Genomic DNA, 120283 nt, shown 5'->3' with positions numbered 1-120283 from the left:
ACAATGCCACCTTCTGTGTTAATGCAAGAAGTACGCAATACAAGCGCGGAATGTTCATGTCTTCCTATATGTATCCACAAACGCCTTCAATGCAAATAGGCTGCTTTGCGTACTTTGTCTGGACAAAATTTTGTAACCACACCCTGCTGAGACCTCTTAATGCAGAGACTGGTGTCTCTGAACTATGAAATAAGTGGCGAATTTAGTGTATGTTGAAGAAGAATGAAATAAAAATGTCCGGTATTACTACCATCTGCTGTCTTCAACATTTCTTTGTGGAATTCGCACAGGCCAAAAATTCTTAGTGAAATTCAATATTTTAAAAATGGGTCAATCCGGTGCAAAGGACTGTTGCCTATGCAGGTACAACATGAAGGCTGCCTTTTTATGGTGCTTTAAGAAGGTGTATGTTGCGATTAGCAGATTTTATCCACTTTTTTGTGCAGAATTTCTTGTTATTCTTGCAATCCTGAAACTTTATTCAGCATGTCCTTTCGTAACATTACTGACCGGCTCTATATCCGTGTGCATGGCTCTCTCCACAGAAACTTTAAGTCTAATTTTTAAAACTTTTATTTGTGCTTCTCCATTCACGTGAAGGAGGTTCGGCTTGCTTGGCTGCCTGGACACTGTGGGTTCATACTCAATGTAATTGCTGATATCTTAGCCTAAACTGCTTCGGCTTTAGACACAGTAGAAGGGCTTCTTCCGTTTGCAAGCCTGTTGCTGGCACGTAATTGCAAATAGCTCTTGACTCAAGATGCCTCTGATCACGGTCTATACACTTCTGGGTAACCTGACCCCCTCAGGTTTTGCTGGAGAATTCTCTGCCAAACTAGCGTGTGCGAAGTATCGCGGGCTTTTTTTCGCTGTGGGGTTCCACCACTCAATCGATACCTATATCGGGTCAATCTGTCAACCTCCACCTTGTGCCACTTTTGCCCTGAAATTCAATCTCAAGAACATTTCTTCTGTTTTTGCCGCCGATTTTTAATCATTAGAGAAAGCTGCTAGAGGCTTTAGTGCGACGTCGTGGACTGCCATTGATGATACCCGTTTTCTTGTCGTCTGGAGGTGCTCAGCCTAGCCAATGCCATAGGGACGTGTGCAACGCCCCCCACTCCTTTATTTCTGAAACAGCTTTTACGCCGCCGATGTTATAATAATGGGAGCCGACCGTCGGAGACTCCCCTTTGACGTCTGGAACTTCCATTTACTACCTCCGCATTTGTCATTTGGGTCACTAAGCTCCGCCAATGCCACAGGGACGTGTGCAACGCCTTGCACTTCTTCGTTTCGGAGACAGCTGTACTACCATAAGGAAAAATACTCAGATTAGAACCGGAGCTCTGCCCGAACTCCATCATTGGATTCAGACACAAATCGGGCACCCAGGACGCCATGATTCTAGTGAAGAATGAAATCGTCGCCGACACAACTGGAACCAAGGACTACAGAGCATAACTCGGCCTAGATCTGGAGAGTGCTTTTGACAAGATCCGGCACTCCGCCATACTGGCCCAGGTATCCCCCATCAACATAGTAAAGCGCATGTACGCATACATGAAGGACTTGAAAAAGACTGGGCAGCGTGGGCGCCCCACAAGGGTCAGTGTCTGACCCCCCCCCCTCTTTAATGTCGTCATGATAGGAGTTGACAGAAGCCTAAAGAACACAGACGGACTCCGAAGTACTATATACGTGGACGATGTAACGCTATGGGTCCCCGGGGGCAGCGATGGCCCCATTAAAACAACACTACAAACGGGAGTCAATGCCATCGATGCTCAATTGAATGAAACAGGCCTTCGATGCCCACCGGCCAAATCAGAGCTTCCCGTAATCATGCCAAAGGGAGCCGAACGGAAGCGCAAGATCATATACACGAGATACGAACAAACCGTGATTATAATCGCAAGGAAGGGGAACTCGTGATTCAGGAAGTCAAGAAGATCCGAGTACTCGAGCTCCTCATTGAACGTAACCCCAGTCAATGGGGAAACGGTCACCAAACTCACCAGCAAAGCGGCCATCGCAACGCGATTCATCAAGAGGATATCCAACCGAAATGGTGGGAATAAAGGAAGCCAGCCTGCTTCGACTCATCCAGTCTTTCGTAGTCACCCACATATCCTACCTTACCGCCTTCCACAGCGGGGGGACATGCGAGCCTAATAAGATAGATGCCTTAATATGCAAGACCTACAAGGCTGCTATTGGCCTCCTTAGCAGCCGGAGCAACGAAGCCTTCGTGGCACAAGGCGTACACAACGCTCTGGACAAGGTAGCAGAAGCACCGAGGATGGCTAAACTCGAACGCCTCTCTACTACCCGAACGCGCTGCCACATATTGCAGGACTTCGGCCTGGGAACGCCATGGGGCATATACGACGGGGACGCACCCATCCCGAACAGTATCACTAGGAAATTCACGCTTTGTCCCGTCCCTCGGAACATGAACCCCGAGTACAACTGGGAACTCAGGCCCGGGAGGGTAAAAGCCCTCGTTGACCTCTACGCCAGAGATCATGGCGCTGTATACGTGGATGCGGCCGAGTACCCTAACAAGAGGAGCAACGCATACGCAGCATTGGCGGTCAACGCGCAGACGGGAGCGGCGCGAACCGCAGCGAGCGTCCGGACCTTAGACGCGCACCGGCCAGAGGAGGTAGCCATCGCCCTGGCCATATCCGACCCCGGGTGCACCACAATGCCGTGCGACTACCGCACACCGGTGAAAAACTACGCCAACGGAGGTGTGGGCAGTGAGGCTGCACGCACATTGCGCAAAGCTTAAGCCGTCGGACGGGACAGTGCAGTGGTTAATTAGTTGTCTCCGGCCCACATGGGCGGTGCAGTGCCGAACCGTGGATAAGCGAACCACAACGATATGGCCAACACGGTCGCGCGCGGGCTTACCAACAGTGCGGCCACAGCCTTGACCCACCTGGAGTGTGTTCCGCAACGCAGTGGTAAAGACATGATGACCACCTACAACTAAATCATAAAATGGTACCGCCTGAACAGACTATCCCAGCGCCCCACCCTGGCCTGTCGTGGAAAAAGGCCGTGCTATACAGACAATAAAAACGGGGTCCCTGCGTACCCCAGTGCTAGCGACTCACGTGTGCCCGAGCGTGTACGACAGTTACCTGTGTAGACTGCGTGGTAAGGAGCGCGCCATAGAGGCTCACATCCTCTGGGACTGCAGAACTCACCAGCACGAAGCCAACGGGGCAACGACAATCCCTTCCCAACTAGAAGCTGCGACGAGGTGCTACGATCCAGACATACAACTAAAGGCCGTCCAGCAGGTCTTGGCAGCCCTGGTACGACCAGCGACCGAACGAAGCCGCGGACAAGAGACGCGGCCCCCTGGCAAGGGGCGGCGGCCCTCTCGAGTCCCCGGGAGTAGCGAGGATGCTCGACCTCTGGGAGCAGGAAGTAGAGAATAACGTACGGGCCGCGAAGTAGTAGAATTTTCCCACCGTCTGTGGAGGAAGTGTATACTTTTGCAGGCAACTCAATAAAGGTGTTCTCTCTCCCTCTCATCAGGCTTACTTTTATCTAGTTTTCCTTGTCTTCTCTCGGTTGTTGTGTCTTTCTTTTCCTATCTCTCTCTTGAACTTAAAATAAATTCCTTCTTCTCCACTATTTCGCATCGCATGATTTATTACAATGAAAGAAAAGTCTTCTTGGCCAATCCCCCTAAATGGTTACGCACCATTTTGTGGGCCACGAACACCACCAACCACAGGCTGGCATAGCACAAGGGCTGAATGGTCTTCTAAAAAATACACCACACAAAATTATTTGGGTAAAATGTGAAGACCTTTTTAGTAAAAAAGTGGAAGATTTTTGCTCAGTACGGAACAGCCAAGTTTACGTCGAAGAAAGAGAATAGTTTTATATCTCGAGGGGCATCAATATCATGGTAGGAAAGGTAAGTCATAATAGAAGGGGTGCTAGGGTTCAAGGCTACGGGATTGGCGCGAGTTTTGTCAGATGGGAAGTTACTAGAATTCGTGTTTATCAGTTTTAAGTTGATGGTTTCGGGAATGTTCCGAAGTAATTCGAGGATCCAGGAAGGGACAGTTGTGCAAGAGTATTTATTCCAGTATTCGGTGGAGGTTATAACTCCATATTGTCTAGAAACGCGGTATGTTCGTATTCAAATATTTTCTCTATCGAGAAATTATCTGCTATAATGCATTGCCAATGCGCTTCTTCGTGTGTAGCCGGGAAATCGAGTTCCAATACTGGCTCGCACGCGCTAGTCAATTGCGCGCAGTGTTTAATCAAACTATATATAACAAGAATACATGTATTGTTACAATATTCGCAGAGTTAGATGTGCGAGATGGCTCCGTGGGTCGTCTATGTACTACTTGGGGGTTAGTTTAGTTTTGGCATATATACTATTAGCACTTACCTCCACCGAGGCTGTAAGCGTCTTTACCGTATATGAGTAGCCTAACTGCATGCAAATGGTGCATGATTACTTCGTTGTGAGAGGTAAACATCTGTTACAATTGTCCAGCTGACTGCTCTCTATCACAGAACTGATTATGTAGTCTGTGCAGAATAGTTGCTCTGTCGTAACTTCGAAATCTCCACACAAAAATTGAGCATTTATTTACGACATACCCCTATCAACCACGAGCTTCCTACAACTGATCCATATGAAATACTTTGCGGTACAAAGAATATAGAATAAGAAAAAAATGAGAATGGGCTTAAACTTTATAAGAGTGTGATGCGTACATTTACTTGGATTGTTTTATATGTTTCGGACCTTCTATTGAACTTTCCGAACAGACTGGTTAGCACTTTACCAGTTCCTTTTACAGAACCCTGGTAAGCTCGTTCTGTTGACCTGCCATGACCAGGAACTTCCTGTTCACTTGGGCGGTACATCTACCTCTCCGCGTGACTTTTATAAATCTGCGTCATCATCCCAGCGTGTTCTGGCGAAGCTGATTCTACTTACCGGCACACGCTCGGCCGTCACTTTTTATAGCTAGCGTCCAGTCTTCGCGCCATACTGCTGTGCTACCACAACACCACCTACAACGCGTTCGTCGTCTGCACGAGCACCGGAAAGTCGGCTGTGGCAGTGGGAGGAACCACGGTACACGCCGCTTTGAAGCTCTCTGGGAAGCCCATTGGCCTCAGCAAGGACGGAGGCCTCAGCGCCAGCGAGTTGAACACCTTCCGCGTAGCCTTCCGCAACATAAAATGCGTGATCGTAGACGAGGTGAGCTTGATGATTGCGGAAACCTAAACGCAGTCGACTTGTGTCGACCCAATGGCTCGTTCGCATACTACTCAAGGTTTTCCTGCGGGAGGATAGTGAAATTGTTTTCTTCTGTCCCACTGGCCTTGATCAATTGTTGCGCTGTGACACTGGTAGAGCTTTTGGGTACAGAGGCGTCTGATGCCCAGGTTTCTCCCTGAAAGCCCTGACAGACGTCCTAGCGTCTGCACGCCCGTAAGTCGCTGCAGCCACCGCAAGCTAGGCCTACCTAGAGAACACGGCGCACTGCTTGACAACGCAGCAAAGCGCCAAGTCTCTGAACCAGAGGTAATGACTGAATAACCATAGTCGCCTCAACTGGCGCTTCAGCAGCACCGCAGTCCTAGCAGCTGGATCCGATTCCGAGGACGTAGATTACAGACTGGACCAATTCGATCGTGTCGCCAGTTTCAACAAGTGGACACCCGCATAAAAGCTTCAGAATGTCTACTTCTCATTAGAAGACAGGGCACGAACATGGCTTGAAAACCACGAACGAAGGTTAGAGAGCTGGGACGACTTCCATCAGGAAGTGCGTGACAGCTTCACCAGAAGGGACCCCCGAGACCGTGCGCAAATCCCTCAGTAAATACCCACACAAAAGCCAAATGAAAGCCTCGCGATGTTTGTCGAGGACATAGACCATCTGTTCCGGCGCGCGGATTCCGATATGCCGGAGCCCAAAAAGCTGTGGTATCTAATTAATATTTGTTATCTGAATAATTTTTCCATTAAGGAAGCAACTGTCATCGAGCGAGCTGTGCAGGAGCAGTGCGAAGAGTATGCCCGAATGGCGATCAAAACCCCGAGCCCCTTTGCGGCATCGCTGTCCATGTCTATGTCGATCTAACGCTCATGTCTTGAATAACGTCCATCACGGCGTTCATTTTTTCCCATGTAGCATTAACCTCACACATATCTGCTCTGAGAGCGTTTATTTTGCTTTCTTATAAAGCCTGGTTATCATTTATGTGTTTTGTGTAAGAAAGAATGTAAGAAATGTTTTGAGTAAGAAAGTGGTGAAAAAATGCCCGCCGGGTGGGATCTGATCCTACGACCTCCAGAATACCGGTCTGGTGCGATGACCACTGTGCTACCAGCGGGGTTGTTTTCCCACGGCTTTCTTAATTCACCGAGCCTCTCATTTCCCATGTCTGATTTGCTACATGCATAGCGAGGGCCTCTGTTCTGGCAGTCTTGGCGGTCTTGGTGCCAAAGGTAGCTTAAGAGGGTTCAACGCTGCTCGACCACTCTCGACATGTCGTAGACACTCTAGTCACGGCCCGGGGGTTAAAAAGAAGGTCCCCGTCACCTCGAGTAGTCCGAGTGACGCTGGCTACACCCACCAGTACACGACACAAAAAATATCTGACATAAATACCCAAGAACGTGGTGTGGGAACTGCCTCGCCGATAGCGTAGTGGTTGTCTCACAGACCGGTATTCTGGAGGTCGTGGGTACGGATCCTACCCGGCGGGCATTTTTTTCACCACTTTCTTTCTGACTCAAAAAAATTTTCATCTGTTTTTATGACCCACCACAACCTCCCCTTTGCTTTCCGAGGTTTTCTTGACTGCCAACCCTTATGTTCTATATATATATATATATATATATATATATATATATATATACATATATATATATATATATATATATAAATATATATTGTAATGAGGGTAATGAACATATGCGATAGACGCAACATGCCATCAAGAAATCGGGGTAGGTGCCTCACCAGCATAGCCCATATAGGATTATGCCCAATCCACACACGGGGATATGCGCCAAAGAGGTGTCAGGGAAGACGATGAACCACAGGACGTGCATGCGCCAGAAAACGAGCTTGGTGAACGCAACGCTCAGATCTGCGTTATCCATCGGCTTCGCTCCTGCAATTAAAAAACGTCAACCGGCTACCGGCGTGTCGGCTGTCTTCTTAACAATATATATATATAAATATATATAAATAACATTAGATAGGTCTAGGGCAAGGGTATATATATATATATATATATATATATATATATATATATATATATATATATATATATATATATATATATATATATACCCTTGCCCTACCCCTTTACAAGTGGGGTCTCGGTTCTACATTGGAGCTACGCAGCCGGACACTGCCCGAGGTGTACCACCGAGAGACCAGCCAGCACTCTACGCCGTCGGGTGCACACGTGATTTGCTCTTCCGCAATGCGACAGCGGGGCCCAACCATGTTAACTGACGAGGACTATACTGATGTCGAATAGTGGCTGTCGTTCTATGAGCGTGTGAGTGCATACAAAAAATAAGATGATCCCACTAAGCTGCATAACTTGTTTTACAGCCTTGACAAGCTCTCCTCGCGGTGCTACTCTAATAATAAATCTAACATTACTACCTGGTCTGCCTTCCGCACCCGCTTTGTGGCAGCATTCGGCCGCACAGCTGTACACAAGCTTCACACCGAACAGCAGTTGCGTGTACGCGGCCAACAAGCCGGGGAAACAGTCACCAGCTACATCGAGGACCTGGTTGACTTGTGCAAGCGCGTTGATTCGTCGATGACGGAAACTGACAAGGTCAGGCACATCCTTAAAAGGGTGGGCGATTACGCGTTCCAGATGCTAATGTCCAAGGATTCCCAAACGATAGCCGACGCCGTGCGTTTGTGTCAGAGCTTCGATGAGCTTCGGCAAACTTGCCTAACTCGGCAAACTTGCGCTCAGGCCGAGCCCCTGTCGAGTTTTGCTGCGACCTCTACAGACGACCCAACGCTGTTCATCAGTTGACGCGGCACAACAATAGTAGACGCGGAAGCGCCATTCCCCCAATCGGGTATGAACCGAGATGATCGTGAAGACGACGAAGGTCCGTCCCGGAGGTTCATGCCCACGAGCTCGTACTGGTTGGACCTGTGCTTGGCTCGTTGCCTTACGGTACGCATTGAATAAACTCCCCCCGATCAACTACCGTCGTGACTGCCTTTCTCCTTTACAATATAAATACGATTGCGTGTGTATCTGTAAGTATATATATATATATATATATATATATATATATATATATATATATATATATAGTAAAAAATGGGTATAGCTTCTAACAAAACTGTTTATTGGTCGACGTTTCGATCGGATGCCGATCTTTCTCTGGAGAAAGATCGGCATCTGATCGAAACGTCGACCAAGGAACAGTTTTGTTAGAAGCTATACCCATTTTTTACTATTTGCTACGGCAACCACAGACGGCCCTTCTCGCAATTAAAGTATATATATATATATATATATATATATATATATATATATATATATATATATATATATATATATATATATATATATAAAAATAACACAGAAATAAGGGTTGGCAGCCAAGAAAACCTCGGAAAGCAAAGGGGAGGTTGTGGTAGGTCATTGAAACCGATAAAGAATTTGGAAAGAAAGAAAGCGGAGCAAAAATGCCCGCCAGGTGGGATCCGAACCCACGACCTCCAGAATACCGGTCTGGTGCGATAACCACTACGCTACCGGCGGGGCGATTTTCCCCCCCGCTTTCTGGGGTATTTATGTAAATGTAATTTTTTCCTGTGCTTGGGGGTGGTAGCCAGCGCCACTCTGACTTCTCGGTGTGAAGGTGACCTTCTTTTTTTAAACCCCGCACCAGGACTTGAGTGTCTACGACATGTAGAGAGTGGTCAACCAGCGTTAAACCATCTTAAGCTCCCTATGGCACCAAGACTGCCAGAACAGAGGCCCTCGCTATGCGTGTACCGAATCAGAATAGGAAATAAGGGGCTCGTAGAAATAATACAGCAATAAGGGTTGGCAGCCAAGAAAACCTCGGAAAGCAAAGGGGAGGTTGTGGTAGGTCATTGAAATATAAAGAATTTGGAAAGAAAGAAAGAAAGCGGATAAAAAATGCCCGCCAGGTGGGATCCGAACCCACGACCTCCAGAATACCGGTCTGGTGCGATAACAACTACGCTACCGGCGGGGCGATCCCCCCCCCCCCGCTTTATGGGGTATTTATGTCAATTTAATATATATATATAATGTAGGGACGCAGCCGCTACGTGCGCCCGCGGAGGATGTCTACACTGCAGTGAGTGCCGGACGAACACTGATAGTGGCGTCAGTGTGTCATGGTGCCCGTGCGCGCGTGTGCGATGAACAGTGAGCCGCAACGGACACGTGTAGTGCAACAGAACCCCGAGCATGCGCACAACCAACAGAGTGGCTTAAAAGCGGCGCTCACAGGAGCAGCTGGACAGTGCGAACCGAGGGACACGCGAGAGCAGCTGCGGCCGCGGGCGGCGGTGAGCCACGACCATGACGCCCGGACCGCGAGGAGCAACCAGCGTCCGAGGCGTACGCTCTTTACCCGACATCGGCACAAGTGACTGAAGACGTCGTCGTGAGTGTACCGCACCATGCTGTACCTTTCTGGACAAGCAGGGTTTCAACCACCGCAATGTTTTCTTTACGCGCTTTCGGCGCTTGCTTGCTGTGCTCTCTTTTTGTTGCCTCCCAACCTGCCTTGTTTGTTTTTTCCTGTTTTGGTTTTCCCGGAATAAACCGGTGATTTGTTCTCATGCGGATCGGCGTTACTTCGTCGGGCAGGTTCGGGCTCGCGAACCCTTTACGCTCGAAGGGGGATCCTTCACTGGCGCCCAACGTGGTTTCTTTCTTTATTCCTTTTTTTCTTATTGTCTTCGAGCCTTGACTCGCCCCGCGAGATACACTGCCACCCGCACGTGAGAATGCTTGCAGAACGCTTCAGAATTGTGTATGCTTTGCTTAGGTCGCTAACCTTTTTTACGCAGAAGTCACCGGCGGATTCGGCGGCACAAAAGACGGCCGTGCCTGCTTTGCTAGCATCACTCCGAGACCGGAGAATGCTTCCAACCGTCGACCACAAGCCACCGCTCAACGACGAATCTGGCGTGGAAAGGAGCAGCCGAAAGCTGCGCAACAAATCCTGTGAGTGACTTCCCACAGAATTGGCGCTTATCGAAGTGTAACCGCTGATTTACTGTGCGCACCCTATTAGGAGCATTTTTTTCTTTCTGCGCCTGTCAGAACGGCTGTATTCAAGGCAGTGTTGACAGTCTTCTGCAGCTACAACTATGTCGACGGACGAGCATGCTGTTCCCGCGTTAAGCGAAAATGCCTGCGTGCGTTTCTCGGATAGTATTGCGCAGACTGTTCTGGTATGGGACAACACAAAGCCAATTCTTCACTTCATGGCCCAACTGATAGAATCGAAGGCCGAGTTTGAAAAGCAACTGTTGGCGCTTCAGACTAGCAAGCTTGACACTGAGGCATTATTGGATGATCGGCCGCCGCAGCCTCGTCAATGCAACTGTCACTGCAGCGCGTCGTTGCAGTTAAACTTCCCCGTGCCAACGTATGCAGGTTCCACCGACAAGAAGTATGTTTTCGACTTTCTTTATGAATTGGCGGACTACCAACAAGCCATGGCAATTTCAGATCGAGTGTTGATTAGCAGTGTCTAGCCAGTTGCTTTGCGGGCGGAAGCTGGCGTATGGAGACGTCACCAGAAGCCATTCGAGGACATGACGGACTTCAAGGTGCGCTTCAAGCTGGAGTTTTTGCCACCTGGGTATGCGTACCGAATCAAAGACGAACTTCGCGCTCGGACACAGGGAGAAGGTGAAAGCCTTCGGGGATATGTGCGTTCGATGCAGGACTTGTACCAGCGGGCTGAACCGGCAGCACCCGAGGAGGAAAAAGTTTTCCGGGTCATCCGACAGTGCCACCCCAGGTTCCAGCCCTACTTGCGGTCCCGGAGGTTCTCAGACTTTGAAGACCTCGCCAAAGACGCTACAGCCATACAGGCTTCGCTGATGGCCACGGAATCCTACCAACCGCCGCCGCCTAAAGAGGCATGCCTAAAGGCTTCGTGTGCGTACACCTACCGCACACCCCCAGGGATGAACCAGCGGAGGCACCGAGCGAAGCGAACAACGCAGCGAGGAAGGAAGGCGGCGCTGTTCATGGGTGCGGGGCCGGACAACCGGCAATCGCAGGAGAAAAACCACAAGCGAGCAGCGATCATTCATGGCAAAGGTGGTTGCAGCGCTTACTCACCCCAGCGGTGCGGCGCCACCGTGGGAGATGGTTGCAGAGCTGACTAACCCCAGCGGTGCGGCGCCACCGTGGGAGATGGTTGCAGCGCTGACTCAACCCAGCGGTGCGGCGCCACCGTGGGAGATGGTTGCAGCGCTGACACACCCCAGCGGTGCGGCGCCAGCGTGGGAGATGGTTGCAGCGCTGACTCACCCCAGCGGTGCGGCGCCCCCGTGGGAGATGGTTGCAGCGCTGACTCACCCCAGCGGTGCGGCGCCCCCGTGGGAGATGGTTGCAGCGCTGACTCACCCCAGCGGTGTGGCGCCCCCGTGGGAGATGGTTGCAGCGCTGACTCACCCCAGCGGTGCGGCGCCCCCGTGGGAGATGGTTTCCAAGCGCCGACTCACCCCGGCGGTGAGGCGCCATCGTGGGAGCGCCCGTTCGGCCGGAATGACCAGAGGCAAGTACCTCACAGTTGGGAGACATTTCCTAACCATCAAAAATCCATCTGTGCAGACATCAGCAAGGAATTCGTGTCCAAATCACCCGAGTCGAGCAACAAGGAAAGGCGGCCAGCGGCTTTCCACCAGACCGTGTACTCAAGCTCTGCGAGCTCGGAGGCGCCACCTTGCCTAGACACAGTCCAGCCGACAGACGCACGCGACAATCCACTGGTATTCTGGTCATCCTACCACCCAGCGGCACGCTGTGCAGACCCCCTCGCGCAACCAATCGAGATAAGCCCCTCGAAACTGCGGTGAGACTCGCCGCATCGCGGCAGGCAGCAGTGCACAAACCCGCAGACGCAGCAGTGCAAAAACCCACTGCCTCCAAAGCGGCCAAAACGGTCGCCGAAAGCTAGGCGCAGGCGGCGGGTGCAGGAGCAGAGCCGAAATTCCACACCAACTGCCTTCGAGCATGCCGCACCCTACATGGACGACATGGAAGGCGGGAACGTGGTGCCAAAGGCACACGAAGGGCCTCCAGAGAGCAACAATAAGCGCATGGTGAGCTGTTGGCCCTTGGCCCTTGGCGGCCAGGCTGCCGGCGTGGAAAATGCACCTTTCATTACAGTCAAGGTAGCTGGCGTGACTATACCTGCCCTACTGGACACTGGAGCAACAGTTTCTGTGTTTGGAGACGTTGTCGGAGAATGGTGCTCCCCGAGGAAGATCAAATTCCGGCACGTAAGCACCAGTATCAGAACAGCTTCGGATCAGGTCGTGCCGATAACATCGGCAGTGAGGCTGACAGTAATCGCAGATGGTCGCAAGCACAGGCAACGTTTCTTGTACCTCCCCGGTCTTTCCTGTCCAGCCATGCTAGGCCGCGATTTTATGGCCAGGACAGGGCTAGTGCTTGACGTGAAGGCTGGAAACTACCACTACGGCCCAGGAACGCCGCTGAAAAGCTTTGCAGCAAGACCACCAGAGTCTCTGTCAGGGTTGCTGACAGCGGAGACCACCGCCGGAGACGTTGAAAATGGTTTGCGAACAATCTTGATGTCGTTCGCAGGACCACCGCCGGAATAATCACGGCTCGCAGCAGTACTACAACCTTTCGCAGCGATGTTCATGGAAGCTCCGGGTACTGTGAAGATTTTGGAGCACCACATCGAGACGGGAGATGCGCGTCCACTACGGTTCAACCCAAGGCCCTTGAGCGTCCACAAGCAACCACAGCTGGACGGAGCCCTGCAGGAGATGGTAAATACAGGAGCGGTGAGGCCATCAAAAAGCCCTTGGGCATTTCCGATTGTGCTGGCGGATAAGAAAGATGGTAGTGTCCGCATGTGCGTAGACTACAGACGCCTAAACGCGATAACTACGAGAGATTCATATCCCTTTCCATCCATCGATGCGGTTATGTATGCGCTAGGGTCAGCAAAAGTTTTTACCACACTTGACTGTAGTAGAGGTTTCCTACAGATCCCCGTAGCGGAGAAGGATATCGAGAAAACAGCGTTCACTTGTACCAGAGGGTTGTTTGAATTCGTGAGGCTGCCTTTCGGTTTGTCAAATTCCCCAGCAACTTTCCAGCGCGTGATAGACATCGTGCTGGGGGACTCGAAGTTCAACTACGCGATGGCGTACATGGATGATGTGGTTGTATATTCAGACAGCCTTGAGGATCACGTTGTTCAATTGCAGACTGTGTTGGAGCGCATGCAAAACGCAGGCCTCACAGTAAACCCCCGCAAGGTACAACTGGTTGCCAGCAGGATCGAGCTCCTGGGCTTCGTTGTGAACCAAGGTTCAGTCCGGCCAAACGAGGAGAAGCTCAAGGCGATCTTGCAGTTCCCGAAACCAGAGAATGTCAAAAGTCTGCAGCGCTTCCTGGGTATGGTCGGCTTCTACAGGCACTTCATTCCGAACTGTGCGGACGTGGCACGGCCCCTCCATCAGCTGCTAAGGAAGGGCGCCAAGTGGTCTTGGACGGCTTTGGAGGAGCAGGCGTTTCAGGCGCTATCAACAGCCATCGCCGACACCACAAGCCTGCGGTTGCCAGATCTCAACCGCCCCTTTGTTGTCAAAACCGATGCAAGTGAGTACGGCATAGGGGCTGTTTTGCTACAGGAGCAAAGCAGCGAACTGTACCCTCTGGCATTCGCCAGCCGCACTCTCTCAGCAGCCGAACAGAACTATTCAGTGACAGAAAAAGAGTGTCTTGCCATAGTGTTCGCCCTCAAAAAGTTTACCATGTACTTGGATGGCGCAGATTTCACCATACAGACTGACCACCAAGCACTGTCATGGTTGTCACGGCTTCAAAACCCTGCAGGTCGCCTCGCACGCTGGGCGCTAAACCTGCAGAAGTATTACTACAAAGTGGAATACAAGAAGGGCACCAGCAACAAAGCCGCGGACGCCTTGTCTCGCGCACCCCTACCAGCACAACAGCAACCAGAACCCCAGGTCTTCGCGGTTACAACGCCTAGAGAAGCCTGGGGAACCCTTGTGTGTCGCGAGGAGATGCGTGAAGCGCAGCAGGCCGACGAGCAGTGCAAGCGCATTCGGGAGTCGATTACGGCCGCAGAGAACGACGATACTACGGCGGCGAGCGTCCCGGACTACGACTGCTACGTCCAAAGCCAGGACGGCTTGCTACTGCGGTACATTCCAAGCGCATACACGGACAGTGGTGAGTATCCCTTCCGGGTATTCGTACCAAAGCGCCTAAGAAGGTCTTTTCTGGAATATTACCACGACACTACCCTTGCTGGTCATAGTGACGGTCTGAAAACCTACCAAAAGCTATGCCGCGTCGTCACATGGCCTCGCCTGAGAAAAGAGGTAATGAAGTACGCCCAGACATGCCCAGTTTGCCCGTCTGTCAAGCCAAGAGGCGGCAAACCACCTGGCCTCATGAAGTCAGTCGAGAGCCGCTTCCCTTGGCAAATCGCGGCGTGTGACGTGATGGGTCCATACCCAAGATCAGTGAAGGGCAATCGCTACCTTCTGGTCGTCACAGATCATTTCTCCAAGTGGGTCGAGCTGTACGCATTACGTAGACTAGATTCTAAGTTGATCTGGGAGAAGTTGTTGGACACTTTCAACCGCTTTGGTTTTCCAGAACAGCACATAACAAACAATGCGACGTACTTCACCAGCAAGGACTTCGTGGACACTTGTTCGGTTCTGGGCGTAGTGCATAAGAAGACTACTCCGTACCATCCACAAGCGAACATTAAGGAACGGGTCAACAGAAACTTAAAGATGATGCTGGTCGCCTTCACTGAACGTCACAAAGACTGGGATGCTGACCTCTCGGAAATGGCGTTTGCCACTCGGACTACGGTCAATCGCTCTACCGGGTTCACACCAGCAGTCATGCTTTTTGGTCGCGACCTGTGCTTTCCTATCGAACACTCGTTCAGTGACCAGGTCGAGGTGCACCCTCGCACTTATGTTAAGTATGCGCAGGATCTCCGCAGCAGCATGAACGAGGCCCTCCAGGAAGCCAGGCAACACCTGGACTTGGCACGCCTCGAACAGCGCCAGCAGTACGACAAGGGACGGCGCCAGGTCGAGTTTTCCGTGGGTGACCTGGTACTGCGCCGCACGCATCCGTTGAGCGATGCAGCAAAAGAGTTTGCTGCTTCCCTGGCTGACCGATGGGAAGGTCCTTATAAGGTAACAAAGCGCACATCTCGGCTGACGTATCGCCTTCGCAACCTGCACGGAGGGCGGGATACGGGTCCCGTAGGCATTGACGACCTTAAGGCATATTTTGAGCGACTTTCTGTAGAAGAAATCTAACCTTGCTAATGTTCTTCCAGGATACGCTATCCGCTGAACGTTGAAGCAACAAGGTTTGGCGGGAAGACCTCCACCGGCACTCATCTCAAACCCACAGGAGAAGGCATCCTCAATGGCAGCCCCCCAGCGCTTCTCGGACAACTAGCGAGTTGTCCGGTCTTGGGGGAGGGGGAATGTAGGGATGCAGCCCCTACGTGCGCCCGCGGAGGATGATTACACTGCAGTGAGTGCCGGACGAACACTGATAGTGGCGTCAGTGTGTCATGGGGCCCGTGCGCGCGTGTGGGATGAACAGTGAGCCGCAACGGACACGTGTAGTGCAACAGAACCCGGAGCATGCGCACAACCAACAGAGTGGCTTAAAAGCGGCGCTCACAGGAGCAGCTGGACAGTGCGAACCGAGGGACACGCGAGAGCAGCTGCGTCCCCGGGCGGCGGTGAGCCACGACCATGACGCCCGGACCGCGAGGAGCAACCAGCGTCCGAGGCGTACGCTCTTCACCCGACATCGGCACAAGTGACTGAAGACGTCGTCGTGAGTGTACAGCACCATGCTGTACCTTTCTGGACAAGCAGGGTTTCAACCACCGCAATGTTTTCTTTACGCGCTTTCGGCGCTTGCTTGCTGTGCTCTCTTTTTGTTGCCTCCTAACCTGCCTTGTTTGTTTTTTCCTGTTTTGGTTTTCCCGGAATAAACCGGTGATTTGTTCTCATGCGGATCGGCGTTACTTCGTCGGGCAGGTTCGGGCTCGCGAACCCTTTACGCTCGAAGGGGGATCCTTCAATATATATATATATATATATATATATATATAAATATATTTAAAGATAAACTAAATCAAAGCAGTTTAAATATGGATGAGGAAAATACTCATTACATATAAGTTGAAATTTTCTTGTCTTTCTTTGAGAATATTAACCTCTGAATTAGCTTTAACTGCAATCAGACAATACAAGAAGAATGCAACTGAAATGCAACTGAAATTGCACCGTCCTCTGCGCCACTTGATGAACCTGATAACTTGGCTTGGCAATTTTTTAATTAATGGGGCGGTCCACGACGCCATTGGCCGTCGCCCAATATTCCGTAAACGCCAGAGTTTTAAGCAAAAAACATAAATGCTTTAAACGTGAGAGTTTCTCATGAGCAGAATTCTTTTTGATGCACAAAAGCGCAGTAAGGTTTTTGGAAGGGGCAGTCATGCACACTACTTCGAGCCCACTATAGATTGCGCCGAGCACGGATGCGTGCTCCCTGTGCTCGAAGAGTTTTTACTGGAAACAAAAGTTTCTTCGATGTGCCGACTGTGAAAGTCGAGTGCATGTAAAGTGTGTGACCTGGCCAGATGAAGAGCTGGCCATGCTGGTGTCTGGACAGCGGCGTTTTACCTGCAACAAGTGTGAGTGTGCCGCCGCTTCCCTTAAGCCTACCCACGACATCGGCTCTACCGACGGAGCCGACGGAGCTTCGGCGCATTCCACAACCCCACCATGCGCGGCGACGGCGGTGCCCACTCCGTGCCCTCCATCAGGGTCAGTGACCTAACCGGTCGAGCAGGCTCCCCCGCGCGGCCTTCCCGTCCGCGCGCTCGGCGGAACCTCCTCCGACGCCCAGCGCCCTGCGGAAATGGAAACTGAGCACGGAAATTCTGATCCTCATATTTTATCCGATGACCCCGCTGGTATTGAAGATCGGCCGGCACGTATAGCTCCCACGTGGACCGAAGTCGTAAGCCGTAACAGCCAGAGACGCCTCCGACAACAGCAGTCTCATATTGTTGGTCAACCCTCCCACCAGCAACACGGATCCTTACCGAATTGTACCACTCCGCAGCATCATTCCCGAACGGACAAGCGCCTACCCCACCAACCGCGACTGCCACCTCTACCGCTTGAGGATTACAAAGTGGTCATTCGACCCCGTACTGGCCTCATCCTTGCCCAGTGGCTCATTCAGTGTGTCATTAACGCAATAAGTGCCGTAGCGCAGATATCCGACGCAACACACGACCGCATCACTTTTCGCATCCGAAGGGACCAAAACCTTGTCGTAGTGAGCACCCCGGACCTGGACATCGCTAAGAAAATCCAGCAAATCACCACCCTTAACACGGAGAGCAAGCAGTATGAAGTTACCGCTTACATTGCTGTCCCAGACAACTCAAGCAAAGGCATAATCACGGAAATTGCGGCCAACACCACCACCGACGAACTTGTAGAGCATCTGCGGTCACCAAACGCTGAAATCATCCACGCCATGATGATGGAAAAATCTACCACCGCCCTTTTCACCTTCGCGGGTCTTCGTGTGCCTCATTACGTCAACTATTACGGGGGAGAATACCATTGCCGCGTATTTCAACCTCGCCACCAAGTATGCCGGATATGCCTTAAGCTCGGCCACCGAGCTGACGTCTGCCCGAGTCCGGACACGCACAGGTGCAGCGCCTGTGGGACTGTGGACCCAGTGCCAAATCACGTGTGCGTTCCCCGCTGCGCCAACTGCCATGCAGACCACCCGGCCACGGATCCCCGCTGCCCGGTCCGCCAACGACGCCCATACAACAAGACGCATGTTCTTCGATCCTTGGCATCGACAAACCACTCGCCACCATTTTTCCCTCCCGCCACTACCCAACAGTGTAACACCACTAACTGTACCGGTGAAACTGTTGCCCATCAAACCCAGGGATCCCTGCAGTCCTGTGCAACCACCGAGCGCCCGCTTGCCGATTCGGAGCTACCGTCCACGGAGTCCCGTTCGTGCGGGCGCAGCAACAGCCACGACCGGAGACGCGGGGACCGAGGCCGGTCAGCGAGCCGTGGTCAATCCAGGGTACCAGGGTGCAGCCGGGAGGCCAGCGACAGCCGCGGAAACCAAGCTCCACCTAACTTCCGGCCGGAGAGCACCAACCTCAAGGTGAGCTGTACAGGGCAGTTTTCTCCCCTCCCTTCTAACAACACCTCCTCGTCCCACCCCATCACAACACCGTGCCCCACACCCACACACGCACCCCCAATACCCGATGCGCTCCAGGCGATGCGAACCGATCTCCAAGCCCAATTCGCGGCCACCATACAAAAACTGCAGGCAGACGTCGACGAGCTCCGTCAACAACACACACGAGCCTTACAGCACTACACCGCCATCATTGATGAAATCCGGAGCCAGCTGCGGACGCATCACGAGTCCCTTCAGAACGAACTCCGAACCCTCGTAACTGATGCCATCCGCGAGGTGCTCAAACAAGTTCAACCCCAGCCGATTCTCCCACTTACTCTGCCCGCAGACACGCATGGAGGAGACAGAGATCACCGAGACTTACGCCGCGTCCACCCCTGCCTCACACCTACGACGGATCGTCCCGGCAATGCTCTAAACTACGCCCAGCCACCCCCTCAACACGGCTAGCAAGTCGAGACCACCAAAGCCACACACACGTCATACGCCCGAACCCCTGCGCATTTGGCAATGGAATTGTAGAGCCTACCGCTGCAAGAAAGGGGCACTTTTGCAATATATAGCCACGCACTCAAATTCGCCGGACGTAATTGCTCTTCAAGAAGTCAGATGCGATCCCACCCTACCAGGCTACTCTCCGTACTCGAACTCCAGAAATGACGACCAGGCGCCTCTAGTGACGACATTTGTAGACAAGAGGATTGCAGTCATTGATCACTCTCCAAGCAGTCCCCATCACATCCCGCACGTATTTCTAGAAATCATCCCGAATACCTCCAAGCAAACAAGTGTATACGTCCTCAACATTTACAGTACGCCCCAGGCCAGACGAGACACATTTGACCACCTCTTCGACAGCACCCTCTCTTTAGCAAAACGGACCAACAGCCCCATGCTTATAGTGGGCGACTTCAACGCGGCACACCCTACTTGGGGCTACATGACAGAAACTCCCAAGGGACGAAAGCTAGCCCTGACAATAGCCAGGTGCCACCTTACGGTTCTTAAAGAACCTAGCCAGCCCAATGGCATGGGTAACAGCGTTACACGGGATACATGTCCGGACCTCACTCTAACCCGTGGCCTCAGCAACCACAGGTGGTCTAACCTTGGGGAGACACTCGGCAGTGATCACTGCATCCTCTTCACTGAGATAGCGGACTTCGGCGCCAAGGTTTCCAACAGATCGGTCGCAATCACCGACTGGGTCGTCTTCCGCAAGCGTCGTGGCCAACCGAGTGGCGATAGCTCACCCGACACTGACCCTACGTCAACTACTGGATACCCCGAGCAATCGCCTCTTCCTTCCCTCCCAGAGTGGAAAAAAACAAATTCAAAGTGATCTGGCAGACACTACTAGAACCGTACAAACAACAGCTCACATGCCAGACGTGGACAGCCACCTTCTTCATATTTTGGATGCCCGCCGTAGCCTCAGCAAACGATGGCGAGGGCAAAGGCACAATCGGAAACTTCGTAAACAAATCGCCTTGCTCACCGCCGAAGCCGAACGCTACGCAGCAGAGTTGACACGGGCAAACTGGCAAAATTTCTGCTACCAGCTACAAGGAACACTTGGAAAAGCAAAGACATGGTCGCTGCTACGCAGTCTCCTCGACCCCAAGCAGACCAAAACAGAAACCACCAAAGCCATCCGTACATTACTCCACAGGGAAAACCTTGACAAAGATACCCTTCTCGCTACACTGAAACAGCGCTATATCAGCGTCGGTCCCCGCCCCCAGTATCGGCCTTACCCAGACACCTCTGACACGAATGCCCTGCTCGATGCTGACATCACAGAGGCAGAAGTGAGAGCGGCCCTTCAACACCTCTCAAAAAGCACCTCACCGGGAGCGGACGGCATCCAATATAAGTTACTTCGCAACCTGGACGACCACGCCATAACCCAGTTGACGGCTTACTACAACGATGCGTGGCGCAAGGGCACTCTACCACAGGAATGGAAGCACGCGGACATCATCCTGATACTCAAACCGGGCAAACCTCTTTCATTTGGCAACCTCCGCCCCATCTCACTTACTTCGTGTCTGGGCAAGCTTCTCGAACATATAATTCTTGCTAGGCTGCAACCACATCTCGAAGCCACCCACTTTTTCCCCGACACAATGTTCGGTTTTTGTTCCCACCTGGCCACACAGGATGTGCTCCTCCAACTCAAGCACGACATCCTGGATCATCCCAACAGAGCCCAAACACGCGCCGTCCTGACACTCGACCTAAAAGGTGCGTTTAATAACGTCGCACACGACCTCATTCTTGACAATCTGGCATCATCAAACTGTGGAGAACGCACATACAATTACGTCAGAGCCTTTCTGGCCGATAGGACAGCCACCATAGGGTTAGGTGAGCACCGCTCACCACCCTTTCAACTGACTGGAAGAGGAACGCCCCAGGGCTCAGTTCTATCCCCGATACTCTTCAATGTGGCCATGGCTAAGCTGCGTCCTCTACTCAACGCAATTCCGGGGCTTCGCCACGCGCTGTACGCAGATGATGTGACCATGTGGGCAACACGCGGATCGGACGGCCAAATACAGGACGCCCTGCAAGAGGCAGCAGATGTAGTTCTGAACTATGCCTCTCTGGTGGGCCTGTCTTGCGCAGCGGAGAAGTCCGGCCTTCTTGTGTTGCCTCCCCGCATGCGACCAGTAACCAAGCCAGAAATATCTGTTTACCTTACCAGTAATTTGATCCCCTGCGTCACCCGAGTCCGAGTCCCAGGACTCCATCTACAGTCTAACGGCCGCGCCGCGCACAAAGTTCACCTCCTCAAAACTCAAATCACGCAAATCACGCACATGATCCGTCGCATCTCCAACACACGCGCCGGCCTCAAGGAAGCAGACACCCTCCGCATAGTTCATTCCTTACTCATCAGCCGCCTTGCCTACCACGTCCCCTTTCACAATTTGCTGCGCTCCGAACTCCAGCGCCTCAACACTGCCTTACGGACGGGAATCAAAGCAGCCCTGGGACTTCCCCCCTACACTTCTACACAGCGTCTCCTTCAATTGGGTGTCCACAACACGATAGAGGAAATTATTGAGGCACAACGAGCTGGTCAGCTTATCCGCCTTAGCACCACTCACACCGGTAGTCACGTGCTCGCCAGCCTGGGATACCCCGAGCCGTCGTCACCTCTTCCACCAAACCCTGTGGCTCTCGCCCCTGTCCTTCGTGCACGTTTACAAGTTGCCCCGCTCCCCAAGAACATGCACCCGGAAACCAACCAGGGCCGACGCCGCACCCGAGTCGAAGCGCTAGCCCGCCGGTACGGTCAGGACCCACATGTGATTTACACCGACGCAGCCAGTTATCCCGCCAACCCCAACGCTAAAGTGGCAGTGGCCTCTGCAGTTGCTGGCAATGCGCAAACAACTTGCTCTCTACGCACCGATTCCATCAGGCTGGCTGAGAAAACAGCCATAGCATTGGCTGTGTCCCACATCACCACCGCTCGACCCGCGGTAGCTGACGACGACGAAACCTGGGCAATTATAACAGACTCGCAAGCCACCTGCCGGGAATATTCTTCTCGAATCCTCTCCATCCAAGCAAACAGCATTCTTCGACACTCCGATCCATCCAAGCTTCCCTTCATTCGTATCGTCTGGACCCCTGGCCATGCCTCCCTTCCTGGAAATGAGCACGCACACGCGCTCGCCCGAGAAATGACCCACCGGGCGTCAGAGGAAGCGGACAGACAGATCCGGGGTGGCTCCAAGACATCAGCTTCCATCATCCCATCCCACGAACTTCTCAACTATACACTCACACTCGCCTACTACCGCACACAAAGAAAAACACTACCTCCACCCCACCACTCCCTGTCCCGCGCCGACGCCACGTCATGGCGGCAGCTCCAGACACACACGTTCCCAAACTTACACCACAAACACCTCTTCTACCCCACCCAATACGCTGACAACTGCCCGGCTTGCCAGAGCCCCACTCCCACCCTCTAGCACTCTGTATGGGAGTGTCCGCGTCCACCAGACGGGCTCACCCCTATACGCATCCTCACCCTCTCCTCTTGGGAGGCTGCTCTGTCCAGCACTGCCCCGCAAGACCAACAACGGCTGATCGAGCGGGCCCGCCGGATAGCGTCCGCCATTGGAGTCCTGGACTGAGGACCCCACTCAGAGGCTGCTCTTCGGCTAACATATGATCAATAAATGTTTTCACCACCACCACCACTATAGCAAACTCATACTACGCTACTTGAAATTCGTAGACTTTGATTGAACCGCAAAATGTTTCCCTTTGGCTACCTGAGTTTTTTATTGTATACACCAGTGGTTCTTTGTAGGGCCCGTTAGCGTGCACTGCTGCTGGTTTCGTGTAATCACAGGGACAACAGGCCCATGCAGTCGATTTGTGGATTTCTGAAGCGTTAGAATCGCAGCCACAGTCTTACGGTATAGAATATCGGCCCATCACACACGCATTCCTTACAAGCTATATGCTCAGCTCGGCCTTTCCTCGTTAGCGTTTGCAAGACCCTTTTGTGCACCTCTCCAAGCAGCCTTGGCAACCTTTTAGTCGCCGGCGTCCCAAATGCTCGATTTCAGGCAGCATTCACTGCCACTCGCTCTTCCATTTCCACTGCACTGGTTTTCTTTCCTTTATCATTCGCTTCGACCACAGTCACTGTGCTGAACTCGCCTAACACAACATAGCACAACCCTTGACTGGTATAATCAACAGCGCGCGGTTACCCAGGGCCCCCGAACAAGTCATCTGAAGGTTATCTAGTCATTTCCCCGCCCCTTCGCCTTGCTGTCACCATTTACACGGCTGGATGACTGGTTACCCATTTACCATCTCCCTCCCTTCTGCGTAAACCGCAGTACGCTTTTGTGTTGTATTCCTGCGAGAATAGCTTCCCCACAACACAGCACGAAAGTGGTTACTGACAAGCTTTCCATTCCACACTTCATAGTACCTCGGCACCCGCGAAAGACAACAACGGTTTCTCCAACTGCGACAATGGCAGAATAGTAGCGGAAGCCAACGCTCACTGCAAAATGTTTTTATGAACTCATCAGGCGTGGAGAACAAGCCAAGAGGATGTCAATGTGCGGGAAATATGGCCTATGCAGCATCCGGCCAAACTACGAGACACGAAACGACCGGAACACAGATGGCACAATTCCGAACAGCGAAACGACATAAGAAAGAAGAAAGCACGAATTCCTTTTTCACCATTTGGGTAGGACGCAGAAAATGCCAGAATGGTACGTGATTTATTTAAACTTTCATCCTGCTTTTCATCGTTTAATATTTATTTTGATGTCCTACCTATGCAAAAAATTGAGAGGGTCCTTCACGGAAGGTTTTAAGTAATTTTTTAAATAGGCATTTGGAGGAACGATAGTTTTTTTTCGGGAAGGAATACGGGGAAGGAATACGGGGCAGTGGCGGGTATAATTAAAAGTGTTTGAATTGCCATTTAGCGCTACAATTTACGAGTACACTTATTTTAACCTTTTAATGTCTAAATGGTAGGGGATGAATTCATGAACCCTATATTCAGCGTTAGATTTCGCAGGAGGTGATAGCGCGTCCCCTTTGGCCTCATTACTTCAGTCCTCCGGAAGCACGCATATTAACCTCGACGGCTGCAAAGTGCCGCAAAGCCTTGCTCCCACGCTGACGTCAGCCAGGGCTGTGCACCTAACATGTATGCCGTGCTACGTTCTGTTCCAGAAAAAATAAAGGCACGGCCGGGATAGAGCGGATGCAAGCACAAGCGCGTGTTTTGCTCTAGCCAGGCCGTGATGAAGCGAGGCGTACGTTTAGCGTGCACAGCTGTTAGTGGCAATAACACGGGCTCATGGCATTGCAGCGCTTTGCAGCGGTCGAGGTCTCGATTGGCGCGTCAGTACGAATAAAGTATTAAAGACACAGGTATTCGGGCAATTTCATTTTCGCCAATTACACGGTGGATATCCAGTTGTATGATGATCCTCTACAAATTGCGCGTTACAAAGGCATGCCCACCAGCGATATTTGTTTCTTTTTTCACAGACACTGCAGGTCAAAACTTTGACCCAAGAAGGATGAGCTATACAAAAGATAGGGATGAGACGAGCACAAAAGAGAACTTAGGCAATAGATATATGAGGAACACTTCATGGTAACTTGCATTATTATACACACATAATACAAGAGCAATACGACGGAACACATTATATTTGAAAAAAGATGACCTGGAACGCTTCGGCAAAATCTTTTCCTTTGAAAACCTCCAGAGGTGAAGAATTTTAGTCAGTAACAGTCCTGGGGAAAAAGGTATTTTTGAAGGCATCTGTTCAAGCGAAAACATTTGTCAGTAAGAATTTTTGTGTGTGCCTGCTAGCCCTACTTATGATTTAGCGCAGCTGGGGAGAGGTATTTTTATTTTACCTGACAAGCATTCATGCTGAACCAGCCGATTTACCAGTCTGTGATCATCAAACGTTTGACTGTTATTTTCTTTCAACAGAGGAGATGATGAGCCATGCCAAATGAATTTCCCGTGAAAAAATGGGACGGCTTTTGTCTGCACCTTCTCTAAATCAAAAATGTCTTTTTTTGGAAAACGGACCCCAACCCACTGAATGATATTCTAGTTCCTCTAAAACACACGACTTCTACCACATTAGCTTAGTGTTTGCTGGAGCATTTTTACGCTTCCGCCTTAGATACCAGAGCTTACAAAGAGACGATATACATATATCGGGTACATGAACCGACCAATTGAGTTTAGAAGATAGGGTAAGCCTAAGGTTTAGATTTTAGCGAGAAATTGTTTCGAAGAGTGTACGAAAATGTATTTTGAGGCATCTTTCGTGGTGCACGCAGGAGCACTGCTTTTCATTGTTGAGCAACGTGCCCCATCGAGATACACCAATCTATATTTACCAAAAAAAATATTTTGTAGTACGTTGTGATCTTTCTTAGACAATATATATTTAAAAAGTACTCAATTGTCATCAAATATTTCGATTTAAAGATCACTCACAACTTCTGCTAAAACATAACGTAAATAAAAAATACCAGGACACTTAACAGAATACCTTGGGGCATCTCCTATGTTACTGAAAGCCTTTTAGAGCACATCATAATATTTATAAACCTAGTTACAAGTAACAGTAATTGGTGCTATAAATAGCAGTTGGAAGTTGCGTTTGTGCCCGCTATAATACCTGATCACTTCATGCAACAAAAAATAATTCTACGCTCGAAAGCCTACGATTTTGCCAAATATACCTTCGAAATCCAGACAAGAAAGCCTGCATTATCGCCAAGTGCGTTATGCTTTGACTGAGCTCACCAGTGCACCAGCGCTAGAAAAGATCAGGATACGGTGCTTACGTGAATTTCTCAACATATCAGACGCTTATCCCTTCAACAAGCATCTCAGGCTTGCGGATGCCTCAATGAGCTTAAGATGATATTTTTTTGTTCTGCAGACAAAATTTAGTGCTGAAATGTGAGCCGGTTATATCGGGACTGCACGTGCTACAATTTATAAAACGAGTGCCTGGTACCGTAAACGTTTTTTTCAAATCACGCCCTCCGAACATTTTTAATTATTTTACAGAGTGGAATGCCGTGCATTCGGGTGGAAGATTTATAAGAAGGACTACTGCTTTCGATGTCAAGTTGACAAATCAGAGCTCCATGGCTCCTATCTTAAACTGCCATGAAATTCTAGCAAGTGCTCTGTCTCTAATTTCCCAGAATGTTCCTTATTTAATGATGCACACCGACTTTGGGCGTTTTATACCCTTTCGTTTGTGACTTTCATGCTGGAGAAAAGATGGCGAATATGTCGTTGTGCTGGAATTCAGGTTTTTTTATTTGATATACCTGTTTACTTCACAAACTACAAGTTATTTACGTGCGATAACCAAAAAAAGTAATTTTTATTTAAAATATGCATAGCACAAAGTAAAATATTTCTATTCTCACATATTGTTCTTCTATTCTGGGAAAACGTTTGACAGTGTGGTGCTCAAATTTTATTCTAACTTCCAGCCCGAACCTTTTAGTTTCTTAATGCGTCGTATGTACATAAAATCGCATATTTGCTTAAGAAATTTTTTAATATGTGGGTTGTGGTTCTATTTATGAAATTTATGAATTGCCATTAAAAACAGAAATTTGGAGTGGAAAATGAATAGTAACGGTGTGCTGGGGTTTTCCGCGTGTTGGAAAGATCTCCATATGGTCAAAATAACCCGGAACTCTCCACAACAGCACACAGCAAAACCCGTGTAGCTGTGGTGTGACAAATCCCATATTCAATCAGTCAATCAATTATAACTAGCGAAACTATCTCTATTGTCTGTTTTCGGGTACTCAGGTTCGGGGCTTCACAGATACCTCCACCTTTGTACCCATTTATAGCTGTCAGCGGTGCAGGAACTTCCGAATAAACTCTGCAGACTCAATTCTCCCAGTGACTTCTGGGTAAGTGTTGTATTATTCCTACTGGCTCGGAATGCAGTGAAACCGGCTCAGATGGGATCCCGTAAACCTAAGCATACAGGTGTAATGGGAGCCATTAGCGATGGTACCAGTCATGGATTTACTGTGCGGCAAAATTACCTGCAAGGTACTGAGGACGCTGAATATTATCGTTGTCCTATTTGCTCGAGTAAATTTTTACGGCGGACTTGTACAATTTCTTGAAATTACGTGTCCTTTCGAATCTGTTTCACTAACTCCACGAGCAGCTGTCTGAAGGAATTCATTCGATGCAAAAGAGAACTTAATAGTACGGAAATGTACAGAAGCGCCTTTGTTGCAAAAAGCTAGAAAAAGAGCTTGGCCGGGCCAGTGTACGCACTCTTACTTGGTTATATTGTAAGTTATGGTATATTTTTTTAAATTGTTAGCTACGTCACAAAAAACAGAAAAACAATCCCAAAAAACGAAAGGTTCATATTCAATAAAAAACCGTTTTGCACTAACCATGTAAGTAATGTAATTCATTTCTAATTAAAAAGACCTGACTAACCCGTGTACGTGGCGCAAAGGGAAACATAAATGTCAACTTTGATGGTTCTGAGCAAAATAAACGTCAGGAGCCATTCCATTCTGTGAGGTTGGATGACCAGCAAACCTTTGAAACACAACGTGCAGAGAGGTGACAGAAAGGAATGGCGCGGTGTTTGTGCCAAGATCTCGTAATAACTTCTTAAACAATTGCACGGGCAGCCAGAGAAATATCAGAAGAGCTTCGGGACTCCGTATAAATCAGGTTTTGTGTTACCAAGGACCAGAGGTCGGCGAACACACTCATGAGTCCGTTCACTCAGACTCATTTGGACTCAAACTCACGCATAAGTTTGAGTTTGAGTGAGCGCGACGCTAGTGTGGCATGTTGAGATTAAGCTTGAGTGAGTTTGAGCCGAGTGAGCTCGACTGAATTTGAGTACGATTTAGATTGAGTACGCCTGAGACCTAGTAAATTCTGAGTCCGTATTTAGTTTTGAGTACATTTTGAGTTTGAGTACATTTTGAGTTCCGAGTACATTTTGAGTTTGACTTCATCTTGAGTTCTGAGTACATTTTGAGTTTCAGTCCATTTTGAGTTCTGAGTACATTTTGAGTTTGAGTCGATTTGGAGTTCTGAGTATACAGTTTGAGTCCACTTTGAGTTTGCGTCCATTTTGAGTGCTGAGTACACTTTGAGTTTGAGTTCATTTTGAGTTCTGAGTATATTTTGAGTTTTAGTCCATTTTGAGTTCTGAACACATTTTGAGCTTGAGGCCATTTTGAGTTCTGAGAACATTATGAGATTGAGTTCATTTTGAGTTCTGAGTACATTTTAAGTTTTAGTACATTTTGAGATGCGTACATATTGAGTTTTGAGTACGTTTTGAGTTATGAGTACATATGAGTTTTTAGTCCATTTTGAGTTTGAGTATTTACGAGTAGCCTAGCAGGCAGCTATGGTTGGCTGTTAAGTTTCATACGTTGCTGTGGGCTTGGAATTCAGGTTACCTTCGGGAACGGCATTGTTCGCGATCCGCATAATCGGTTGGAAGAAAGGGGGTGTCTGACTTTTTTAGTTTCTTTTTGAATTTTCATTACGCTAAGCACTTGCTGTATACCAAGTTTTCGCGCCGGTGCACGTCAGTGATAATTAACTGTTGAGGTCACAAAAAGGGTTGTCTTAACTTTTCCGCCTGATGGATCCACTAAGAGGGTGGGAAAGGGTCGTGATACAGCAGACTGTGGCGCTTGCTTGCTGGTTGTTCGCCTGCTACTGTTAACGATTCCATATACTAGGGGTCACAAAGCAAGAGGTGAGAGCCGGGGGAAAAGGGCGCTGGGGCTGTCCATTCTGCTGTTTCAAATGAATTAACTTAATTGACTGGGCAACGCCTCTTTAGAACGAATAATGTCTGCGTTAAATTGGGTGAAAAGTCAAACTAATGGCGCTAAGGCGTGTAAGGTATCCAATGAAAGATCTCAATTAACGGAATCTCGTGGGGTAAATAAAAAAGTGCTTCGTGATTGTAGTCATCAGGCAGTCATATTGGGTCATAGTTTTGGGTTAAAATTTAAAATAACGCTGCGAGGGCATGTGGGGAATCAAATTCAAGGTCTCGATGTGAAGAATCATTCGGGACAAAATTGAGGTATGCGTATATCATGACGTAGTCATCGTTTTTCATTGATTCGTTTAAAATTCAAGTTCATGACGCTAGGCGTGTGGCGTATCAAAATAAATGTCTAAATGGGGGTAATCACGTGCTTCCTTATTATTATCATGACATACTCAAGGTGGGTCATATAGTAGGTTAAAGTTCACAATGACACCACTGGGTGTGCAGAGCATTAATTTGAAGGATCCAATAAGGAAAATACGTGGGACAAAAATGCGGTATGGCTATACCATGAGATTGTTTTGTTAGTCATTGATTGATTTAACATTCAAATTGATTCCGCTAGGAAGTGATGGGCATCAAATAATTTGTCTTGATGAGCAGAATCACGTGGGCGAAATACAAAGAGATAGTCATGGCGAGTCTTTATTCGGTTAAAATTCGAAGTGACCCCGCTAGGGCATGTAGGGCATCACATATACTGTCTTGACGAGGGGAATCGTGTGGTCCAAATAAACAGTTTTCGCGGTTCTAATTACGAGATAGTCATTATGAGTCATGGATTGGGTTAAATTCAAAGTGAGGCCGTTAAAGCATGTGGGGTGTCAAATTGTAAGTTTCACTTAGGGGACACACGCCGGAGATTTAAATAATACGTCCTGGTTACAGTCATAAGAGTCATGGTTAGTTTGACTCTTATATATTTCATATAATCCCGCTAGGGTGTGTGGGGTATCAAATTAGGGGTATCAAATAAGAGGTATCAATGCGGAGGCTTGTCCAGTTATATCCATCAATGTGGTATATAGTAATAAAATATCGGTGTCTAATTGCTGAATCATCGAGGCAGGATGGCACGGGGTAATAAACAAAAGCGATACCAAGCTCTTGACCCTAAATCAACAGACTCAAAAACTCACTGGGAATACCTGCCATTGAAACGTTACTTCCTCCATTTCCCCGTGTCCCAAAAAACAAGCAAATCCTTTGACAGATATGCTGTAGTGGAAATTGTGGACGAACACAGGTAACAGGGGGCATCAGAGCTTCTCAGAAATGCAAATTTTCCATTTGTGTATGAATAAGCCTTGCGGCCACGTTTCCTGTCTGCAATTTCCTTCTCACAGTGTACCAACGTGCATTCCAATCCAGAATTGAACAATTACATGTGAGACATCACTCCTTGCTAGAGACTAGGAGATAGAGAGGCAACAGAGCCACCAAGACATAAACAGACATTGCGACAGAAGAAAAACACTTCAGAAAATTAGGCAAGCGCAGTTTGTGTGTGTCAGTAATCAGCGCGAGATATCAAAACTAGCCCATGATGACAATGTAAAGAAAAAAACTCGGGTTCTGCAGTTCTCCAACGACTATATGTCAAACACAATGAAAGAACAGTTGACTAACGCAACACACACACACAATCACACACACACGCAAACGCACGCGCACACACACGCGCACACGTACTCACAGTCGTACACTCACACGCACACGCGTGCATGCTGGAAGTAACAGCTGGGTAGGGCGGCGGTAATTGTTTGAAACCATAACGTGGTGCTTTTCCGAGCTACGACAGCTCATCCCACCTAGCAAATGCTAATAAAAACTAATACAAGTGCCTCAGCAAACAACGATGGACTTTTCTCTTTGTCCCACGTGATTTCCCTCCATGAGACCCTCAATTTGATTTCCCACATTCTTTAGCGCCACATCTCTCTGAAATTTATTCTAATCTGAGACTATCTAGGACTCCCGTGTCACACGGTTCGCTATTTTCGATATTTTTTCTTATTAATTCTTTTTTTAGTTTTTTTACATTTATTTGCTCAATGGTCTACATTTACGCTTTTATATGTATACAGGTTTCACTTCCGTGATTTATGCATTTTTGTGTATATGCAGGGCGTTACACAATCCCGCCAGGGGTATGAATGGGTTACTCGGCAAAAAATGCTACGCATTAGGAAAAGCAAAGGCATATTCATGAACGGCTCGCGCTTCAGAGATTCGCGGGGACAGTTCCCTTTGACACAAGGCGTTTTTTCAGGATGCAGATCAAGAATGCATGGAACCGTCACCCTAAACAGCTTCGACGTAATTGAATAGAGCAGTGAGCGCACGTCCTCTCACCCAATCTCGCTTGTTTCGACCCAGGGACCCAGCACACCATCGAGTCTGCACCACCTCTGTCAGAAACACTAACAAGGAGCCTACATCTAGAGTTTGGCATCCAATATATACGCACAATTGCTTGCAACCAGTGCGAGTTATCATGGGCAGCACGTATAGCTGTAATAAATCTGCAACGAAAATTGTTTCCTACCTCACAGGAGCTACGGTGTCATGTCGTGCACGATGCAAGAGTTTGAGCTCACATATTTGCACCCGTAATATTTTTACCACGCGTGAATTTTAAAACACTGAATTCCAAGGAAATTAGAGTCCATTTGAACCAGAGTAAATTTCTAGCACGAGATAGTTGTGAGGCCATTGGAGTTCTGAATTCATTTTGAGTTATCAGCCCATTTTGAGTTCTGAGTTCATTTTGATTTTTGAGTACATTTTGAGTTTTGAGTCCATTTTGAGTTTAGTACACTTTGAGTTTTGAGTATATTTTGAGTTTTGAGTCCATTTTGAGTTTGAGTACATTTTGATTGCAGTCCATTTTGAGTTGGGTACACTTGGAGTTTGAGTACATTCTGAGTTTTGAGTACATTTTGTGTTTTTAGTACATTTTGAGTTTGAGTACATTTTTAGTCGTGAGTACATTTTGAGTTTTGATTCCGAGTGAGTTCTGAGTTTTGCGCTCAATGTGAGTTTGAGTTTGAGTGAGCGCAGATGTGCTCCTCAGCATTGAGTCTGAGTTGAGTGAGTGGTGATTCGAAAAAAAAAATTCTGAGTTAGTTTGAGTGAGCCGTGTCAACTTTGCCGAGGTATGCCAAGGACATTATATAGCCCTGAGCTCAATACCTGCTTCTTGCAAGATGTACACTTTTGCAGGGAATGTTTACCGTGGCAGCGTAATATATCGAGCATGTGCTGGGATATGTACACAGATAGCGAAAAAATACTTTTATTGACAGAATTTTTCGTTTTCTTTTAGGAGGCCTTCTGTCATCACAGGAATGTATTAAGCGTCTTAGCATCGGCCTCTCTGCCGGTGAGAAGGCGCTAGTTCGTTAGGGATGGACAAGATAGCTGTCTCTACCACTTCTCTTGAGAGATAGCGGTGAAGAAAAGTGGTGGTAGGGGCTCGCTTGCCCCAAAAATCTACGTCAGATACTCCACCGTCGGGCGCCTGTAAATACTTTACAGCCTTTTTATATTATCGTATACGGTGTCATTCTTGCTCCGCATCCGTTCGAATATTTCAATTTCCTTTTTGTTTCCATACGGAAGAAGCCTGTAACATTTTCGCACAACGAGTCGATGACTCACCCCACTCACCGAATCACCGCTGACTAAATAACGAAAAAAAAAACACCACTGAGCTTTCTTCGAAGTTTCAGGTTGGCTTTAGCGAGGCTCTGGTAGCGTGGCCGCTGTTACGGCGGGCAGATTGATCTGGAAGGAAGAAAGCGTGAAGTTGTACGCTCGGCGGTGGCGGGTGCTTTGTGCATTGTTTCTTCGCCGCATTAGCCCTGCTATAAAAGAAGCACCTGCTCCAAAACCGTCCAGTAGTCAGGTTTTTTTGTGACTTATGTGTTCGTTTGCATCACCATTGGCGATTCGGGTCCTGGTACACAGGCGGTTCTAGCTATCATGCACCAAGTTTTAAAAAAAGAGCCATGACGCTACTCGAAGAAAACCAAGTGCGTAACGTTTGCAGTACGGTGGAGAAGCGGAAAGTAATGTTTTTCGTTAATGATACATAACAAATTATTTGTTTTAGTTATATAATTTGACAAGCATTGTCCTAGTCACTAAAGTGTCAGTAAGGAGCATGCAGGTACCCACGATGTAGGTACCCAAAATTTGAAATGGTTTTCCCACCAGGAAATTTACCCAGCTTCTATATACTTACTATTCAATCCTGCTTTGTTAAATATAGCGGTGTTTCACAGCAAAACTGCGCATGAGGTTACTGCTTCGCTTCCCGAATACCATACAAAAAGGACGTGCAACATCCCACACCACCAAAATTAAGAGGGAATTCAAACGTTTGGAAAAAAACCATGCCATGACAAAAATAATATTTTTCTGCCTCTGCGCTCCTGCGACCATAGAACATACGAGCGATAGAAGACCGGATGCGCGATGCAGCTGATACGGTTTTTTTCACCCGAGAAGTGCGGGGAGGAAACGTTTCGGCTGTGATTACTTGCTCTGCTGCGCCATCCACCTGCGCCGTGATTTCAAGCTGGGACAAGCGGTGAGTGTGGGGCTTTATTCCGTACCTGCAAGAAGCAATTATAACAGCATTAGGTGTATGTGTTTTGTAATCGATCCCGATTGAAAAAAAAAATGGTAATTGTTAGCACAAGCTCCTCTGCTTGACGCTGAATCCTTTATTACATTTTCATGGCCTTTATGATAATATGACTCTGCGTAACAAATTTTAAACGCACCTAAACTGCCAAACAGGAGCACAACACCAGATTATACGGTATATTGCTGTAGGTAATTCTGACTTACTTTTCATGCTTTATCAGCAAACGTTTCCGTCACCACATTCCGATAGGGCATTTGGGCGTACCACCAAGTGCAGTAGAAACATCTGTACAAGGGAAGGCGGTCCTAAATAATTTAAGGGTATAGCCCCAAATGGAGTGTATTTTAATTGGTATGCGTTATACGAAGCAAAGCTCAGCTGAAGTATTCTTATTAACAAAAAAGTTGACACCTGTGCACCAATTACGAAATAGAGAATGCGAAGTGTTTATTGCTTTTATTCAAAGCAATAGACCCGAATTGGCTACTACGCCTTTGAATATTGTGGCTGACATATTCGTGTGTTTGATTCGGCTTGTATATGGAGCCCCATGTAAGTAGCCAGATGGAGCAACACCGTACAATCTCGGTTCTGTCACAACTTTGATGCTGCATCATTTGTTGCTTCTTGTTAAGCATCGAATAAAAAATGGTTCAACCTCTGTCATCGAAAAGACATACGCGGCATCCTACGAAGCATGCTAGTACTTTTATTCGTCCTTGACTAGATCTTTTTGTTTTGGAACACAATCGCCGCAAAAGTTCCGTGTCAGATAAAAAGCGAACAAACTTGTACTGCGCATTTTGAAGCGTCTGCCTCATTGAACAAAGTGATCTCCTTTCTATAGAGGCATGGGCACAATACGAATACAAGGCATTCAAGGCGACGTTTTTCTGGGGGAAGGTTGGAGGCTAAGAATGGGTTTAGAGGAGTTTATCGCTACGGTAACAACTTCAATTTCATACAATAGTACTGGGTTGGTACACGGGCCAGCCTTCGTACGAAATAGCGTAATGCTTGACGTGGTCGCAACACAAAGTGTACTACCCTTGAGCGGAGCCACCATTGTACATATTTTCAGCAAATATTGTTCAAGGTAGCTCTATCCCTCTTCCAAAATAAAAAAGCGCGAGTAGAGTAATGGGATTGCGGGCGCATTATTCACACTCAAGGGAGGACTTTATTGACTTGAAAAGCATTTGAATTTTAAACAGGCTTCCACCACTGGTTTCCTATTGTAAAGCGGTTAAGCAGCCGGGTTTCTCAAGGGGAAAGACAGCAGTGCAGGAACTTAGCGGATAGAGGTGGTTCGCGCTTACAGCTTATCTCTTTATGGCTGAGATAAGAGGAAGTGGGGCATTTATCGCTTTTGCCAAGAATATGCACACCGGAACAGTGAGAACGACATCAAATAGTGGAAAACGTGTGGACGAAACAAACGCGCAGCGGGATCGAGTGCCTCAGAAGTGAAACCAACTGTATGTATTTTGGGTTTCTGTTTGGTTTTGCCTGCCTGGTGGAGGACGGCTGGAGTCCAATAGCGTCGGTGGCACCCTTGGTGGGTGACAAATAAAGGCCGAAATAAATTTCCGCTGCTGGTACTCAGGATATAAAAGCTTATTGTGACAAATTCTATGCATAACATAAACACTTCAAAGGTGAAAAAGAGGACTCAGCAACATTTTATTGACAAATTCTAGAAATGCCTTTTCGAGCTTCTCGCTAAACATATAAAACATATAGCTACAATAAATATTAAAGATTTATTATTACAACTTAAGCCACCAATGACCGCCAGAAAAACTTTGCTGCGACGTACATGTTTTTCGGTCGTTGTTAGTGCTATTGAAGAATACTTACGATTGCGTCGCACAAAGGAAGTGTTAAAAAGCCTCCACCATTTTTCTGGTTTGCGTGCGTATGTCACCATACAAAGTTTGGCACATAGTTGGTCGAGAATAATTACACAGGTTGAGTGCGCTAGGTTTATTTGCTCTAGCTGCGGTACTGCGGATAAACCTTTAAGACATCTGGCGGCTCTTCAAACATTGAACCGCCGCAGCAGACAACTGCACATCTACATTGTCGAACATCATGTTATTTTACGTGTAAAAAACAGTGGAGTGCGAAGCAGGTCCGGTCATGGGGATATTTGCTTACTCAAGGCAGGTCCGGTGATGGTGATATTGCCGCGAACCATGCATTGGGTTTGTTCCTTTGTGTTTTGCTTTTTCCGCCCGGCTGCGCTGGTCTGTGTTATCGGTGTTGTTTGTGCCAAGGGGTCGCGTGTTCCATTCTTTCTTTCTGTGCCGCAGGTGTTATCTCTTTTGATAGGAACACCTTTCCGAACTAACGCGAACAGCCTAGAATAATCTTCGTTGAACTACAGTGTTCTGGATACAATTCGACTATTCCAGAAACCATCGCGCCGAATGATAAATTTCCGCTGAGCAGATGCCGCGGCATTCGAATCGTCGACACCAATCTACGCACGTCACTTTGTTGACTTTTGTTTCGCCGCACGTGTATTTCTTGAGTTGTTAGGGGAGCTCAAGTTCACTCCAATATACTTGTTTTCCTTGAAGACAACTGTGTCGTTTTCGGCTTCTTGACAATATTGTGCTTGAGTACTTTTGCATACTAATGACCAAAGTTACTTTGTTGAACCAGAGCCGGGCACACAACATAAGTCTCCTGGTGGGCTGCCACATTCTTGAGCCGATGCGCACTTTGTGGAACAACGTGAGCTCTAGCGGCCGCTCTTGTAGCTGAAGAGGTACCTGTAGAAGTGTTGCTATGGTTGTTCTTTCGACCAACAGTTTTTTGCAAGCCGGCTAAATACACCGCTGAGAAACCCTGCTCTGCTGAGCTCTGTCTACTAGCTCGTAACATTATCTTACTGTGTAGTGAGTTGCCCGACCTTCAAAACGCGTATAGCTGACAGGGGTACGACATCGTGGGCAGACGTCGAGCAGCCTGAACATTTTTCGGAGGTATTTTCCCAAACGCAACATAGAATTCTAATATGTAAGATCCTCATCGAACATCATTCTGCGCACCACCAGCTAGCGCTTGTTGCAGTTTGGCATTGAAGTGGAGTATTCATGCCTGCAAAACGAATATGTTAATTGTAAAGCATAAAATGGGGCATGTCTAGCAGGTGTTCTGTACAGCGTTCATCTCCCCCTGTCGCTGCCGCATTAAACAGAAAGACAGCTGTTAGAGGGTTAAACCAACCCAGCACGGGCCAGTAGAAAAGCTAGTCTACTCATATCTAGACATACGGAGCACTGCCTCGGGTGAAATTGTGTTGTTTGCTTAAGAGAACAACGTGTTTTTATCGGCACGAAGACCAGAAAGAAAGTAAGCTTGAGGGTGCTTTCCACATTCGTTCTAGAACGACGTAATCTGAACTGCTTACTTGTAGCGCTATTTTTTACAATGAACTCTTACTCACAAGCATAGGTCCCTGTTCTTCTAAACTCACTTGCGTTTGTGTTGTATTTAAAATCATTTTAAAATAAAATATTTCTCCGCACGTATACGATATCGTCGTTTTTCGGGTCCGGTTTAGCCTAGTCTCTACACTGCTGCCATATTAGATGCCGCTTTTAAAGCGTGGTTTCCTGTTACGTATCGAACCGTCTAAATACCTCCAGCATTGTGGGTTTGGCCCGCCCTCTCTCGCGAAATTAAAAATGTAATCATGCCCGTAGAAAGCCAACTTTACTTGTGTGATAAAGGAAGCCTTTCTCAAGGGTCGAACGCGAGCAGAATACTAAAAGGCCACAGTGCGCTTACAAAACCTTCGCCTAGGCCACAGTTCAATGGGAGCATTTTTCAACACGTAAACCAACGCTACGTGAGGATACAGCGTGACGCTCTAACCTGCGCATTGCGGGGTTAGGAGACTTGCGTTTCTTACCAACTAAAAATAACACTAAGTGGCATGAACACTAACAAAAAAGTGGCGCGTTGGAAGTGATCACGTCAGCCTGAAGCGTTAGCCTTAGCTCCCGTAAAGTGCTTTAGGCTCTGTAAGAGACTTCTACTTCTTCGAAAATATTTTATCACCGTTCGGAAAAGTAGCAGAAAGGGCTATTCTTTCGCCATTCTCTGTTGAATTACCTTCATTTGGGCTTCATTTTCGCATTGAGTTTCACCATGGCGAGCAGCGACACAGTGTAGCCAAAACTGCTTACGTGATGCGGGCACCGCCATGCGCATAATAAAGGCCGGTGTGCGGGAATGTTCACTGACACCTCGAGATGGCTATAGCCAACATCGAGTTGTCTTTAGCCTGTGCGAATGCTCTTGTACTTTGCTTTATCGTTTGTTGTGGATGACACTGAGTATATGCAAGTGTACCTTGCCTCTCATCGGCTGCAGAGTTACTCGTAAAAAGGCAGGCTTAAAGTATTTAATATAGTACCTCTTCTTGGTGCTTAGTTTTCAGGGCGACCAAACAAGAAAAGGTGGGCTTTCGCGGGAATGTTCACTGACACCTCGAGACGGCTATAGTCAAGGTCGGGTTGTCTTTTGCCTGTGCGAATGCTCTTGTACTTTGCATTATCATTTGGTGCGGATGACACTGGGTATATGCATGTCTAACTTGCCTGTCATCGGCTGCAAAGTTGTAAAAAGGCAAGCCTAAAGTATCTATTAAAGTACCTCTTCTTGGTGCTTAATTTTCAGGCCGAACAAGACCAAACAAGAAAACCAACAAGAACAGACCAAACAAGAAAAGGTGCGCTTTCGTGTACCTTTTACCCTTGGAATTTATTACAGACCAAAGTCCGGCTTGAAGACAAACTTATTTCCTCAGTTGGGTTTGCTAATAAGGGAATAAGCAATTCTATGTCGTGCTTGTGGAACCCCGTACAGTAAAAAACTGTACTTGTTTCATCTCCCATAGAAACTGGTAAAACAAGAAAGTGGAATGTGCCTTCACAGTAGCAGTTGAATGTTTACTGTGCATCGATATAAAGTTGCACACCTCTTTTTATATTCCATCGGTATGGCACCGTTGTACGCATCAACGTTAGACAGTGGATTGCACGCGCTGGAGCATTGCGTAAATCCGAATGAAACCGCCGGTGCATGCAAACCACCGTGCGAACAAAACTGAACGGGTTGTCAGCGAATCGTTCGGTGAAAACACGGTCTCCTGCCGCGAAAGGAGTTGTGAAGCATCGAGGCGGCAACTGTCGGCGCTCATTAGCTGCATCATGCACTACTTCGCCTCGCCTCTCCTTGCAGCACCATGTAGAGGAAGGCACAGCGCTCATTAGCTTCATGATGCACTACTTCGCCTCACCTCTACTCGATGGCAGCACCATGTAGAGTTAAGCACAGGAAAGTGGGGAGTTCTAGTTTTTAATGACAACGCCAAACACGGATCGCCATTCGTTAAAAAGCAGCAATACCGTGGGTAACAGAACATAAATATTTGGGCGTATTGTTAAACGAAAGTCAGGCGTATCTGAAAACTCATGAGGAGCATTTAAGAATGAAAGGCCGAAGAAGCGCCTCTATCATGAAGCACAGGGCAGTGTAGGGATATAACATATATGAAGTAGTGAGAGGAATCTGGAAGGGAGTAATGGCACCAGCACACACCTTTTCAAACGCAGCAGTGTGTGTCAAATCACAGATTCAATCAGGGCTAGAAGTAAATCAGAGGGCCGTAGGTCAATTGGCATTAGGAGAACACAGTAAAACAACAAATGAGGCAGTGCAGGGAGACATGGGATGGGCATCCTTCGAAGAGAGACAAGCACAGAGCAAAATATGTTTCGAAGAACGACTTAGAAATGTGGATGATCAGAGATGGGCGGCCAAAATGTTACGGTATCTTTTCATGAAAAGCGTAGACACACAATGGAGGAAAAGAACCAGTAGGCTCCGGACAAAGTATATGAAACCTGGAAGTGTAGGGGAAACGACCAAGGCATTAAAAAATGAAGTGAAAAAACAGAAACAACGACCTCGAAAAAGAGGATGGATGCGAAGAAGTCCTTAGATATCTACAGGATCGGGAAGCAGGAGATCACAAGGGAAAAATTATTCGGTCATACCAAAGGGAGTGCGTTGCTTTTTTAAGCCCGACGGGTTTGCTTGCGGAAAAAAACGCTTATCCGCGAGCCGGTACAGGAAGAACTATGCGCAGGCTATGGAAATAAGCCAGACACCATGCGACATATTGTAACGGAGTGCAAAAGTATCCGTCCAGTCCTCAGTGACGGAGCCATCCAGCTTGCGGAAGCCCTTGGCTTTACGGTTAGCAGAAAGGGGAACTGGCCAGCAGTAGAGAATAGTAAAAGAAGGTTAGAATGTTGGTGGGAAAAGAGCACATAACAATTTGGGAAGACGTGCGAACAAAGAAAGCAGACTAGCACAAAAATTTCTTAGAAGTATTTGCTTTTTACTTTGACATTATTTTTATTTATTTTGTTTGTATTTTTTTGGCGAGGTGATTGTACAGTGGCGTTACGACTAAGGCCGCAGTGCAACGCCACGCCGTTACAAAGGGGAAGCCACTAAGCATCATCAGCATCATCATCATCAGGATATAAGGCGTGTTCGTCGCCCTATTATCTGTTCACCGTGCAGTAGGCAGTGCGTTTCGCACCTCCCGCACCGGCGAAAGAGTTTGTGGCTCGAAGCCCGCCGCAGTCACGCGAATGAAAGATTTCTAGCGATGTCATTCACGTGACGGGTATGACCTCAGTTAGGTCTTGGTGGACCCCGTAACAGAACACTTTTGTGTTAAAATAATTTTTAAATTTGAAGAACCATGGAAAGAGAGCGAACTATTACGAGCGGGTTGAAGAGATACCTCGTGGGTGTATAGGAGTGACAGAGCAGGGACGGTGGTTTCTTAAATCCTTTGGCTACAAACAATGTGGCCTCGAGGAACTTATTAAGTGTTTTCATATGCTAGAAATGTTGAAGCGAGCAGCCGCAGCCTCAATTCACATTTGTGGGCGTACCTGCGATTGTACGCTCCTTTGAAACAACTGTGTAAAAGGTCTCGGCAGTTTTAGACGTATTGGGGTAGAAAAAATAGTTAAGTTGGAAGCTTTCGTCTGGGTGAACATCCAGGCGAAGAAAAACTTATAAGCAATGATTCAGTGCGCATATTTAGGTATAACAGCTCTGTTTCTAGCAATTTCTCGGGCAGTAGTGGGGTAAACATCGTTGCAAAGTGTGCCTTCTATTTTACGGTTGGCGCCTAATTTTTGTGTTGTTTGTGTTCAAAGTTAGGCATGCACTATTAGGTAAGAACTTTTGTGCTTGTATGCTATTAGAAGAATTTCCAAATGCCCCCTGTATCGTTGACACAGGACCGATGTATGAATAAATTAAAATTAAATAATATATTCTGTACTATTCCTTTTTTGTCCGTGATATTTTAGCGCCATTAAAACAATAGAACCGTACCAAGTAGCTCGACTTTCGTTTTTGCTACAATTTTGTCGCTTTTATTAGCACCGAGCTGAATAAATTCTCGTAAATCTCAATCGTTCGTAAAGGCCTTTCTTTGGCTGTCGGATGGGAAGAAATTTTATTTTGAGACCCATATCTCTTTTTAACAGACCAGCAGTTTAGACGGAGCCCGTTACACCAAGAAAACTCGAAGGCTCAGGAAAAAAAAACGGTCGTTATGGATGTCTCGGGGATCAAAACCGGGACTTTGCGCCTGAAAACGCGCAATCTAACTACTGAGTCATCCCAAAGGCGAAAGGCGTACTGGGTTAGCAGCGGCGAGAAGCAATGTCATGTCCAGCCAACTAAAAAAGAAAATAGCCCTTCCCTTTGTCGGAATAGAACATGGCATCCCTCGCGTTGTAAAATCGGTGGATATTCGATTAAGGTCTCATCGTATTCTAGGCTGACAGGATTTTCTTTGTGGCCTAAGCGCTAGCGTTGACTTTGGACTCGGCGCGGTTTATAGCGTTTTATAACGCGGTCGGTTTTCGGAGAGATATAAAAGACTGCATATGAAACATACCGCGCCGGCCACTCGTAGTACTCTTTAGGCAGCAGGTTCATCAATACATGCGACGGTCGACAGCCGGGTTTCAGACGAAGAGGAGGGGCCTCCAGTTCTGGTGTTTCTTCAGCCTTGCACTACTACTGAAAGATGCGCCACAGTTTACGTTACCAAAACACGCGTGGTTTGGGTGACTAGTGTAGAAGAAGGCGTAACTGCTTTGTCAGTACAAATTAAGTAAAAAATACCGAAAGAAATATACCCATGGAGTCGTAGGGCGGCCAAACAGCTAAAATATAATGAATCCTTCTGAGGACCTTTTTTGTGGTGGCTGGATTCATCATTTGCAATAGAATTTCGCGTTATTATACCTTTATGGCGGCATCGTGGCGGAAATATAACCATAGATATTTATTTTTTGTCGTTGTTGTATGGAATATCCCCAATGTCTGGTAACCTGCGTTGTCATAGCGGTCATGCCATTATATTTTGGCGGAAATGCAAAACTGGGGAAATATGCGTTTAAGTATATCTTACTTTATTTTTGGGGCACCACAATGACTATACATTTAAAAGTTACAAATTATGTTGAATATTTTTGTCGCAAATACCCAAGAGTACTACGTGCAAATTTAATAAATATCATCCGATAATACAGTCTGTATCGCGAAAGTGACACTTGTGTAACATGTTTTTATTTCAGCGATGTGGCTCTTGGTCTTGCTCGTTATTGTGGCGCCGGGTGCGGTTTCATCAAAGAGGCCTGCGAAGCCGCCTCACATCATTTTCATTCTTGCGGATGACCTGGTGAGTGGCATTGAGACCATGGTTTGTTGTATATAAGATTATATAACACTTACGTACAGAAGCTATGTCCTAAACCCTAACGTTTACCTAAACAGTCACAAAATTGTAGGGTACTGCTGGGTATACATGTGAGGCAACTGCCTTTCGATAAATGTGTCGGTAGGTGTAGACTTCATCTCGTGTACTTCTAGAGAAAGTATTTTAGGTATATTATGTAAAAATATTATGTCATAGTTTAACATATTATAATACAATATAAGGAATATATTTATCACTATTATATTTAGCAATAATAGACTTCAAACGCCGAACGAAGCAATCACGGAGCATTGCATTGTATGAAGACCTCACAATTCGTGAAGTCATCCTGGGGTGCTATTTCAGAAGGCCCGAGTTTGTGCAAGGCGGTGCTGTGGCGTTAATAATAAGCTCATGATAATATTTCGAGGAGGGGTTAAAAAGATTTAAAAATGCGATTCATGCTATTAGATAAGGTGATGTAACTTGTCCGGGAAGCGAGCTCCAAGGAGACGGGAATAGGGCGTTCGGCATCTTTCCCTGCGTTCTCGTGCTCCTCTGTTCCACCAGCGGGTACTTGAGGCAACCAAATCGAACTACTCCTTTTATTGCAGTTTTACATCATGATTCTGTATTTCACTATAAATGTCATTTATTTTTATTCGATCCCCTCACGGGGCAGCTTTAGTATTCATGGTGACGGTGAGCAGCGACACCGCGGACTCCAAGCTCCCATGCATGAGCTGTGTCCAACCGTGGCGAGGTGTTGAAAGGTGAAGGGTAGAAGCCGTAAACGGTGGCCGTCGGAGCCTTGGTCAAGCTCCGGCTGATGGTCTCCCTGCCTGTCTCCCAGGCAGAGTGCTCCGGGACCTCTTTGACTACCATGGTAAGGTCAAAGGAGAAAGCACCCCCGTCTCCCTGCTTTCCAATGTATCATATGGCATTTTCCAACCCCCCCCCCAAACGTGATCGGCACCCGAAAAGGGGCCGCACCCAAGTTTCTTTTCCACCACTTCCTAACTTGAGTATTCCGAAACCGAGCAACTACTCTCTCTTCTTAGTGATAGAATCAGTTGACCAGTTGAACCCTCTTGCTTCAAAGTCAGTATTTCTCGTCTCCGAATTTCTTGAAGGTGTCATCGGCAAATCATATAAAGCCAAAAAACAAAGAACCGGTGAAACCTTGTTGCAGTCAGTAGCCAGGATCAGGCTGATAAACTTGTTGCACAAACCAGCATCCCCGATCTGGCCATCTGTGTCACGCCCCACTGCAGCCTAAATAGCTCCCAGGGCGTGATCTCCGAACATGACCTCTTGAATGAAACTGAAGCTGACCTGCTGGAGGGCCTTCGTCGTCAGGGTGTAAGGCGTATAACCATACTGGTGTCAGGCGTATAACCATACGTGAAGATGACAAACAACTACCCACGAAGCACCTCATACTTACCTTCGACAGGCCGACCCTCCCCGAATGTGTCAACGCCGGCTTTATCCAATGCCCCATCCGGCCTTACATCCCGAACCCGCGGCGCTGTTTCAAGTGCCAACGGTTCGGGCACGGCACAAAGTCCTGCCGTGGCAGACTTACCTGTGCAAATCCGCTCAGCACGATCATTCATCCTAGAACTGCAATACTGAGAATTTCATCTGCGCAAACGGCCAGGGTTTCCACGCTGAATACTCACGGAAATGCAATAAACTCAAACAAGAAAAACAAATCATCAATATGAAGGTCACGGAAAACACCTTCCCAGAGGCGCGAAATAGGTTCGCCTCTTTCCCCCTGGGGAGGTATGCCGAAGCAGCTCGCCGGGGGGCGGAGGGGCGTCTGGTGTCCACAGGGACCCAGTTCAGTGAGTCTGACCTGGTCCCGACTCCGCCCCCCGCTGGGTTGCCTCACGCAGCCCAACCTGGCACAACGCCGCTTGCTGAGGCAGCAGCGGTTGTGGTGCAAACCCCTTCTGTCGGGACCGGTGCCGCTCCCGCCGCTTCCTCCCCGTCTCCAGTGCGTTGGAGGGTGCCGAGTGGATGGACACCGCAGGCCCCGCACCGGCTCCCACCGCCACTGCACCGCCCGTGCCACCCCTGGTTCCCCGGACGCCCTCGGAGGTGGTGGCTTCAACGAAGGGCTCCCGAAAGGGGGCCAAGTCCAGGGGGCCCGGTCCGCCAGGCACCCCCATTACATCCAACAAGGAGATCGATGTCGTGCTGTTCCTGCCTGCAATGCATCGCGAGGAGTGCCCCCAGATGTCCAAGCTGACAGACAGGCCCAAAAATCCCAGAATAACAGCCTCGAAAGACGACACATGAACACACACGCACACACATAATTCCAGTTATTCTTAAATGTAAATATAATAGAAACAGAAATATTATCCAGTGGAACTAGAGAGGCCTCCTTAATAATCTTGACGATCTGTATGAGATGCTGCATGCCAATCAGCCAAGTATCATGTGTGTCCAGGAAACCCACCTCAACTCTAAACAAACAAATTTCTTAAATAGGTACATGGTATTCGGAGAGGACAGGGTTGGCTGCACACACTCTTCATGAGGTGTGGCCATTGTCGCCAGGAAATCATTAGCATGCCACCCTCTCTCTTAAAACGCTGTCCTCGAGGCTGTAGCAATTCTTACGATAATATTTATTAGGTTGATAACGGTAGGCTTCATTTACATCTCTCCTGATTTTGCGCTTCTGAGCTCAAATTTCGAGCCACTGGTTGCCCAGCTGCCGGAACCACCCATCCTAACAGGCGACCTTAATGCGCACTACTCACTTTGGGGCTCCTCCAGAACGGACGCCCGAGGTCGCCTGATAGAGAACTTTCTTACGTCCTCCGGAGCGTGCCTTTTCAACAAAAAAACAGCCCAATACCATAACGTAGGACACAATACATACTCACAACTTGACATGGCTATTGGTTCTGCAGTTCTCTTTCCATGTCTTGAGTGGGGTGTGGGGACGGACCCATATGGTAGTGATCACTTCCCCACTTCATTAACGTATATAGGTACAGGCCCGAGCAGTCCATCTTCAGATAAAAAGTTTAATGAAACAAAAGCAAACTGGAGCACATTCACACAAGATCTCAACTACACCACACATTTATAAAATACCTACACGTAGAGGAAGCAGTCCAACTCATCACGGCGCACATCGTCGACGCCGCCAAAAAGTCAATTCCCTATGCCCCCGCCGCTCAGCGCCACCAAAGGAGGCCGTGGTGGAATGAGGACTGTAGGCGGGTTCGAGAGGCCCAGAACAAGACGCGGGGTGTACTTCGCTGGTACCCACGTCAGATAACCTCTTCTCTTTTAAACGGGCAAAGGCTATTGGGAAGCGAGTGCTCATTAGGCGAAAAGGGAGAGTTGGCGCGCCTTCCTCATTTTCATCAATTCACACACAGACACACATAAAGTCTGGACCCAAATACGAAAACTAAAATGTCAACAGACAGAAGCCTGCCCCTGGTTAGTACAACAGGGGACACACTGGAAGACCAGGCTAACACACTCGCACAACACTTCCACACGTGTCCAGCTCTGCACACTACACAAAGTCTTTCCTGAAACATAAAATCGCGTGTGAAACGAAGTTCCTACATGACAATAATAGGTCAACATCTGGTTCCAATTCTGAATTTACACTCTATAGGTTGAGGGTTGCGCTGAGCACATGGATACCTTCATCTCCAGGGGCAGATAAGATAACATACACCATGATACAAAACCTACACCCAGACACTCTTGAAACACTACTACACCTTACAATACCATTTGGCTTTCGGGGCACATTCCACACTCTTGCAGGGAGGCCATAGTAGTGGCGTTCCTGAAGGAAGGGAAGGATGCTTCCTCTCCCTCCAGTTATCCTCCCATCGCCCTGACAAGCTGCCTGTGTAAGCTGCTCGAGAAGATGACAAATCGCAGGTTCGTGTACTTCCTTGAGCACAACGGTCTTCTCCAGAGCTGCCAGGCAGGCTTCAGGGTGGGGCGGTCTACCAACGATCAACTTGTTGCGTTGGAATCCTTCATCAAAGATGAATTTGTTCTTAAGCAATTCTGCCTTACGGTAATTTTTGATATTGAAAAGGCTTACGACACAGCCTGGCGATACGGCATCCTTAGTGACCTCAAGTCCTTTGGTGTGTCAGGTAACATGTTAAACACCATTTCTAGTTACATGTTCACGAGGAGATTTCGTGTTAAGGTTGGGTCATCCCTGTTCACTATACATGTGCAGGAAAATGGTGTGCCACAAGGTGGAGTTTTAAGCTGCACATTGTTTCTAGTTAGGATGAACTCCTCCGAAAGGCATTGCCACCAACCATTTGCGGTTCCATCTATGGAGATGATGTGAAAATATCTTTTAAATCCTGTAACCTGTCAAATTGTGAATGTCAAGTTCAGCTCGATGTTAAGAAACTTGCTGGATGGGAGGACCTTAATGGTTTAAAACTAAACCCGGGCAAAAGTACGTGTGTTCTGTTCTCCCGTAAGCGCGGTTTTAATGCGGGCCCTGAGATTACTCTTAACCGTTCATCTATTCCTGATAAACGGGAGCAGAACGTTTGGGTGTCATATTTGATGATAAGCTCACGTTCATCCTACACGTCAAAGCACTTAAACATAAATGCCTCAAAACACTAAACATTGTCAGGGTCGTCTTTCACCAATCCTATGGTGCAGACAAAGAACTGCTGCTGTGGGTTTTTACCGCCTTAGTCGTGTCTCGGTTAGACTACGGGAGTGTAATGTATATGTCGGCAGCAAAAACGACACTAAAGATTCTTCATCCAGTGCTTAACTTTGGCCTCTGCCTTGCGTCGGGGGCGTTCCGCACTAGCCGTGCAGCGAGTCGATATGTTGAGAGTAATAAGTGGTGCCTTGAGGACCAGCGAACGTACATGGACTTACTCTACGCTTCTAAAATTTCATCATTGAATAATCATACTTTTAAACATGTTTTTAATGATACATCTACATCACCGCTGTTTGCAAATTGCCCGTTCGTTCCTTTGACGTTCTCCCTTAGAGTGAGACAATACGCTTCAAATTTTGACATCTCCTTTTCAGACATTTACAGATCTTCTTTTACTGACGTCTTACCACCCTGGCAGATTCAACCTGTGTGTTGTGACTTGTCCTTCGTGAAAATGAATAAAACCAGGGTACCACAAACTGCTATTTTGCAGCACTTCTTGTCACTGCAGTTTAAGTAAGAATGTGCAGAGTTTTATAGCGACGTATCAAAAAGTGCGCTTACTGTGTCGTGTGCGGCGCACGGACCCAATTATAGAGTCACTAAGACCCAGAACTCGAAAACCAGCATTTTTACGGCGGAAGCCAATGGAGTTTTGCTTGTTTTAAATCACATAGTGCAACATGAAAATACCAAAGTCTTTCATTTTCACCGATTCACTGAGTGTTGTACATGCATTGTCTTCCAACAAGTCTTCTAAAAACCATGTTCCCTATGCAGTGTATAAAACCATTTTGTCAGCGTATGCAATAAATCTCGAGGTGATCATGTATTGGGTTCCAGGCCACTTTTGGATTGCGGGAAATGAGACCGCGGATCAGATGGCCGCTGCTGCTAAACATACAATTACGCCAGATATAGCAACAGTACCTTACGCTGACCTCAAGCCACACATCATAGAACACCTCCGCGAAACATGGCAAGCACTTTGGAATCAACAGACAGACTACAAAAACACTTAATAAAGCCACTCCTGGGACTATACACGACTGACACACACAACAGACACCCTGAAGTTGCCCTTGCTAGGTTACCGATAGGCCACACTCATATAACCTACTCCCACCAGCTCACAGGATCTCCATGACGCCTGTCTAGCGGGTGTGGAGAGGCCCTATCTGTAATCCACGTACTACTCCAATGCAAAGCAGTCGACACAACACGACACAAACACTTCACCCAACTTTACAGACAACACAACCCGTTACATCCAGCGTTTTTTCTCTCTGATGATCCTACATTTTCGGTCAAGAGCGTTTTTAAATATTTAGCGGAAGTTAAATTCTCAGACCTAATTTTATACCCCGCATGGTCACAACCTGGCCTTATACACCAGCCATCCTCACTGGATTTTACTTTTGTTCTTGCTAACTGATTTTAGTGTTTACATTCTCACCTCTCATATTTAACCACTGTTTTGGCGCTGTTTGCCCAAGTTGGCCTTGCGCCATTAACATCCAACGATCATCATCATCATTATTATTTTTATTCCAGGCGTTCATATAAGGTTGTTTGTGTGTAATGTTTTTCTCCTAAGAAGCTGTTTCTGCCGTCGGCGGCAGACGATGGAATCACCTGACTATGGCCGACTGGCGAAAAAAGACAGCTGGTGATGGAAGCGCGCCACATTCAAAACAATTGCTGCTCGTATTACGTTATCCAACCCCCCAATTGTGAATCCATAACTTCCTACTGGGCACTCAAGTCTGACTACATGATTTTAAGGCGAAAGCCATGCGATACCTATCAGCACCTTCTTTTCTGATACATTGTACTCGTACTCGAGCCTTTTCAGTCGCTTTCGTTTCTTTGTCTTTCGGCATTGATTACTTCGACCGGCTTCTTTTCTGCAATAACGCGTTTCCGTCAGTTTCTTCTCTTTCATTGGTTTGTCTTAGGGCATGAATTGCGTCAGCAAGAGGACTGGAGCATGCCACAGTCACCCTGGAATTGGTGTTTTACGAAGGTGGTGTGTATTGTCCTTCTCGCGTGACATCTCGTTCAGGCTTCACAGGCCACACACTATTCTACAATTATTACTTTTCAAAATCCCAGTGGTAATCATATTGCGAACCGGGCACACAAGCTCCTCATAGCTCCAAATGGGGGCCAATACCTCAAATGGCAATGTGCTACGAAGAAAAGAATGACAACAACAACTTTTGAGATTTTTTTTGCTTTATTTCTTTTCTGCACTTCACCGCTCTTGGTTGACGAAGCTCTCCATAGTTCTTTTTACTTTTCATCGAGTTCTAACCTCTGCATCGCCTCTCTTCTTTCACGCGCTTTCCACTCCCACTTACCCTCCCTGTGGCGTGACGCAGACTTTAATTTTTAGTTCTCCGCTTTACTAGCGTTCCAGGCGTTGCTTCCTACCATATGACGGCGACGCTGAGGAAAACCCCTTGAAATGTGCAGAGCTCGCCTCTGACAATAGACACGCGCCGTTAAAAGTATACGTATATACGTGTATGCTGTCCTGCCAGTAACGTTTTTAAATGAAATGCGTTTCACGCAACGCCTCAAAGGAAACTGTCTGACGCGCTGGAAGTAAATTAAACCCACGGTCATTGCAAGCTGTTCTGCTTCCAAACTGATTTGCTCGCAAACTGTTTTGCCAACCGCCGATTAGGGCCCGCTCCCGTGCCAGATGGATACACGCGTGGTAGATCCTGCGGAAGCCATGTCCACCAATCCATCCAAAAGAAACGCGAGGTCGGGAAAACACTTATCCTGCGATCATATTGCCACAAACCTGCTGACTGTTGACTAATGGCGGCTGCTGCTGCAATTCCCACCAACGCTTCATTGGAAGCTCACTGTCGCGTAAAACCGCAGTGCGCACAACAGAATGGCGAGTAGGGTTAGTTTGTGAAACTGAATTTTGAAACCTTCAGAAAGCTAAACACTCAAAAAACGCTACACGAACATAGAAAACACAGGACGGGCGCTTACTCCCAATAAAGTTTTTTCTCAAAAGACGAACAACATATACCCTCTCAGTCATCAGACCACGCATGCGTCACCTATAATCAGATGGGAACAACCCAAAAACCACAAATAAAAATAAAGACCCACAAAAAGCAAACCAAACAGATACATCATTAACTGCCACAGACTGCACAAATCAATCACTATCAAGACACGCAATATCTTTCTCACGTAAAACAAGAGATGCCTGACCATCCTCTCTTTGGGTGGTCTCAAACGCTTCAGCTACTTCCCTCGTCAATTCCCGCACATCCCTGAACACAACCTTTATATCACGGAAAAGCGGCCTGCAACCACCAAGATGCCGGCATTTGCTGCAATGTTCAGCAAGGTGTGACAACATCGCCTTCTCCGGGACGGTTGATGCGCCCTAAGGCACACGTTTAAGTATCTGCCCGTTTCACCGACGTGTTTTCTACCGCAAGACAGTGCAAGCAGATAAACACAGCCAACATTCTACTTTACATACCGCGTTTAATATCTCACACTGCATTCATTCTTGCTGACACGATGGTCGCCGGAAAATCGTTTTTAACCAAAGATCAAATCCTGCCAACTTTGTTTCGTGCTCTAAATAAAAACTTCACATTGTACTTGGAACCAACGTTTTTCAACGCTTGTGACATCTTGGGCATATAGGAAATGACTGCCGGCCTCTCATTCCTACCATCCAATACTGCAACCATACCAAAGTCATCCTTACTTCTTTTTAGTTCTGAAATCATTTTTTATACAGTCACCTAAAAACGTTGCTTGGCAAACCAGTATCTTTGAGGCGATGCGCTTGACCCTCAAAAGCCTGTTCTGAGCAGTGCACACATGACCTGTCCAAAGCAGCATCAAACACAGACATTGCGATTCCTCGTTTTACCAACTTGGAATGCCCCGATGCATAACTAAGTCACAATGTGAATGTTCGGGTAACGGCACGAAGCAAAGCTGGTAGGGTTTGTACTTTGGTTGAAAAAAGATTGTCTGCGAGCATCGCGCAGGCAGGAATGAGTGCAATGTGAAACATGAAACACGATATGTCAAGTGCAACGTTGGATGTCTTTATGTGCTTCCACTATCTTGGGATAAGGAATACGTCGCTCAAACTGGCAGATGCGTAAACGTGCGACTTAGAGAGCTTGAACTGTCCCTGAAAGGGGCGATATCGTCACATCTTGCTGAACATTGCAGCAAATGCGGGCATCGTGGTGGTTGCAGGCCACATCTCTGTTATACAATGCATTGTGTTCAGGCATATGCAACAGTTGACGAGGAAAGTAGCTGAAGTGTTTGAGATAACCCAGAGAGGGGATGATTGTGCCAGTCAGGCATTTGTTGCTTACACGAGAAAAAGATTCCCTTTCTTGGTATTCATTGAGCTGTGCACCATGTGGCAGTATGTAGGTGTTTGGTTTTGTTTTTGTAGGTTTTAAATGGTTGTTTGTGGTTTTGGAGTTGTTCCTATCGGAATAAAGGAGACGCATGCGTGGTCTAATGACTGGAGGGTACACGCTCTTCGTCTTTTCTGATTAATCTTTCATTGCCAGTAAGTGGTTGTAATGTGTTCCTTTTGTTCTTGTCGCATTTGAAAGCAAAGCTATTTACCCTACCCCCCAAGGGATCTTTCGCGACTGTTGGTGTCAACAGTAAACTCCCGCGAACAAATAAAAAAAAATTTACTGGCACCGCCAGGAATCGAATTTGCTACTAATAGACTACCAGAGCACGGGCCCGTTGTCTTACTGATTTAGCCACGAGCCCATGCAGAGACGGGGAAGATAAGTAGTGCACTCAACGAGCACATAGGGGTTTAACCCCTGCATTGTCGCTGAATGCCACGCGATCGCATCACGGGACCTCTAGCGCAGCTGTGCGTTCTGCTTCGGAACGTATAGAGCGCCTTGCGCGTGTGCTATGAGTTACAAAAATAAAAGGAAGCTCACACCAACACATGGCAACTCACTTCCAATATGCCAATGTGCTAAAGCTTGTGGCTCCCGGTGTTCACTCATAAAATGTCAGCTCATTGTCGTCCGCCGTCACGCCAAACGAAACTTCAAGGTACACATTGAAATACTCCTTGATGGCCGAACCATGACTCCAAGTGCCAGAATCAAGATCCTGGGCCTACATCTTCGTGCCAACAACAGGACTGAGGTATTCTTGCAGCGCCTCAAACACAGCATCAACAAAATCATACACCTAATCAGGCGAGTGGCCACCAAGAGGCTAGGCCTCAAGGAATTCCATACCTTGCACGCTTTTGTCCTCTCGAGGATCCCTTACGTCAACCCCCTGTCTTCTTCTCGTCAAGGGTGACATAAAGAATGTTTAAATATTCATTACAAAGGCGTTTGAGCAAGCCATTGGTCTTCCCATCAGTGCTTCCACAGAGAGGCTGTTTAGCAGGCGGGTCTACGACACGGTGGAAGAGCTGATTGAGAGCTATCTTTCTATCTAGAACCTCCAAATGAGCAGAACACCAGATTGGATGGGTAGCACAGAATGTCACTCCGCTTGATGTACGCCTGGACTTTTCGTTACAAGAACTAAACATGCTCCCTTTTCCGACAAGCATGGTCTCAAGCGATTAACTCAAGCAATTGGTGGGCATCATGCAGGTATGTACACGGACGCCTTCAAACATCGAGGGCAGAAGTACGCTATCAACGTGGCTACCTCCACCTCCTTGCGTGTGCCTCTCTCAATACCAGAGATGACAGCAGGAGGTGAGGCAGCCATGGCCTTGGCTCTCACTCAAACAGGGGCTCGGAAGGTAGTTACCGATTCCCAACAAGCCTACCCGGATTACCAGTAGGGATTGGTGTCCCGACCAGCACTGCGTGTGCTACAAAACCACTCCCCAAATGGTTTCATTCAGCTCATCTGGACACTCGCTCACCCTTCCATCAAGGGCAACGAATACGCAAACCAAGCCTGCACTTTTACCCCCCCCCATGCTATGGAAGTGCTTGATGACAGTCACCCGGTTGTCTAGTTCAGGTAAATTACCCAGTATAATCTCCTTCTCAGACAGACCCCACCTTCGCTTTACCCTGACCTTTTCTTAGAACAACAGACTACACAATGGCTATACAATCCGGCTCCTTCCCACACCCGGCGCGTCTTTACCTAATGCACTCGAATCGCTACGACCATGAATGTAAATTTTGCTCAGAAATAGGAACACTCCGCCACATAATCGGGGTGTGTGAGTTTAGCCCAGACAACCCTCCGTCAAGTGCCTAACAAGAGCAAAGGGAGATGCTGCTGTCGAGACCCTTTCTACCTACCCACCTTCAGCTGGAAAACAGAGACGGGAGGCGCTGACTGAATATGGGCTACAATGAAGAAAGAGCCACTCCCCTGGGCCACACTCGGAGCCGTTGAGAAGTCTCAATAGAAGTGTTTCCTCCTCTTGCTCCTCCAGCTCCTCCTTCCCCTCAACCATCCCTGCCGCCGATGTCGTTGCCTCCATCCGCGATGGCAGAGACGGAGAAGTGAGATCGTCTAACACATGGTTTAACCTTCCGGTAATTTTATAAAAAAAGAGTTTCCACTTATGTGCTTCACCAATACCACTACACCAACCACCATTCATGAATCATGCATTACTTTACGTTACCAAGAATATCTCTTTGAAGTAATGGAGGGTGTGGTTAGTGCATTTCATTTCTCTGGTTTCACTATTTTTAGAGTGACGTGATTGAATTTACGTGACGTCGCATGGATAATTGTTTTGGGTGCCGTTTAAAGCTTTGTTTCCAACCGTATTCAATGGGTGGATTCGCGCAAATTTTTTTCAGTGGTGCGCTTACTGGAGATTTCAAAAATGCGCACAACACTTGCGTCTCGGCGGTCAAGGAGCAAAACCCGCCTCTAAGTCGCTGCAAGCGACGTGGTCTGTTTGCAGACGACTGCACAGCCGATGCGGAGCCCTTTTTGAGAGATACAGACCCGCTCAAAATTCCTCTTTTGTTGAAAAGACCAGCATAGGTAGAAATATTCCTGCTACGGCGACCATTGAAATAAACCACACCGTCGGAGAGGCCGCCGCGAGCGTCCGGAGTTCAACTTGGTCATGCAAAACATTTAAAGAGCTTCATCTGAGCTCTAATATCAGTCAAACACACCAAGCGCGTTCGTAAGCGCAGCGTATCAATCGAAGACACACCCTCCGATGGCGTCCACATTGTGTGGGCTTAGCGTCGTAGCGATGAAGTCGTCCTTTCGCTTATTTGTCGTGCTCGCTAGCACGACAAGAACTTAGCGCCCAAACAAAAATGAAGCACCAGGCTACCAGAAGCAAATCGTGCCACAGTCGGGGGGGTGTTCGGTTCGAAGTAGGGTTCCGTTTTCTACGAGCCAATACTTCGACTTCCAAAACGCATTCGCCAATTCTCAAACACGCCCCGCTGCTGACACGCTGAATTGGAACGATGTCGGATAAGCGCCCGCCGTGCACAAAGGCCATATTTGGTGGCCGAGAGAAGGGCGAGTTCCGTAAGCGGCAGTAAACCCCTTCGCTTACTTGGTTTCTGCTTCCGCAGAGCTGCACTAGGTCTACGCTCAAGCCACGCAGCAAACATATTTCAGAGGTAGAACGTAACACCGAAAAAAATGCGCGCCAACCCACCCTGTAAAGTTGGTCCGAAAGCGAAGCTTTAAACGAGAGCCACAACGATTACCGATGCGATGTCACTTGAATTCACACACGTGGCTCTAAAAAGAGTTAAACCAGAGACAAGGTAAATGAACTTAATTACACCCTTAATTACATAAGAGCTATTTTTTGCTAAGTTCAAATGAATGCATGCACCATGAATGGTGTTTGGTATAGTTGTATTGGTAATGCGCAGGAGTGCAATGTTTCATAAAATTAAAGGAAGCTCCAACCCGGTGTTAGACGATATCACTTCACCTCTGTCTCAGTCACAGACCTCGCCGCCTGCGTCGGCAGCGGCAGAGATGGAGGAGAAGTGAGATGCCACGCGTTTTTGTGAGCGTCCTTAAATTTTTGGTCATAGCGCGGGCGCAAGGCGCTCGCATGGCCACTACACGCGCCGCAGGCGAAGCGCCTAGCGGCGAGAATGGTCGCTCGACGCTATCACGTGGCGTTCAGCCAGACCGCAGGTGGTAAACCCGCAGATGTGCTCGGTGATTGCACTGTCTGTCTTCGCCGTCTGCGCGTGGGCTCGTGGTTCAATCGGTAAGACAACGGGCTCTCGCTTCCTTTCTCTATTCATTCCAGGTTCGATTCCTAGCGGTGCCACTAACTTCTTTTGTTTGTTCGCGGAAGTTTTCTGTTCACACCAATGGTCGTGACCGAACCCATACGGGGTAGAGGTATAGAGCTTCGCTTTAAAACTGACTTCCCCGCTCCGGAAATGGCCAACAGCCAGGCTGGGGTATTTGAATTAGTAGTGGGGTAATCTTGTTTGTGCTAGAGAGTGAGTATTGCAGCTCGACTTCAGATAGCACTGCATGCGGATGATATCGCATGCTGTACTTTCTAAACGTTAACGGCCCCAATACGGCGCGCGAGTATGCCAGGCGTATTGTGCGCGATTGCGCCGGTTTCACCCTGGGCGTATCGGATTTTGCACTATCGCTACTTTTATAACGCAAGAAGATAGAAACTCGGCCTTCTGGCACTCCTGGGTATAGGAAGGCAATCACGGCGCTATTTGTAGTCACCGGGGTCTGTACGTCAGAAAAACTGTCACAGCAGTTATTCGATTACAGCTCAAGGAAGCAACCGTAAGAAACATATTTGCAAAATATACGACATTAGAAATGCCCCTCGCTTTCGCGGATGCAAAGCAGTTATTAGTGAAAAGTCGCGCTTATAAAAAGTGTCTACTGCTTAGGACCAGCGCAAGCGCGGAGAATTTTCGTATATTCTTTTAAACCATTACGTTCATGATAGGAAAGGGGTGCCTTGGACTGCTATACCACGGCATAGCTTCAATTCGAAATTAGTGCGTGCGGAACAGATTAGTCCAATAAAAACCATTTTAGCCCGACATTATTACCTTTTTCGTCCTAATGAAGAAAAGCCAATTAGGACAAGCTGGTCTGCCGTTGTACATGTGCTTAAAAATGGTTGAAATGCTTTTACGCAGATGGTTGTTCCACTTACAGAATAACGGTTGCAGCTCAATATTATTTATTTCTTATTTTTTTAATCTAAGGCTTGGGTCTTCTGAACTTTGTTTGTTTTTTAAACCAATAACCAAGACATTTACCTGCTTTTTCTGGGAGTCAGAGTTTCGACACTGGTAATAGTCTAGTATTGGTTTGCGTGTTAGCAAAAAATTGATACGAGGTGATTTTTTTAATTAGTAAAAAGTAAGCAGTGCTTATTACGTGTGTAGTTACATTTGGCACCGAATGTAAGCCGCCATATCTGAACACTACGTCACATAAATTACCTATCGCTCTTGTGTTTGTGCAAACGATGTGATACGGGGTAAGGCCGCTTATTTGTTGCGAAGTCGGAGATGTGGCAAACAAAAGTATTATCAACAAGCGCAGGCATTATTCAAGTTCATGGTTTTTACACCTGTGGTTTCATTCTTGGTATGTACTATACCTAAATACTAACTTGTTTGGTATTCCAGTAAAACACGCGTAAGTAGCTTGCAGTTCTGCTTTAACCAGCTGGTCTGGCGAAAAATATCATGCGGCTTTTTTTATGTTTGTAGAATTCTTGGAAGCTGTGTTTATAAAACCCGCATCCTCATGATATTCTAAACTTTGAATGAATTGGTTTCCACTAGACAATACCACTTGAGTCCGGGAAAACAGGTTGTTACTGCGGTTACGCAAATTTAAAACTTGTTATTGTGACACCATCACAACACCAGAAAAATAATTAATCAAAATGAAAACGTTAGGTGCAAAATTTGTTTCTAGACATTATGAGAAAAGTCCGAAGTGAATAATTACGCTGCGAGAGCACGTTGCGCGCTACACTAAGTAAGGGACAACGAAAAAAAACGGGAAATTTTCCCAAGTTTTTATCATTTTCTAGTGAACTAAGTATATAAAAGCAGTGGCATCATTGTGTCTTATAAGCGCCGGTATATTGCCACAACTCTAAATCACCGGGTATTACCTCTAGTAGTACATATTTTTATTTATTTATTTTATTTCAAAAAAACCCTAAAGGCCCTCTGGGGAGGGTATTACATAGGGTAGGGGGGTTACAAAGGTGTCACATAAACTAGAACAAGAACAAAATAAACACAAGAACTAAAAAATGGTACAAATCATTAACATTGCTAGAGTGAAAACAAATACAAAAATTAGGTAGAATAATAGGAACAGCTATTGGTACAGGAACTAGAACAAACTACACCGATTATAACCACATGGTATATTACAACATGTCATCTGACAAGGCAAGAACTGAATGAAATGACGCATGAAATGATACATATTATACATTGATATTTTTGCTCAAAGCATTAGTAAATTTCATGGTATTAGGTTCAGTAACAATGTTTGATGGTAGATTATTCCAGTCTATTGTGGTACGAGGAGCAAATGATTCGGCAAAAGCAACGGTATGACATGTGATGCGTTTGATTTTGCATGAGTGATCTCGACGCGGAAAAATGGCGGCGGGTTCACACATAAATTCGTTATGAAGGCATGCATGGTAGTACAGTTTATGAAATAAAGTTAAGCGAGATATGTTGCGACGATGCGATAAGGTTACAAGTTCAGCACGATTTTTTAATTCGGTTACGCTGGTATAGGGTGAGTAATCAGAAAAGATGAAGCGGACAGCACGGTTTTGTAAAGCTTCTAAGTCATTTATTAGATATGCCTGATGAGGATCCCAAATGGCTGACGCGTACTCTAGTTTAGGGCGTATTAGTGTAATATATGCTAACTTTCGTAAACGGGCGGGTGCATGTCTGAGGTTACGTTTAAGGAAACCAAGCGAACGGTTAGCAGACGCGAGGATATGGTTAATGTGATTATTCCATGTCAAGTTACTGGTTAGATGTACACCAAGGTATTTATAGCTGGAAGTTCTGTCCACGAGGCTGTTGTTTAATATGTAGGATGCTGAATTTTGGGAGGCGTGATTAGTAAAGGACACTAGTTTTGTTTTAGCAAGGTTTAGAGGCATTAGCCAGGTTGAGCACCATGTGTTTATAGCATTAAGGTCAGATTGTAGAATATCGTGGTCATGGTTAGATTGAATTTTACGGTATAATACGCAGTCATCCGCAAATAACCTTATGTTAGATTTAACGCAGTCTGGTAGATCATTAATATAAACTAGAAAAAGCAAGGGCCCGAGTACACTTCCCTGAGGAACACCAGATGTTACGGGGACTAGAGAGGAGTTGTGATTGTTAACTGATGTAAATTGCATCCTGTTAGAAAGAAAGTCTTTTATCCATGTTATAACAGCAGAGTCGATGTTCAGTAGCGTAAGCTTGTGAAAAAGTCGATGATGAGGAACACGATCAAATGCTTTTGAAAAGTCTAGGAAAATTGCGTCGACTATAATTCCAGCGTCTATGGATGTATGTATTTGGTGAATGAAGCCAGCTAGTTGGGTGTCACATGAATAGCCTTTACGGAAACCGTGCTGATGTTTTTCGAGGTAGTTAATGATCTGGGAGTGAAGAATATGCTCCATGAGTTTGCATATGGTACTGGTTAGTGAAATAGGGCGATAGTTTAGGGGTGAGGTACGATCACCAGATTTGAAAAACGGAACAACCTTCGCCACCTTCCAGTCATGGGGTATAACGCCGGTGGTTAGAGACTGTTGGAATAGAGCGGATAATATTGGGAATATGCTTTGTGCTATATTTTTTAGAATAGTTTTATTTAAACCAGTTTTGTCAGTCGAAGAAGAAGTCTTGAGATTAGTCAGAAGAGAAAATATGCCAGCATCGGTTATGGTTATTTCAGGCATAAATGCATTAGTGCTACTGCGTATGGTTGCCTGTGGGAGGGAAGATTCGACTGTAAATACCAAGGAAAATATTTTGTTCAGTAGTTCCGAACAGTCACTGCCAGTTATTATTACGCCGTTCTGATCAGTAAAGACAATGTCGGGATTATGCTTGGGATTGATGACACGCCAGAAACGCCGAGGATTATTTGTTAGCATGGATGATAAATCACGTTGAAAGAACTGTAAGCGCGTGGTTTTGAGCAATTTTTGATATTCTCTATCACATTCCTTATACCGTTGCCAGGAAACAGCTAATTTACTTTTGTCAGCTTGTCTGAATAATCTTTTCTTCTTGTTGTTTAGGCGGCGAAGTTTCTGTGAAAACCAAGGGGCAGTATTATCGGATTTAATAGAGATGACCGGGATGTACTTATCAATCAGATTAGTGAGGGCGTTTTTCAGTAGTAACCAGTTTTCTTCGATGGTCCGCGACAAGTTATCTGTTAGAAAGTCAATGGCAAAAAGTGATAGTTCGTGGTTAATACGATCGAAATTGGCTTGCTTGTAACATCGAATGAGCTTGCTAAATGTTTGCCGCTTGATAAGAGGAGGAACTATGCGACCGGTTAGCACGTCATGATCGGATAAACCATTAAGATGTGTTATATCAGAGCATATATCTGCGTTGTTAGTCAGTACCAAGTCAAGCATATTCGAACAGTAGGTTGAACGCCGTGTTGGGCTTGTAACTAATTGGGTGAGGTTGAAATCAAGACAACATTGTAGAAACGCATTAGACTCGGATGGTGTGCTAGAAGATATTTGATTAGACCACGCTATGTCAGGGAAGTTGAAATCCCCAAAAATTATTATGTTTTTAAATTTAAAAATTTTAATATTTTCTCTTGTTTAAAGTAAATTTGAGACCTTGTGGTCACGCTTTGCAAGAGGCCGTGCTTCATTTGAAGAAAACCTACAAATTAAAACTTGTTTTGTGAATAGGGAAGCAGATTTGAGGGCGTATTCATAAACAATACTGTAAACATTAGTAGAGAAATGTCTGTGTTATTTGGTGTAAATGTCACCGGCAACGCGGAAAAAAAGATTGTTACAAATTCAACGATTTAAATTTGAACTCCTGCAACCTGAGATGACGTTGAAACAATGTTCTAATCTTTGATTCCCAGGGCCGAAGTGACGTCAGCATGTACGGTTCGTCTCAAATACCGACGCCTAACATGGATGCATTAGCCAGGTCAGGGCTGTTGCTAAACAATTACTACGTCCAACCTTTGTGCTCGCCTTCTAGGGGCAGCCTCATGACCGGACGCTACGCCATCCACACAGGTCGGACATCAATCAACATTCCATTCTAACGCATACGACATTGCAGAAATAAATGTAAAAGTGCCGTGCTACAGAGATTTGGTAGAATACTCAAGAATGGACGCATTGACCTACACCGTACTGGTAACTATTGTGAAAAAAGAGCGATTGGGGTTATTTATTAGTGCTTTCGAACGGAAAAATGGTAGGTGGAGCAGTACCAGCCAGGAAAACCACAGAATATGAGGACAGCGCAGGCCAAGATATCAGGCTTGTCTGATTCTTGAACGGTTCGCTGGTCAGCCTGCATTACACTGCTGCAGAAAGGGAGTAAGGGGTATGCGCATGGCAGGGGAAGTCGTATTCAAAGTTGAAGCTATATTGGGTTTGTGGTTTTCTGTATAGTCGTAAATGTGTGTCGGGGGATACCCATCTAAAGACAGTCAAGTTGGTCGAGTAGGTATCGCTTTGTGTGAACTATTAAACATTTTGTTCTAGGAATGGCTTTTAAACTGCGGTGTATTTGTTTCCTTCCTGATAACAGAAGTGGGGTAAACTAACTCGTTCCCGCATTTTTGAATACCACAACATGTACTTCACGGAAGCGTTCAACTGACGAAAGTGCCCTTATGGTTCCTACGATTCTTCGAGTGTAACCAAACAACCCTGGCATCCCAGCTCCACAAATAATTGTGTGGCCCATCCACCATAAAGCGGGGCAGACATACGTTTGTGAAAATATATCCCTTGAAAAAGAGAGGTCTTGTCGAAACGTTCCAAAAGGTTGGAGGCCGCTACCTTCTCCAAAGTATTATTTCTATCTGGTGACCATCTTCAAAACCCCCTCGTTCGTTAGTATATCCTACGTATTCTAGTTCATAATTACTATGGCGGCACATAATACGACCCTATTGCGTAATAGTGGCGCTACATCTGTAGTGTAGCTTATTGGGGAACATGTCTTACTGTTAAAAACAGAGCTGTGTAGAAAACTAGCCAACAATATAACGTTAATTTGAATGAAACCAATAAAGCTACTCTGCCATTACTCAGGAAGGGGCAGAATATGTCCAGAAAACATATGTCTACACACAGACCAACTGGTAAAATCATTAGAAATCACGAGGCTAATATCAAAATATACAAGCCACATTCACTTTTATATTTCTGTTTATTTTTTTGTGGTCTAATTTTAACAATCCTCCATGTTGGACATTTCAGAAATACACAAGTGGTTAATTTTGGGGGGTTGAGACTGAAAAGCTCGAAATTTGTTCTTGCCTGCAGGAATGCCTGCGCGACGCTGTACGGCAACGGCAATCAGCTGTTGGAACTAATAATTTAACGGCAATAACACATCCTATAATAACCTGCTGTCGTATATTACAACCTACCTTTACTATTACCATTCTTTAACCAGTAAAAAATTCAATTTCGCACAACCCCAAAAATGCATTATTGTATTACAATGTGGAAGTAAAGAAAAAATTTCATCCTGTCTTTTTGCCCCTGACAACCAGTCGTATTGCCTGCCTTGCGAATGGATAAAGCTCGCCACAACGCATGTATGTGTGCAACTATAAACACAGGTACCAACCGTACTAACACGTAGAAAAAGTAACATTTTTGCCGACGACCTTATATATAAATACAATATATAGGTACAGCAAAACGTAAAAAGTAAGATGATTACGATAACAGTCAAAAGTATTACGCGTGAGAAGGTGCTCTGCACTCACGAGTAGTGCGGCAGAACACGTTGTAGATTTCTTTTATGCTTTGTAGCAAGAGGTCTGCCTGCCGGTTTATAACACACCTAATTCGAGGCTTTTGTTTCTCATTTAGGCCTTATGGCTTTATGGGCATTCTGGTTCTATCGCGAGATGCTCTCTCACTTCCTCAACAACCTTCAGTTAGAATACGTCCTGACATCAACCTAATTTTACTGAGAGTGTCCTCTAATTAAACTACAAACTACTAGCAATGCGCGGCTTTTTATTTGCCCAAAGTGTGACTGTGGCGCATAATTTGTATGGCTTCCTAGGTGTTTGTGCCGTTTTTGTGGTTCAGTGTGGACAAAAGGTTCGCTCTCTATGCCATATTTACTTCGAGGTCATACGTTTCTTCTAGACTTTGCGACTATTACATACATATACAACAAAGCACAAAAAGAAATCCCCCCAACAGAAAAAGCAGCTTGGATCAGCGAAGAATCCGCCCGCGCAAACTTCTTGAGAATATGTGTGTTACAATCTAATTTCTTAAAAATAAGCAATTTTAGGATGCTTGCTATGCTGGTATGAGACCCTTGTATTTACCTGAGTACAGTGTCAAAATCAAATGCGGCTTTGACAAAACTCGGAGTCAACTTTCTTAATCTCACTCTCACACAAACGAAAGTGATTTTAAATCGGAAGACATAATATTTTTAACTGTACCAAAATGACCCTATGTGCCTTTTTTTAGCGTAATCTATATTTTACGAAATAAAAGCTGCTGAAAGATTTATGTTAGGTGTAACTAATCACACCCTGCAGCAGCCTATTTGTGATCGCAGCAGTAGGAACGCTTCCAAAGCATGCCCTATTTTGTGTTCAAGGCACCTCCCATTCAATCTACCTCAATAACACGTATGCAAACGTTACGAGTGGTTTTACGAAAATAGTGACCCCTCCTGGAACGGTCTTCCTCGAGGGTATTTTGCAAGTTTGTAATGTAGATCCTGTACGAACGTCCGCTGCTCTTTGCTTCTAACGAGGTCGGTTTTAGTGTTGTGAGCAATATAGTGTCTCAGTATTAGGCTTTTAGCAGCTGCGCGAAAATGACAGATCAAACATTCCCTATTTTTATAACACCCCCCTCCCTGCGACATCGCGCGCTGACGACAGATCACACACGGCAGCACAAGTCACAGAGCCTAGTCGTATCACAAACATCATAGTGGGTTTTAAACCTGGAAAACGAGAGTTTTTTTCAAAGGATCTCTTATACCTCTTTTTTTCTCACTTGTACCAATTCACAATACACTTTAAAGCTTGTTACCCTCCAGAGTCCGCGTCAAAGGTAACAGCCATAACCCCCTACAAGCATGAAGAAAACCAATTCACAGCCGCCGAATTTCACCTGTACCGCTAGGGTATATTTCATCTAGAGAGCGCCATAAACCACTTCTATTCAAAATGCAGAGATTCAAGGGTCGCTCTAGTCCGACAAAGCGCATATCTGATGCCTGTGCAACAAACGTAACAGAAATCCATTAGGAACCCGAATGGGAGGACGGCAATTTACAGTATCAGCAAGAACCCTCATTAAAAATAAAAAAAGTGCGGTTCTGGTTAGCGCTATATCAATTACAATATAACTCTCTTTCTGGTCACAATACTTCATCTCTTGAAAAAAAAACACTTTTTTCCAGTGCTCATGAAGACCTATTTTTATATTGTACGCCAAAATTCTCTCTGTTCAAGCGCGGATGGAAAAGAAAGACTTGTATGTTTTCTGGTCAAAAAATTGCACAATTCGTTGCAGAGCTGCAAAAGTTTGGCTTGTCTTTACGAAATGCTCGGCCCACTTAATTTCAGGAATGTCTTGCAATGAAATTTCAAAATATACCGGCTAGTTTCACCATATGACTTACGATTGCTACCTGTAAAAATTAGTAGCATTGTGCGGTACAATCTTTTCTTGGCTCAAAGCCTGCATATCATTTAGAGTTCACGAAAGGTTGTAGCCCGTCTAGATCCTTAACCGCTTATCGCGGGCGAGCACCTTGAACAAATTACAAACTTGCTGTATAAGATCCATAATCTGCCAGTCTCAGACCACGAATGGCTACCATTTATGGATGAGCTAGGCACTTTCATGTTTATTTTAAAATTTACTGTTAGCTTAAGCTTTGCAGACAGTTCTTATTCTATCACTTCCTTGATGTGTGCTTTGGGGAAAATGATCATAAATAGAAATACCGATGATGTCTCCGTCGAAAAGACGTCAACAACATAATGAGGGGCACCCAGGTTCGATTCCTTAAGGGGAAGCGTTGCTGTGTTAATCATCTGCATCATGACCCCAATCATTGCACGACGTTCCAATTGGAAACATTGTTTTTACTGAAGCGCGTTTTAATTACAACACTACCATCACTGAGGCCAAGAAAGCTTCGATTTAAAACGAGCATTCTTAGCTTGGTCGTATCAGCAATTAAAAAACAAATCTATATCATGTGAGGTTTCACTGAGAAAGACATTAAGACATTTCCTCGCATCTGTTCCATGTAGCGCCATAGTTCTTTAGAGGTTCCGTAAGACACACCCAACGCGCAGTGGAAGGCACACCCGTTTTTTTCTATCCGCACTCTGCTGAGTATTTTCAATAAAGCTAGGAGATAATCGGCCGCAACTGTGATCAACTCTTTCAGGGAATTACGCAACTTTTATTCTGCATTCCTACGCCATGGACGAACTACCATTGAGTGAGCACTTGCTCAAGTGCCTACCTTTAAACGCCCAAGAACCGCCTCATACAGCTCCAATCATAAACCTCTCCATTCTCATTGCACAAGCTCAAAAAATCCTACATGTCGCTTCACTTTAACATAACTGATCATGACGTCATTGATTGCCCACTCGCCTACCCTGTGCGCCATGACCGTCGGGCTTACAGGTACAGAATGGGCATCTGCATCTAGCTGGAGCAAAGAAGTTTTACGGAGACATCGCTTCTGTTCCTCGTTCGCTGTCAACGGGGTGTAACATGGTTATTGCAAAGTTATGTACGGCATCATAAAGTGTTGACATCGCAAAAATACGACGACATACAAGGGGAAGAAGACAGAACAAGCGCTGAACTACAACTGATTTTTTATTGCGCCATTAAATACACAAAAACCAAGACACATCCAATAACAAGGCCCAAAAAGTGTGATAGTGTGACTTATCTTGTGCCCCGCCATCTACGCTCGTAGCTCCAGATACTGTTTTTATTTTTCTGTGAGTGCAACAGATGGCCTGCTGACGCAGTTTACATGAAGATGTTCAAGCCACTGCGGTCAGCTTGTTACTTATTTAAAGAGTTTAAGCGTGGTGACCAGTACCACCCGGAGATAAGGGGAAGGAAAGAAAAATTTGTGGTGGTTCCTTATATGCACACGGTTGCGATTATCCTCAAGAAGATCGGCGTGCGCGCAGGTGCTGATCTGATTTTCTCTGCTCCTAACAAGCTTTCGCAGCTGTCTCCGATGGTGAATGGCGGGGGCAGAATAAAGGAGGGTGCCGGAAGAAACACCGGGAACAATTTGTTGAACGTAATGAAGGCGTCATTTATTCTCTCCCATTTGATTGTAGAAAAACCTATGTCGGTGAGACGGGTAGCTGCCTTAACGATAGGCTGAGAGAACACAAGAACCTCACCGAAAAGACGGCTGTTTCGGGCACCTAGCTGCGCACAGCAAAGATTGCGCCGGCGGGCCACTGTTCGGGGAGTGTTCAGTCATTGCTAGAGGGAAGGACAGTCATATGCAAGAGGTTCTCGAGGTACTCAAGATTGAACGTCTTCATGAAAACTGTTTAAGCAGGACATCTGTTGCACTCTCAAAAAATAAAGGAAATCAGTATCTGGAGCAACACGGGTAGAAGGCGGGCGCGAGAAACGTTTTTATGTCACACTTTTTGGGCCTTGTTTTTGGATGTGTCCTGGTTTCCATGTATTTCATGGCGAAATAAAAAAATCAGTTTTAGTTCAGCGCTTGTCCTGCCTTCTCTTCCTTGTGTGTCGTCATATTTGTGCGCTGTTAACCCTTTGTGATGCTACACCAAGTAGCCAACCAAGCCACCCTCGTGTATAGACGGTATCTTCTCCATACCACCAATTGATATTCAGCGCTGGTTTGTACGTTCCTTTCATAAGACTTTGCGTGGTCTCAAAGTTTTGCGACGCATTTTAGTTGCTTAACTATTGTAATTTTTGCCTCTTGCTCGCGGCGCTGAATACTACCAAATATAATGTGTAAGGTGTGCTGGTCTAATATTAGCGTCCGTTTCGCTTGATCGCTTTTGGGGCGGCTGGTTATCCAGCCATGAAGACTAAAATGACCTCGAACTACCTCACGGTAATTCTATTAGAACGTTTTTTCAGCGCATTTAGTATTTGTTTTAAATCTTTTTTTATGAGGACTTCAACACCTGACTCTAACGCCGACGGAACAAGCTGGCCTTCCCCTTTCCTTCAAAATTCTTCCTGAATATCTAAGGGACCTGGGCTACGAAACACACTGTGTCGGCAAGGTAAGCACCAAGAAGAAAGGTATATATGCTCTAGTGTTTGCAGAACAGACTGGGAATAGTGTTTTTTGCTTATTTGGCAGATGTAGATAAAATGAGTAACGAGACCGAATAAACGGATGTTATCTTTGCGTAAATAATATTTTAGTAATTATTCAGTGGCTAACTACAACTAGAAAATATAAGTACAAGCAGCACATCAGGCGGCCAAAACTCTTATAGGGCAATATACAGTAACTCACAGCGTCAAAGATAAATTTTGCCCCCAAAAAATTTCTGAACTCAAACACTTGATCCCCCGTAACACTTGAACATAATTTCAGAGTAACAATACATTCTAAATACCGATATGAAGAGTTTACCAAGGTTACGTTACCCTGCAAAATAAGCTCCTGCATGTCATTGAGGTTACGCTGGTGCGGTTTCAAATAGCCGAGCGCAACAAAGAAACTTGGCCTGGTTTGTTGGCTCTCTGTATTTGAGGGAAGAATCAGGGCGATACTGAAAGAAAAATAATATTTGTGAGATAGTTTTGTCGGTAATACCACCTCGTCGAACTAAAGACGCCCGTGATTTCACTTAGGTGGATCAGCACTCATCTGGGAATAAAATAGTCTGTTATATGCGACGCATCTCGTGCTCTGAGGCATGCAACTCCTGCGTCGGCGTTGTCCGGCGTCCGCACTACAGCTGCGCATGCGCGACTCTCCTCCCGTTTTCTCTCCGACAGCTGTGCGCGCAACGCTCTCACTCCGCATCATTATCATAAACAACAGCTGTGTGCGCGCGCTTCGCTCGCTTCGCTCCACTCCCGTCGCGCAAGCTAGAGCATGCGCGACTCTCGTAAGTTGTCTCGTCTCCTTGAGGCGCTGCGAATATAAAGCGGGTATCTTTCATCATGCCCTGCGTACGAGAACACCCGCATGTGATGGAATTCATCATACGCGTTCACAACATGTTTCACCCGATTTAGAGAATCAACCCAATGCAAACACCAATTGAACCATATCGACAATTGGAATCAGCACCAACTCGCCCAACTTGCCATCTTGTTAAACCAATTGAACCCCCCGATGCGTCGCATCACACCAGGGTTCCCTCGCAGGAAGATGGGCGTAATTTTTTGTAGTAGTCCAAGCCTTGCGGTAAACTCAAAATGGCATATAGTGAAATGACTATGGGGAGGTGCCCAACGCTGAATGAAACAGCAATTCAGCAGGTCGTTTTCATATCGCTGCAATTTCCCTGGCCTTACTTGGCCAACTTGTGATTGCCCTCACCGATCATGAGCAGACACTTTAAACAATCCAGAGAAAATGAAACGGGACACCACTGTGTAATACTAAAAAAGGTGATTGCAGAATTAGGGCGGTGATTATTGCTTACCTAAAAATTATTCATTTTTGAAGAACAATACTCGCATTCTACTAGCGTTCTTTTGTTTCAAAAATTATTGAATCCCATGGCCTAACCTTGCCACCAGTTTATTTATCCGTTCGTGATGGTCTCTTTTCCACCATTTTCTTTCATCATCTGTTTTCATTTATTGCGTTGTCCTTTTGCTTGTGTGCTTTTTGGATTTTTCATGTTTATGAGGGGTTGATTTCATTTGCCCTGTACAGGAACTTTAAGTTAATATTCCAAATTTGTAACATGCACTGCCGAAATTACTTCAATGAGTATACTGGCAGTGCGCCACAACTTAGCGCTATTCAGCACTTTTGCTGCTTCAGTGCCTAGGCGGTATCATGCGCTCCACCATCGCTCACAGAAGAACCACGAGTGGGGTGACAAAACCACGTAACAGTATGATACCGGTGAAGCATGCCGTGGCAGCTGTAGCTGAACTGGACTCTATATTTTTACCACTGCAACCAGATTTGAGGAAATGTTTGTTTTCAACGTTATCATTGTTTTTTGGCAGTAACCTCCGCTTGAAATTTTACGCAAATTTCAAGATTTGTTTGACATTTGTATTCCTAGCGCCCTTGGCAATTTGTTTTGTACTAAAGTGACGCGTTATATGGGAGGCCGAATTTTGTGACCTTTGTAGAACATACTTCTCGAAGTAAGGAAGAAAATTATTGTTTTTAATAACTAAAGTTTGAATGTGTGAATTGCGATGAAGAATCCTGTGGCTGTGGAAACCACCAGTCAAGATATCTGACTAAAAAGCTTAAAACATAGTGCCATTTAGGTCTTTAGGCTCGCGTTCACTTTTACTCCACGTGGCTATGAATAATATGTCGCCTCGGAAATATTTATTGCCCAAAGTACCTGAATAAGTATTTCTTCACAAAACGTGACAGCCTAAACGTTAAACCTGATTTATGTCGTCCATTTTTCAGCCACTACGGCGATTACGTAGATGCCTTCCTTCTTTAGTTACCTACTTTGCTGTGATAGGTTTTCAGTTTTATCTGGCACAAGCATGTATATTGCTCGTCTCTGGGTATAACCTAATACAGAAATAAAGTGATTGTTTAACGAGATATTGACTCACGTTCTGTACTGGATATCAGCTGCAGCAAACCCTTGTTATATCTACTTCTATTATCCACAGAACACCTGTGTATGGTTTGTAAACAAGGCTGCTTCAATGACGCACGCACTTAATGTTTTAAGTGCAATGCACTTCTTAAGCGACCCTGAACCTGCGTCCACCGGCGATGTCCGCATCACATACCCACGTGGGGGATTGGCCAGGAATCTCCTCGTCTTCCTTGGCAACGGGGGGAGATGGGCGCGCGCTGCCTGGCCGCTGACATGGCACATACCCACGTGGGGGATTTGCCAGGAATCGGGCGTGAGAAGGGCTAATGCACCCGCTTAAATGCATCTTTCTTTCTTTGTAGTTGTGTGTGTGTGTGTGATCTCTCTTTCGCGAACATTACCGAACCGCGCAAATTCAACTCGTGCATTCGCACTTTCACATTCTTCCCCTCGGGGAAATGCGGGGAATTTTTTTTCAGTGGGGTATCGGCTTCTACACGCTGAACCACACACCTACCCACCGTGGCTTTGACAGCTATTATGGCACCTATAGTGGACCAGTTGATTACTACTCACATTTCCTTGAATGGGTATGTATATATCCTACAGCAACACTGCTTTTTTTTATCCTTGAAAGGGTCTGTGTACATCCTACAGCAACACTACTTTTTTCTATCCTTGAATGGGTCTGTATACACCCTACAGCAGCACTACTTTTTTCTATCCTTGAATGGGTCTGTATACATCCTACAGCAACACTACTTTTTTCTATCCTTGAGTGGGTCTGTATACATCCTACAGCAACACTACTTTTTTCTATCCTGAAAGATAGGTTATCTCAACCAAAGTCGGCGTAATGTTTGTACGAGAAGTTTCCCCCCAAAAGTATCGTGATAGAGCCCAACGCCTCTGTGTTGTACAGTTTGTGTTTGCGAAATTCATATTGGCATTGACTTGCTGTTCTCGCAAGGAATTGGTTACACATTTTGTTTAATGGAGCAGAAAACGCCAAGCAATACCCTCATGATCCGTTTATTTACATACACGTAATCGCGTCACCAATGTGCAAGAGCTTTAATTGGTGCCTCTAAATTGTTTTCCTCTTTGTGTACTGCACCTGGCTTACTAGGAAACTCATTTGTAATGAACTTCACGTAATATTTAACATGTAACTTTGCACAATAGGCATAAATGACATGGCATTGTAATTTAATAAATAATCGAACTACATTAAAGACCGTTACGTGCAATAAAATAAATTAGTGAGTGCCACCAACAAGTCGTTTGGGCCATCGTTTATGCAGAAAGGTCAACGAGGGTTGGACTTGTGGAATGATACGGTGGTAGACAACAATAAAGCCGGGAGGTACGTAACATCACTGTTTGAAGAAAGAGCGGAAGATATAATTGCGCACCGGAACAAATCCAGGGTGAGTGACTGCATTTTTTGCTCCCTATAAACGCAGGTCAAACTATGTACGGAATTTTTTTGTTTTTTGTAATGGTATGGCGTGCGGCTTATCACTACTACAAAAATGTGACTCTTATGCAAGTGGGAATGAGGTTTTTTTATGGGCGTAATACGTTTGATTCAGCCTATGCAAATTGACTTCTCTGTTACGTTTTGAAGGCAGAAACAAGTTCACAATAGTTGCTTGTATATTCCTAATTTTTTGGTCGAACACACTTTACAATATCAAGAGCGTATAATAAACTACAATCCCACTTAACAAACTCCGACTGGTCCGACAAGTCAATTGTGTCATCGGCCTCATTTCAGCCTTTTTTCAGTGCCGGTGTATGTTGCAGTTTGATTGTTCGCGAAGAATTTGTTTGACGTCAATGACATTGTTGTAACAGCTTCAAATAGCTTGAAGGATCATTAGGCTGAACAAAATTAGAAACCGTGTCTTCTCTTATAACCAACAAGTATCGAAGCATTCAGATGAGGGAGTTAACAAGAGGAAAAGTAACTGCATATAGTATGACATTGCTGGACCATCTTGTAACGGTAGCAATCTTGAATGGCCATACACAATATTTATTTTTACATGCCCACTTTGCTGAAAAAATATCACGTGTGTTTCTATCCAGGACAGAAAGCACTGTCATTGCAAATAGCAATCAAACACTCAGAAGTTTTATCGTTAGAAATTTTAACTCCTTTGCCCGGGGTACCAGCCAATATCTTTACACAACGGTACATTCACGCGTCGGCAGGTGTGGTACAAGGGTCTCAATAGTGTGTGCGTGCTGTAGCACGGATTCTGATAGCTGTGCCGACTAATCGGCACAGCTATCAGATGCGGATGCGGGGTGTACTTTCGATGCGGGGTATACTCGCCTCCAAAGACGCACATAGAAAAACCAATACGAATTTAAGCCCATCATATAGCACTCAAAGGACTCTCGAAGAACATTGCCCCAACAGGTGAACAAACAAAACAAAAGAGACCCTCCTATTATGAAAAGAAAGTCATTCAGAAGTATCCCCGGTGATTTCATTAAAATTGACAGCTGGGCTAGTTGGTTTTGATTCATCGCAAGTAGCGCTTGAAACGGGACACAGAGAGCGGATAGCGCCATCGTGTGTCCCCAGTGATTTGCTTCTTAGAAATTAGGCGCTCTTAAGCTTCCGAGTTATTTTGTTTTCCTGAAATGATGTATATATGTGTGTTTTCACCTCAGAAAATGTTTAGAGGTTTTTGCCGAGCCCAGAACTAGAAGTAATAAAGCAAACTTCTCCATTTCGATGCCGTCACAGCCAAAAATTGGCGGCGAAGCTGATGCCTGCGCTGCGAATTGGAAACTGCTCACCGTAAATCCCATGCAAACATCTCATCATGCAATGAGCTCAACTTTAAAAGCACGGTTGAAAAAAAGGTATTGTGGAAATATTTACTGGAGTATGTTCAATAACATTTAGGAGCGTTAAATCGCACGTGTCGGCAAAAATGGGAGATGACTAGTGCTCCGAGGTAGTTTTTTTACTTTCCTCAAAAGGGCGACGAGCGGATAGTTAGTTCATCTCCTGGTTCCGGCCCTGGTAATAAAATTGTGATTATAATAATAGGGATTGAGCTGACCCGCACTTCGCAAACAAATGTACCGATTTTTCAGGTCAGTGTTTAACAAAATTGGCGGTATGGGTCAGCTGATCAGTACTTTTGCAAGCTATCGGGGCTATATTAATATAAAATGCGTCGTATTCCTGTAATTTGGGAGACTTTTGAATGGCCACAGTTCTTCCGCTGCGTGATGAGGCCGCCCGGGCCCCCGGTTTTCAGCAGTAATATAGAATGGGCGGATAGTATAGTGCTGTAATGTGATAGATAGTGATACTGATCTATAGGCACAAGCTTGGCGTAATCACCAAAATTGGCGGCGCCATCTACGATCAGCCTCTTGCAACCAGCTATAGAGGTCGAATCGCAACAAACAACAGGCTTTTTGTGGAAGTTTATGTGCGTTTAAGTTTATATACCAAAAGAAGTGTTATGAAATCATTAAAATGAGATTAGTATGTTTTAGTGCTTTTAAGCACAGATATCCTTTGGGCATTTGGAACGCCGCTAATGTCCCAGGTACAGCGATCTCTAGTAAATTGCAAATTGTTGCATGAAATAAATTCAACCAGGCAAAATATTATCTCAAACCAGGGAGATGTCGGTAGAATTTAAGAGGTTGATAAAACTTATGTAGTGCATTCGGGGAAGAGCTGTGAATGAACGCATTATATCCAAACTGAGCTCAATAACAAGTTTCTTATACCGGTAAAACTGTATGAACTGGCTTTGAATACGTGTCGACCGTTAGGTCAAAATACTTGGTTCCCGCACAAAAAAAAAGCAAATAATAAGAGCTGTGATGATCAACAAACACTATAAATACCGTGGAGCCCTCCACTACCACGCTGTAATCGTTCAAAATGCTCCTTGAAGCTCCTTGTCATCAATTAAATGTAATTGACGCCTGCTGGTACACTTGAATAAATGGATAATAATTTATGAAGGGCCGCATCACAATTTTCGCATATGTCGTCTGTAATCGACGCAAAACGCAAAACAAGAAAACCACTTTTGTCTGGTTATATGGTGGCCGTGCATGAAGTGAAGAAAAACGAAAACGCTTCCATTGGTTGGATAGGAACCTCGGTTCCTCTAATTATAAAGCTGCCTGCCAGATTTCGCAATTCCGGCACGGTGGAAGCAGTTTCGATTTATAGAGGGGAGAACGGATGTACCAAAATACAACGGTAAACAGACTCCTTTGCCTAACGAGAAGGATGGTTTTAATCTAGGGAAACCCATGGAAGGCGCGTGTCAGTACAGCGCGGACGCACAAACCAAAAGAAACCCACCTATTATGAAAAGAAAGTCATTCAGAAGTATCCTCGGTGATTTGCCTCACAAAGAGTTGGCGCTCTTAAGCTTGCGAGTGATTTTGTGTTGCTGAAATGATGTATGTATGTGTGTTATCAGCTCAGAAAATGTTTAGAGGTTTGCAGAGCCCAGAGCCCAGATCTCACGTTCCCTAACGGATGAAGTAGAAGTCACGTAACCACCGCTCTAATTATTAGACATAGCTAAGGTTCACTTGCTTCTGCGTTGTTTTTTTGGTTCGCACGTGATTTTGGAAGCTTCTAATTCAATTATCGTTTTCTTTTCGGGTAGTTAATTTTACTTGCAACTACTTCGACAGCACTTGTTCGAGACGCTAAAGCATTTTTGGCAACTCTATACTATTTGTGACTACGACTATCCCTACGACCACATCATAAGGTTCCACACGGCGATCCTTTCCTTTTATAGAATTTTTACTTTACTTAAACAAGAAGTAGACCTTCAACAAGTTTCTGCGTATTCTTATTCCGGGATACTTATTTCTGGGGGCAAGTTGTGACCCAAGTTGTGAACCCAGGGCCCAACCTTGAGGCTGACAAAATTTGCAGGATAAGAATTGGGTGGAGTGCATTCAGCCGGCATTCTAAGATAATGAAAGGCAGCCTAGCATTGTCGCTTAAGAAGAAAGTGTATGACAGCCGTATCTTACCGGTACTCACCTACGGGGCAGAAACGTGGATGTTCACCAAGAGGTTTAAACTTAAATTGAGGACGTCTCATCGAGCAATGAAACGGAAGATCATAGGTGTAACGATAAGGGACAAAAAGAGAGCGGAGTGGGTCAGGGAGCAAACTGGTGTTCAAGACATCTTAGTAGAAATTAAGAAGAAGAAATGGACGTGAGCAGAGCATGTTATGCGAAGGCAACATAACCGTTGGTAATTGAGGGTAACAGAGTGGATCCCTAGATAAGGCAAGCGTTGTAGGGTGCGGCAGAAAGTGAGATGGGGAGATGAGATCCAGAAGTTTGAGGAGATAAATTGGGCGCAGGTAGCACAGGATCGGGGTAATTGGAGAATAATGGACGAGGCCTTTGCCCTGCAGTGAGATTAGATAGGCTGGTGATGATGATGATTTCTGGGGTGGTGCTTACGATATAAGAAGGTGATAAGTGTGCTAAATAAACGAAACATCAGGAAGTGCCTGCGCATAATATTTCTCGTGTGTTGTTTAGTTGTTGGAATAGAAGTAGTGTAGAAATACAAGTGGAATAAAGTTTTGGAATAGGAATACAATGACAGCACTTCTCGAAGATACAATTTGAGTCTCCTAATCGTTCGATCGGTTTTGTAGCGAAGAACCAATATGCCAGGCATGAACCCTTAAATCTATATTTCTGTATTACGCTGAAAAGACTGCAGCTACACTTCGTGAACACCGCACAGCACGATATATAAAGATTGCTATTAAAGAGGAAAATCAAAAAAGACTGCGTTACGTACTATGGGCACTGGTGCATGTCGAGACATTGCGTGCCAAAGTAGCCTTTTTCTTCTGCTTTTATGAACACATTGCATTGTTTATTCCGGACATAGAATATACCCAGGCATTCTGAAGGAGTGGGGCGTGTTCGCTTGGCGTTAAGAACTCAAAGAAAAGAAGTGAGCCGTGAGTACACGCGGGAGAATTCAGTTCAACATAAGAAGTGCGGGCATAGATAACACGGAAATTCGAAATACAAATAAAACGCATAGGACAGTGCAGGAAACAGTAATGTTACAAATGAACTAATAAAATGGCGGGCCATCTCCCCTAACGTAAAACTTGCGGAGGTGCGAAGCTTGCAGTGTGCGTCGCTGCTTCGCACGACAAAATCGATGCTAATGGGTCTGGTCTGCGTCGCCACTGCCCTTCGCTACGTCAGCGGTGTCTCTCGTGGGTTAAACCACGCTTTCGCTCTTTGTGTACTTTAATTTCAGCGTCCATTGCAGAAAACAGCGCTTCTGGACCCAATGTAAGCCGCTGCCTTTCTCTTGCCGCATAGAGCGGCACATTGGGTGCCAGAGAAGATCTGGTGTGAGAAGCAATCGTGCCCTTGCTGAGGCGGTGGCACGTTCTCTTTCGTTGATTTGTATTTAGGCCAAAAAATGACAGAGAGACTTGCCATCAGTTGTCTTCGTGTAACGCGCCGCAGCATGATTGGACGTATGCTTTACACCAAAAATACCTGTGTGCGTAACCACTTTTTAGAAGCAATTTAAGAAATGTTCTGTGATATTTCAATTATTATTGGATAATTCTTGTATTAAAAATTAGTTGAAATTACGTTCATTTATTTTGAAAGGTTTTGTAATGATACACTTATTCTTTGACCATCGTTTGAAAAGTCATTTACCGTGGCGACCGGAGACGACGAATACAAAGGCCGCTCACCGCCCGAGCCCCTAAGGTGCTTCGCCCCTAATAAAGGAAACCCAAACTTCCTGCGTGGGCCTTTACATGCTGCCGGTTACTGTCGACCAACCACCGCCTCGGTATCTCTCGCGTGTAGCCTTCTTCGCGTCGCTCTTGCCAGCGGGACTGGTCAGAACACGAGAGCCGAGTTGCTGTTCCAGGAGAAACGAGGGCGATGGGGTGCCGGGAAAACCAGTCCAAACAGCACGCCCACACAGGAGTGACAAGCGAGACGCTAAGACAGACATTCTGTGTCTAGAACGTGCCTGGACTCGTCCTGGCGCATTGGATAATGGGAGCCTCTTAGAGGCACCGCCATCCGTCCATGGCTCTTGCGACAACTACAAGAGCCCGTCGTCTTCCTTCTACTGCGCCTCTCCTTCAGTGCATACCCCGTCAGGGATTTACCATGGGTTGTGCTGCTTATTGTTTTCAAATTTTGCTTTCGGCCAGTGCTTGGCCAGAGCAGTAGGAACTGCCACCTCATAACCGCGCTAGCACTTCTCTGTCTCGCGACCGAGCTTTTCGCATGTCTTGCACTCCGGAAAGCCTTTCGGTATGTTGCGGTTTTCTGCAGCACGATTCTGGAATTGCTGGCCCAGGGAGCTTTGCAGTCGGCCTGTTCTCGTTAGATGGTTCTTCGTTTTCCTCTCGCGCATCATTGGCGGCTTCTACTAGATTGGGAGAGCGCTGTGCTTTAAGGGAACGGTCGTTATATGGTGCTGGCGTCGAAAAAGACTTGCCTCCTGTTCTTATGAAAAATACCTAGCCTCCAACTAAAGCAGCGGATGAGCTGCTCCGAATGGGAGGGTCATGTAAAGCCTCGTATGCCTTTGGTACTTTCGCCTTCTCAACCCAATGGTTCAGTCCCCAGAGAGACGAGCGACCGGTGTCTCATCTGTCCTGAAGTCTTGCGCGCGTGCCGTCCTAACCGAATTTTAGTATCCATGAACTGTGAACCATGTTGTAGAACCTTCCTTGGGTCTCGCTAGTCCAGTGCTTCGTCGGTGGTCATCATAACACTTAATGTATGCTTCCTCGGTAAGGCGCTTGTTCAAGGTGGTGCCCATTTTAGATGCGACTGCATCTCATTCACTCGCCTTGTCCTTCCAAACGGCGTAGTTGTCCATCCACACCTCCCCCTACACTATAAAAAAATAATACTTAGCAGCGCCCGGTTTCGATCCCACGACCCTGTGGGCAAAACGCGAGGTACATGGTGCTCTTCCAACTGCGCCACAAAACCGAGACAGAATCAAATGCTACGAACGCGCCTTATATCCTTGACTCATTCAAACTACGTCAAGATGCTACTGATACAACGCATGATGGGGCAATGATTAACACTTGCAATAAAAGAAAAGAAGCTCCCACTTACAGCAACAATGATGGAGTAAAGGTCGTTGCGACAGCGACACCGCAATCATACCACTTAGAGAGATTGACCAAGTTTGGCCAATAAAACATAATAATAATCATAAAACATAATAGTCATACGCGTTCCCGACACGTTTCACGCGATTTCAGAATCAATCCAACGGAAACACCAAGTGAACCCCACGATGCGTCGCATCTACACAGGGTTCCCCTTGAGGGGAGGTGGGCGCAATTTTTTTTCTTGCGGCCAGTTCTGCCCGGTCGCTACCCATTTAAAACGTTGAGAGTAGGCATGTAGGCCATCGCTCCGCCCGTGGTACAAATCAGGAACTTCTGAAGATTAAGAGAGGCGTTACAAATGCCACTTTCTGCAGCCGACATTTGATATCGAAGACATGTCTCTTCATTTCAACCGACTCCCGCCACATCGCATAACCTTCGGCTGCTCGTTTCGCCCTCGCTAATGCCCACTTGTTCTTCACCCACGTGCGGTCTCCACGCCTGAGAGGCCAAACTACTTTCCGGATGCTATTAGTTTGTTCAAGTTCATGACGACTGGCAAAGGGGTCTACGACCGCTTTCCTGTGCACATCTCTCGTGAAAAATTAAAGGTGTCGTGGCATGATGGCCCCAATGCGGGAAGTGGTGCGCCGCGTTAGCTTTATTTTCCGAGCCAAGTCGAGCGTCAGTATACGCACGCGAATATGTTTCAACAACAAAGGGTGTGTATGGACATAAAGGCCAGAATACATGGAGCGAACTTTCACGACGAAGTTCGCGAGGAGGAAAAGCCGCCGCGCCAGGACGAAGTATGTTCGTCGGGCTCAACTACATACAACGGAGACACGGCGTCCGCCGCCGCGCCAGCGCTGGGTGGCTCTCAGTGTGATTAACTGAAACTCCATGCCCACAATTAACAGTAACGTTGAGTAAACACGACCAGTGAAGGACCTCCTCGCCTGGTTTGTACGTCATTTGTCGATTCTGCGTGACTCGGGGGTGTTTCTTCTGCGGAAATAGGCATTTTCAGTTCTCAAAAGCATTATGGCCGTTAAAAAAATGGCTCCAATCTACGCTGTGAAGGCGGTTTGAAAGCAAAACTTTAAACGACACCCACAACAACTGCCAATGAGACGTCACTTGAATTCACACACGTAGCTGTACAAAGAGTGAGACCATAGATTCTTCTTACCGTTACCTAGAATTCGCAGGGGTGGCGACCCGAACGCAGGAGCATTGGCCACGGCCTGGCTGGAGGGGCGCACGCCGCGCCGTATCACAGACGTGCTTCGGCAAAAACAAAACGGTGAGCGTCCTTCGATGGGTCAGATAGCGGAACCTCGCCATCCCGATGTGCTGGCTCGGAGCTACATCACAGCGCGGCACAAGCGCGGACGCCAAAAAAATTCGGCATGTGAGCTTAGTGATTCCCCCTTTCACTTATTTAAAGAAGTTAGTTTAGTAAATTTAACAATTTCGACAAAGCTGAGGGAACGTTTATAATCGCTTCTGATCAGAACCAGTTGCTCCTTTCTTTTTTTGCAATATCTGATAAAACTCACCCGAATCGGTATTCGCTAATTTAGAAAATGGAGTCCCATCATGGCATGCCGTCCGTTTCTGTAGTGCTTCTCTAGCGGCCCGATGTCTCTATGTGGTCTCTATTTTGTTTTCCCGCACTAGAAACCAATCCTTAACGTATATTTGCCGTACGACAATATAATTCAGTCGGATCCGGTTACCCAGGAGGTGCTGTCGAACAAGTTAAGCGAGCCGTGCAAGGGAAGTGCGCGATGGATGCGAAACTTCTCCAAAACGGGCCCAAAACGACCGTCGATAAAGCAGGCTACCAAACGGACTGAATGGTCCTGCCGACGTGACTGCCAACATGAGCAGCTCCAGCGCGCGAGGAACGCTGGGTAACTTAAATTCGCAGCGCCATCTACAGAGTGCTCCGTGAGTGAAACCTGGCGCTGCTCCGCCTCCAACATTCTTCCCCCCCCTTGCCACGGAATTCGTCATGTTTGGAATTTGTTGTCCCGCACGCCCCGAACAATCGTTGTCTGGTAGAGCTCGAAAGCTTGGCTTTAAAAAAAGAAACGAACGTCGCGGGGAGATTCGAACCAGCGACTCCAAGAAATGAAGCCGACCTTCTATCTCCACTCCATCTCTACAGATATGCTATGAAGCAAAACAGAGCTTGTCAAGCGCGGTTCCGAATACACACAGCTGGCTGCTTTTAGAATTTTACAGTGTTGCTGAGGCCCTCGCAGGGATAACGCTTGTTTCTTACACTCTGGTCTTGCAGACGGGCCCCATGTTGCTGTAATAGAAGTTATGTAGCCGAATCGCATTTATTTTCTTAATGAAAGCTATCGTACATGCATACCTCAGTGACACAAGCCATTGTAGTTGGGTCGGGACCGCGTGGTGTTTGCGGCTTGAGCAATAAGAAAAGTGTGGACGTCACTTTTTGCAACACCCTTTTCCTGAATCGATCTCAGATATAAAATACTCTTTTTTAGCTCGAGTATGCGCGGGAGAATCGTACGTCAATCAAACATTCCAAAGCGCCCGCCTGCAGCGGCCTGTACACGCCATACGCCATGGAGAGAAAATCGGAAGACCTGATTGGTTCCTTCGGTTTGCCGCTCGCCGCCGCTCCGCCGCCAACGAACTTTTCTTACCCTGCTAGATTGGTGGTGGACAACGTTTTTTCCTCCGCCGAGAGTCGGGTGCGCGCCGCCGGCCTTGTTCGTCGTCTTTTCGTCGCATAGTCACTCCATGTATTCTGGTCTTGACGCGTAAGTAGTGACCATCTTAGTAAGTAGTAAGTAGTAACTATCTTAATGCACGGTATTGTCCATGAAATGCTATCGTACCAAATGAACTGAATAAAGGAAACCCAAACATCCTACGTGGGTCTTGGTGTGCTACCGGTGACCGTCGACGAAGCGCCGCGTTGCAGTATGTCACGCATAGCCTGTCGCGCTGTCGGTCTCGCCGCAGCGCTCGCGAGTGTCAGTGGTTAGGACACTGGAGCAGCCTGGCTTGATGAACATAATGATGATGAACATAAAATTGGTGAACATAAAATTTGCACTTCGAATTAAAGGGCGAAAAGTATTATTACGTATACTGATCTTATTGGCGGCACCCAGCCTCTCTTCTTGTTTTTAGCCCATCAAGCTCCACACGTATCGTTTGGCCCAGAGCCTATGCAAGCTCCAAAGGAGAATATTGAAAAGTTTACCTACATTGGCGACCAAAAACGAAGACTGCATGCGGGTAAGAAAAGGCTGGAAACAGATAGGGGTTCATTTTATTATGGCTCTGTTACAGTGCTTTTAAAAAAACTTCACCTCTATTGTGTTGAGCACCCCTTTGCGAACTCTGCAAATTCTTATTCGCATATTCGCCGGCATGTGCATTGTTTATTTTTAATTCCGAATCAACTTAGTTGATTTGTTCAAACAATACGTTCAACCATGCGGAGAATATGAAAAGTATACCAAAATATTTAAAAGTGTTCTAATTGCATTAGGTTTATAAAACGTTCTCAGCGATGTTTAGAAAGTTTTATAATTTGCGCAGCTGCAATGACTCGCGTCTCTAAAAGAAGCTTATCCACATTCAACTTGCCCATATAAGCTCACGAGTTATGTGAAGCTGCGAATAATAAAAACTACCAAACAAAACAGTAATTATTACAGGACAACATAAAAAGCAGGAGCCTATACACATATAGCACTATGTGTGTTAAGCCTTCTTTTTTCGTCTTCCTGAGCATTGTTTTGTTTTGGTGATATGAGCCAATATTTAAAAAGGCTTCCGTTACTTCAGTTGTACTTCAGTTCTACACAACTGCGTACATGTCTGAAATATTTCAAGCGGTACGTGCTGCTACCAAAAAAAATTGCACTGGTTTATTTGCTAGCGATAGTTTAAATTCCTTCTTGTGTATTTACGTTTGTGGCAATCACTTTAGGTCGGCTAAGTGCTTTTCCCGATGCAACTAAAATTAGGCACACGATGTCGTGCAACGCGACTTCGGTGAACCAGCTGCTGGCGGCGAACAGTACCGAGAACAAACAAATAAACCAGATAGAAACCACAATTTGAATTTTCTTTTTTTCACCGACTTGACCAGTGACCACTACAATCTTCAGAATGGAAGCTTTTCAACCAAATTAATGAATAAGAACCTAATTGCAGTAAACTCTTTACCTATTAGCGCTTGAAAAGCAAGCCCACACATGTGTGGATTTTGGGAGCACGAAGTGCATCCAAATGAAGGCTGTTAACAAAGGTAACTTTGTTTGACACAAAACGTACAAAGAACCGGCTCGTTGTTGAAAAAATCTTGGCATCGGTTAGGCTTTGCACAGTATCATCTGGATGTTTTTGCTGATTTCGCGAACCACGCCGGGAATTGGCCACTAAACGTCGTACCTTCCTATAGACGAAAAGTTGCGCGCACTCATTCATACACTTACGACAACAATCTGACACTCAGACAGAAAAAATATGTAGACGCCTTGACCATCCGTCCACTTGTTCAACATGGGAGTAGAAGGACAACTGATATTTTATAAATATATTGTCGCCATTAGCCTTAGCAATATGCCCAAGGGTTTCTTGACTATAGCAGTTGTCGAAAAATGGTCGCCATGCGATCCCGCTTTGTAAAAGTGGGTGTCCAGAGCAGCTGTTGTAAACCATCCAAAATGCTGATAGGGGATCCTGTAAAATATTGCCCATTGTGTCGAAGGGCTTCTCGCTTGCACTCGCGTTCTCCGGCGGAAAATACTAGGTCCTGACGCATTTGCTCGGCGTTTTGAGCTAGAAATCCTGCGTCCTGTATAGCCTGACGCATGCGCTAGCCCTTGATTGACGCCAACCCCTCCCGCCCCACTTTTCGAGCAGTGGCAAGTGTAATCTTTACCAGACCACTAGAGGGGTCGCCATTATTCATCAGTGACCCATCATGCGGTTGCGATGCTTGTTTCAGGGTCTATCTTTACACGAATACTGATCTGTACAGCAGCACGACTGATAAGCTTCCGCTTCCGCTTGGGGTCTTGGGCGAGAACTGCTGGGTTTTTCCTGGGTTTTTGTGTTTACGAAACACAATTTTCTGACCATCAAGATGCTAACAGCGTCGCCATAACAAAATGGACATTAAAAGTATGCACAATTTCTCACAGCCCGCGTAATGAATACCCCTTGTTTTTTTCCTTTGCAGTACTTTTCACACTATTGCAGGTAGCACTTGGTGACATTTTTATTACAATGGGGGACAAATACTTCACAATTACAATGATTCCTTGCGCTATCAACAGGCTGTGGTAGTATATACTACGGGACTATTTTTCATCACATAGGGTGCTAATACTTCAAGAATAGGTAATTTGAAAGCGTGGTAGCACTAGATTTAGGCGTGCGGTTTAATTGTGAACACCAGTTTGTAGACGAAGCGCTTTTATTATTTTGTCACTATAGGTGTTTACGTTTTCAAGAGAGGCAAAATAACTGCGAAATGGCGCGTAGAAACTTGTTGACCCACGACCAACCACAACGAAAAAGTGGCCAGCACGCTGTCGGATTGGGAACTTTATTGTCCCAGGCTTACAGCGTAAAATGTAAAAATACTATTTAAAAAATCTGCATTGAATCCTGTCACCTCTGCCCGGCTTCTCCACGAAAATATCTTAAAAAAGGTATAGGTTCTATCTTCTGTTTGGAATAAAAAATAATTTCACTTAGTGTGCAATCAAAGGCTGGTTAAAAAATGAACATTTTACCTTGGAACGTTGGTTCACGTTGGGATTCACGTTGGTTCACATGGAATGTTGCGATTCACATCGGTACTACCAACGGGGCTTATGCCATGCTGTTTTATTTCAGCAATGGTGGACGCCATTGATGAGTCTATTGGAAGCCTCATGGAAGCTCTGGAAGCCGCGTCTATGCTGGAAGACACAGTTCTTGTGTTCAGTAGCGACAATGGCGCCTCTCTGCACAGTCGAGGCGGTAACTGGCCTTTACGGGGAATCAAAAGCACAGTTTGGGAAGGTTCTGTGCGTGTGCCGGCATTCGTCTGGAGTCCGCGTCTGGTAAAAAGCAAGAGGGTTTCTCAGCAACTGATGCATATCAGTGATTGGTTGCCCACACTGTACTCTTTAGCAGGTGAGCGAGCAGTGCAGCATTGATTTTGGGTTGAACCGTATTGAATTGAGAATTCATTTATTATGCGCGAGCACGCGGGTCTCGTCGTGCATCTTGCTCGTATGTATGTTTGGGTTTGTCGTGCAGTGTTTTCAGCCCAAAGGGGGCCATGTCTGAGTGAGTGGTCGGTCAGTGAGTAAAACATAATGAGAACAATGGGACGCAGATAAAACAGGGAATTATTCTGGGCGTGTCAACGACCCGGCTTTAAACACGTGAAGATTGACAAAATGAGAGATTACCACAGAAATTTCGGAATTAAAAAGAGATGCTGATGGAAGAAAACATACATTTGCAGAATGAAATAACAACGTACGAGTTGTCTGAAATACCTTATATATATGCCCACTCGAGAATTTGAGACGAAAAAAATTAAAATAGCTGAAGTGTGTTTTGCCCAAAGCAGGTTTTGTTCCACACATCTAGAGAGGGACAGCAACAGCCTATTAACAAAATAATTACAATTCAAGTGCATGCCCAATAAAACCATTATACATGCCTTTCAAATATTTTCGATAGGTATTTTTGCTATCTGATGTTACCGGAAGTGAAAAAACAACCTCTTCAGCCTCAGAGAAACAGCCGTATCTTTATCCTCTAAAAACCCTTTTTATGAAAGTTTAATCAGCGTTTTCACGTAGCACTGCGAATAATTTAAATTATGAAGTCAAGGGGGCAGTTGACTTAGAGGCATTGAAGTTCTGTTGCGAGAAAAATAGGGTTATTTTGCAGCACTAACGCAATATCAAAGAAAATATGCATAGAAGCACCAATTCATTAGATATTTCCGTAAAACAACGTGTTTGTGTCGGTATTACCTTCCTACTTCTGCGTTCGCGAGGCTGATTAAACTAGGTTGCATCCAGAGGTACCTAAGGTATTTAAAACAATATTTATTGGCAAAGCCCTCCGATACCCCGTACATCGTTCGCCGTGCACGCACATTACATCACAAGTCACACCTCTGAAACGTCGGCCGCCTCGGCGTTTATAGCGCTACTTTTACCGCTTCTTTCATTCCTCACACAGCTCGGGACTGGAATAACTATTCCCAATATTTCATGAAGTATTTTTCCCCAAACTTTTTTATCAGAACTCAGTGCCTACCTCTCGAATAGTTGAGATGATTGTACCTGTTGTATTTTTACATTTACCTTGCGTAATATTCCCCGCCGGAAGCGCGGAAACCTGCAAAATTTGACCGAACAGAAGTAAACAATTATGTTAAGAGGTCTTCAAAAAATTACTTGGCGTTATGCTTCGCAAAATACTCCCCGACGTTTCCGAAGCCTACTATCTGGTAAAAGTGAATCTTCAGCAAATTCGCATTTAGTGTGTAGGCACACCGACATTTTTACGCCCTCTGTCTTGAATCATGTTTTGTATAAAGATTGGACTCCTTCAAATACTACGAACTGCAAATCTAATGTATGAGTAGGACGTTGTGATTTCCTATTTTCCTGATGTATCCAGTGCTTTTTCATCTTATTCATGGTTTTATTATGCATCTTTTATATTTTCTTCGACACTAGATTCATAGACGCTATAGAAAGTAAAATATTGTGGTCTCTCGAAATATCGAGTTGTGTCTTGTGTGGTGAACCATTGCAGTGGGTACACATTCAGGACGCTTTTACTGCTGTTGTTACGGGTGCGTTTAACCTAAGACGAAGCTCAATAACTTTTTTATTCTAGTACAAATGCAGGTGAAGGTTACGTCTGAAAATAAAGAAGCTGGGGCTTTGAAAATCCAAATCTAAGGCGCGAACGCTATGCACAGCAGAATTTCTGTTACCTGCGCAGAAATTCCTACCAACTGTACAAAGCGTGATGCACAATGCAGCCTAGACGTGGGCCAAGCAACATTTTTTTAGACGGTTTACAAGGGAGCGCAAAAGGGGAAAAATGTTGAGGTGTCTGCGCCCTTTCGTTATGGTGGCAGCTGTTGTTTACACATGCCAGGCTAACAAAGATGTTACGAACTAAGAAACGACACCTCATCATCATCATCGTCATCATCATAATTATCATCATCATCATCACACAACCACCACCATCATCATTGTAAACCACCTACTCAGGCCAACTGCAAAGCGAAGGCATCTCCAACAGCTCCTGACCTGCGCGGCTCGAGTTCAGTGTTTTCCACTGACTTCTCGTATTTCATACATACATCGGGTTATTGTCCTTCCCCTTCTTTTAGACACATGTCTTGGTATCAACTCTGTTATCCTATTTTCTCCCCAGTTATTGATTAGTCTGAATACATGGCAACCAAGATCACTTCTTTTACTTTACGTGAACTAATATATCATTTTTTTGAGGTTGTTCTATGGTCCAGGAAACTCGTTTCCCCTCCCTGAGTGTTCCTCTCAATAATGTCCGTTCCATGGCTGTTGAGAGGACCTAAGTCTGCTTTCCAGTCGTTAACTAAGCTGCCACGTTTAGGTTTAGCGAAGTTCGAAGAACAGGAGATGGCTTCATGGAGCTGAATAACTGACATACTTCGTGCTACAGAGGACTCCCGGATGAGAAAGAACACGACGTGGGATTTCTAATCGATAAAGAATTCGCAGCGAATGTACAAGAGTTATTGAGCACTAACAAAATATCCGCAGCCGTTCCAATCCAGCTAAAAAGCGCCAGAGGTTAAAGAGAGTACATGCTTTAGCGCAACATCTAGTTACGATAATGAAGCTATAGACACTGTCTACGAGGACGAGGAAGGAGCTATGAAAAAGGGAACAACACCGTGATTGCGTTAAGTCACTCTAATGCAAAACAATTGGAGATGCAAAAGGGAGAAAGCTCAGTGGGAAACTTAGGAATAAACAATCGCCACAGTCGAAGATTCCACTGGCCAGATTTGGGGTGGAATGTGTGGTCGATGAAAACTTTCTTCTATAACCGAAAGAAAAGTAAATGTATACGGGAAAGTCCTGACGGTGTAACAAAAAAAACATAATTGACCTCACCCTATGTGGCTGCCTTGGCATTGTTCAGGATGCCGAGGAGATAAGTAAGGTTCGGGCAGGCATCATACCATGATCAGGTGCAAGATAATCGTTTATGCTCCAAAGAAAGAAACCCGGCAGGAAGTAAGTCAAAGCCAGGACGGATGTGTTAAAAACTCTCCAAAAGAAATTTCCGCGTCTCAACGATGGGAACGAGGACAGTGTAGTATCAACATCGCTAAATATCTACCTAAAAACGGTAATGAAAGTATCTGCAGCAGCTGCGGGAGAAGCATCATATTGGAAAGTAGCTGAAAAACTGACGAAGAATGTGAAGCAGCTAATTTCGAAGTATGAGAACGCGATGGTGTCAAGCGCGGTGGTTCGAATTGAGTTGGAAGAGCTGTGTAAATTGAATAACAGAGGTAAAATAAATTACATTTGGACATATGACATATCAGTGATCAAGGAAACGATGCGATTTAGAAGTTTCAAAGCAATTGAGACGAAGCTTGCTATCGGTAAAAAAGAATATAAACACTCAGACACGCAAAGGGGAATATTTGTCGCAACATGGACGAGATAATAAAGGTAGCAGAACGGTTCTACACCAGACTGTATGCCAGCAAGGTTAGATCAGGGGAAACTACTCAAAGTACAGGAAGAACTGGCGATGCCCCACTAGTTATGCAATAAGAAGAAGGAAATGCTCCCAGAGACATAAAAAGAGGAAAACTGCATGTGACGACGGTTTACCTGTGGAATATTTGAGCAATCGTGGAGGTATAGTAGTGGAAAATCTCGCTGCAGTAGTTTTGGAATGCTTAGGGACTCAGAGACTCATAGCCATGAAAACGCAAACAATATTCTTATTCATAAAAAGAGAGTTTACAAGGATCTTAGAAACTACAGACCCATCAGCCTACTCTCACTTGTTCACAAGCTATTTCTTAAAGCAATAGATGATCGCATTGGAGACAACATGAAGTCCCTACGCGCACGATTATGCTATGTTTAAGAAATGCTACTTAACCATCGATCACATCTATGTTGTCAATCAAGTTAGAGAGAAAAAAAACACAAAAAAATACAAACACCCCTTTACGGGGAATTTATAGACTCTTATAAATAAAAGAGCAGGGAAGAGAAGATACCAACTTAAGACTCTAGACGGCCTGTATAAAGAGTTTAACGGTCAGGATAGGACTTCACAAGCAAAGCGATAGATTTCCGATCCGAAAGAGTGTAAGACAGGGAGATACCATCTCGCCAAAACTCCTCACAGCATGTCTCGGCTGGTAATTCAAAAGTTTGTCTGGGAACACACAGGATTAAGGATAAAGCACAATACCTGAGTCATTTTAGGTTCGCAGATTACATATTTCTGGTGATTGGGAATACAGAATCATGAGGTTGGAGCTAAAAATAAATATAAATAAATCTAAAGCAATGCGTATTATGAACGCCAAAAGTGGCCTCTTCAGCTAAGAAACGAGCGCTAAAAGAAGTAAACACATATACCTCGAAAAGATAGTTAGTGCTGACCCCAACCATCACAAAGAAATCCCGCGCAGAAACAAAACACTGCTTTTAATACAGCTTTCGAAAAAAACCACACTATAACTTATGGAGCAGATTCTGAAAACTTCAATGGAAAAGCAATTTTTTACATTATTAGGCGGTAAAATATTTTTGGTTTTATGAGGTAATCAGCGTTACAGACGAAACACTCCGACGTTGTAGCGCCACGAGGTTGAAAATTTAGAATATAAACACAAATAGTCTTGAAAGCGAAAACGTTTTCTATGTACTCAGCACAACTGATTCGAGATCAGAATGCCACTGAGGACAACGATACACACAGTGCTTAATAAAGAGAAACAGGCAACGAAACATACCACCTAAAGTCATATTGAAAGCAACTGCCAAAACAATGTACAAATTTCTAGGACAAGCCATCGCCGTGATTCCGAAACGCATGAAACAAGCAGATTCTGTTATTTAATGCCACAGCTACCTAATATGCAGATGCAATAGTTGACAAAAACGCAATACCTTCCAGACTTAGCTTTCCAAGACATGAATGTTCGCGAATATTCGACCATTTGTACCTCTATGGTATCAGGCTATCAACATCACAGGAATCCTGTTCCCACGTCGATTGGTCCCCCACAAAAATATATTTTAAGAGATTGATTGGTTCTGAATTACATAATTGGCAGCATTTACCCTTTCACTTAAACGCGCCATCAACACAAAATAAAGGTTTGTTTTATTCGAACGATTTCGTATTCTGTAGAGCCCGCAGTGCTTGTCCCGAAGCAAGTGGTGCTTTATTCATTGCGAGATTTATGAATTAAGGCTAAAAGTTTGATCCTTTCACCAAAATGTGTATATGAACGATATTTGCAAAGACATCCAACGAACATGTCTTTCCAGCAGAACGCTTTGTGGAGAGGAGACTTGCTCACTGTTAGTCAACCTAGACTGCTCCGCCCTACGGAGACAAGCCGTTTTCTTCGTTTGGTTTGTTTGTGACAGTATTTAAACATGGCTTCTTTTTGTTCATAGAGAACGTAATCGTTTCGTGAAAGACGGTACACGCTAGAAAAACATGGCAAGGTAAGACACCGTCGCTTGCCGCCAGTGTCGTCTGAGACAACCCCAAAGCCGAGCAGTGCTGAGCATCTAAACAAAGCATAGTGCGCGCTAAACCAACAGAAGTACGCATCGGTACTTCTACGTTTACCTGTGCTTTCGTAACTTTCACTGTTTGTCCCATCACACTTAGTAATATAAAAAGAATGTGCCCCACATTGAAGCGCACATAGCTTGTTTGGCACGCTTATAAGTTCAGCCCAATTTGCGTTTGCTTTTTCCGGCTTCCGCCAATTACCGAGCTGTCTGGTATGACATCATAGCTTCTTTTGCGGTAAATAAGTTGGTGGCCCTGGCCATTCCTTTTTTTCCAAATTATACAGCTTTTGTGAGCTAGGTTTACGTTAAAAGTGGTGTCAGCATGATTCTAACGAGCCAATCTTTTGAATGAACCAAACTTGCATTTTGTCTTTATAGTTCTTTTAAGTGGTGAGGCCTTGGTTACTGGCAGTCATCATGGCCATTTGGACAAGTCGAGTTTGGGTACCCGGGTAGGAGCTGCCTAGCGAACATCCCTACTGCTCCCCTCGAAATATGTTGAGGTGATTTGGCCATGCGTAGCTGTTTGCGGGCCATGTCTTTTGTGAGTGCCGGACCCTATTATGAAATGTAGCTCAGCTCTCTTCCAGCACTCCTCGTATTTATATCAGTAGGTGCCTGCGGGACGTCACCTGTAAAGCAAACTAGATTTGTTAAGCGATTGGTCTCCGGAAACGCAAAGCACCGACGGATCATTGTTCAGTTTCCCGTCTGGGGCTAAGAATAAAGTCGTTTCTAGCGAGCATTTTTTCATTACCCCCCTGCACTACGCCAGTCTGACTTTGTGCGCCTGCAATGAATGCTCGTCTGTAATATGAGGTTCACGCTGCCGAGTTTGTATTGTTTCATTCAGCGAATTTAAGCCATGTGGAATACTGGTTTATGTTATTTCCCTAACTATTTTTGCTTAAGAAAAACATTACCACTTAAAAGGACTCTGACATGTTGCAGGCCATTTCTGCACAATAATATATTTATTCTCACTCCAAACCGCAACTGGCAGCCCCTCTAGCGTGTTAGTATTGGCGCCGTACTAACAACTGAGTATTTTATTTTCTGCTTTATTGAATGTTAAAGTTTCTTCTCACGTACGCATTAAATTACTCCTTATGCCACGGCCGCCGATGAATTTATGCTAGGTGTGCAGGTTGGTGGCGCGAAATACGCGGTGAGAGTAACATATATCGATTGGCCGCACAGAAACCAGTTTAGGCTTCGTACTTCTCTTGGCGGCGAACTCTTCGTGATTCCACCACGCATTTGCACTATGCGCTAAGCTGTTTGGGTGGATAACAAACACTGCGAACAGAAACTACGCAGGAAGCCTTGTCCAGCACACGCAATGTGCTGGAGAGAATCCCGTCTTTTTGAATGATTTAGGTGAGTGCGATGCAGACCACGGGACATGCCCTGAAGCAGCACGCGGGGAAGTTTGATCATGAGACATATTCTTAAATGTAGTCCCATCCGCTATTTTGTTTGGTAGGGGGCAAATGTGTCAACTAGAGTGCGCAACCAACTTGTCTATAACAGCGCATTTCATTTCAACTAAAAACATATCACAACTGTCACACAAACTTTCCACTAAAATATGTTTGGCAAAACTGGTGGGCCTTGATTTGAGACATCCGAAGCAGTTTCCTTTAAATTCCTCTCGGGGAAGGAGGATAACACTGAAAATATGAAAGCTTTGTTATTAAACACGTATGTTACTTCGTGCACTTGCCCCCTTTCTTAAGCTTTACTGACAGGTGCGATGTAGGCTTGAATACCTAAAACAGCAGGGTGGCAGCCTGATTATCGTTTTAGTAGTGGAAATGTAGTAAGTGCTGTATTGCATTATTCGCGTTGATGTAGTAGACACTGTAACCTTATTATTACCCTAGTAATGGCTGCGCGGTACTACGGGACACCATGTATACTTATTCCGCCAGGTGGGTCTTCGCGTTAGTCATAAGCTAACTGTGCATCTGAATGCATCAAATTGGCTTTGCAGGAGGGCGTCCAGAAGATCTAGGTCATTTGGATGGTATGGACATGTGGCAAGCTCTTTCGAAAAACCAACATTCACCACGGACCGAAGTCCTCATCAACATTGACAACATCGGGGCCACAACAGGTCTACGCTACGAAAATTTTAAGCTCGTGCTTGGAAACAACGACGTGATCCAGAGGGATTATCACCATAAAATGCAAGGTGGAAGTAGGCCCTATGATGACCTAGAGCTCCTTTTGGAGCGCTCCAGGGCAAATGGTGTCCTCAAACGGCTTTATGGACATAAGATTCATCTCGATAATATTGACGGCTTGTGGAGGCAGAACGCCACAATCGACTGTGGAGAAAGCAGTCACACGAACTTCGCCATAGGGGAGGCGTACTATGTTTTTGATGTCGCTTCCGACCCGTGCGAGCTTCACAACCTTGCTCACCAACGACCGGCTGTAAGTACAAAGGCACCCTCACAAGCCGAAAACATTTTACTCTCTTCTTAGAATATCTAAACTCCCGTTCTAATTCACCAATCAGAGCAAAACTACCACTACCATCAGAAGTTCTCAGGCCGAAACTCTAAGGGTTTGAACAATTTGTATGCAAAGCGCATACACAACCGTTATGTCGACACCCTTTCATCTTTAGCCGGAGCTGACGGAGACATATAAGCTACACTGAATGGGTGGCTAAGTGGTTTCGCATTTAGACCACGGAGGCACGTAAAGCCCCCGCCGCGGTTTCCTATTTTTTTAATGTAGGCCGTAACTGACCGTCCCTTTGTTGACATTTCGGTTTAAGTTTCTGAGCCCAAAGTTGTTTAATATAATCCCTAGATGTATCATACAGCAAACCACACAGTTCACGAGCACCTTTGTGCTTACCTTCTCCTGCCAGAAGCGACAATGAATAAAAGCCCCACAACCAACTTAAGCGTTTTGTTTTTGTGTAGGAAATATTTATTACAGTCATGGTAATTAGAAAACTAAATTCCGTCCTGAGCATCTTTTTACGTGTCAGAAACAAGCAATGTTGATAAACGAAAATGAGTAAGCAGCCGCCTTAAGCACATATATTCAATTAATAAAAAAAGGCAGGAGACAACAGCACACCCAAATTGAGATTGCCTTCCACACCTTTCTTTTATGTTGGCAAGTGTTTATTTTGTATACCATGCATTTTGGTCGTCTGTCTCATTTTTCATTAAAGTTGACCTCACGCATGTACGTATTGCACATTGAAGGCATTGTGCTGCTGAGCACGAGCACACAGGTTCGATTCTCTGCCGCGGCGGCCGCCTTTCTGATGGAGGCGAAAAGCAAAAACGCCCGTGTGTACGAGATTTCGCCGAGCATTAGATTCCCAAGTGATATAAATTAAACCGGAGCCCTTAGCGAAGGCGCGCCTCATCGTGTGCGTTGCATCGGCGCGTTAAACGCTACAATTAATCAGCCACATGGACACACATAATTATAGTGGTTACTCAGCGTTGTGTTTGTGTCTCCTAAGTATGAGAGTTTTCCTACTGTTTTCCTAACTTTATTGATAATAAATACATTCAATCTTCACACATTAGCAACATGGGCCTCCAGCGTCACTGTACGTCTCACAGAAAAGTTTTTTGCGAGAAAAAGTTTGGTTCTGATACATATTTTTATTTTAAGCCGACTTCAGGGATAAAGAAACCTTTCAAAGTACTTTCAGCGTGGCAAAAAGGAAGTATTTATTTCAACACTTATGTTGTCAGTTTGACAACACGACAGCCCACAACCTAGTCTATAGCACTGCCTAAATACTATTGTAAGCTGAATCAGTAATCGGTATCCGACTATGACCCCGTAGTTTACTTGGCTACCAGTTCTATGTGTCGACGTTGGGTGCAATAATGTAACATTGCAGCGAACCTTACGTAATGCATGTTTTCCGCGTATAGCAGATGCGAACTCTCCGACCCCGATATTTCTTCGATGTTTTTTTCTTTCGTCAGTCTAGTATTTTGTTAAAATTAGTTTGTGCTGACACTTTCAAACAGTTTCTATTTGCTGCGTCAGCCAATACCGTCAACACAACAGGCAGATATCAAGATTCATTTATTTCTGCTGATTAGCATTCGAGAAAACATAGTTTAGGGTATGCAGAAGTAACCTTGTCGAGCATTCAAAACTTCCCGGGAAAGATTTTGTCTCTGGTTTGATCTCTTTTGATTGCATATCTCGACTTCAATAGGCGTTCAGAATAAAAAAAAGAATATTACTTTTGTAATACAGGCATTTTAAGAAAAAAGAGCTTGATTCATTCTTGCCTTTTGTGGTGAATTTAAAATTTGAAAGGTGCAGCAGAATAAACGGCACGCTGTCATATTGTAAATTATAGCCTAATACTTGCACCAGTATTTCATTTATTTTACTTTTAACACCTGTATTTCTGAAGTATGTATGACGCATGTCCACATGTACAGTCTTTGTCAAAATTTTGTGGCCACGGTGACCGTTGCCGGAGCCGGCGCGGCCGTTCAAGTGCACTGCGCTAGCTCCTGTCGGCTGCTAGCGTGGCTAAAGAGAGCGAGCGGACCTTTCGCGCTTCCATTCGTGATATGCCTGGTGCGATAAGGGCGATGAGCCAGGTTTCTCAGCGTAGGCGCACTTTGCTTCAGCGCAGGCACTTTGTGCAGCACTTGTCGCGCCGGACACACTACAAAAGCAATAGCAAAAGTTCCCCTCACTCTCTTTAGCCGCGCAACCAGCCGACTGCGGAGAGCGCAGCGCCCCTGCTCGGCAGCGTGCCTGCTCCGGCCACGGTCGCTATGGCCCACAAATTTTTGACATAGACTGTACATTGAAGTATGCATACTTTGAATAAATTCCCCACGAAAGAGCAGAGTGTGTTTGTGAAGCAATTCGTTACCTATTCTTTTTTCCTCATAACTAAAACTATTTCGCACTCCTTGACAAGCACTGTTTTGTGTAGCGCAGATCCCTAATCTGCAAAAAGAGGTTCCTAATAGGGGTTGCCACAGCGAAAAAACGAACGTGCATGCGTCATTCCTGGGTACAAGTTTAATACGAAAACTCCAATGGTTCTGTGTAAGAAAAGATTGCTAAACGAGTGTGCTTTTTTACACAAAATTCATATAGGACAATAAATTTGTTGTTGCATCAGATTTAGAAACTGAAACGCGTGAAAATATTTGCGTGCTGCTAGAATATTTGTAATTCTGGTTTCAGCTGGGTGTGGATAAACACATCCAAAAAGGAATGTTCGTGTTTTATACCCATATCCTGTTGTCACGGTGAAAGGGAGCAAAGGAGGTCATTGCTAAAGACCTCTTCAGCAGTCACTGATGAAGTCGTTAGTTGTTTAAAACGTACTGCAGAAAAGTCACCTTTAATGAGTGGGTTCCTAAAACCTATGATGATGACATGCGAAGGCACATCAAACGCCCCAAGAAGAAACGCATGCAGTGCGAGAAATAGAACCGGAATTCCTTCCCTTTTGAAGCACACGTCCATTTGATTGCACCAGTGCAACACGGCTGGTTTAGTGCGTGTTATGGACTTTGAATTTGATACAGGTTTCCTGGGAGAAACCTTCGCGTTTTAACCATTCTTTTATGAATGATGCCCTGATTTTTTGCATTGTGACGTTTTCTTTATAGCGTTTCTGCAAAATGCAGCCGAATTAGTTCAGGATTCCTCCTAAATGCATCTTTCCCGGCATAGTTTGTGGTAAACATTACGTTGTCGCTGTATTAAAACTTCTTTCTAAGAGTTAAGCCATTTCTTCTCCATATTGAAGGAAAGTACTTGATTTGTATGAATACCTCCAAATCTGTCTTTTTCTCTACTTCTAGCTGCTGTATGTCCTGCTGGCCAAACTGACGGTGCACAACGCTACAGCTTTGCCTCCACTCAACAAACCTGCCGACCCGCGGTCCTTCCCGGAAAACAACGGCGGTGTCTGGGCACCGTGGAGTTTGATTAATGAAACCGCGTTATAATGAATGAGTAATTGGTATCCTGGCAACCGTCTTGAAACATCCAAACTGAGCAACCGTGAAGGCTAAAAATGTACTGTTTAACAATTGAAAAATCTCTACCGGTTTCTATACAAACGCTAAGAAAATGCTTTAAGAAGAACATCTGTTCATAGTATTTTTTACTCAATAAACGACTCTTTTTTGCGTGAAAAGGATGTTTGAAAACGCCGACATTTTCTGGTGCATCGCTTTTAAGGCATAGCGACAAATTTGAATCGTAGATGTTTCACGACACATTAAAAAGACAATATTGAAAATACCAAGTAGGCTGGACCAGACGCATACGTAGGAAAACCTTCGCAAGAGAACACCACTTCTAGCACTGGTAACAACTCCGAGTGTAAAGAAAATCCCAGGGGTATTTTAGGCTGCACGTATACGCTTCATAACAAAAATTGTAGAACATCTGGGAATAAAAAATTCAATTCCCTATGTATCCAAGAAGGAAAATAATTGTGTCCTTAAAAAGACACCGAGAAACGTGACATAAAAACAGAACAAATGTAACGTTGGAGGTGTTATAAAATCTCGCGAGCTGCGCCAAGGACATCAAAAACAACATAAAGAATACGCCTCCAGTCTCCAGTGTCTACCATTGTGATACAGGTAGACCCGGGAGTCAGACATTCTAGAGGATTTTAGCACAAGTTGCAGTGCTTATTAGGATAGAGAGCTGTTAGCATGACTTTATATATGCACTCAGCTACATATTTAGCTTACTGCGTACCTTGCTTAGTGTGTAGCTTAGCTTAGCTTTCTGCAGAAACATTTTACCAATTTTTCATTTGGATACATTATAATTTGCCCCAATTGGGTATAGCTATATATACTTATCTATCGCTAAAACGTATATCCAATTCTTTATTGGAAGTATATCTCTTGCAGAGGTGTTTATTGGAGTCGCTTCACTCCTGTGTTTGTTTTCTTCAACAGCGGTTTTTTAGCAAATACATTGTACAATGCATTAGCAAAATTTCTTTAGCTCTGCTATTGTACGTTTTCCTCCTCCTGCCTTACATATTTCTCCTGTTTAGGTTCCTGGAACCTCTTCCGTGAGAAGCTGCCCTAATGAACACTAACAATATTTTTGTTCCTATGTAAACACAAAAAACAAAAACATGAAGTCCCAGGGTACATGCTGCCACACTTTAGAAGTTTCTTCCTATGTAAATTTATGAGTAGGAAAGACGGCTCATGCGGTGAACTAAACGTGCAACGCTCACCGCGGTGTCTGACCGGCGGTCTTAGCTAATATTACATAGAGAAGTACGAAACCAGTGTGCAAGAATTCTTCACTGTATTTTTTAATTAAAGAGTAATTATCTTTATCGTATTCGGCACAGGCACGCTCTTTTGATTCAGTGAAGGACGAAGGCATCTCCAGTTTACCTCCCACCAAGCATACCCTCTGCTCAAGAACACGATTGTTTTCCTTAAGATAAAAGGAACTGGAACTATGAAGCTGAAAATTTTACGAGGGTTTTTTGGAGCTCAGCGCCCATCGTATTCTTTTTCTAGTATGTAATGAACAACGACGTGAGAAAAAAAAGACTGTTGGCTCAAGGGGCTCATATTTTGGGTTCGCTTGCGTTAGATTCCTAACTGTCCCAACAGTATAAGTACAAAAACACTTGCTCACCTAAAAAAGCCGAATTTCCTACCGAAGATGGCGTCAGGCTAGCACAGTAGGATGCATTTCTGAGTTACCTTATCTCATTGTACACAGGACATTTTTAAAGCAGTTGCCCGTGGTCATGGGGCTACTGTGGAGTATCCACGAGTGCCGATATCGCAACTTGATATTGCTGCTTTAAGCGCACCAAATTAGGTTATTCATTTAGCTCTCATACAGTAGTCAAGGTTGATAGCAGTTTATGTCACCAAACCATTGACATAAAACATACAACCAACGAAGTACAATGAACCGTACTTCTGACGTCTGACATACTGCGCCATTTTAGCTTGCCAACTTCAGTGTAGGTTACGGCGTGTCCTGGCAAAAGAACGTGTTCGGTGTTGGAATATCGCAGCTGGGAATATCGGAAAAGCGGACGAGTCTAGTGGAGCAGTTCATGAGAGTTGCATGGTCAGAGAGAAAATAGAGGCCAAGAATAAGGCCACGAAGACAGTGTTCGAGTGCGGTAAACATAACAGATTTTTTGGTCTGGGATCTGTATGAGCGTGGTGCCCATTTCGTGGACAGCAGTGGCGGCGACTCAAACAACATGGGACGTAAGCGGTGTAAGGACTTCGTAGAGGCGGCATCGAAGGCTCGAACCTATTACGAAAATCTGGGCACCGGTGGCAATAAGAGCGCGCAATGCAACTCCATCGAGAAGGACGTCCAGTAAATTAGGCGTAGTCCGCAACGTCAGTAGAATATTTACGAGCGGGGAATTGATGCAGCGTCCCCTACTTGTGCTGCCTGAGAATGTTTGCCAAAAGGGGTGGACAGTCGTCGGGCATGTGGGGTGGGCGGCGAGGCTGCGGTCATCGGAACTGGCATCGTTGGCGCGATGGCAATCGGTGGAATCTGGGGTTGGAAGATGGAGTTGGTCGAGGTGAGCTAAATACGCGCAGCGAAGCGGTTCGACAGGTAATCAGGGTAGCCAAAGGGTGGTCGAGGACTATAGTCATCGTAGCTGGTTCGAAAGAACGAGACCTCGCGGCTGCGAAACTACTGTGTATTGTGGCCAACTCCGGAGGGATTAAAAGAATTGGGGTCATCGTCCTGGTACGCCACTCAGATGGGTTCCGGCGTAGGTAGTTTGGATTAGGATGCTTGGGGTGGGGACGGGAGGACCTAAACCCTCGTCGCAACGGAGAGCTAATCGCGCAAGCAGGGTGGTTTTAATCGTCTTCTACCACAAGCACAGCGCGATGTGCTCTTTGTCTCTCACTGGGATTGCTGCGTAACGATAAACGGGTTATACATTTCATGCTTTTTTACTGCAATACCTGAAAGTAACGACCGTGGCTTACCGTAGCTTCAGATTGTCTCAAAGGGATTAATAACATCAATACAAGAAAGCGACATACAACCAAGACCGCTTTTTTGCTCTTTGTGAAAAGAAGGTATCCTGTACAGATTCTACAAGATTTGCCCCATTTCCATACATTGTAAAGCTTCCACGCTATGCTGACCTAAAATCATTATAACAACACTGCTTTCCATGATGTGATACGCTATTCTGCTAGACACACCTGTTACTCAACAACCTGCAGACGCGAGACCCCGCAGCCACGCAGTTCCCAAAAGTTCCCATTCGCAGTTCCCATTCGACACATTTGTCCGAACGCGTAGCATAGCAAGCAAGTACATAAACAACGGCCTATCGCCATTGTGATCCTAGCGCTGCTCACCGGCAACGAACTCCATGATACCGCTTTCACAGTAAAAGGCGCGGCCACCCCCAGTGACACCACGCAGACAGCGGAAGACCGATGTATAGCGAACTTCCGATCAACGTCCACTTTGCTACCATTCGGGATAAGCCGGCGTCCAATGCACTCGCAGCCCCTATAAATGACAACACCACCATTTGGCAGGACAACAGCCGAAAGAGATAGGCACACACCACTTCCAGACGAACCGACGTATGGTACCTCAAGTACACAGACTGCCCACGTTTAATCTGTCTCTGGCTTTGAACAGGAAAATATCAGCAGCGGATTACTAGGATCCAGTTCTTCTATATTAAAAAAACGCAAACACTTATAGGGTTACTTAACCATTATCACCAATATCACCAATACCATACACCACGACGCGACACGGTGAAACGTTGTGCGGTAGCCAACCCGAAATAGAAACGAGGCGACGGCCATGCTTTTGGGCGCAAACCTCATAATCGACCCATAAGTGATCCCCACTACCAAGATGCGGAGAACCGATCATCAGAATGCGGCAGCCGACCTACGATGCGCCACCGCACCAAAAAATTGCAAAACTACGTATGTTTCACGGCTACCATTGTATAACAGTACTGTGTTACTGCGCAGGTGCTACTGCGTATATCACGTGACTGCTTGACGTAGTCGCATGATAGACACGACAGTCCAATTTTCAGTATAACGAATGATTTGTCTTCAAGCATATAAAGTATATTGGGGTCCACTGCACATCGGCATTGAAAAAGGCTCTATGGTAGAGGCGAGAAAAAGGGGCAGACTACATGTCACCTTAGGTAGCAGCACCGATCTGCTGCATTGCTTCTAATTCATGTCGTCTCCCCTCGTAGACATAGTAGGAATTTACTCAGCACAGATACTGGTGCAATAATTACCTTTCGGGCAAAGCCAGGTACCATATTTCGAAAAACCATTTATGATTCCCTCATAAAGCGTTATTCCCTGCACTGCGCTCAGATTTGCATAAAGCCCACCCACACTGCCTGCATGAGGAACCCTGACAGTCACCGCGCAATCATAACATGCTCTTTTTGACCGAGGCTTCCGTGGAGGGCCACGGCATCTAGCCTCGCGACCATGGCGTCTGCCAGGCGGTGTCCTTCTGTGGCGCGCATGCTTCAAAATCCGCAACCGAAATTATTATTATGCCCTTTTTGTTTAGGACCACCCGTGAAGTGCAGCTGTGTGCAGACCCCGTGTTGCGTGTAATAAAAGGCCACAACAAATGACAGAATGTTTAAGTAGCAATGTTTATAAGCAAAATTTTATTCTACTTCCAAAACGCCGTCTTGCTCAGGGAACGTTTGGTCCATGAAACGAAATCATATTCTCTGCTCTTCATACAGGTAGACATTTGCCCAGAAATTGGGTAGTACACTTCGACGACCCCCTTTCTGGGGGGACCGGGACAAAAGTGCGCGTGACAACAAAGCACTGACAATATAGAACGGCATCAAAACACCACACAACAAAGGAGCATGGCGACAACCAAGCACGTGAGAAATACGCGCAGCTTCACAGCAGCAGAAACGCTAAAGCAGCTCGCGAAAAAAGGGCGCATGAACAAGACAGCACCGCACCAAAAGAGCTTGCTGCAAGACCAGAGCACTAAAACAGTGCATTGATTTCACGTAGAGTCTACGTTCACTTCAAAGTGCGCATGATATCTCAGCCAGAGCTCGCGTAACAAAAATAGCTGCAGTTTCGTGATAGCGCGGTCTTGCCTTTTATTTTGGTAGTGACGAGCTTTCACAAACGAAAACAAGATTTCGTCCAATTTTTACTACAATTATATTATTCGTTGTTTGGCTTCTAAAGACGAAACTACTTTTGTGTACTCTAAACGGAGTTTGATAAATTCGACTTCGGTTTAGGTTTGCATCTTGCGAAATTATTTTCACCATAAGAATGCACCTTTTTTTTGCAAAAATCGGTTTAAGCTATCATATGATTTCCGTACACAACACTTCTTTTGCAATTACAGAGGTCCTTCTATACATCTTCATGTACGTAAATGATGTCCCTTTAAAAATCTTTGTTGTCGAGTGCCAACCCCGGTTAGGGTCGGCCCCAAAACGCCGCAAAAAAGTATTCATTCCTAAAAATGGGAGGGAAGCCCTAATAATCACAAAGCAGACTGCAGCTTCATTGTTTTCAGTCTGCGTTGAGGCTTGGGAAAATGTTTTATTCCAAAACGCCGTTCTTCTTTTCCGAAAAAGAACGAATGATTCTAGTGCCAATGGCCTGGTTTGAGAAATTAAACCAACTTATGTTCGAAAGCATTCAATGAATTTATAGAATGCATCCCCTATTTTATTTGGGGTTATTACTGACGAATTTTATGGTCTCTATCGAGCTTAAAGGACGTGTTACGTTTTGTCCGCGTGGTAGGTTGTTCAATCTGCGTTATGATTCTCCGGCCATGCGAGCAGAGACCTGCGATGTGAGTTTTTGGCCATCGAGCACCAGCTCCTGCTTTCCTATACCCTTTCATGAGCCTATGTTGTGGCCAAGCATTATCCAATATTCTGAATCGCCATTGATGGATCACAACAACGCACGCTGGGCACGCAACTTTACAATTCTCAACAATACTCAGTTACTAAGCGTAGGACAACACTAAACCAACTTTGCTGGCGTGTTGTGTAAGCGGCCATTCAAAACACTCTTCAAACGCCTTTTATCTTTTCACCCCTTCCTAACACATTCTTAACTCAACCCTATCCTGTTCTCACGCCCATATTTTTATTACCGCGCCGAGCTGAACACCTGTGAGATCTTATACGATCTGAATAAAACCTAGGCTCTCTTCATTTTCTCGGCGCTCTAAAAGAACCATAGTCTGTGTCTTTTAACCAAAATCATCATCACCGTTAGCCTAACTACGCCTACTGCAGTAAAAAAACTCTCTCCCATTGTGAGTGAGTGAAGGAAAACTATATTGCATAACAGCCACTAATCCTAGACGTCATCCAAGAGCTCTTGGCCTCTAGTAGCGTCTTCAGTCAGCGGAATGGCCCAGACTTGATCCGCTGGGTTGAGGCTGAGCAATACAGGCTCCCATTGCTCTACAGTAGCGATATTGCGACCTAACGCTGGCACCTGTTGACAGGCCCTCAGCATGTCGTCTAAGTCTGACCTGTCCTTACCCCGGTGGCCTTTGTCAGAATATTTTCCGGGGTAACAGTGACTGCAAGAAACCGGGTTGGGATACGAAATGGTCTGCAGAAGTCGCTAAGCCGCGGATTGCCACTTACTGAAGGTAGGATGACCCGGGGGAAGCTGGGCCGCTCTAGCCTGCAGTATTTAGTGATATCCCTGTAGGACACAAGGCGATGCCTACCTGAACAGCGAAGTAAATAAGCGTTGTTTCTATCATCCTCTGGAGCATGCGTTTTCAACAAGAAGCAGCCTACATACCTAACATAAAATACAGCACATACGTATATCTTGACTTGACTATTGGCTCCGTACTTCTCTTTCCTTGTCTTAAGTGGGGCGTGGGCAGGGACCCATATGGTAGTGACCACTTCCCCATCTCAATAACATATATAGGTAAAGGCGCATGCAGTTCATCTTTCCCATACAGCTTCAATGAAGCAAAAGCTAACTAGAATACATTTACAGAGACATCCAAACTACACCACACATCCAAAAGACACTTACACGTTGAAGAAGCTACCCAACGCCTCACGGCGCGCATCCTCGATGCCGCCGAAATGCGTATTCCCTATGCCTGTGGTGCCCCGCGTAACCAGACGAGGTCGTGGTGGAATGAGGACTGTAGGCGGGCGCGAGAGGCCCAGAACAATGCGTTGGGTATCCTTCGTCGGGACCCCACGCCGGGTAACCTTTTTTTGTTCAAACTGGCCAAGGCTTTTAGAAAACGTGAGCGCCGGGGGGCAAAACGAGAGAGTTGGCACACCTTCTTGATATTCATCAATGCGTACACGGACACACGCAAAGTCTGGAAACACTTACGTAAGCTCAAATGACAAGAGTCACATAGCCTGCTTCTAGTTAGCCCAACAGGGGACTTACTCGAAGACAAGGTCAACACACTTGCACAACAATTAGAACATGTTCGCAGTTCAGCACACTACACAAACACTTTCATGAAACACAAAACTACTGCAGAAAAAAAGCACACACATTACAAAAATAAATAAAAAACTTCTTACAACTCTCAATTCACAGTTTATGCGTTGAGGGCTGCACTGAGCGCATGTAAATCTTCAGTTCCAAGCGCAGGTAAGCTTATATACGCCATGATACAACACCTACACCCAAATACTATTTATACACTCCTACACTTTTACAACAAAATATGTCTTTCTGGGCAGCTTCCAAATTCTTGCAGGGAGGCCATTGTAGTGGCTTTCCAGGAGAAAGGGAAGGACCCTACCTCTCCGGCTAGCTATGGGCCCATTGCCCTGACCAGCTGCCTGTGCAAGCCTCTCGAGAAGATGATCAACAGGAGACTAATGTACGTCTTAGAGCACAATGTTCTTCTCGAGATCTGCCAGGCCGGCTTCAGGGCGGGAGATCCACCAACAATAACTGGTTGCGTTGGAATCATATATAAAGGATGCTTTTGTTCACGAACAGTTCTGTGTTACCGCTTTTTCGACATCGACAAGGCCTATGACACCGCATGGCGTTACGGTATACTTAGTGACCTCAAATCATTCGGCGTCCCTGGAAACATGCTAGATACCCTTATTAGTTAATTGTCGGAGAGAACCTTTCCCGTGAGAGTCGGTAGTGCACTCTCCAAGGTTCACGTGCAAGAAAATGGCGTGCTTCAAGTTAAGTATTGAGCTTCACTCTTTTCATATTTAAGATGAACTCTTGGGAGTGCATTGCCACCTACAATCTCTTATTTCATGTATGTACACGACGTCCAGATATCTTTTAAATCATGCAATATGTCCATCTGTGACCGTCAAGTCAAGCTCGGTATAAAAAACTTGCCATCTGGGCAGAGAAGAAAGGTTTTAAACTTAACCCAGAAAAAAGAACTTGTGTTGTCTTCTCCAGGAAGCGTGGGATCTATCCGGACACAGACATTACATTAATGGCGTTTCGATTCCTGTGAGGAAGGAACACAAGTTTTTAGGTTAAGTCTCGGATGAAAAACTTACGTTCATCCCACACACTACACAACTGATACATAAATGTCTAAAGGCTACGAACATTCTTAAAATCTTGTCCCACCAGTCCTACGGAACATACCAGCAACACTTCCTACGTATTTTAACTAGCCTAGTTGGGTCTCGATGGGACTATGGAAGCGCCGTTCATGGGTCTACAACAAAAACTCCTCTAAAAATGCTCGACCCAGGGCTGCATTTGGGGCTACGCATTGCATGTGGCGCTTTTCGCATGAGCCCAGTCGAGAGCATGAACACCGAGTTTGACAAATGGTCCCTATATCACCAGAGGAGTTACATAACCTTGTTGTATGCCTAAAAATCATGGCCCTGACTAACCCCCATTTAATTCCACCATTAATATTACAACCCAGAACTGTTTTTAAATCGTCCTTCCATCTCTCTGCCTTTTTCGTTTAGGGTAAAAGAGTAAGCCTCTGAGCTCAAGGTCCGCTTTTTGGACATTCACAAGACAGCCGTCACTAAATTTATACCACCATGGAATCTGCGCCCGGTGTTATGTGACCTCTCTTTTACACAGCTTGATAAGAACAGGGCTACAAGAAATGCGATTCTGCAGCATTTTGTGTTTTTACAGGATAAATACCGGTGTGCAGAATTTTATAGTGATGCGTGGAAGGGTGGAAGACTGCTACCGCTGTCTTTTGCTGCGCATGGACAGAACTTTTGTATCTGTCAAACGATGAATGTCAAGAACAGTATTTTGACGGCTGAAGCATACGGCATTTTAGTGGTTTTCGATCACATTGATAAAAACAGAATTCCAAAGTCCATCTTGTACACAGACTCCCTCAGCGTTGAACGCGCGCTGTCCTATACCAAACAATCTAATAACTATGTAGGTAATCTTATTTTTAAAGCTATTGTATCCTAATGTACCGCAAACCTTCATATACTTATATGCTGGGTTCCATGCCACTGTGGGATTGTTGGGAATGAGGTTGCTGGTGAAATGGCTGCCGATGCTGCACTACACGGCAGAGTATATAAAACAACAGTACCGTACAGTGACACTAAGCCACACATTCGACAACAACTTCGTAAAATATAGCAAGCAGACTGGAGGGAAAAGATAGAAAACAAGTTAAAAGTTATTATACCACACTAAGACCCCTGTGCAGCAGCTGCAGATATGCCCTATCCGTAGGCCACATACTAATCACATGCAAGGCACTTCCCACAACACAACACAAACATTTCCCTTAATTATACAGACAACAAATTTCACTCCACCCATCGTTGTTTTTGGGTGACGATGCCATGGTCTCTGTCAAATGTGTTCTTAAGTATGACTCAGGCAATAATTTTTCCACCTCATTTCCTATCATGCATAATCCAATCTGGCCCTATACACCAGTAATCATCATTATCTTTAGGTGGTTTTACTATGTCCGGTTTACACGTTTTTATACATTCCTTTTTGCGGTAATCCCTTCTCCTTAACTATTAAATAACTTCTTTTCTGGTGCTCCTTGCCCTCGTTGGGCTTGCGCCATTCAACACCAACCATCATAATCAAAAGAGCGTTGTTGTCGTTACAGCTCGGTCAGAAATTCTCTAGTGCCGTCGTGCGCGCAATCATTCCCAGCCAGGCCAGCGTGGGCAGGTGCCCATATAAGACATATCTTGCCCGAACGCTGAATGTTGTTGCGCCCCGTCCTTACAATTGCAGATGCCTCTTGGGAGATGCGCCCCCTTGCGTAATTTAACATAGGAAATTTTGTGTCGCTCAACACATGTGTGATTTTGCGGATGCCTCCATCGCCAGGCTAACGATTGCCTCTTCACCCACTTCCGGTTCGCTCGTGCAGGCCAACCCGGAGCTGATGGATTTCTCTGGTGAGTGACTATTGCAATCGCCTTAACATTGCGACCCGTATAGTCGGCCGCGTCCACGTAAACCCCCTGCTCCGAATATCCCAATTGTTTGTGGCTGCGTTTAGCACTTGCCTGCCTGCGTTCGAGATAGCGAACCGGGTGCATACGTTTAGGGATTGGTGGTATGTGAATTTGATCGCGCACTTCGGGAGCCAAGAATACCCTGTGAGTGTCTGTTCGCAGGTCGTTGATGCCGAGGGAGCTGGGAATATGCCTACCCGACTGGCTGTAGCTAAGCCGTTCTCGTTTAGCCAGCCGTTTAGTCTCCATTAGTTCACTGAGGGTATTGTGAAACCCCAGCGCCTCGAAACGTTCTGTCGGAGCAGTGATCGGGATGCCGAGGGCCTTCTGGTAGGCCCGTTAATTGAGGGCGTCAATTTCGAGTCCTCCGTCCTTTTTGAGGGGAGCTATCTTGGCCTCTCTCGTAGATCCCTAATTATCCCGGTCGTGTGCTAACTGCGGCCCATTTATCCCCGCAAATTTTTGATCTCCTCTGCCCCTAAAACTTTCCGCCGCTCTCTGCCACCCTTGGCGCCACTAGGAATCCACTCAGTTACCCTTAATGATCAACTGTTATCTTCCGTTAACATTACATGTCCTTCCCACGTCCATTTCTTTTTCTTCATTTCTACTATTATGTCTTTAACACGCGTTTGTTCCCTGACCCACTCCGCTTTCTTATTGTGCCCTAATATTACACCTATCATCTTCCGTTCTATTGCTCGCTGAGTCGTCCTCAAATTAAGTTGCTCCACCCAATTGCAGTCCAGTAAAAAATTTCTAACAAATAAACTTGGTCCGCCTAAAGGCATTAGGAAGTGGTTACTAAGGAGCGTGCATTTTGTTTTAAATGCCGAGCATTTCTTTAACTGGCACTGTCACCCGTCGTCCCTCGGCGTTGTCCGCTCTCAACAACAGGTGCGGGCGCGCATGCGCGTGCTCCGGCGCTGAAAGAGCCGTTGCAGCAGCAGGTGCTACCTCCTCTCCCTCTACTGCGCGCGCTAAGGCAGCGGCGAAGCGTCAGCGTCGAGCGGCCGATCCTGAGCGTCGAGAAAGAGAGGCCGCCGCCAGTCGTCAGCGTCGAGCTGCGGATCCATCGAATCGAGAGCGAGACACGGCTTTGAAACGTCAGCGGCGAGCGGCGGACCCCGCGTTACGAGAACGAGATGCCGCGGTCGGCCTTGTTGACGTAGTCCCGACGTACGCCGCGCACACGTAGTTGTCGAGGATGATCTACAGGTCCATGTTGGTGTCGAGAACCCTTCCGATCCACGGGTTGAACGAGTTCACGCGCTTCTCGGCGGGGGTCCTCGCGCAAAGCACGCACGGACGCGACGCGCCAGCCCACAGAATCTCCGAGTACTAATCCCCGGACCGCACATCGAAGGCGCGCAGGAACTCGTCCAAGCTCACAAACACCCCGTGCTCCAACGCCTCGTGCATTTCGCCGTACTTTGCCGTCAAGCGCCGTCGACGCACCCGTACGACGACAACTACAACTACCACCGCCAACTACCACAACCTACGCGACGTGACCACCCCCAATGCTCTGCATTTACTCGTGTCCCTCGCGCGGGGGCATGCGACGGGGGCACTTTTTTTTGTCTTGCAATACAAAGATAGGAGTGCTTTGGTTGACGTTGAAGATTTGATTTTAGGTGTTTTTAGGTGTTTTGCTTCCGCGTGGTGGAATAATTTGGAAACTCGGAAAGATTGTGATTCCTTAACGGTTCCGGCATCTTCTTTTTAAGAATTATAATGTACTTGAATTTTGAGCGTAAGCTCCTAGCAAAAACATTGTGACCGGCTTAACAATAACAGAAATCAGCTTATTTTTTCGGCCGCATATAGTCGATATTTATCACAGTTAGCATTTTTCTAACAATTGGCTGAAATTTTGTGTTCGATAATAAGACTATTAGAGGACACCTATACACACCTAATGAGTCATGAATGCGAAATTATGAATGTTTAATAGAACAACGCCGATTGCGTCTTTCAGTCTTAGATCAGGAGTGTTTTGGGATGTTTATCTGACAAGTCTGTCTAGCGGGACACGAGCCCTGTATGACTTCAATTCTTGAACTCCGAGCGAAAGCTGCAACGTTCCGCTTTCCGTGTCGCTCTACGTTGCCAGGTGTGGCTGAGGTTGTGTTTGGTTGAATGCATCGTTGTGCTGTGGCAGTGCTCGGGCCTCGTGGCGAGAAAAGAGCTCAACTTTAGCCGAACGCCAAAACCCTCCAGCAGTAGGCAACGCATCATCTGGCCGGGGACACCCGAGCGAGACTGCAATATCCCTGTAGCCTTCCGAAAGTGCCACCGGGGTACAAGGACATGAGCTGGGTCGCCTTTGTGGATATCATAAAATGCATAAACTGCCCGAACGAAGACACCACACAGAAGGACAAACTCAAAGGCACGCGCGGAATTCCACCTATCTTTTTTTCCACGGAGAAACACACACCAATACAGGCGGGTGTTAGCACAACAATTCTTTTCATATTTGTTTTTTTATGCCTGCACAGTGCTATGCCCCGTCTGTATATATGAGTGTTTCTGCGCGGAATAAAGCAAGTTGTAAGTATGCGCCTGTCCTTGTGTTCTTCCTTCCAGGGCTTTTTTTTTGTCCGGTTCACACGCTTTATCTGCACCAAAGCAAATGTTCTCATCAGAGATGCAATCACATAAACAAAGCTGTTGAAGCAATATCCCGAACTCTGCACTCACCCGTTTGTTTAGAAATTAACCAGACGAAGGTAACTGAACGGCCTTCACCGATTCTTCTGACATCACCGGCTCGGGTAACATACGAACAAAATATCGCTCACTGGCGAAGTGCCCCCCTCCCCCCCCACAGCAATTATTTGCCTTTCACCAGCCACGTAATGCGTAGCCACGAATTTGTTTTTCACGCTTAGCACTATCAGCCCGCCCTGTTGAGGCCGCTAACGTTAGGAAAGCAGGGCTTGTGCTAATATCCGCATGCCGTGTCATCTAGAATCGAGTGGCAATATGCACTCTGTTACGTAAAGTAGATAATACAGCTATACCTTTTAAAACTAACACCTCCGTCTAAAGCTCCACCCTTTAAAAGCGGCGCGGGTGACTCAGTGTTTCTCGGTGATCTTTTCTTCCACTGAAATGAGTTTGCTGCGTGATTTTGAGATGGCTCCCGTTGAGCTAAGCGCGAGCCCAAACCAAGTCAGCGAAGCAGTGGTCTGCAGCGGAAGGAACGCGCCCTTCCCGCGAGTTTAAAACGTGACCGGCTTTGTTTAAGTGCGGACGGTGAGCGTATATTAAAACATCGCCCCAATTTAGTGTGTCATGAGCGTGTTTCAGAATTTTGTGAGTGAGTTTTAGACGTCGAAGGTGTGTCATCTGCCGTCGATTGTGTTTTCGCGGTTTATGAGTACGGCTGCCATGGGAAAATCTTGGCCGCTCCTATCGTTGGAATTAGAACGAACGCTTCGTTCGGATAACCTCTCGCCCCTCCTCCTGCACCCCCACCCACAACTGTGGCACCATTTGACTGACGGCGGCCCGGGGGACCTCGTTCATTCATTGTTTGCTTCTTAGCTTTCTGACCGGGTCATCAAATGTAAGCGACTTCGTGGCTGCGACGCTACCCCACTGGTGAAGGGGACGCCATGGCAGCCATGTTTGGGCGGGGCCTTGGTCGCTACGCCACACCCACGAATGGGCTGGGTGTGTGTGATTGGCACGAGAGCTCGGAGGAAACTCGGGATGGATATTGCACGGCCGAGTTGACCTCACGACACTCGCGTTGGCGGCAGCTTCGGCGTGATTCATTATTCGCGGTCACTCTAGCAGTCATATATATATATATATATATATATATATATATATATATATATATATATATATATATATATATATATATATATATATATATATATATATATATATATATATATATATATATATATATATATTTATATATATTTATATCCCAACCGTCTTTTCGATAGCGGAGCAGGTATTTCCAGCCTTTTTTCAGCTCTCTAAAGGACTATGCATTGGCGGTGCAGCCATCTGTGCCTAACCCCCTTTGCGACGACTTTGAGGGGGCTTTCCCTACATAAATGTGGAGGAGCAAGTGTTGTCTGCGCTGCCGTTTTGCTTTACGGGCACCCTCCACGGAAGCGTTTGTAGCTACTGCACCCGGTGTCTTTGTGATAGGATTACTGCAGACATGTTCTTCGCCTTTTTAGGTGGTTCGCAGGACATGGCTTCCGCAAGTTTTACCATGCGTTTATCTGTCTGAAGCCGGAGCGCATGCTTCAGGCGCAACCGCCCGATGAAACGGAGGTTCCCATCGAGTGGCCCTGCTTCACTTATCTGCTAGCTTAACTGTTACAATGTTAGCTCATGTGCAGCGCAACGACGCGGTGCTGATAGTTTTGTGTTGAGCCGTGCATGCCTGTCTGAGCATGAATTGGCCTCTTTGTGAAATAAACAGAGTTCGTACTGGGCAATCGGCTCGTTATGTTTTTATGTCATTCGCGGGCCTGATGGCCTGCTTGTGTTCGCGGTAGTAACATTCTACTACTCGGCCATCCGCAGTGCTACGCATCTGCCTCGCGACGAGGGTGAAAAAAAGCTTCACGTGATTTTTCGTTTTCGCACAGCTCTGCCATTCGTTCACCATGCCAACCTTCGGCAACCTTGAGGCGTTCGAGGGGGAGGAAACGACTGGCCCTGCTACGTGTACCAACTCAAGCATTTTTCTTGGCGATTGATGTCGCCCAAACAAGCGTACTTTCGAATTCTGCAGCTGCTGCGGGCAGAAACGTATGCTTTGGTCCAAAATTTGGTCAAGCCCCCCCAAACCAATGACAAGACGTTAGACGAGATTTTTTGATTCTTGAAAGCCACTACTGTTCTAAGCCATTTGCCGTTGTGCAGCGTTTTTGTTTCAACTGGCTCGTACGCGCGGAAGAGGAATCCGTCAGCAATTTCATCGCAGCACTAAAAGCTTTCCGAGCACTGCAACTTCGGTGCTGAACTTTAAAACATCTCCGCGACCGCATCGTATGTGGCATAAACAACGCGGCTGTCCAAAGAAGACTGCTCGAAAAACCGGACCTCACCTTCGACAATGCCGTGCAGACCGCCCTGGCCATGTAAGGAGCAAAAAAGGACGCAGGCGAGACAGCCCAAGCTAACACGAGCAGAGCTTTTTCTACTCACCGTGTCTCGTCAGGCTCAGGGGGGGGGGGGGGGGGGGGGGGAGGGTGGTCACCTGCTACCGCTCCGGGGACCTACACCTTGCATCAAAATGCAAGCATGTGAAGACAATTCGAAATCACTGTCACAAACGAGGTCACTTGGCGAAGGTATGCAATACGAGACGTAAGGACACCCATATGCGAAGGAACAGCCCTTCCAAGGCACGCTCGTTCTTGGCAGAAAGTTCACCATCGTCGAGCAACCGCCATCGTGTGAATACTTTCCGCGATGAGGATGCAGATACAACTTCATCTTCCGAAGTTTTAGACATGCGTCAAGTTGCTCATACCACCGTGTCACCCTGCCTCAAACAGTGCTAATGATCGAGTAGTGCAAACTGTAAAAAACAAACTCAAAAACTGTGTTTGTAGGAAATTTTAAACGCAGATCTCCTGGTTTCTATTCCACTACAGGACAACCCCACATAAAGTACAGGTTGGCCACCCGGTGATGTTTTGACGGGAAGAATGTTGAAAACTCCGTTTGATGTTCTGAAGCCAAGCCTGAAGGCATCTGTACTTCTCAAACAACTGAATCAGAATGTATATGCCGACAAATGGTCCCGGCAGGATCCATCCCTTCAGCCTGGTGATGACGTGTATGCGCGAATCTTCCGCATGGGTACACCTAGGGTGCTCGCCAGTGTTGTGGACGTGCCTCCATCATCAGCCCATGCCCGTTTTGAAGATGGGACATTGGGAAACCGACACAGCGACTACTTACGCCTTGTGCAGATAGAAATACTTCTGACCTTTCCTGAACCTGCTATCGCTGCAGCTCCACCACAGCTGGAGCCGCCGCCTATACATGCAGCAGCTGTTCCGGAAGTGCCTCATCAGAAACAGACACCTGGAAATAGCTTCTTTGGGAGTAGCTGTGCCATGTACAGCGATGGGACTACGCTCAATGGTGGTGTGCTCGTGAATAGTGACTCTGTCTTGCCTACACCTAGCGCACCAAAGTTACGAAGTGGCACGAGGACTAGGAAACCAGTGAATAGGTACTCCCCTTAATCTTCCTCCTAAGAACGGAGGAGTGTTACAATGTTAGCTCACGTGATGCGCCCCCACGCGGCGCTAATAGTTTTGTATTCAGCCGTGCATACCTGGCACACCAGGGAGTGGCCGGTTTGTGAAAATATACAGTCCGTTTTGGGCGAACGGCTCGACATGTTCTCATGTCTTTCGCGGGACTGATGGCCTGCTTCTGTTCGGAGTAGTCACCTTCTACCGTTTAGCCATCCGTACTTTTAAACATAAGAACTTTCCAATGTGGCGTTGCATGACCTGTTCTTCATTTATCGTCAGCCCGGCAGACGGTGTGTCCTGCGGCGTTGCATGTCACATCATTCGTGCGTAAACTGTAGTCGCCAGATAGTATGTAAGCAACGGCGTGTGTCTATTATCGGAGGCGATCTTTACTTATTTCAAAGGTTTTGACCAGCATCTTTGTCGTCAGGCAGGAAGCGGAGCATTGAAGGCTTGTGAAAGAACGGGTTGAGACCGAAAAAAACAGGGTGATTTCAGAACAAAGGTGAAGGTTCCTTAAAAAAGACTTTAGAAATCTTCGCAAAACAAGGTCTATTTAGAGCATAGTGAAACATAGCAAACAAATTTGTAAAGGTGTTTTTGTTGCTATTCCTTTCATCTTAGAACATGTTCACTTGGGCGTCCCTCCCACAATTGGGAGCTTTGAGGAGCGATTAGGCTCGGTTTTGGCAAATTCACAGAACTTTGATTTGGAAAAGTAAAAGTAGAATAAAACATGACAAGTGAACTTGATGGCCCGTGACAAGTTCAGGTGCGCCACAGCAGCGCAAAACCCTGGCTAGGGAAGCGGTGGTGTGTGCCAGTCTTTTTGCTGCTGAGTTCAACTATGAAATGAAAGAGAAGAAACTGACGCAATCGCCGCATACCAGAAAAGAAGCCAGTTTAAGTTATGGCAAAACTCATGCCAAAAGGCAAACGAATAAAAAGGGGGAAAATACGCAAGCGCATTTTATCATTGAGGAATTATCGCAAGTACAATGTATCGAATTTTTAGGATCGCTAAGATTTCCCCTTCAAATCTCCCAAGCAGACTTCAGTGCTCCTAAGGAATTTAGCCTCTGGAAGCGGACGGAAGGTTTCGATAGCACCTAGCAGCAATTACTTTGAATGAGGCGCGTATTCATAACCCACTTTCTTTTTTTTTTGACAGTCGGCATTGTCTGCCACCTGTGCACATATTGGCTGAAACTGGTTTTAAGAAGCAAATCAAAAACAAGAAGAATAAATAAACACCTAATATAAAAATATTGAACTTTGTAGAGAAATACACTATATAAAAGAAAAGCGCGTTAAAGTGATGGAGTAGTTGGATTTGCTTGCCCCAGTAGCTACCAGTACAGCCATGGCGCGAGAGAACGCAGTGAAAGATGTGCCACGCCCTTGTCGCGTCTTCTGCATTGCCCTGGATTGTCCTGCATTGCCCTGGACCGATTACATCACCCCGATAATAAGCCAGTAGCATAAATTGCATTTTTAAAGTGGTTGAACTTCTCCTCAAAATATTATTACTACGTTACGTGGGCGTCGCTAGAGCTGTTTCTTCCCGAGTTCCGCTTTACATCCGGCCTCTTGAAGTAGCGCCCCAGTTTAAGGGTTCACTATGTCTCACAATGCTGTTTTCAATAGCCTGAGAAGCTGAACGGCTACCAGGTGGTGATTGTGGCAACACTTCTAATGGGGCCCATTTATTTATTACCATTATAACTGACCTCTAAATCCATTACACACTATTTCTTACGTTGTCAACCGAACATTATTATTGTTTAAGGCGTCTTTGCTTTAGCGTGCGGGAGGCCAAAATAGCAGAACTTGACAAGTGTCAAAGGATGCAAACACAAGTTGAAATACTTATTTGGATAGCGTGCTGCACGCATGGTTCTGTAAATAAACTCGGCTGCTTCGGTAGATGAGAGTGTACACGTGGCTATTTTTATATTCAGCTTTCTGCCTAAACTTGTAATCAATACTGTATTTTTGATGTGTTATAATTTACATGCAATGGGTCAGTGGTTTGGCGTTAGAACTAGGTCAACATCGCCACGACGTCAAGAATTACCGGCAGATCAGCCTAATTTCTGTTGTTTAGAATCGGTTTACTAAAGGTATAATTTGCCGCGTAAGTGACAGCCGAGATTTCCACTAACCCAGAGAGCAGGTTGGGTTTGGGGAGGCTACTCAACCCTAGATCACATTTATGTAGGCAATTATATGATAGAAAATTCCACCGAATACGCTAACCAAATTACATGGCATTTATAGAATAAAAGAAAACGTTCGATTGCGTACTTATCGCTGCCGTTCTAGAAGCATTAAATGGCCATGGAAAAGAGGAGAACTACATGAGACCTATAGAGGACCTGTATGATCAATATACATGTTTCGCGAGGTATTTTTGAGCAGAATGTTGGCTTCAAACACAACAGACTATTTCCAAAAAATCTGACATACTTTCACCAAAATTTGCGAACTACTTGTGCTATAGTTCATTTCTATAACTACACAATGAATCCGCCATCGGAAGCAATAGGCGATCCGATTTTGCTTCGAAAACAGCTGCGTGCACGGATCATGCGCTCCTTAGAGATTGGCCATTGAATGAGCAATGGCGGCCTTCAGCGAGTGTTTTGTATTATGTGTCTCGTCCTCTGTCAATAGAGTCGCGCGTCTTTATATCTGGGGAACTAGGAGACCAGAATTCGGGAGTGATATGGTCGCAGAAGTGATCGCCCAGCCACTCCTGGTGACGCAGGCGGTGATGGCAAGAGCAAAATCCTCCTGAAAAACTCTGAACGGCTATTAAACTTCGCAGTTTGATATCTCGGTGTACGAATGCGCTTAAAGAATTCTGCCACTTCAAACTGCGTGGAAACACGATTGCGTCCAACTTTTCATTACAAGCATGCCTCCTAAGACCAGCCACTAAAAAGTTAATTGTTGAATTTGTTTAATACGCAACCGACATCAATAATTACAACGCAATTCTGTGTCCCCTTGGGCAAAAAATCTCATTGTAGGGGTCCTCATTACGTAAATCTAACCGCTATTGTTAAAAAACCCGGCCCACCTAACTTTGATCACCCAGTATACATGCACAAACAATTTTTCTGTCTATCGGTTTACTTTTTTCCGCAGTGAAACAAGCTTTAAAGCACTGACACAACATGTGCGACCGGTGAGGCGTCTTCCCGAATCAAAAACCTGTTTATTTCTTCCAGCCTCTTTACTCAAGCACAATTCAAAAATTCAAAAATTCAATAATTCATTACTCATTAAGTGGTTATGTGTAACCAGAACTGCCTACAGCAAGCCCCCCCAATAGTTGTTATGCCTGAAACACGCAAAAAAATTTACGGATTTTTAGACAACCTTACGGTATTTTTGAGATTCGTGCCTGGCGTACGGCCAAATGCATACTTCTATTAACAAGTACGATAAGCCACATTGATTGTTTCTCCGACCACATACGAACTCTCTGCGCTGCAAAGGAATGCTACAACAGTGGCAACCTCTTGAGGCCTCGCAGCGCGTCCAAAAGGCGTGTTTTTCTCAGCCGAACGGAGGAAGTTTTCAGGCAGGAGAGCTGCCTTGGGGGTGCTGGTGATTCCTGGTGCCACGATGTTGCAGCGGATTCCGTATGGCGCCAATTCAACAGCCATGCTTCGGGTGAGTGCCTCGATGGCCCCCTTGGAAGTTACGTATGTGCAATAGCCCGGAGTTATAGATTTAGCTATCTGACTTGAGATGTTCACGATGGCACCATCCGTGACTCCGGCCTCAAGCATGGCGAGTACGGCAGCTCGGCATACGAGGAACGTTCCCTACGTTGAAGAATGGAACAGGAAAATCGGCTCAAAAGGTTGTGCTAAGATTGGGCTTCTGAAGGCTTCACTTTAGAGTGAACAAGCTAAAAAGTGTCCGGCAAAATTTAAATTTGTTTTCACAAGAATACAATGCTTGAGAGTTCATTTCACTTGTGTACGTAGGGGCAGTTCCCGTTCTGCTTGCATACATAGTTAACGCCTTGTTCTGTTGAGTCAGGGGGCACACGTTTTATCTGAGCCCTTTTGACTTTTTTATATGTGCTGCAGAAGAAAGTAAACGTGCATCCGTCAAAATTCTCATGTACAGCCTCCATAAAAAGTTTACGGACCAGGAAATAGCAATTTTATGTTATCTCTGTTGCAGTAGCAGCCCGAAAAACTGATGCGCGTATGTGAGATGTCCTATAGTTACTGAAGAAATGAAAAATACGGCACATAGTACCCCGAGATGGTACGCGGAAGAGAAATAACCCACAACATTACGGTATTTATTGGACATGTAGTTGGCGGCTGGCTACAGTTAGACTGTCGTGGCGGATCCTAGAAGGCATAGATACCATAAAAAGTGAGTATGCTTCACCTCCACAAAATGTCACGGCGCCAAGCAGCAATGCAGGGTGCCCTCAATAAACATTGTTCAGTAGACGGAAATTGTGCTCCCAAAAAGACAAGCGGTAAGCACAAGCGGACAATAAGTGGCCGGTGAATAGCCGTGTTTGCATGAATGCGACAGGATGCGACAGCAGCCCGTCACATTTGCTAACCTATCACGAGTAATGCGACACGCTAGCGTTTACATGTTGCGCATTTCCCCTGGTGCGGTGGTGGCGCCTTACGGTGTCGCACATCAAAGGCAAAGCAGCGTTTTTTAGTGCTTGCGGTGCTTGGCGCGGCTGGTTGACTAGCTGGTTGACTAGACGCCAAACATGACTACCATTGTTTGGCGTCTAGCACCCGGCGTCTAGCACACTCGACTGTGCATTGAAACAATGCACAGTCGAGTTTGAAGGCCCTGCTGTTGTTGTCGACATGATTCCTAATGCGATGCTCTCGCGTTTACATGCACTTCGAAAATCAGCTTACGCGTTTTAATCCACCCCTGTCTGGCGAATTATTGCGACACGCTGTCCTAGCGCATTAGCCCCGATTACCTGGATGCGATACGCTAAAACGTTGTAACGATGCGATGCGCCGCTTGTCGCATTTTTGCAAACGCGGCAGATGAAATGCCACGGCTTAGTTCCTGGTAACATTTACCTTGCCGAGTTCTCATCTTCAAAGCGTCCATTCATTCAAGGACCCTGTGTATGAAAGAACTATGTACTCTGGCAATTACAGGGCGAAACCTGATAACGACAGGGCGAAAGAAAAGACAACATTTTTTGCTCGAACAGCGACACGATATCGGGACGCGGCCGCACTCTGGCAAAAAAAAGCAAACAAAAAATTTATGCAGCAAGGGTCCCGGATATATTTCCGCACTTTACTACGCAACTGAGCGCTCCGTTACCACGAATGCAGTTTTTAAAGGCGAAGTATTTTATTTATGTTTATTTTACCCTTGTAAATGACTACGCCTTCTGTTTACAATGTATCAATAATTACAATAAAGTTATTGTTTCTGCAGTCAATGAATTGAGGGTGGTTATGAGACATCAAAATAATTCAAGGCGAGGCCGCAGACGACAGACGACTAATCGGCCACGCTGCGTTGATTATGATGCCCTCAATGGTTTTGGCACGCACCCCCAAGAGTACCGTGGCCAGGGTGAAATAACTGATGGCAATTTCAAGAAAGTAGTAGGCAGTGAACTTGATGGTTTGATTTATTGAGAAAATTTGGGGAAAAGAACGAACTTCGGATGCGTGGTGAAGGAGTAATAGGGTCAGCTGTTACGGAGAAGGGCTGCAGTGAACCTAACAAGCCGCCGCTGATTATACCGGTAAGACATTAAAGGCTGTCGCATTGGTACATAAAACACGCAGTGGTCACGCAGTCAGTTGGTTATCTGAGTGTCCTAAACTGGTACAGACTCTAGTGCCACTGCAGTTAGTCGGCAACGTGACACAAAAAACACAAGCGTTACGATAATGCAGGCGCCACTTTTGTTGAATAGGAGTTCAGTTATTAACAGTAGCATTCCAATGCATGCCTTCAGATCGGTGGTTGTGAGGTAGCTGTATCATGATTAGGCATTTGTCTTCCTAATGTAGTCGCTTTGCAAAAGAAAAACGGTAAGTGAAGAAAGAAACGAGGGATTTGCTTTCAAACCGGGTTAGACGAGTGAGGTCTCTGACGCATTTTCTCTACGTTCTTGTCACTTTCTAACAGTACCCGTAGGTCGGTGCTGTATTTGTAATCAGACCAGATTTGGAGTGCAAAGTAGGACACAAATTATACACAGCACGTGGAACACATTACAGCGCCATAGTAAGCAAACACTATGACGAAACATTGGAGAAGCACTTACGCTCAATTGCTTATTTGATGGACAACACGTCCAGCTATTTTGCAAAGACGTACTAGACCAACAAAACACAGATACAAACCGTTTCCTGTCTTGGAAAATCAACAGCTTTCCCCACCACTGGTAAACGTGGGTGATTGAAAGCTTCGAATGAAAGTAACAAACTTAAGACGTGCACAGGCTACATTCAAACAACTTCCATAAGTTAGTCAAGCTCGGCGTAATGGAAACTACTAATATTATTCTAACGCAGTGAAACTTTTCTTTGTACTAGAGTACAATTTTAGCATTGGCAAGCGTTAGTAGCACTGGGGATATATTCTCTTATTCGTATTTGAGTAAAAGTGTACTTCGGCCACCCAATAAATAAACAATGGAATGCCAGCACCTGTCCCGTGTAATACTTTAGTCGCTTTCTGCCTTCACGCTGTATTCTGCTCCAAAGCGCTGTTCAGGCAGCAAACGATGTTTTCTTCGGTGAAAAATCAGACACTTAAGGGTCGAGGTTGATATCCCCCTCTAAATCGTGCGTTTTGGGACGTCACTGACGACGTATGTAGATGAGGTATTTCAAAAATCTTCAAAGGACAGTAAAAAGTATGTAGATGAGGTATTTCAAAAATCTTCAAAGGACAGTAAAAAATCTTTGTCAGCGTAATTGCCCGTTCATTTAGTACAGATTTTGTGCTCCTTGCCAATTCTAATATCGGCTAATATGCTCCTAGTTTTGTTTCCGCTTTGCCTAGTGCTTTTGGTACTTGTTTTCAAAGCTGAGCAAATATGTTAGCGAGCACAACACGTAATATAAATGTGGGGATAGTAAATTTTACCTTCACGTTGTTTGCGATGGCGAAGTCGAAGATCTCGTCCGTTGTGTTCTCAAAGGGAGTCTTTGGTGGGCTTCTTGCGAAGCAGTTCACCAGAATTGTAGCGGGAACATTACTGAAGCCGCGAATGGCATTAAAGAGCGCCTGTACGGAAGCAGAGTCCGCGGCGTCAAATTGAACGGCTCGGTGGTCTGCGGGTCCTATAAAGAGAGGGTGTTTTAAACATAACCCTCAAACGTACCGGTTTTTCAACTCATAAAAATATGTACTTTGTAAATACTAATTGCACTTTTCGAAAAAAGACACGATCAATGACTACAACGTAATACTCAATGTCGAAATTAAGGGGCCTTGTTTCAATAATGTGTGCAGTTTTATTTCCCAGACCTTCGGGACCCTGCAAGTTTTATTCAACCAAGAGAAAATATCCTATATTGACAAAAAACATCTTTGTGGTAGATCTGATCAACTTTTTGCAACTTTCTGTTTATCGGCACAATTTAAATAGAAGCTACACGATTTGACAAACTAAAGCATCACTGATGCCATTCACCATTCATTATTATGATCACTTAGGGCGATGCGACGGAGCTTGCGTTCGTAACCTGCGGGATCTAGCAGATAATATTCAAGATATAACAAGGACTTGTTGTTGTAGTTGCTGAGTTAGTGGGAGCTTTCCCTAGTATAAAAAGGTGGCTTCTTTACCAAACGATGCTCTGGTGACCATGGCGCAATGGACATTTGGCTACAAGAGGAAATTTGCGGCGTTAATTCCATCACAAAGCTAGGGGAATTGCAAAAAAGTTGCGTTTACTTGAGATTGTTGACTTGCGGGCGTTTTAATAGCTAGAAAGGAAGGACGACCTGGTAGTTTCAGGATACAATCATAAACGCGAACCTGAAAGGAATTTAGGGTACTAGGATTGTCTGGACACCTTTGGGACACAGTAGAGACAATGAAAAAGTTTAATGAGGTCACCTAAACTAATCTCGAGCTACGATAGCGAGGATGTTCCTATTTTGAAAGAAAGTCTAATGTGTACCGAATAACTCC

The 120283-nt window shown here is 45.8% G+C and overlaps 2 protein-coding genes across 5 annotated transcripts in view; one reads left to right on the top strand and one right to left on the bottom strand.

Annotated features, from left to right (window-relative positions):
• The first annotated feature begins 33482 nt into the window (after positions 1-33482).
• Positions 33483-95477, top strand: LOC144142043 (arylsulfatase I-like). Of its 4 annotated transcripts, none has more exons than XM_077673470.1 (11): positions 33485-33615; positions 38371-38422; positions 42375-42478; positions 60360-60519; positions 66667-66779; positions 69749-69859; positions 70574-70699; positions 80605-80731; positions 83351-83632; positions 91319-91764; positions 95163-95477. In XM_077673470.1, exons 3-11 carry the CDS (start codon positions 42377-42379, stop codon positions 95307-95309), a joined length of 1614 nt encoding a protein of 537 aa, XP_077529596.1. In that variant the 5' UTR covers positions 33485-33615; positions 38371-38422; positions 42375-42376; the 3' UTR covers positions 95310-95477. The 4 variants fall into 4 exon arrangements, with proteins under 4 accessions (XP_077529598.1, XP_077529596.1, XP_077529595.1 ...); XM_077673469.1 differs by lacking the exon at positions 33485-33615 and adding an exon at positions 36901-37038; XM_077673472.1 differs by lacking the exon at positions 38371-38422 and having other exon boundaries at positions 33483-33615.
• Positions 95478-115529: 20052 nt separating this feature from the next.
• Positions 115530-120283, bottom strand: part of LOC144143344 ((3R)-3-hydroxyacyl-CoA dehydrogenase-like) — a 5688-nt gene continuing 934 nt past the window's right edge. The window contains exons 2-3 of the mRNA XM_077675112.1: positions 119230-119426; positions 115530-115928 (exon numbers count right to left, since the gene is read on the bottom strand). Coding sequence (XP_077531238.1) covers positions 115530-115928; positions 119230-119426 — 596 coding nt within the window. The remainder of the gene's footprint in view (positions 115929-119229; positions 119427-120283) is intronic.

The sequence above is a fragment of the Haemaphysalis longicornis genome, unplaced genomic scaffold (assembly GCF_048455015.1).
Source record: "Haemaphysalis longicornis isolate Haplotype H1 unplaced genomic scaffold, Haemaphysalis longicornis Haplotype H1 scaffold_6, whole genome shotgun sequence".
Lineage (NCBI taxonomy): Eukaryota > Metazoa > Arthropoda > Arachnida > Ixodida > Ixodidae > Haemaphysalis > Haemaphysalis longicornis.
This window is presented reverse-complemented; position numbering and strand designations above follow the sequence as displayed.

Coding starts and splice junctions, on each gene's coding strand:
- LOC144142043 (XM_077673472.1), top strand. CDS start 42,377: ATGTGGCTCTTGGTCTTGCTCGTTATTGTGGCGCCGGGTGCGGTTTCA. Junction 42,479..60,359: donor TCATTCTTGCGGATGACCTG/GTGAGTGGCATT, acceptor TTTGATTCCCAG/GGCCGAAGTGACGTCAGCAT. Junction 70,700..80,604: donor CGCACCGGAACAAATCCAGG/GTGAGTGACTGC, acceptor GGCGGCACCCAG/CCTCTCTTCTTGTTTTTAGC.